The following is a 144,179-nucleotide window of genomic DNA, read 5'->3' as shown; positions in this document are numbered from 1 at the left end:
TTGACGATCTCCAGGATAGCCTGTAGCTCTCGCGGCAGACGTCCTTTCCACAAGGCGCGCACTGTTGATTCTGACATATTTTTGCCCGCTAAATGTTGCAGGCGGCGCAGGAACTGGGACGGCTTTTGGTCACCCATCTCTTCACTTTCCAGGAGCCGGCGCGTTCTTTGGTCCTCGGTGGTCCCAAGTCTTTTCAAAATTTCGGTTTTGAAAGTCGTGTATGGTGCATCTCCTGGTTCGCCTAATATGAGATCGCGAGCTTCCATTGCCACGCTGGTCGGTAGCTTCGGTAAAATCATCGCGTATTTTGTTTTCTCCGAAGTTATTCGCGATGCTGTAAAAACTGCCTCGACGAGTGCGAACCACATTTCCACGTCGTCATTCTTGCACTCGGGTAGCTGCGGCGCGTATGAAGTAGTGGCGTGGACCTCGGGGTTTGTTGCCTGCGGGGTTACTTCTCTTTCTTCGTTAGTCATTTTTATAATTTTCACTCAAACTGCACTAAAAGAACGATTAAAAAAAAAATTTTAGCGATACGCGGGAGAGGAAAAGAAGGAAAAAATTTTATATTTTTTGTAAATAAATAAATTAATTAACTACATTGAATTTAACTAAACAGAATTACCGCACTAGAATCACTGTATTTTTTCACGGGGTCACCACTTTAGGATTTTTAATGGGTACGGTGGTAGGTTCTGTTAATAAGTAAACGTGAGGTTAATTTACTATGTATATTGTAACGATTCACGACAGAAATATATCACCCGGAGCCACGTGCACTCAGGACGGGGAGTTAGGTCGGAATAATGGTGTCCACTACTGCACTTTGGGTATCAGAGTCGAAGTTTAAAGGGTAGTAGTGGGGTAGAAGGCCCCGAAGATTTGCGAAGGGACACGAAGAAAATCTTCGGGAAATAGAAAAGTGTGAGAAAAGTGCAAAGGGGCAATAAGCCTTCGTGACGTCAGCGGGCCCGAGAGTACAGCTGGCCATGCTGACCTCGGGTCCTCTATCGCTTGGGTTTATTGCACATAGAAAAAAGAGTAATAAACAGGAAAGGTTTGAGGAAAGTTGTTGGGAAAAAACTCATGGGAAAAACCCACAAGCCGGAGAGAAAAGGCTCCGGATCTTAAAATGTACAAATATTTACAACTTAATCCTATTACAACTGAAAGTTTACAACTAAATTATTCTATTGAATTTACTACATTTTACAATTTCAAATCTTAACTGTAGCCTAAATGTCTAACAAAATAATTTTAATTTTAACTAAATTTTTACTAATTTTTAAATAATTTTAATGTCAGCGGTCACATGACCGCCACATAATAATTTTGAAGTTAGAAAAATTTATTTATTTATTACGAATTTTATCTCGAAAAATAACTTGTGTGTCACACAAAAATTTTATAGTTCAACAATTTTCCTTTTTTTATTTATTTAGTAATTCTTTAGTGAGAAAAAAAAAATTATTTTATTGAGATAGAAAAAAAAAAAAAATAGTCTTAGTTTTATTATATTTGTTAATGCTATCTTAAATGCACATCTGGATAAGATATTTTCTCGATTTATTCTATTTCTTCGAAGAAATACCCTGTCCCTTTAGTCCGAGACTTTTATTAAGCCCTAAAGTTATATTTGATATTCCACTCTCAGGTCGCGGATTACCTCGAACTCCGGTGACATCGCGATTGCAACCCCCAGTAGAAAAAATAGAGACATTAAATTTTAATTAACCCGGTCAGTCGAACGCGGGCGGTCAAGAACTAGAAAAATCAAAAACCAAATAAAACGAAATTTCAGGAAATTCGGAACGAAAAAAATCGGAATTTAAAAAAACCGATATTAAATATTGGAGATAGCTCCTTAGTGTCTATGGTTTTTATTTTCGAAATTTCATAAGCTACGAATTTGATGTTTTATGATTTTTTTTTTTCAATCAATTTTTAAAAAGTTATAGCCGTTTTTATAAAGATAGATCTTCTGATTCTCAGTGATCACTCGTGATGTCTTGACGAATGACGTCAATAACTATATCTTCTGTAATATATGAGATTACCATAAAGTATGATAGTGCTTTTTATTAAAAATTCCATAAACTTGAGCAGACTTGCTCGGATTGTGCTCTATAAATAATATTTCCAAACTTATGGCTACCCGTACAGATACACCTTTTTTGATAATAAATGATAACTCGTCCAGTTTCGTTTGTTTATTTCAATCACTATATCCACCGAAATATTGGAGATAGCTTCTCTGTATTATGATGCGTCTTCATAAAAATTCCATAAGCTTTTTGATCGCCTAAGATTTTACTCTAAAAACAATATTTCCAACGTTATAGCTACTCGTATAAGATCACTTCTCTTGATACTAAATGATCACTCGTGAAATTTCTTTTAATTATTTGAATTACTACATCTTCTGAAATATTGGACATAGCTTCTTAGTGTCTATGGTTTTTATTATCGAAATTTCGAACAAAAAAACGATGTTTTTGCAAGATCTGTAACAAGTTAGAAAAGTATCAACAATAAATATTATCACGAGCTCTAAACATCTACATGTGAACAATTATTAATCATCGAGAACAAGACGCTTAGTATAATTAAACGATCAAGCGAGCCCCGCCGAAGGCGGGGCGAAGCTCGATCGCAATTATACGTAGCGTCTCGTTCGAAGATCATTACCACACTCCCGTTGAATGTCACCCCAAAATTAATTTTTTTCAACCCGGTATTCATCTTGAGTGATAATATTTCAAAAAAAAAAAAAAAAAAAAAAGAGGGGTAATACTCGAAAGTTATGAGACCGCTAGGGCGCGCGCCAGGTAGTAAAGAATAGGTGCCCGAAAAGGTTTCAAATTTAAAACTCTAAAGGTTGTGTAGTTGACACGTACTTGACAGTACTACATGTGAACAATTATTAATCATCTTCGAACGAGACGCTACGTATAATTGCGATCGAGCTTCGCCCCGCCTTCGGCGGGGCTCGCTTGATCGTTTAATAAAACAGGACCCAGACAGACCCCCACCCCAGCGCACTAGCACGTGTACCCAACCTAGGCGGAACGGGGAAGAGAGGGAATAAGTCTCGCACGCTATACCCCTTACTACTCACCTCTCGGTCCAAAACTGTGATTTTCCTCAAAAATTAAGTTTTAAATTACTACTTTTTTAAATTGACCATATAGTAACTAGTTAATGATTAGTAATTATAGACAAAAATAGTCTCTATTGGAAAGCCTTACGACATTTTGTCGCAGATTTAGCCTGAAAAGAGTTACAAGCTCCTTTCAGTGCAAAACTGCAATTTTCTTTAAAAATGTAGTTTTGAAATACTTCTTTTTTGAATTTCCATATAGTGAATAGTTAATGATTAGTGATTATAGACAATTATAGTCTCTATTGAAAAGCCTCGTGACATTTTGTTCTAAATTCAGCCTATAAAGAGTGTGACATGTGGACTCACGAGCCACTTGTCCAATGGCTAAATTTTGGAGAGCTAATTTCGCTCTCATATTGAGACAAATTTGTTGTGTCGTCATTTTAGTCTTTCAGCGTCGTTGGTGGATTCACCGCGACCGACTCGCCCCTTGGTGGAAATAGCGAAGCTCGATGGCGCGAGATTTAAATTGCATCCCTGCGTCGGGGTTGTCATTATTAATTTATTAATTATGCGTCCTATCGTAGCTATCAGAATAAAGTAATTAAACTTAAGTATTTTTGCGATGTTTAGCCATTTAGGTAGATAATAAGTTAGAGATAAGTAGCGACGATGGAGGTCAGACCGAAGAAAAAGCGCCGGAGAACAACGATGGAACCCTGGAGGATCGTCGGGAACGAGCATCGTCGTAGGACGACAGCTTCGTTGGAGGTGGATTAACCCGAGTTAACTAAAACACGAAATCAAATTAGCTGAGCGAGTCACTGCTCAGTAATGTGAACGGTTCAAATTGAGTGAGCTCACCATTGCTCGATAATTTAGATCGATAATGTGGCGATTATTTGGGACTGAGGACATCGAGGCGCCATCTCTGGGCGAACAGGCGGAGTCCGTAACCAACATGGGAAATGACGGAGGGAGAAGAGCAAAAAGGAGCGACGCTGGAATTTTTGGGACTTATGTCACGGCTGTCGTTCGAGCTACGTCGCGCAAAAAAATTTTTTTTTTTATTGTTTTATATCGTTGCGAGATCATTGTATCATTTATTATTGTAATCATTGTGAAAAAAAAAAAACTGCGTAGGAGAGTCGCACTGCTAGTTGTTGTGTTGCAGTTTTTTTTTATCGAGAGTACATACATCGACGGGAGAAACGCTGATTCTCCGTCGAGTTTGACGTATTGGGTCGGGAAAGTACGCCGACATTTTTTTTGTCACGTCGACGTGAGCGAGCCGCCATTGTCGTCAATTGAGTCCCACGTCACCCTTGGGCATTACTCCACGCGACCGCCGAAGGAGTATCGATGTCGCCAACGGAGCCGCTAACGACGAGGAAAGTCATCTCCAGCGAGTCAGTTCGAGTCATCGCCACCGCTGAGCCGAGCTGTCCAGGGTAATTGACCTCCATCTTCGTAGTCTATTTCGTGGTCACGCGGTCATCATTAGTTTGAATGGAATTCGAAGTTATATGTTAATAAGTTTTTTCTTTTTGTCAAGTTAAAGTTTTTTTGTTTGGAAAAAAAAAAAACAACAACATTGTTGATGTTGGTAGTTAGTTAACAATTGCCCTGAAATTTGTAACAAATAAATTTGATTAATTTTTTGTTGACGTCCGTCGATTCAACGGCGTGTGACGTCAGAACATTTGTGTCGGCTAGTGGCCACGAGGTACGCCGGTACCATCATAGAGTTTAGAGTGGTTATTGTATTGATAAGTCGTCCCTGATAGCCACAGTTTCAGACCAACCAAGTTGGTGTCAGATAGTTGCCACCAACTTAGCGACAACTTGCGGTCAACTTCCGAATTTGTAACTGTTGGCGCCAAGTTGGCTACAAGTTTCTGAGAAAAAGAGACCTATCTACTGCCGCAATATGTCGCCAAATTTCTTGAGAAACTTATCGTCAACTTGGTGTGAAAAAGTTTCAGAGCAACTTTTGCCGACAACTTGGTGACAACTTGGTGAACAAGTTGACACCAACCGAGTTACTTTTCAAGAGTTGCCGCCAAGTTGGTGACAAGTTGCGGCAGTAGATTGACAGAAAGTTGCGGCCAACTTGGCTATCAGGGGTATTGTAGTTTGTTTGGACGGCAATGTTGGCTGGGCCCAAAAGTTACCCGGTGACTCGGTGACCGAGAGAGCACCGGTTATCCGCCGCGCACCGGGGTTATCGAGTTTCGGTTGGGGATAAATTACCGACGTCGGAGTTAAGCCGTACGACAGTCGATACCAGGCACGCAAATTACCCACTATCAGCACTCCTTCGAGGCCCCGAAAGTTGTCATTACGGGAACCTGCCGGAGGGTTTGAGGAATGCTAAAGTGGCGTTGCGAGCGTCGTCAACTTACGACGGTGGCGCCGATTGAGCGTGCGAGTGCGTGTGATCGGGTTGAGTGCCAATAATAGTCTGTTATTAATTTTGGTTTCGCCTAGTTTTTTTTTATTATTTAGTTCCTAAGTTTTTTTTTTTCTGCTCTTTATTCGACGAGCGTTGAGGAGCGACGTCTCATTTTGTTATTTTTTGTATCTATTCCCTCGAACTGTTGGATTTCGAGAATAAATTGTTGTTAATTTTAGTTAATCGGGGTTTATTTCTGATAGCCCGATTTCCAAATCCTAACCTAACTTTTGTCGTTCCCTTCATAATCCGCCACCTTGAGAACGAGTCTACGCAGCTGAGCGGCCGAGTCGACGACCGAGGAGAGTTCTGGCCTCTCCCGGCGCCCAGGTTAATTAAATCGGTGGTCGCCGCAAGGTAGGTGATTAGTATTTATTTCGGACGCTTGGATTGGAAGACGCCCGAACCTAGCTTAGCCGTCATAATAGTTACAAGCTCCTCTCGGTGCAAAACTGTAATTATCGTCAAAAATTTAGTTTTTGAATACTACTTTTTTCAATTGTCCTTAAAGTAACTAGATAATGACTAGTTATTATCGACAAAAATAGTTTCTATTGAAAAGTCGTACGACATTTTGTTCTTAATTTAGACTGAAAAAAGTTACAAGCTCCGCTCAGTAAAAACTGCAATTTTCTTTAAAAATCCAGATTTTAAACATTACTTTGTTTAATTGACCATATAGTAACTAGTTAATGACTAGTAATTATAAACAAAAATATTTTTTTTTTAAAATCCTTAGGACATTTTGTCCTTAATGTAGCCTAAAAAAACTTACAAGCTCCTCTCGGTGCGAAAATACAATTTTCCTCAAAAATTGAGTTTTAAATTACTACTTTTTCTAATTGACCCTAGAGTAACAAGTTAATGACTTGTCATTATAGACATAAATAGTTTCTGTTGAAAAGTCTTATTACATTTTGTCCTAAATTCAGCCAGAACAAAGTTACAATCACTTCCGGTGAAAAAATTGAATTTTCCGCAAAAATTGAGTTTTAAATTACTACTTTTTAGAATTGAACATAAAGCAACTACTTAATGACAAGTAGTTTTAGACAAAAATTGTCTCTGCTAAATATGTTTATGACATTTTGTCGTAAATTTAGCCTAAAAAAATTTACAAGCTCGTCTCGGTGGAAAACTGCAATTATCTACAAAAATTTAGTTTTCAATTACTACTTTTTTCAATTGACCATAAAGTAACTAGTTGATGACTAGTAATTATAGACAAAAAAAGTCTCTATTAGAAAGTCTCACGACATTTGGTCCTAAATTAAGCCTGAAAAAAGTAATAAGCACTTTCAGTGCAAAAATACAATTTCCCTCAAGAATTGAATTTAAAATTACTACTCGTTCAAATTGACCCTGGAGTAACTAGTTTATGACTAGTCATTATAGACAAAAATAGTTTCCGTTGGAAAGTCTTATTACGTTTTGTCCTAAATTTAGCCTGAAAAGAGCCAGAAGTACTTTGGGTGCAAAAATACAATTTTCATCAAAAATTGAGTTTTAAATTAGTACTTTTTAAAATTGACCCTGGCGTAGCTAGTTAATGACGAGTAATGAAAGACAAAAATTGTCTCTGTTGAATATTTTTATGACATTTTGTCATCAATTTAGCCTGAACGAAGTTACAAGCTCTTCTCAGTGGAAAACTGCAATTGTCTTCAAAAATTTAGTTTTCGATTACTACTTTTTTCAATTGACGCAAAAAATTGCGTTGAAAAAAATTGATGCCTGCCCCCGACATTTGCGGCACGAGCGAAGCGAGTGCTGCTGGTCGGGGGCGCAGGCATCAAATACACCTGTCAATAAAGATATTAATTTATAATCTATCATATTACTACTTTCTTTTGAGAAAAGATCTTAATTTAATTGAATAAATTTAAAATTATAAATATATTATAAATTAACTCTAATTTAAAAATAAAAAAAAATAGAAAAATGAAATAATAATCGTAAAATGCATAGAAAAAAAAATTAAGAAAAAAATCTGTGTATTTTTTCAAATAATTATTTGTTCAATAATGAATTTATTTATTTGAAAATATCTATCAGAATAAAAAATATTTCTTGTTTTTTTTTTGTAATTTAAATATTTAATAAGTCTCATTTCATTAAAATAAATATTTATTTTCTTTAATTAACTTAGTTTCAACCTAAAATCATCGACACATAACAAGACAGATACATTCATAACAATCACAAGTAAGGTTAGGCTTATAAACATAAGTAATAGAGTGAGCGCAACTACCGACTTTCGGACTTTCTGCCGCCTCGTGTCTCATTGTCAGTGCATGAATACATTATTTCGGCTCCCCGTCGTAGGGTGCATGCGCGACGATCACGGCGTAAAACTGAGGCTTTCTGCCGTGAAATTGCAGCGGGAACCCCGTACTTTCGACTGGCGTAGTAAGAAAAATTTTTATTTTCATATCAATTATTATTCATTTTTGTAAAAAAGACACGGAAATGTTATAATGATTGCACATTGAAAGTTACAATGAATATTAGCCAGAATAATTACATGGATAAAAGGACATGTCAATTCGATAATAGAATTGAGAATCTGTGCAAGTCAAAACAATACTCTAATTAAATTTCAAGTCTAGATTTAAAAATGCAATTCTATAAATCGCCCATCAGAGCGGGCGAGTAACAGTTAGTATTATCTAAACTAAAATACGAATAGTTTAAAACTATTTTTTTTATTTACTCTGCTCTGCAACTTTCTTAAAATAAAAATTAATATATAATTTTTATTTTTAATTACTATTAAATAACTATTTCGCCATACATTAAATGGTTATTTAATTATTAAATAACTAATAACTACAAAGTAAATCTTTTTGTAATTTATTTGACACTCTGTGAAATTTTTATTTTTGAGATTTCTCAAAACCTACTGGTCGGAATTGGTTCTAATTCACAGAAAATCCAAATTCGGTGAAATTCTTTAAAAACGCCGCTAATTTGGTTCGAATCATTCAAAAATTATGAGATGCTTTTACACACACACACAATTTTCAATTTTCTTAGTGGAAAGTTAAAAATATTAAATGGAGGAATCCCACTTTGAAAAAATTTGGAAGGGATCGGGTTTAAAGGTGATCGATTTGGCGTGGAATGATCACTATACATTATATAAATTTTTTGTCTTTCATGTCTACATATATTTTTATTTATTTGTAAAGTTCAAAACATTGAATTAACGGAATATTAAACATTGAATTAAGGAATCTGGCTTAAAGGTGGTCGATTTGGCATGGAATGATCACTATACATTATATAAATTTTTTGTCTTTCATGTGTCTACATATATTTCTATTTATTTGTAAAGTTCAAAACATTGAATTAACGCTTGTTACGTTGAAAACGTTGGAATCACGTTCGAGACGTTGGTAACGTTGGAATCGCGTTTGAGACGTTGGAAACGTTTGGATGACGTTGGAGATTTCAACTTGGGTACACTTGAAAAAAGATTTATTGAGTAAGATCTTGAGGATTTTGATGGTCCTGAATAATTGGGACAATCAATAAGTCGGAGATTTAAATTATAACATGTTCTAATTTCTGTTAAGTAATAGTTTCCCCGTTCCTGTAACAAAAAGGTTATTCATTATTTATTATTCCTAATTCATGAATTCATCTTAATAATTTACTTACCTTATCAAACGCAGGTATTATTTTAAGTTTTGCTCCTATCGATTGTGTCAACTTGTCATATAAGGTTCCAAGTAGAATACTGCCACCATCTGAGAGACCAGATTCACGTATTTTAGTAGCAAGACTCATGTCGTTCAACATTTTAATAGCAGTTCTGAAATAGCCGACATCATCTTGGATTGATTGAGCGTGTGAAGCACAAGCGCCATGATTATCATACTCTGTCCGCCAGAAATTTTCAATTCCGCTGCTTGGATTCTCCATATCAACGATATTGAACCAATTGTTGGTCAAAACCCCGTAAAGATTGTCTTTTGCTAGTTTAATATGAACAACACTAAATTTGAATTTTTGCGTTAAATCATGGCATTTATCTGGCACTTCTCCATTTATAACGCTTGGCCAAAGACCATGAATTGACCAATGTTTCTGATTTGCCAAATTTAGTCGTATTTTATTCTTATCAGTTAAATATAGATATCCCAAACCGGGAGGCCAATAAACACTCAAGATGAAATAATCAAAAAAACTTTCGGCTGTAGAATCGAAATTTAGACATGTTTCGTCACGATTTTCGACGTCCCCACGTTTGAATCTCCAATTAATTTCACTTGAATTTACTAAATCATAGTCATTCTGGTTCGATGAAAATCTGTTGAAGACAAAAGTTGATTTTTAAAATAATATAAATAAGGATATATATATATATATATATATATATATATATATATATATATATATATATATATATATATATATATATATATATATATATAATTGTACTACGTGTGTAGTATCTATCTATGTCATTGAGGATCTAATATCTTTTTGACTAATCATATAGTCAGCCCTATAGTTATCTCTGTTACAAATAAATTTCTTATATTTTATCCTTGATGATTATTATCTACCTTACGAAAAAATAAATAATATTCCGGTTTTAATTCTTACGCAACAATTGATTTAATATTAATAGTTTTTATTTCTATTTGAAAATAAACGCCTCTAAAATTTGTTAAGTAGCAACAGTTACAATTATAATGTCAATTCATCAGTGGAATTTTCTTTTATATTAATATTCCAATAATTTCACCTCAAATTGTCTTGCAGTGATTGAGCATGCATAAAAGAGGGTAAGTAAATGACAAGTGCATATAGAAGTACGATATAATTTACTTCCATTTTTAGATATAGATGTAAGCTATTACTAACTTTAGAGTCACTTATAAAACTGAATACTCAGGTAAATATCAAGGAGTTTATATAGTCATTTTTTGATGACAATATAGGTGTCGATCGACGATGTACATTTACTATAGTATGACACTGATAGAATATGACTAGTATTAGTGTTAATAACACATTTTACATCAGTTATTGGACAATGAACGATAAAAAATAAAATTCTCTGACATTGAATAGACATTATTATGGAAGCGATTTGGAAATCTATCAAATGATACGATATAACAAACAAACTATAATCACCTTATCTTCATTAAATTGAACAAGATATTTTCCATTAGGTAGAGAGCGAATATAAAAATTTCATTCTATAAAATCACATATAATTGTTTTTAGGACGTTGATAATAATTAACAAAAAATGGAATAAATAGCTGGACTTATTTGCAATTGTAAGAAGAAAAACTATTTCTAGTGACATCTATATTGAAGTTATATTTGTATTTTGTCAGTAAGCTTCTTAATAAGAACTTGATAGAAAAAAATTGCATTTTATTCAATAGAATATAAATTTCTAGACAATCTATATGTCTAAGATTTATATCATAGTATATTTTTATATTTGATAAAAAAAAATTCCCCACTTTGCACTATGAAAAACATTCAATTATCATCCTTACTATTTATATTCTAAATTCATCATAACAATTCATCTACTGCAACAGTTCAGTCATAGGTAATGCGGAAATCCATGCAACGGCAGGGATTAAGAAAAGAAATTTTAACAAACTTAAACTAAATATAGGTGGTGTCTAGCTAAATAATATAAATTGATCAATCCAATTAGATCACATTGAAAAAGGTTTTAAATGCATTTATTAAAAATTTTGAGAATTTTTTCAGCCAAACTGTATTTAAAACAAGTAAAATTCAATGTCGAAAATTCATCATTTCTGTGAAAATCAAATTCTTTAATTTGTAAAAAACTGCATCGATTGAGCTAAAAGTTAAACTTGACCATATAATTGAGTCAAATAATAATTATAAAAAGAATAAAAGTGATCCTTTACAAGTTGTATTGGCGATCGTTTGGACAAACGGTGTTTTATAGTATATATATTATGTAGAATCAGAAACTCGTCATGGATCAGTCTTGAACTCTCCATACTTATGATTCGGTTAAATTAAGAGGTTAAGTTTAAATTTGAGCATAATCGACGGAGTACTGTAAAAATGATAATTGGGATGAAGTAAGAAAGTAAGAAATCTTTTTCCATTTCGGCTGCTGAATGACCTTTATTTACTTGTCAATAGTCTATAAGATTGTCGGACATCGGTATCTCGAAGAATTTTAACTATAGTCTAACTAATCAAATTGATTATACTTTGTCTCTTTATTTTAGCGATATCAGAATCTTGGTCCTGAGTATCAGACATGAAATGTCTACGGATTGATTTTTAATGAAATATTGGGATCCTAAGGATGGGCGTGGCTTAAATATTAGTCATCTCGTGGCTAAAAAGTGAGCTACTCAAAGTAGGCTTCTGTCAATGTTTACAATATAAAATTAGCCGGAATATTTATGTTTCGATAATTATTTTTATTTAATTAATTATTTATATTGAGTATTATCGAATAAAAAAATGCGTATCTCAATTCAAGAAATGTGTAGTTATGTTGGTGCTACACCCCATAGTAAAAATTTTACTGGTGGTGAAAATATCATCAATCAAGGACACCTGTTAAACTGCGGTAAGGTTAGCGAGGAAAAAAATAGTTTAAAAATTATTGCATTTTGTCTCCAATCGTCAAGTATCAGAGATGATCCTCATGAAATTAATGGTGAGATTATGAAAGATGGAAGAATCATGGGTATGAGTTGCTCTTGCAAAGCTGGTTTAGGTGGTGCGTGTAAGCACGTTATTGTAGCAACGCTGTTTTATTTGAACCGGTAAGTATTATATTTTTATATTTATTGTTATTGATTTATATTTTATATCTATTCAATAATTATTATGAATGTAATATTGTTAAAAGTTTATTGATGGGCATTAATTTTTTCAGAAATGAGTTGGAGATTCTAAAAGTTATCTCCTGCACGGACAAAAAGTGTGCGTGGAATGCTCCAAAAAAGTCTGCACTTCAACAACATGACATGAACCCTTTGATGACACATCACTGTCTTGCGAACAAAATAGAATTATCACAGGAAAGAAAATTAAAGCGTAATAAAGTAAAAAGTTGCACCTTAAATAACCTCGACGTAGCATTACAAGTAACAGAAGGTGTACATTTCGTGGACCCTGGTGAAGCTGATAATACAAACGAGTATGATGATTCGGAACCTACTTTAGAAAATACTGCAGATGCTATACAACAAACTGACCATGATAATGAAGAAGAATTCAGACAAATAATGATTAATGATAATCCATCATCAGCTTTAGCTCTGCACATGTAAATGCAACGATTTTTTAATTTTGTTTTAAGTATTGTCATTAATTTTTCAACTATTTTTTTGGCATATATTTATTTACTACGATTTACTAATGAATTTTAAGCATAGCGTTTTTAATTTTTTTACAAGCTTTTTGGCATTTATACATTTTATATCAGAATATCTATTGAAAAAAACAATCATTGTGAGTTGTTAAATTCCATTATTATATTAATTTTAGAAATTTTGCTACTTAAATTTTCGAAAAATCAAAAAACAATTTTTTTTAATATTTATATTATTAAAATTTACTTTTTCGTAACGTAATTTTGATTTTTAAAAATTTTTTTCGATTATTATTTATACATTGAATATCGAAATAATTTATCTATACTAATTGACTTATAGTGAGCAGTTTTTTTGTTTTTATTAAACAATGTCCGTAAACTTAATTGAAGATAGGTTTATATTTGTCCACAACATTTTGTGATTTAAAATATTAATTTTGACATCACAAGTACAGGGTAAAATAAGTTTTTGAATAAAGTTGTTTTTTCTCAAACACAATAATATTTTCTTTTTTTTTTTTTTTTTTTGTTTTTTTTTTCTTATTATATTTAGAATCGGAAGACATGATCCTGTGAAAGCTCTTGATAACAAGATAACAATATCCGCTGAAAAATTAATGGCGATTATAAAAAATCAAGAGACGTCTAAATTACTTTCGAAATTAAGTGAATTGAAAATCAAATTTTCAATTAAAGAATGTTGTCAAAAAGTATTTACTCGTCTGTCATCTGATGTTCGAACAATCTGTGAAGAATCGTATAAATTTCATAGTGTATGGCTAAAAGAAAGACAGTTGAGGATAACGGCGAGTAATTCCTATAAAATTTATACTTATCGCAATAATAAACAGCCAGATTGGAAAAAAAAATCTTTAGATTACTTTTTTGAAGCTTCATTTAGTAATGCTGCTACAAAATACGGTCTTGCACATGACCCTTTAGCTCGTGAAATTTATGAAGAACAGATATCCGATGAAGTAATTCAGTGTGGTTTGATCTAATCGTTTCCAAAAGTAATCCTTGGCTAGGATGCTCTCCAGATGGAGTAGTTTTTAAAAATAACAAACCATATAAAATTTTAGAAATAAAATGCCCCACTGAAGGAAAAAAAAAGTGTTGATGATGTAATTAAACAAATAAAATGGTTGGAAGTAAAAGATAATCAAGTAACTTTAAAAAAAAAGCACTCTTATTATGCTCAAGTTCAAATGAACATGGCACTCGTAAATGTACCATCCACCGATTTCATAATATATTCTTCATTTGTTATAACCATTAACATCATTCCTATTAGCTTCGATTACAAATTTACTCAAGATTTGTTATTTTCATTGAAATTAATATATTTTAAATTTATGTTGCACAATGTTTGTGAAAAAGAACTGGAACAACCAGATGAAGAATAATTGTTTCTTCAATTAATTTTTATTATAACAACTATTTACAATATTAAGTATATAGGATCTTCTGTATAGGAGTATACGCTGTATAGGATCTTCAGGAGAACTGGCTATGCCTATAAGGAGTATACTGATGTGCGGCGTTTGGTGAAGCAGCGAATAAGTGAAGCTAAAAAGCGCTATTTCAATAGTCAATTAAGTTCTGTGAAAAGTGCACAAGCCATGTGGAACGATCTGCGTAGGCTTGGTCTGATAAAGCGTAAGGGTGCTCGGTCTGCTATTGGAGTGGATTTGAATGAGTTAAATGACTATTTTGTACAGTCGTCTGGTTGTTCTGTGCTTAAGGTTGATGAGTCTGATATTACAACTCACTACGGTGGCAATGATAATGTATGTTTTAGTTTCTCGGAGCTTGATGATAATGTTGTTAAGAGGGCAATAATGCGGCTTACTTCCAACTCTGTTGGCCCCGATAATTTTCCAATTAAAGCCTATAAATGTTTGCTTTCATTTGTGTTGCCATTTGTGACACTACTTTTTAATAGTTCGTTAAATTCAGGCGTATTTCCGAAAGAGTGGAAGTTATCGCGTATTGTCCCGATACCAAAGAGGTTGAATGCGGAGGTGCGTGCAGATTTTCGGCCAATATCGCTGACAAGTAACTTGTCAAAGGCACTTGAGCGCTGTGTGCATGATCAAATTGTTAAGTATGTTACTGAGAATAATTATATAGATGAGTATCAGATGGCCTTTAGGAAGGGTTTGAATACGCAGACTGCGGTCATCAAGCTCTGCGATGACATTCGGTCGGCTATAAATGAGTCTAAAGTCACTGTGGCTGTTTTCTTTGATCTGAGTAAGGCTTTTGATTCTGTTAATCATATAAGACTACTACGTAAATTAATATCAATGAACTTTTCTGATGATGCAATTGTGTGGATCAGGTCTTACTTGACTCAGAGAAAGCAGCAGGTGTTCGCAGATGGGTGTGCGTCCTCTTGGAGGAATGTGCTTAATGGTGTGCCGCAAGGGAGTGTGCTAGGCCCTTTATTGTTCTCACTCTATATTTCGGATCTCTCTCAACGACTGCGCTGTCGATACTTGCTTTATGCTGATGATTTAGCGATATACTTGTCTTGTGATTTGGAACATGTTAATGATTGTGTTGCTGCGCTAAATGCAGAGATAGTTGACATTGTTGAGTGGTGCAATATTAATTATCTTAAGTTGAATGCGTCAAAGACCAAAGCTATAATTTTTGGTAGTAATTTTAAAATCAATAGTAATAGCTGTAAGTATGCTGATTGCATTCGAGTAGATAACTGTATTATTCGCTACGACACAGTTGTTAAGTATCTTGGCGTTTTGATTGATTGTACTCTTTCGTGGGATTGTCAGGTTACAGAAGTGTGCAATCGGGCGATGCGGGTGCTAGCGCAGTTGAAGGTAAATAATGAAGTCTTCAATGAGAAATTGCGTATAAAGCTTGTCACCACGCTGATATTTCCGGTGTTTGACTACTGTTGTGTAGGTTACTGTAATATTAGCAATAGTTTGCAGGTGCGGCTGCAGCGTAAAATGAACTCCTGTGTTCGCTATATTTTTAGGGTTTCAAGGGCTGAGCATATTACGCCGTACTTTAAGAGGCTGGGATGGTTGAAGTTGAGTGACAGGAGAAATTATTTCATGGCATGCCTTTTTTATAAAGAAATATGCATGGGCTACCGACAATTGTTCAGATGTAATTTGGAGTTTTTGCCGGTAGCTTTGCGGAGGGGTGATGTAAGGGAGGATTATTTACACCTGCCTAGATCTAATTGTCGGATATTTGAGAACTCTTTTCTTATCCGCGGGATACGCATTTGGAATGCGCTACCCCCAGAAGTAACTAAAGCTGAAAATTATGAACTGTTCCGTAGTGCGTGCTATAATTATTATTTGCAAAAGTATTAATTTATGATATTGAGCTTTGATTGTCATTATTGTATGCTGCTGTGCCTTGAGTGATATTGAATGATATTAGTTTTGCTTAACTGTGCTATTACCAGGTTTTCTGGCAACTTGTCTCATATCTACCACGATTATAATTTATAATTTATAATTCACGTTATTATTTCATTATAATATGTTTATATTTTATTATTTTCAATTTATGTAATTACATGCTCTGTATTTTACACTGATTATAATGTATAATTATGATGGTCCTGAGGGAGCTAAGGCTCTAGGGTCAATAAAGTTTATTATCTATCTATCTATCTATATATTTTAATATCAAGTCATGTATTTTGTGCAATGTAAAAATAGATGAGGTTATAAAAAAAAAAAAAAACATATTTTTATAATTTTTATACACTTATTTTATAAATTAAAATTTGTCATTTTTTAAAATAGGATTACTTAAATTTACAACGGCACAAACAATGGTAAATATTTCTTCAGATTTGAAGACTAGTCCGGTAGGCATTTTGGAAGAAAGTATCTGAAAGTATTTAATTCTTTGATTACTCCTTTCAATATGAACTCGTGCTTTGGCTATTAATCGTCCTGTTATCGCTTCTGCTTGTGAAAACTGTTGTTTTTGTTTCAGAAATGGAGGTATAATTAAATTTACATCATGTTTCTTACACAATTCACCAACAGTAAATCCTCGATCAGCCATCAAGTCGTCATTTTTGTCCATCATTTTTAGAATTCCACTTTGTTCGCAAATAACATTGTCTGAAGATCGACCCCCATATGGTTTGCTAATGAATGGAATTAATCCTGCCGGAGTTACAGCTGTCATAAATTTTAGTGTATAACAACTTTTGTAATAAGAATAAGTGTTAAGTTGACAGCATAAATTTTTGAACTTTTGTATCGGTATTTCAATACAGTCAATAACAGCACGAAAATTTGGAAAATCCTTGAAGCATTGGGGCATATTTCTCGAAATGTTGTCTTTACTTGGCCAATAAATAGCAGGCTTCAAACATGCATGCAAAACATCGATCATATTAAGAATTCTTTCTCGACAAGTTTCAGGGGTAAAAATTTGAAAGAAAACTGCCAATAATGCGTATGACATGTTTTGTTTAAGCTTCATAAATGTCACTACGATTATTTCTAGATTATCAAATTTGGAGTTCGAATGAAATGAAGTTCTTCTATCGACTAACTTTTTTATTGTGTTTAATAATTGGAAGTTGGGTATTCCTGTCATCGTGCTTAATTCATCATTAGTTGTAATAAAACTTGAAAATTTTGGTATGATTGACCCTATTGAAACTTGAACGCTCACATTCTGAAATTGTTTTTCTATTTCTTTAACTTCTGGAAACTGGGTTGCTGCATCTTTAATTTTGAGACAACTGTTTACAGTGTTTGATGGAATTAATAAATCAATATTATCATTTTTTTCAGCTACAGGACATTGCAATCCTCTGCAACAAAATGTAAAGAACATACCCTCATTGTTTTTGAAACAGTTTTACCGATTTTTAAAACTTTGACCCATGCTTTAAAACGATCGAGTTTTTCTTCTTGATTAAATTTATTTTTTAAAATAATCACACATTCATTTTTTTGTGGAAAATTATAAAATGGAACAGTATCATTTTTACATGCACGACTTTTACAACCATACACGCAACAATATACAGGGTGTCTCAGAAGTCGTGAGTCACCGGACAGGGTGTGGTAGAAAATTGGATTCTGAATAGAAAAGTCCTTTACCATTTTTCGATCAGACCCATAGAAAAATTACTATGAATTTATGAAAATAGACCAATGAAGAGCGCGGTATAACGGCAGAACGGTAGGTGCGAGAGCGAGCGAGTGGAAGCACGACGGGCAATGAGTGCGCGCTCGCTTGCACATGTGTGATATCATTGCTCAGTTATAGCGGGATGCCCGCATACAATAATAATGATCAATGATACTTCTGTAAATAAAAAAAAAAATTAATATTAGAAAAACCATCCCATAGACAGCCCCATAAAACAAAAAATGTGCGATTTTTTGATAATTAAAACTCAAATTTTCGGTGTCACCGAAAAATAAAAAAAAAAAAAGCCGATAGTCATATTCAATGATACCCCTGTAATTAAAAAAAAAATAAAAGTTATAAAAGTACCCCATACACTCTAAGATACAGCCCCATAAAGCCAAAAATTTGCGATTATTTAATGATGAAATTCAAATGATCAGTGTGCACTTGAAGTTAAAAAAAAAAAAGCAATAAAAATAATCAGTGACACTACTGTTGACCAAAAAAATTTTTAAAAATAAAAAACTACCCCATAGACAGAGAGATACAGCCCCATAAAGCCAAAAATTGTGCGATATTTCAATAATTAAAATAGAAATTTTCGACGACTACTCAAAATTTCAAATAAAAAACCAGGGCTAATAGTTAACTATACTCATAACAATCGAAAAAAAATTAAAAATTACAAAAACCACCCCATAGACACTAAGATACAGCCTTATGAAGCCGAGTATTTCGGGATTATTTAATATAAAAATTAAAATTTTCTCAGTGGATTCGAAATAGAAAAAAAAATACCAATCAAAATTATCAGTGGTACTTCTGACCATCAGACAAATTTAAAAAATTGTAAAAACACCCCATAGATACCGAAATACGACTTGATAACGCACAAAAATCGGGATTGCTCAGAAATTAAAATTCAAATTATTGGTGCCCATTGAAAATCAACAAAAGAAACCTTTTCTACTTGTCGATTAAACTCCTGTGAATCGAAAAAAATTATTATTTAAAAAACCACCCCGCAAACTCCGAGTTATAATCCCATTAAGCTGAAAATTTCTGATTTTGTAGTAATTAAAATGCTATTTCTCGGTGTCCGTTGAAAGTGAATGAAAAATATGAAAACCCATTTTCAGATATACTCTTGTAAGCAAAAAAAAATAAGATTTAAAAAAACCTCTCCATTAACGGCGAGATAAGACCCCATAAAGCCGCTAATTTGTGATTTGTTAGTAATTGAAATTGAAATTCTTGGTATCCATTTAACAACAACAAGGGAAACCTATTTAACTTTTCAATTACACCCTTAAAAACAGAAAAAAAAACTTAACTCTTGAAAATCCACCGCATAGACACTAACAAACATCTAGTGGACACCGAGATTTGTAATTTAAACAGTCGACTTTCTGACAATTTCATCAAAAAAAGCCTTTTATGGAGCTAGTGGTCGGTGTCCATGGGGTTGATTAATCGATTACGACTCAAAAAGGCTTCTGTAGGGTGTTTCTCGACTAAATTGACACAAATTCGACAGAAAAAAATTCAATTCTCGGTGTCCACTAGAGATCAAGGACGAAAACTCATGGAAGTCGTAGATTACACTCTACAGAAAATTTCCAGACTTTGAATTGATCAATCAACTCCATGGACACCGAGTAACAGCCCCATAAAAGTATTTTTCCGTCTTAATTGACAGTAATTTGATGTTTCAAAAATCATTCCTCGGTGTCTACTAAAGATTGATGAAGAAAACCCATAAAAATCATAGAGTACACCCTACAGAAGATTTTAAGACCGATAATTGATCAATTCACCCCATGGACACCGAGTAACAGCTCCCTAAAAGGCGTTTACCGTCTAAATTGACAGCAATTTAACATTTAAAAATTCAATTCTCAGTGTCCACTGGAGATTAAGGAATAACACTGGGAAAAATTATAGGGTACATCCTACAGAAGATTTTTCGAGTCGTAATCGATTAATCAACCCCATGGTTGCCGAGTAACAGCCCCATAAAAGGCGTTGTTTTACTAAATTGAGTGCAATTTGACTTTTAAAAAATCATTCCTCGGTGTCCACTGGAGATTAAATAAGAAAACTTTCAAAAATCATAGAGTGGACCCTACAGAAAATTTACAGACTCCTAATTAACCCTATAAAACCGCGATTTTTCGATATTTCATTGATTTAAATGTAAATTCTCGGTGTCCACTGAAAATAACTTAAAAAAAATTATCCTACTTTCCAATGTAACCTTTGTAAAGAATTGAAAAATCAAAATTTAAGTATCTACCCCATAGACACTAAGATACACCCCCCATAAAGTCGCGATTTCTCCGTTATTTGTGAAGTTAAGTTGAAATTCTCGGTGTTAACTCGGAATAAGTCAAAGAAAATTATTGTACTTTTTAATGTTATCTCTGTTATAAAATAATAAATCCATTCTAGAATCCACAGACACCGAGATACACCCCCATACAGTCGCGATTTGTCGATTTTTAATTGACTTAAATTGAAATTCTCGGTGTCAACTTAAAATAAAGAGCATAAACTCATTCCACTCTCCAATTTACTCTTTTTAATAAATAAAAATATCAAAATTCAAGAATTAACCCCATAGACCCCAAGATACGCCTCCATAAAGCCGCGATTTCTCGATTTTTTGTGGATTAATATCGAAATTTTCGGTGTCAACTGATAATTTGAATTTTAATTATTGAAAAATCGCGAATTGTTGGCTTTATTTGGATGTTTGTTAGTGTCTATGCGGTGGATTTTCAAGAGTTAAGTTTTTTTTTATGTTTTTAAGGGTGTAATTGAAAAGTTAAATAGGTTTCCCTTGTTGTTGTTAAATGGACACCAAGAATTTCAATTTCAATTACTAACAAATCACAAATTAGCGGCTTTATGGGGTCTTATCTCGCCGTTAATGGGGACGTTTTTTTAAATCTTATTTTTTTTTGCTTACAAGAGTATATCTGAAAATGGGTTTTCATATTTTTCATTTACTTTCAACGGACACCGAGAAATAGCATTTTAATTACTACAAAATCAGAAATTTTCAGCTTAATGGGATTATAACTCGGAGTTTGCGGGGTGGTTTTTTAAATAATAATTTTTTTCGATTCACAGGAGTTTAATCGACAAGTAGAAAAGATTTCTTTTGTTGATTTTCAATGGGCACCAATAATTTGAATTTTAATTTCTGAGCAATCCCGATTTTTGTGCGTTATCAAGTCGTATTTCGGTATCTATGGGGTGTTTTTACAATTTTTTAAATTTGTCTGATGGTCAGAAGTACCACTGATAATTTTGATTGGTATTTTTTTTTCTATTTCGAATCCACTGAGAAAATTTTAATTTTTATATTAAATAATCCCGAAATACTCGGCTTTATAAGGCTGTATCTTAGTGTCTATGGGGTGGTTTTTGTAATTTTTAATTTTTTTTCGATTGTTATGAGTATAGTTAACTATTAGCCCTGGTTTTTTATTTGAAATTTTGAGTAGTCGTCGAAAATTTCTATTTTAATTATTGAAATATCGCACAATTTTTGGCTTTATGGGGCTGTATCTCTCTGTCTATGGGGTAGTTTTTTATTTTTAAAAATTTTTTTGGTCAACAGTAGTGTCACTGATTTTTTTTATTGCTTTTTTTTTTAACTTCAAGTGCACACTGATCATTTGAATTTTATCATTAAATAATCGCAAATTTCTGGCTGTATGGGGCTGTATCTTAGAGTGTACGGGGTACTTTTATAACTTTTATTTTTTTTTTAATTACAGGGGTATCATTGAATATGACTATTGGCTTTATATTTTTCGGTGACACCGAAAATTTGAGTTTTAATTATCAAAAAATCGCACATTTTTTGTTTTATGGGGCTGTCTATGGGATGGTTTTTCTAATATTAATTTTTTTTTTTATTTACAGAAGTATCATTGATCATTATTATTGTATGCGGGCATCCCGCTATAACTGAGCAATGATATCACACATGTGCAAGCGAGTGCGCACTCAATGTCCGTCGCGCTTCCACTCGCTCGCTCTCGCGCCTACCGTTCTGCCGCTATACCGCGCTCCTCATTGGTCTATTTTCATAAATTCATAGTAATTTTTCTATGAATCCAATTTTTTAGCGCACCCTGTCCGGTGGCTCACGACTTCTGAGACACCCTGTATATGGCTTTTACTTGGTTTAGATGGAAATTCCATTTTTAAAAGTAATAAATAATGTCTTGATTATAAGACGAAGATAATTTTGGGACTCGCAACAATATTATCTTATTGAATTTAATCAAGATCGTACTATTTATATTTTTGACAGATGTCAACATTGACACAGTAGCCTACCTTGAGAGGTTACAGTTTTAGCCGCTAGTTGGCGTATCGAAATTCTAAGGATCCCAATAGGATATCAGTTATAAGTCGATGGATGCTACTAAAATACACAATTCCGCATTTTAAAAAAGACATTAGTATAATAGTATGGTTCTTCTTTTTTTATAAAGAACGTAATAATGAGTAATTAAATTGAGAACTAGCTCAAGAATACCATTTCATTTGTCATCTATCACATTTATATTAATTGATTAATTTTTTCGTTAGGTAAGAATTTCTTACAAATTCGTTTCAAAAACGGATAAAAATTACTGCTCGTGTTGACGAAAATAAAATTAGTTTGGAATAGTTTAACAAATGCCAAACAATTTTCTGATCAACCTCGATAGCCATAAATCAATTAGAAATAATACCATAGAATGTGCTAAATGAGGCCAAAAAAAACATCTAGCCTCTTGTAGAGAATATAAATTAATTTCAGGAAACAATGTGGATGAATAATAATATGAGATTATGAGATAATTTAAAAACGAACGGTAGCTATCCTTTTAGATAATACAGCAAAATAATTATAACTATTTAAAGATCTAAAACTATGAAAAGTCTAGCATAATTATTAATAATCGCGTTATCGAATTTGATATAATTATTTTTTTTCTAACGTTAAATTGTGACTATAGAAGTTTTTATCGCACATACGCATTAGACAATGGAAGCAGCTGAAAAAAACAAAATTCCTTGTCATTAAGGACGCATTAATTTTATTGTTAGTTTATCTATCAAACTTATCAAAATAGTGATCCAATTAAAAAGACTGTGCCACCATTCTATAAGATAAAATGATAAGTTAATGAAATATTAAATCAGAATTTATACTGAAAAAAATGTAATTTTTTTTTATTTATCTCATTGATATTTAATCATAAAGATTTTTTATTAATCAGGAATTTTTCGAAGGCGTATTAATAAACCAGAAATAATTCTTTCTATTTCTGTTTTGAATTGCAATAATGCAAGAAAATTGACCTATGTGTTTAGTCCGACATAACATTCGTAATATGATGTGATAACTGGTTAATAATAAATTCTCATTTTCTCTACGATTGTTGTTTATGATTTTCTGAAAAAAATGAAAGAAACAATGTTTGAAAAGTTCAACTTTTATATTTTTTATTAAGTTTTGATTTCTTTACTACTCTGAATCGTCTTAAAGATGAAAGAGTGCGTTTTAGATGAAAAATGCTAGCTATTAGGTTGGTCTTGAATTTCGTACTCTACTACTTTTGTTCTAAACATTTTTTGATATTATTTTGATAATTTCTAAATATAACCCAAAAATCGGATTTCGGGGTAGTTTTTAATTTTTTGTTTGATTGGCTGATAAAGTAGTAACTCACTCTTGATAACTAATCCATAAGTTATATTTATTAATGTTTCAATTGCATTAATAGTTTGATTTTTAATTCTCGTACTCATTTAATATGAAATGACTGCATATTATTGCATAACTGTTAAAGTCAAATATGTCTGATGTGTATTCTAGTGCGTCGTATGGTATATAATGTAAATTTATTATTCTATATAAAAGATTTTCAGCTGAAAATCATCAAATCAGCTATTCAAACGCTTTTATAATTTTTTTTATGCTTGGAAAATGTTGCTTGTGAGTTAGCTCATATGGGTAATTTCGACAGCAATGCATTCCAGTAAAAGCAGTATACGAAATAATTCTTGTTTGTTCTGTTATATTCTCAAAGCATCCTTTGCTATCAATCAATCTTCATTTAAAAATATCAGCGCAATTCATAACAAAATAAATAATATTTTTACTCTTATAAATGTCCAAATTCTGAATTTCGTTAAAAAAAAAATCTTTTAATCTATAAAATGGAGAACAATTAATTTTAATTTCGTCTTTACATCATATAATTCGATATATTCTTGACTTACAATTAAACCAATGATGTTATTATTTTTGAATATTTTTTTTCTATCGCTTCCATTCTCAAATACTAATTAAACTAATGCCTTTTTAATGTTGGGGAATTTTGTTTTTCCGCTGCTGTTATTGTCTGACGACTCATGTGTCATAAAAACTTTATCATAAGAGATACCTATACTTTATTATACCAACGGCATCTATAACGTAATTAAAAATATAATTTGATTAAATTAAAAATAATATTTGACACAGCAATATCATCTTCACCAAATTAAACGAATGAAAATTTATTATTTAGTTAATTAAACAAAAAATACCAGATGCGTCGTTAGCGCAAAAGAATATTTTAAATGCGACTATTATAAGGCCATTCAGCATCCGAAATGAAAGTTAGATTTATTTCTGTTAACAAAGCAGCTGCAAAAGTAAAATTTCTTAAAAATTACTTTGATGTATATTTTTTGATTTGGGAAAACATGTAAACATAAATTAAACCTTAATTTCTAAGATTCTGAATGCATTTCACAGAAATTGAATATCACAACGCGTTCGAAAGTAATTTCAAAAAGATGTAGTAAGACTATGAAATTTCCAAATTTTAAAACGGTGTAATTTCTACATTACAATAATTATATGAAATTAATTTTAATTATAATTTGTTATCAAGCGTTGTTGTTATTCTGAAGCGTCAGCCAGCCTCGATTATTATTGTTTAAGGTATATGTTCTGTCCTCGTCGAGCCGCGTCAAATTTTATTTTGTAAATGATTATTATTGTTATTAATGTTATTCTTTCGGCCGAAGAGTGACTTCATTTGCATTTAACGAGAACAAATTCCGACGAGCGCCTTGTCGTTGTTCGCCGTCGGGATTGAGAAATCATTATTATTTACTTAGATTTAAGGAATTTATTCATTATTTTGTTTATACCCGGGAGAAAGCGACACGTGTTCATCTCTTGGGCTACTGTCAATGAATCATAAGAACGTCATAATTATATTTAAATTTTATATTGCTTATTTGACCTTTATGTAATTTCTTATTTCTTTTCGATGTCCTTTGCGATCACATACTGCTATTCTTTTGCCTTACCCTGTCCTATAACTAAATTTATTACAGCTTGCTATTTTCTTATTTCTTTTCACGTGTCGATTGATTTTCGCGTCTCCGTCAATTACATCGAGGGTTTTCCGACTCGGGAGCGTCGGTCGCGGAAGGAGATCACTGATTGATGATTAACTGATTCGGCTTCTTGGAAATTATAGTTTTTGGATTTTTCGGCAATTTTAAGCAAACAGTGTTAAAATAAAGTTCTTAGTTTATTTTTGCTACAAAATTGCATTTAATTTAAAGTATTATTCCAGCTATACCAAAACCAAACCAGATCCTTGATCTCCCGCTGTATTAGACATTTTTCACTAGCCTATGTGCGTACGCTCCCACACATACGTTCCCATGTACAATGCTATTTTTTTGATTTATTATTTCTATTTTATTTAATAGTTATTAACTTTAATATTAAATAATTTCTTAATATTAAATAATTAAATATTCCAGTTAAATGACTTAGCTCATTGTCAAAATGCAGCGCGTGTATGAAGAAAATAATTATCTATTTCATTTTCGTTATTCTAATCAGTGTATAAAAGTATGATGGCTAACAACTATTGTTTGCAAGATGTATTGGTATATATTTTTCTGTATATACACTAGATAGAAAACGATACTTATCAACCATGTCAAGAAAGTGATGATTGCAAATAATTAAAAAACATCAGACAACATCAATGGCAGATTTTTTTTCATAATTTAATAAAATTTCCATCTGTGATAGTAAATAAGTTGCTTTTATTCAGTTTTAGAGCTTGGTTCCATAAGTTTTTTATTCTACTGGATAAACAAGTCTTTAATGTACATTGAAATGTACTATTTTTTTTCCTATTTGGGGTGGAAAATTTTTAATGAATAAAAGTTTTAAAAATTTTACCGCCGAATACACATTGATATTCAAGTTTTTGATCGAAGGAACTAATTATTAAAACTAAAAAAACAACGTCGATTGCCGCTCAATTCGTCGAAATTGGTCGATTCATTCAAAAGTAATTGCAATTTAAAAATTAAAATAATAGTGTTTTACTTAACTTATCTTACACTTTTGAGCTCGAAGAACTCAAAAGCATAAAACAGCTAACGTCATATGGAATTAGCGGAAAGTTGCAGGGATGGCCTTTAGGGTCTCAACCGTTTTCCTAATTTTTCTTAATTCAAGTCAAGATAGTCTTGTGTTTGAATAAATTATCAAATATCTATATATATATAAGCGAAATACCACTCACTCATCACGAGATCTCCGAAACTATTCGCCCGATTGACTTGAAATTTAGCATAGTTACTCCATTCGTGATGTAGACGCTCACTAAGAACGGATTTTACGCAATTCCTAGCCAAAATGAATTTTTCGTCTACCATCACATATGCCCTCCCCTCCCCTCCCTCTCATTCTTCTCCTCCCCTCCCGTGCCCTATAATCTTTCCCCTTCCCTATATCTCTCTCTTTTTTTGGGAGCGAAATATCATTTTGACCCTCTAATCTAAGAAACCATCAGTGGCACCCGTAAATTATCGAACTCAACCCCCCTACAACCACCCACGCTAATCAACCTTTGCCATGGTTACCATTGTCATGGTTATCGTTGCCATGGTTACCGTTGCTATGGTTACCGTTGCCGTGGTTACCGTTGCCATGGTTACCGTTACCATGGTTGCCGTTACCATGGTTACCGTTATCATGGTTACCGTTGCTATAATAACTGTCAAAATGATTGATTTTAAATTTTATCGATTGACTGTTGGGACAGTAGGAATTCATAATCATACGTTTTTTAAGAAAGAATAGCTAAATCATTAATAACTGAAATAACTTATATGTATTGGAATAATCATGAAGGATGAACTCGATTATATCATAACACAGATAAATTAAACATAAATATTATCAAGTTGATATTGTTAAATGATTATACTGATTTTAATGATTAAAATTAAAATGGTAAATTGTGTCTGATGCGTCTTCTCTAAAATTTTACAACGATATCGTTAAATTATTATAAAAACGGTCGATTTAAGATAATTTCTAATAAAATGAGTAATAATAAATATATTTTTAATACCACTTAATTTGTTATGAATTTATTAATAACTAGCTGATACCCGCCCGCTTCGATAGGAATACAATAAATTTTTATGGTGTAACCTAGATGAAAAATATAAACAAAATGGTTAATTTCAAAAAGATAATGAATATAAATTTTGAATTAGAGAAAAGTGATTGTTTGTGATGACCGGTGTTAGCGAGTATTAAATATATGAGAAAAGTATTTTATTATTAACATTTTTTTAAAATTAAAAAAATTATTGACAGTTTTAAAATTAAATAATACTATGAAGCGGAAAAGAATAGGAGTTACGGATAATTATTACGTGAATCGTTCCAACATTCACGTAACAGAATAATTGAGGAGGAAGAGATTGAGAAAGAAATAGGAAGGACCTTCTTAATAAGAGTTTACAGAATATGCGAGAAAAAATTCAGATAGCTCGGACAGGGATTCGAACCCAGAACCTTCCGGTGACATGTCGGCTACTCTACCATTTGACCTATCCGGTCTAGACTAAATGTTTAGGATAACATTATTATAATGGGAACGCATCTCACTACACAGTACGTCATGGGTGATGCGGAAATCTGTCTAATGACAGATTTACTGACTAACTGACCCATTGATTGATTGATTATTAATAATAAAATACTTTTCTCATATATTTAATACTCGCTAACACCGGTTATCATAAACAATCACTTTTCTCTAATTCAAAATTTATATTAATTATCTTTTTGAAATTAATCATTTTGTTTATATTTTTCATCTAGGTTACAACATAAAATTTTATTGTATGCCCAGCGAAGCGGGTGGGTATCAGCTAGTATATATATATATATATTGATGCTGTTTCTCAGGAAATTAAAAATTTTAAAGAAAAAAAAAAGTAGTTTTAACGAATTTCCTACCTCGAAAAAATTCATTGCTCGAGAATGGAATTTTTTTTTTATCAGTGCACAATAATAATTAAGTTTTTTATAATAATGATAAAAATATAACAAAGAGACTCATTATCGCAATACTTTAATGGTCAGTTTTTGATGGTATAATTGGTTGGGAATTCGGAATGATTCGATTATCAATTTTCCTTTGTTCTATTGTTCCTGATAGATTATTTTTTACCACTACTATTCACCCTATTTATGTAGATTGTTCTTATTGATAAGTTTCAAGGGAGTGGGAGATTGTAAAACAGTGTTAAGCTCAAGTTAACGTTGAAGACAACTGTATATAAACCAAATTTTATTCTCAGTAAAAACAAAAATCTTTTTTGTGTATAAGAATAAGCAACTGCTTTAAAAATTTGATAGAATGTTTGCTCATCACCTTGTAATATTTGTCTGCATTCAACTTCTGTTGTCCAGTGTCAGCGCAGTAAGTCAATAATTCTCAACGTTTCACGATCAGGTGATAATCGATCATGTTTCAAATAGTATTAAAAATTATTTTTTCAGATATCTTTCACAGAGATCGATAACGCTGGAGCCGACTGTGAGGACATTTATATTAAATCATCTGATAAAGAACAAGGCGAGGTCGATTATTTTGTTTGTGTGTTTCGCAAATTGAAAGCGGTAAGGATTGAATTATAATAACTCTCAAAGATGTTCACATTACACGAAATATTTTTTAAGTAAGCTATGATATTGTGTCATGATTTTTCAACAGTTTAACAGCGATAATTCTTTGAACGTGGAAGTAATTAAAAATGTACTGACAATAATTGGGCAATATTCTCCGCCAGGATTCAGCAAAAGTCGTTTTGAAGCGGTATTTAACGCAATAGGAAGTTGTAGTTCGACAGCAAGTAAGTGCAATACTTCCTAAATAACTTGAAACTCTCAATTTTATTGATCCAATTGTCGTTTGAATATTTTCAATAGGTAACACTGTAGAGGAAAGTGTGAAGACATACTTTCAATGTGTAAAAAAGCTTACATGAATATTCAGGTATTAATTACTAATTTAACAATGGTCGATAAAAACATTGCCATTACTCATAAATATAAATTTTTTAGATATATCCTTAAAAACTTGACGATGAAGTTATGTTCTTCAATGTTGAAACATGTCGATGTAAAACTTTAAAGTAATAAAGAGATTTCACTTATAAACAATTTCGACTATTTTAAAAAAAAAATTTTTGGTTGGGGCAACATGAGACACGTTGAGGCAACAAATCGCTATGTTGGCTCTGGGATAACAAATCTTTAGTTATTACAGTAACAAAAAAAATTAGGTTATAATAAGTAATTGATAGATTATACTAACAAATTTGTTTTGTTATTGTACCTTAAATTTTTAGTTAATTCGACTGAACAGTTTTGTTATATAAATATATAGAATTATATATAATCATACATGATTATATATGGAATTGTATATGAGGTTATATATAATCATATATAATTATATATGACTATATATGGAGCAATACACAGCCATGCAAGATTGTATATAGTCCCATATATAATTATATATAAGTATATATAATTATATATAATTAACAGACATAAAAATTTTTTCTTTGAAAAAAAATTTTTTTTTGGTAATCACAAAAAGTGTGAAATGATGCGTTTATACTTACGTTTGAATAATTCTGAAATACAAAATTTGTCACATTTCCTATGAGATGTTTTGGTCTGCTCTGCTACTACCTAATATAGTAAAATCATTATTTATTTTATTATTTGAATAAGTGTTATATTATATTAAAATCAATTTTTATATTCCATTTATGATAAACTCATATGATACATTATGTAGCGATCATAGAATCATTGTCATCTAAGACAGTAGCACAGCGGACAGACACTTCAAGACGCACGGAGATCACCAAAGTTAAGCAGCATTGAGCAGGGTTAATAGTTGGATGGGTGACCGCTGGTGTTATAGCTATAAAATTATATCTAGATATTTTTTTTTGCATTTTAATTGGTTACACAGAATTTCGTAGGACCATATTAAATATTCTATACATAAAATTAACCCAATAATTAATTAGATGTAATAAATATATAATTAAATATTGTTATATATAATTAGATATGATTATATTTGGCCATTTTTCATATATAATCATATATAACCAATTTATATATAAATATATATAAATATTTTTTATCGGGATTTAGATTATTTTAGTTTAATTTAGATTTGCCTTGCACGCAAATCTATTATTTATTATTCAATAAATTACAAAATAAAAAGTACCGACAATAATTTCGAAAAAGGAAAATTTTCGTAGTGTACTACAGTCTTGCTTTTTGATAAATGTCTTCTTGTTCCTTGGTTTTCGACTCCCCTGGTTGGGATGTTCGTACCTTTTGAGTGGGAGAGTCCCAGAGGGTAGTGAGGGTAGTTGCGTGCGCCTCTGCGACTTCTGTCTTCGGCAAGCATCCCTTCTCGAGTTGGCAAAAATGGGACTATGCTGCGATGACGTCACGGCGACTCGACATTCTCAAGGTGTAACCTCATGCTGACGATTGACGCTGGTTATGAGCGTCAAATTGGGTCACGTGGTTAATTTAGGCCGTGCTGTCACCTGGAAAAATTTTAGTAGCGTTAAATCGTAAAAAGCTAAATTCAAATTAGCTTTTTTTATTTGAAGGATTCAGCGGAACTTCGGAAATTTAAAATTTGTATAATCGAACTCGAAGGCAATCGATATTGAAAAAGTTAAGAATCTTGTTATCGTTTATTTTAAAAATAAATTTTCATTCAAACATTAGATTAAAGTTATTTACTTTTTTTTTTATAAAAATAACACTATTTGAAGATTACGAAGATATAGAAGCGTTTTAAGATGTAAGGCTTAAATTATATAAAATCTAAAAGATAATATAGTAGTAGGAAATATTTTTACATTTTTTTTTGCAATAATAAAATAAAAATATGATTTGTTCTTATTTCTAGGAAATAGCACTTGTTTACGTTTGTGGTATATGTGAGGAGATTTGCAACAATTATTTAGATCATTGTTGTTTGAAAAAATATGAAAATCATCATATTGATGAGAATCATTATTGTTATCCTTTACTAGGTTAGTAACTTATCAATTTCTTAGATTATTAAATAAATAAATAGTATTGCAACTAACAAAATTCATCGTTTTGATGTATTTAATCTAAAGAGGATGGTATTACAATAATTCGGCGTGCTTTATTGGAAAATAGACATGAGGGACTAATAAATGAAAAAAATTTATTCAGTAAATAAAGAAAACACTGCTGTCATTCGGATGTAATTTTCAATTTTTTCAGAATACAAAGAAATAGTTGGGAATATGGCCTCAAAAAAGCCATAGTCTCGCCGTAATTTGAATAAAGGATGAATCCAAAATTTTTTTTGTGTATATTTTTTTCTACAATTTTGTACAATTAGTTGATTGCATAATAAAGTACTAATAATCCTTTTGCGCCTGATTGTTTTTCTTATTTCAGCTTCACGAATTATTTTTTGACACTGAAAATCCACAATTGATAATCATATTCACCTGTCATTGAAATTTTGATAAGTCACTAAAATTTGATGTAATTATTTATTTAATGTTTAACATTTATTGTTGTCATAAATTATTTTACTATTACCATGTGTTTTTATAAAAATTTGGTTAAAGATTACATATAGCTTCTAGGTACTGTTGTGAATCCGAAAGGATTGATCACAACGCTCTCTATATATTGAAATGAAATTTTAATGTTACCAACAATCAAAATTTCTTATTAAGCCTTTCAGCCTTGCGGATTCGCTTGAGACCTAATAAGTTTTCTTATAATTAATGAGACAATACCGTGTAGGAAATTCATCCGCTAAATTTCTTATAACACGACCTGCGGTAACGGAGAGTTTTTTGGCGTTGATACTTGTCTTTTGCGTAGAGACCCGCGAAAGAACTCAGACTCGGCCAATATAATCAACTTTATTTACTTACATAAATTCCAGTAATGTATTGGAAACCTTGGGTGGCCTCTTGGTCGCAAGTTCGAGGTGGCGGGTGATTATTATGTAATAATTATATTTATTTACACTGGTATATTCAATTAACAAGTATATTCAGATAAATCAAATAGAAAATATTAACAATAATTACTACACTGATTATAATAAATTTAGTTATGAACCAGTAATGCACTTAAAATAAATGAATCGACAGCTAGTGTCTAGATACAGAGAATCGGTAGTGAATACCTAGATATTACATGTTTTATAATATTGATATAAGGATAATTAGTACGTAAAGGATCGACAGCTAGTGTCTTGTTTGTCGGTAGTAAATACCTAGCAATCAAAAAAACTGTGCTGTATATACTATGACTGACGAGGTCGAAGTGCCGGTCGATGCTCCAGTGCGTCGGGTATTCGGTTTTTCCCCTACTTTCCCCTTACGGCGTCTAAATATCGACCGAGTTCGATTAGGATAGTACGATTTTCAAGAGAATGTCGCGCAGCTAATCAAGTGGACAATTTGCATTGTCTCAATATTAATATAGAATTACATATAAAAAAGATGGCTGCAATAAATGACAGCGGGAAAAACCCAGGAAGATTTAAAATATATATGTATTTTATTTGTAATAGTATCGGTAAGAAAAATAAGAATCTTTAAAAAATTATAAACCTTTCTATTTTAAATTCTATTGTTAAGTATGGGAAATTTTCTATCATAAATTTTAGGGTATAGACGAATTTATAATTACCGGAAATTCTCGAGGAAAAACTTTTATAAAAACTTTTAGTACTTGCCAGTTAGTTTAGACATGCTAAGAAAAAATTTCTTTGTTAAAATAAACCTACGTTAATTGTAATGGTCACTTAGGATAAGATGCCGAACGTTTTGGAAATACTCTTTACAATGCTGGGAAAACCTAGGGATGGTAAAATCGATTCCGATTCTACCCGAGAATCGATTATGTGGTCAAAAAACTCGATTATTTAGACTCGATTTCCCCTGATAGCCACAGTTTCAGACCAACCAAGTTGGTGTCAGATAGTTGCCACCAACTTAGCGACAACTTGCGGTCAACTTCCGAATTTGTAACTGTTGGCGCCAAGTTGGCTACAAGTTTCTGAGAAAAAAGAGACCAATCTACTGCCGCAATATGTCGCCAAATTTCTTGAGAAACTTATCGTCAACTTGGTGTGAAAAAGTTTCAGAGCAACTTTTGCCGACAACTTGGTGAACAAGTTGACACCAACCGAGTTACTTTCCAAGAGTTGCCGCCAAGTTGGTGACAAGTTGCGGCAGTAGATTGACAGAAAGTTGCGGCCAACTTGGCTATCAGGGTCCAGTTATCAGAATCGATCTAGAATCGATTCTTAGTGATCGAGTCTATAATTTATTTTAATGCCGGAGTAATAACACTATAGCATCAATATATTAAATAAAAAATGGCCCATAGTAATTTTATATTTCATTATGAAAATATTTTAAATTTAGCGCTCTCTGTGCGTTCGCATTCAATCGGATTTCGTTCAATTCAAATATTTGAGAAAATTTTTATTTTCATTTGTATATGATTTTAATATGGTATTGAGATCTTGTCTGTATAGGTGAAATTTTGAAAAAAGAAATTAAGTCATCGAAAACTCTTGTGATTACCTGCGAAAATAATCTTACAGATCATCAACCATCTTCAGGTAGTAATGATCTGTGGGATTTTTTAGACGACGCTGTGCAACACAACATTCAAGTCGCTGACAGTGATGAAGCAGGCGGTCTGCCTATCGAACTTATGCAGTTTATTAATCGATCTTTTTTTTTTTTTTGTATACAGAGTATAGTACAGAGCGGACGTTATTTTTTCTATCTGATTGCTGGTGGCTTTTTGTCTACTATTTTGCTTATTGTCTGACTTTGGGTTGTTTATTGTTGAAGTGTGGATTATTGTGAGTATTTTGTGATATTAATCTCTACAGTGGAGAGTGTAGTTCTTTAGTTTTAATTAAAACATTTATTGCGTTTTTGGATTGAGGTTGTGTTTTCGGCGGGGCACGTTTTCTCTTGCTGCTTATTGACTGCATTATGCTGCCATCTAGCGGTGTCTGTTGCAATGACTGCTTATTGTGTGATTCAAACTAAGGCTGAATGTAAGCATTATTATCATGACTCTTGTGTAAAAATTCGTTGTAATTTGCCGAGTAAGTCGCTAGCTGCTGCGAAGATTGTAAACAAGTGTCCGGTCTGTGTTCCGGATGTCTCTGACATCTTGAATAAGATTAATGAGCGACTGAGCAGTGTTGAGAAGATTGACGTGATAAGCAAGAAGCTTGAGGGTATCAATGTTGATGAGATCAATGAGATCAGTGCTAAGCTCGAGCAAATTGGTAAGATTGGCGACATCGGCATGAAAGTGGATGGGATGGTGGCTAAGGTTGATGGTTTCGTGAAGTCCATCGCGTCAGTCGAGGGAAAGATTGATCACTTGAGTCTTGAGTGTAACTCGCTGAAGATTACAGTTAAAGAGCTTCAGGAGCGCTTGATTGAAGTTGAAAAGGGCCAGCCTGGTCTCTCTGCTGACCTTGCTGAAGAGATTAAGGGTGCTGCGCAGAGGGTGTGCGATGGTAGTCTCGAGTTGAGAACGCTGCAGCTTGAATCTCAATTGCTAGCTGATGAGATTACAATTGGTGGGCTTCCAGAGGGGCGCGGTGAAAGACTTATGGACACATTTACGTTATTTACCACTGCTATTGGAGTTCAGGTTGCTAAGAGAGATGTGGTTAAACTGGAGCGGCTTGGAAGGGCTGGTGCTATGAATCGCAATGTACGCGTTAAGTTCGGCAGTCAGAGGTTTGTTGATGAGGTTATGAAGAGTGTAAGGAGTAATCCTGTGAAGCTGGGTGCTGTAATGCCTAAAGCGCAAGTTCCTGATGCTCCTGTGTATGTTCATAGGCGTTATCCCTCTTCTCTTTACAAGCTTCGTGCTGATGTGCGTAAGGCTTATCCTAGGATCCAGGCTAGGAGTGTCTGGATTTCTTTTGCGTGTGTTAACGTCCGGTATGCGGAAGATAAGCCTCCAGTGAAGCTGTTACCTTCAACGGGAGTAGGTCCTTTGCGGGGTCTGCTTGATTAGCAGCGAGTTCCTCCCTCGGTATCATCATCATCATCACCTGGAGGCGTGTCTGACATTGTGGTTGGCACTCTGCGACCTCTGTTCAATAAAAAGTGTTTGAGAGTGTGTCATGTTAACGCTCAATCGTTAAGGAATGAGCGTCATTTAGAGATTTTTAAAGAATATTTTCGTGTGAATAAGTATGATGTCATTGCTGTGTCTGAGACTTGGTTAAATCATCTAATATCTGATGATATGGTGTACCTGCCGTCGTTTGTGCTTCATCGTCATGACCGGTGCCTGCGGAGCGGTGGTGGAGTTGCTCTCTATGTCAGGGATGACCTGATGTCTAAGTGTGTATTGTCCTCTACGAATCTAGTAGATAAGCATCCAGAGTATTTGTTTGTTGAAGTTTCAGGATCATCTAAGGAGCGAATCTTGGTAGGAGTTGTTTACAAGCCCCCTAATACTGGTCATCTTGATGATTTGGAGGATGATCTTGAAGCTGCTGTTGCGACCTACAGAAATATAATTATTATGGGCGACTTCAACTCTGATTTGAGCTCCAGGAACTTCTACGGTGATCAGCTGCGTAGACTATGTGTTAGTTTTAATCTGAATATCGTTCCATATGAGACGACGCATCACCTTCAGAACTCTGATACGTGGCTTGATGTCTGTGTTGTTGATGATGCTGCTAAGATCCTGTCTACTGAGCAGTCTGCCCAGCCGTTTTTGTCTGATCATGATTTAATATCTATTGAGTATAACTATAAGGTAGAGCAGCAGAAATTGAGGAGCTTTACATATCGGAGCTGGCATAGTATTGATGATGAACTACTGGAACGGCTGTTTAATGAGGTTAACATTGAGGATATGGAACTGCAAGCGTCTGTTGAGGATATGAATGTATGGTTTCATCGGCAGCTTCGTGATATTATTGATGCTGTTGCTCCTGAGAGAATGATCAGCCCTCGTCGCCCCCCAGCGCCGTGGTTTACTAGCTACATCAGGGATCTTCAGGCTCGTCGTGACAAGCTGTATAGGATCTTCAGGAGAACTGGCTATCCCTATAAGGAGTATACTGATGTGCGGCGTTTGGTGAAGCAGCGAATAAGTGAAGCTAAAAAGCGCTATTTTGATAGTCAATTAAGTTCTGTGAAAAGTGCACAAGCCATGTGGAACGATCTGCGTAGGCTTGGTCTGATAAAGCGTAAGGGTGCTCGGTCTGCTATTGGAGTGGATTTGAATGAGTTAAATGACTATTTTGTACAGTCGTCTGGTTGTTCTGTGCTTAAGGTTGATGAGTCTGATATTACAACTCACTACGGTGGCAATGATAATGTATGTTTTAGTTTCTCGGAGCTTGATGATAATGTTGTTAAGAGGGCAATAATGCGGCTTACTTCCAACTCTGTTGGCCCCGATAATTTTCCAATTAAAGCCTATAAATGTTTGCTTTCATTTGTGTTGCCATTTGTGACACTACTTTTTAATAGTTCGTTAAATTCAGGCGTATTTCCGAAAGAGTGGAAGTTATCGCGTATTGTCCCGATACCAAAGAGGTTGAATGCGGAGGTGCGTGCAGATTTTCGGCCAATATCGCTGACAAGTAACTTGTCAAAGGCACTTGAGCTCTGTGTGCATGATCAAATTGTTAAGTATGTTACTGAGAATAATTATATAGATGAGTATCAGATGGCCTTTAGGAAGGGTTTGAATACGCAGACTGCGGTCATCAAGCTCTGCGATGACATTTGGTCGGCTATAAATGAGTCTAAAGTCACTGTGGCTGTTTTCTTTGATCTGAGTAAGGCTTTTGATTCTGTTAATCATATAAGACTACTACGTAAATTAATATCAATGAACTTTTCTGATGATGCAATTGTGTGGATCAGGTCTTACTTGACTCAGAGAAAGCAGCAGGTGTTCGCAGATGGGTGTGCGTCCTCTTGGAGGAATGTGCTTAGTGGTGTGCCGCAAGGGAGTGTGCTAGGCCCTTTATTGTTCTCACTCTATATTTCGGATCTCTCTCAACGACTGCGCTGTCGATACTTGCTTTATGCTGATGATTTAGCGATATACTTGTCTTGTGATTTGGAACATGTTAATGATTGTGTTGCTGCGCTAAATGCAGAGATAGTTGACATTGTTGAGTGGTGCAATATTAATTATCTTAAGTTGAATGCGTCAAAGACCAAAGCTATAATTTTTGGTAGTAATTTTAAAGTCAATAGTAATAGCTGTAAGTATGCTGATTGCATTCGAGTAGATAACTGTATTATTCGCTACGACACAGTTGTTAAGTATCTTGGCGTTTTGATTGATTGTACTCTTTCCTGGGATTGTCAGGTTACGGAAGTGTGCAATCGGGCGATGCGGGTGCTAGCGCAGTTGAAGGTAAATAATAAAGTCTTCAATGAGAAATTGCGTATAAAGCTTGTCACCACGCTGATATTTCCGGTGTTTGACTACTGTTGTGTAGGTTACTGTAATATTAGCAATAGTTTGCAGGTGCGGCTGCAGCGTAAAATGAACTCCTGTGTTCGCTATATTTTTAGGGTTTCAAGGGCTGAGCATATTACGCCGTACTTTAAGAGGCTGGGATGGTTGAAGTTGAGTGACAGGAGAAATTATTTCATGGCATGCCTTTTTATAAAGAAATATGTATGGGCTACCGACAATTGTTCAGATGTAATTTGGAGTTTTTGCCGGTAGCTTTGCGGAGGGGTGATGTAAGGGAGGATTATTTACGCCTGCCTAGATCTAATTGTCGGATATTTGAGAACTCTTTTCTTATCCGCGGGATACGCATTTGGAATGCGCTACCCCCAGAAGTAACTAAAGCTGAAAATTATGAACTGTTCCGTAGTGCGTGCTATAATTATTATTTGCAAAAGTATTAATTTATGATATTGAGCTTTGATTGTCATTATTGTATGCTGCTGTGCCTTGAGTGATATTGAATGATATTAGTTTTGCTTAACTGTGCTATTACCAGGTTTTCTGGCAACTTGTCTCATATCTACCACGATTATAATTTATAATTTATAATTCACGTTATTATTTCATTATAATATGTTTATATTTTATTATTTTCAATTTATGTAATTACATGCTCTGTATTTTACACTGATTATAATGTATAATTATGATGGTCCTGAGGGAGCTAAGGCTCTAGGGTCAATAAAGTTTATTATCTATCTATCTATCTAAATCCAAAGTTATCTGTAATTCTTTGAATATAACCATCGGAATTTGTACAAGCCATGTTTATACAGTGATTCCTATTGAAAAATCACTTAAAATAATATTCTTAAGAAAATAATGTCGATTTGAATACTTTAAGGAAGTACCCTCTTTCTGAAAAAAGTCGATTTTCGGTCCAAACGCAATAAATCCAAAGTTATCTGTAATTCTTCGAATATAACCATTAGAATTTGTGCAAGCTATGTTTATATCGTGATTTCTAAGAAGTAATCATGTTAAATAATGTTCTTTAAAAAATAAAGTCGATTTGAATACTTTACGATAGCACCTTCACTCGGAAAATCGTCGATTTTCGGTCCAAACGCAATGAATCCAAAATAATCTGTAATTTCTCGAATATAACCATCAGAATTGGTGCAAGCCATGTTTATACAGTGATTTCTTTAAAAAAATGACTGAAATCATGTGAAATTATGTGAATTTACATGTTTATCTCTTAAACAAATCGATTGAAATTATGTGAAATTATATGAAATTATGTGAAATTATGTGAAGTTTCTGTGAAAAAATTCTTTACAAATTTTTTTCTCACAAAAAGATTTCTGTAAAAAAAATTACTAAAAATAATTTTCTCTGAAAAATAAAGTCGATTTGAATACTTTACGATAGCACCCTCACTCGGAATATCGTCGATTTTCGGTCCAATCGCAATAAATCAAAAATAATCAGTAGTTTCTCGAATATTACCATGAGAATCAGTGCAAGCCATGTTTATACAGTGATTTCTGAGAAAAAATTACTTAGAATAATGTTCTTTAAAAAAAAAAGTCGATTTGAATACTTTACGATAGTACCCTTACCTGGAAAATCGTCGATTTTCGGTCCAAACGCAATGAATCCGAAATAATTAGTAGGTTCACGAATATAATCATAAGAATTCGTGCAAGCCATGTTTATACAGTGATTTCCGTAAAGAAATTACTAAAAATCATGTTCTTTCATAAATAAAGTCGATTGGAATACTTTACGATAGTACCCTCACTCGAAAAATCGTCGATTTTCGGTCCAAGCGCAATGAATCCAAAATAATCGGTAGGTTCTCGAATATAACCATCAGAATTTGTGTGAGCCATGTTTATACAGTGATTTCTGTAAAAAAATTACTTAAAATAAGGTTTATTCAAAAATAAAGTCGATTTGAATACTTTAAGGAAGTACCCTCTTTCGGAAAATCGTCAATTTTCCGTCCAAACGCAATAAATCCAAAATAATCAGTAATTTTTCGAATATAACCATCAGAATTCGTGCAAGTCATGTTTATACAGTGATTTCTGTTAAAAAATTACTTAGAATAATGTTCTTTAAAAAATAAAGTCGATTTGAATCCTTTACGATGGTTCTCTTACCTGGAAAATCGTCAATTTTTGGTCCAAACGCAATGAATCCAAAATATTCAGTAATTTCTCGAATATTACCATTAGAATTCGTGCAAGCCATGTTTATACAGTGATTCCCGTGTAAAAATTACTAAAAATCATGTTCTTGAAAAAATAAAGTCTATTTGAATACTTTAAGGAAGTACCCTCCTTCGGAAAATCGTCGATTTTCCGTCCAAACTTAATAAATCCGAGGTAATCAATAATTTCTTGAATATAACCATCAGAATTGGTGCAAGCCATGTTTATACAGTGATTTCTGTGAAAAACTTACTTAAAATGATGTTCTTTGAAAAATAAAGTCGATCTGAATACTTTACGATAGTACCCTTACCTGGAAAATCGTCTATTTTTGGTCCAAACGCAATGAATCCAAAATAATCAGTAATTTTTCGAATATTACCATGAGAATCAGTGCAAGCCATGTTTATACAGTGATTTCTGAGAAAAAATTACTTAGAATAATGTTCTTTAAAAAAAAAAGTCGATTTGAATACTTTACGATAGTACCCTTACCTGGAAAATCGTCGATTTTCGGTCCAAACGCAATGAATCCAAAATAATCAGTAATGTCTCGAATATAACCATCAGAATTCGTGCAAGCTATCTTCATAGTGTGATTTCTGTGAAAAAATTACTTCAATTAATGTTCTTTAAAAAATAAAGTCGATTTGAATTCTTTAAGGAAGTACCCCCACTTGGAAAATCGTCGATTTTCCGTCTAAACGCAATGAATCCGAAATAATTAGTAGGTTCACGAATATAATCATAAGAATTCGTGCAAGCCATGTTTATACAGTGATTTCCGTAAAGAAATTACTAAAAATCATGTTCTTGAAAAAATAAAGTCGATTTGAATACTTTAAGGAAGTACCCTCTTTCGGAAAATCGTCGATTTTCCGTCTAATCGCAATAAATCCAAAGTTATCTATAATTCTTTGAATATAACAATCAGAATTTTTGCAAGCCATGTTCATACAGTAATTTCTGTGAAAAAATTACTCAAAATAATGTTCTATAAAAAATAAAGTCGATTTGAATACTTTAAGAAAGTACCCCTACCTGGAAAATTGTCGATTTTTGGTCCAAACGCAATGAATTTGAAATAATCAGTAATTTCTTGAATATTACCATCAGAATTCTTGCAAGCCATGTTTATATCGTGATTTCTAAGAAGAAATCATTCAAAATAATGTTCATTAAAAAATAAAGTCGATTTGAATACTTCACGATTGCACCCTCACTCGGAAAATCGTCGATTTTCGGTCCAAACGCAATGAATCCTAAATAATCAGTAATTTCTCAAATATAACCATCAGTATTTGTGCAAACTATGTTTATACAAGAATTTCTGTGAAAAAATTACTTAAAATAATGTTCCTTGAAAAATAAAGTCGATTTGAATACTTTAAGGAAGTACCCTCACTCGGAAAATCGTCGATTTTCGGTCCAAACGCAATGAATCCAAAATAAAGGGTAATTTCTCAAATATAACCATCAGTATTTGTGCAAGCCATGTTTATACAGTGATTTCTGTGAAAAAATTACTTCAAATAATGTTCTTTAAAAAATAAAGTCGATTTGAATACTTTAAGGAAGTACCCTCACTTGGAAAATCGTCGATTTTCGGTTCAAAACCCAATTAATCCAACGTTATCTGTAATCCTTTGAATATAACCATCAGAATTGAGTGTGCAAGGCATGTTTATACAGCGATTTCTGTGAAAAAATTACTTAAAATGATGTTTTTCTATAAATAAAGTCGATTGGAATACTTTACGATAGTACCCTCACTCGAAAAAATCGTCGATTTTCGGTCCAAACGCAATGAATCCAAAATAATCAGTAGGTTCTCGAATATAATAATCAGTATTTGTGCAAGCCATGTTTATACAGTGATTTCTGTGAAAAAATTACTTCAAATAATGTTCTTTAAAAAATAAAGTCGATTTGAATACTTTAAGGAAGTACCCTCACTTGGAAAATCATTGGCATTTTTAATAATAATTTTTTTGACATATTCGTATACGCCGTTCAACAATAATCAAAGAGAGGAATTATTAAAGTAGATACTAGCTTATTAATACGTAAACTTTTACTAAATATTTCATTGTTTATTTTTAGCTGTGCTAGAATACTCATAGCGCGATTGCACAAGTTGCACAAATTTATACTAATTCACCGTAATCCCGACTAGAATTTTAGTAAGGCATGCCGAAAAATCAGTTCGGGGCGAAGTTGGCTTTCCGAACTTAGGCTAGCCCAATTCGGATCTTATTTGTTTTAAATTAGGTAAGTTGAACATTAGTATGCTAAAAGAATTCCACATCCGATGTAATCTCGTAATGGTTTGGCACTGTCTAAGTTCGGCATATCATGGATTGCCTAATTAGTACGAAATAACGGTAACCAAAGGTTTACCGAAGTTTGGTTCACCAAGCTCGTGCTCACTTAGGCAAACCTGTGGCAATACTTAAGTTCGGCATGTCATGGATTGCCTAATTAGTATGAAATAACGGTAACCAAAGGCTTACCGAAGTTTGGTTCACCAAACTCAGGCTTACTTAGGCAAACCTGTGAAAATGCCTAAGTTCGGTATATCATGGGTTGCCAAACTGTTATGAAATAACGGTAACCAAAGGTTTACCGAAACTTGGCATACCACGATCGAGCTTCTTTAGGCAAAACTGTGGAAATGCCTAAGTTCGGTATGTCATGGATTGCCAAACTGTTATGAAATAACGGCAACCAAAGAGGCTTACCAAAGTTCGATTCACCAAGCTCGGGCCCATTTAGGCAAACCTGTGGCAATGCCTAAGCTCGATATGTCATGGATTGCCAAATTGGTATGAAATAACGGTAACCAAAGGATTACCGAAGTTTGATTCTCCGAGCTCGGGCTCATTTAGGCAAAACTGTGGCAATGCCTAAGTTCGGTACGCTATGAATTGCCAAACTGTTACGAGATAACGGTAATCAAAAGCTTACCGAACAGTTACTAAAGGTATTCTGAAGCTTGGTCTATCAAAATGAAACTTGACTAGGTAAGGATGTGGCAAGTTCTCACTTAGGTATAATATCGGAATTCCTAATTCGACCGTTGCAACGGTAACCGAATGTTTGCCGAAGTGTCGGGCTTATAAGTATCTTGAGGCAAGAGGTCACTCATCATCGGCGTAGCGTCGCGGTATGGTATAGGGCTCTCGTGCGTCGGGTACAGTGTTCGAGTCTCGCGTTCGACATGTAAAATTTTTAATAATTAATATTTATTAATTATTATTATTCTTAAGGTGAGTGTGAGGTAATTTTAAGTATTGTGTGTGACTAATGTATCTAACTCCATCATCTCCTTCCCCGTTGACCCATAAAAATGACCAATCAAAAAAAAAGTTCTTCATAGTAAGAAAAACCCTAAAAAGCGAAAAAATGACCGAAAATATAAAAATAATAATACTAAATAGAAAAAAAAAATTTTTTTATTTACTTAATATTTAAAAAATTTTGTCCTAAAGTCGATATCTATATTTAAAATTTAAAAAATAAATTTAAAAAAATAAGCATTCAGTATTATTAATTTTTGCTTTATAATAAAAATAGCTAAAAACAAAGAAAGGATTCAATTTGGATTCTTCCGTGCGAATTTAGTTTCTGAATTGCTACCTAGGTAGGTAGCCAAATTCGGACCGAATGAGGCTTAGATAGTCACCAGCAAGTGTGGTTTCCAAACCACCGCCTAAGTCGGAAGCCAAGTTAAGCCCAAACTCGCGACTGCGTTACTTCCGGGACGTGGGCCAACTTTGGCTTCCTGGTTCGGCGCGAGCTTGGAATTCGGCATACCTAATTTGAAACGAACCACCGCCGAACTTAAATTTCTGGTAGGGTAATTAACGTTAATTCAGGCAAACACGCTCAAGAATCAAATTCATACTAATTCGTCGTAGTTCACGCTAATTCAGGCAAACACGCTCAAGGATCAAATTCATATTAATTCGCCGTATTTCACGCTAATTCAGGCAAACACGCTTAAGGATCAAATTCATACTAATTCGACGTGTGCTAAATTTGCACAGATGATATAAATATGCCTAAGAGATAATTATATTAACTGATGTTAATAATCTGACAATTTTTCATAATTAAATCTGTATTATCAATATAAGTACCCTGATAAAAAAAAAAAAAAAAAAAAAAAAAAAAAAAAAAGTATTGAGACAAAGAAAAAAGTATTGAAATGTATTGGTTTTCTAGTCAATCCAATACTTTTCAATACTTTTTTTTTGTCTCAATACTTTTTTTTATTCAGGGAAAAAAAAAAAAAAAAAAAAAAAGTATTAATTTGTATATGGATTAACTGTGATATTGCTACCAACAAACGTGATATATTTATATTGATATTTTTTTAAGACTTTACTCACGAATATTCTAAATATTGATATTTTTTTTAAAAACTTGTGTTAAGAATATTTGAAAGAATTTAAATTGAGACTTAATAAAAAAATTTAATTCAATTAAGATTAATTTTTTAATTATTTCAACACAAAATTTAATAAGTATATTTTTTCTTAAATTAAATAAATAGATGATGAGGATGTCTGATGAAGATGAGGTTCAATCGATAGATCTTGTAATGTAGACACTGTTTAGGCATTTGAGCTTACTTAAATATAGATATTTAATTATTATGTTTTTATTAAATTAACCGATCTTCAATATTCATTAAAAAGGTAAAACTTTAATCTCATTTAAGCAATTTAGTTTTTAATTTGTACGTCAAATAATATTATTTTTAATTAACATATTACTAAGTGCTTATAGTTAAAAAAAAAAAAACTTTTTCTTATTTTTATTAATTGTTATTAATAGGGCCAGAAAGTTTTTGTTGAAACTAATAATTATTATAGTGAAACCGATAATAATTATAGTGTCATTGGTACGGATTTTGTACCTGATGGTTGATTGGTTATACTATATATATCACGTCCAATAATTTTGATAGTGTTTATCACTAATTTAAATTAAAATTATTTGTATTTTATTAAATCAAATATAAGAAACTTAATGAACAAATTAACTGATAATATGTTGAATAATGTTAAAACTTATTTTCAAGAAAGTTAAAAAGTTGCGTTAATTATAAAAATGAAATAATTAAAAAAAAAAAAAAATTTAGATTCTTAGGAATAATAATGACTGTAAAGAATATAATAAATATAAAATAAAATTTTTTTCTTTTAATTTGATCTTTTATTGTACATTAAAGTTTTTGTTAATAATTATATATTTGACAATTTTTTTACATTTTCAAAGCACTTGCATTAATAATACAATTACGTCTATGATGAGATGCTCAGTTTAGTAAATAAGAGAAATGCCGCAGAATTATTAAAATAATATAATTACGTAAATAATGAATAATAACATTCTAATTTTTTCAAAGTTCCACATTAAATAACGTTTAATTTATTTTTATCATTATTAAATGAGCACCATGCGCCGTGCACTCGTTGGCTTTTTTAATATTTCACAAATTGTATCGTTTTCGTATAGGTTGTTTATGAATCGTTGAATAAATATAATCTTCATCATTGTTATTAATACTATCTCTATAATTTTTGTGTTTAGCAACTTGTTGTATTTTCAAATTTAAATTATTCATTAAAATCTGATACAATTTCAGCGGAATATTTATCGTTGAATCATTGACGTCATTTTTGGCTGATGTTGTATCATAACTACTGTCGATATAATTTCTTTTTTTTCCACATCCTGTAATATTAATATTGAAATAATTAATATCATATTTTTCTCATAACATTATGGTCAATTTAAAAGTAACAATTAAATTAAAAGCTATTACAACATTATGATGCAATCCCTCGCGGTTTTGATAATGCCGTAAAAATACCGTAATTTTTCGGCATTTATGCTCATGCCGTATATTTACCGTTATAATTCGGTAATAATGCGGTTAAACTATAGTTGTTTTGGCCAGTTTTTATACTGTAGTTATACAGTATATATACTGCACTTATGCTGTACAGTTACCAAAAATATACTATACAATTACCGCATTAATGCCCAAATTTTACCCAAAAAATTCCAAATAATTACTGTAATAATACAGTAATTTTGCCGAATATTTTCTGACATAATAGACAATTATCAAAGATTTAGTTTTATTTTTAGTTCACTTCTATGTTAGAAATGAATAAAATGAAAAATTTCAAATTTTGCTTTTTATTCTCCATCGCTCCTTTGCAAAAACAAATACTGTTTTTGAATAAAAAATATGTAGAATATTATTTTTTAATTAGGTATTTAGCGATAATTAATATAAAATAATACATATGTTAAGTAAATATATTCTAATTTTAATTTCAATTTTTAATTTCTCACTTAGAAAGTTGCAAATTTTCTAAAATCGAAAAGTTATATTGTTTCACATATATAATTATATTATTTAATTTTAAATATGCTTATCGTAAGATGGACGGTGTGGCTTAATGTATATAGAATAAGTAAAAAAACAATATGGTACAGACCGGGTAACTCAAATGGTAGAGTAGCCGACATGTCCCCGGGAGGTTCTGGGTTCGAATCCCAGTCCAAGCGTTATTTAATTTGACACCATTTTTTAAATATGGTTTTAATACAGTCATTTTACCGCCTTATTACCGTAAATATGCCGCATTTCCAGCGTAAATGTATCGCATTTTTACGGTAAATGTTCCGTAATTTTTCGATAAAAAAACTGACCAAAACAACCGCAAAAATGCTGAAAAAATACCGCATTAATACTGTATAATTGCGACATTTTTTCGACATTTACAAAACCGCTAGGGATTATACTACACATATAATAGCATTGATTTTATATTTCACTTATTTTCATCAGTTATTGTCATTTTATTGTTATTTCTTTGCTATTTTTTTCAACATAATACTTATTTTTGTTAATTTTATTAAATTAAAAAGAAAAAAAAAAATCTTTCGATTTATATCTTACCGGTAAATGCATTACAAAATGGGCGCTTTAATCCTGGAAGTTTTATTGAATTGCGTTCATTAATAGTCAGAGATTCATATTCCTGAAATATATTATCGATAAACTATAATAAATTTTTATATTCAATACCAAGAAGACGTAACTAATTATTTTAATATTTATTTATTACCTTATTATTCTCATCACTTATCACTGCGTCGACAATATTGATAAAAAATAATCCAACTAATATCCAATTAAAGTATTTTATAATCTAAAAAATGAATGAATTAATTAATTAGTCAATTAGAATCAAAAGTTACTGTTATTTTTATGCATTTATACAATACACATTACGTCAACATATTTTATTATTTGTTAATTAATCATTTTATATTTCATAACGCGGTATTTAAATTTTTGAAAATTCATTATTTTATTTAATGTCATTTAACTTTACAGAAAACAATAATTAAATTTAAACACACCACTTTTAAATATTTTAAATATATTGTTTTGAAAATATTAAAAAAAAAAAAAAAAGTTTAAACTTACCTTCATTTTTACAATACGGGTTTATTTAAATTAAAAATTATTATTGAATTTTATAAAATAATACTATCAATACTTGTGAACAATACAAAAAATTATTTTTTATTATCATCAGTGAAAATATACATAAAAGAATAAAAATAATTCTGTTGCGATTAATAGTACAAGAACGTAAAAGAGTTTCTGTATTAATGTTGAAGTTGAACGAACAGATTTCAAATATATCCCCTAGTTGGAGTGATATTTAAAGACGGAAAGGGGGTTGTTCATGCGCCCGAGCAATGCGTGAATGATTTACTCCATAAAATAATGTATAATAATAATAATAATAATACATTTATACCTTTAAGAAAATTTATACTTAATATATGCACACAGAATACAGAAATATACTAAATGACATTGCTAGATATTCAATTTATATGACAAGTATGAAATTACATACAATATTAGAACATTGATCTTTACTTAACCGAGATTGACGACTTGCATCTTAATCTTAAATTTTACAGTTGCCTTAAGATATATTATTATCTATCTACTTAATATATCCCTATTCATACTAAACTACATTTACTAATATATGCATATTATATTATATATTATGTATGATGATAATTTATATTAATAAATGTTACGAACTAAACGAATAATAATAACAATAAACTAAATTTAATATTTTTTGTACTTTTATTATTATTATTATTATGTTGTGTTAATAGTAGTAGGTAATAAAACAGTAAGAGTCAAGTACAAACAACGTTTCTTAATTTAAGCCTGCTGGGTCGTTAACGTGGTCAGTCACTGTAATTCAATAATTTATTAAAAAAAAAAAAAAAATAAATAAATAAGTAAAAAAAATTTTTTTATATTTTTTCATATAAGTAAATTTTATAAAAATGATACAAATAATAATTTATTTATTTATTTATTTATTTAAATACACGCAACGCCAATCGGCTATTTACATTATTATTATAATATATTTGAAATAATATCGTATAAGGGGATTTGAGCTATAATATAAATAATAATGACAAATTTTAATTTTTTATTGTAATTAGGATTGCACTTCAAGGGCGTTAATGAAAGAAAGCTAGAAATTAAATATAATAAATATTAAGCGATAGATATGATAAATGAAACTTGAGAAACTATATCCGCAATTGAGTGTTTAAATAATTTATGTGCATTTTAGTTCATTATTATTGTATTTTTAAGCTTGGAGTAAAAGGTGCCCATAGAGTCCTCTAAGAAGTTGATACTGGAGCAGTGCTCATTGACTAGATTGGAAATTCTATTTCTCGGCCCGTGGAAGACGTAACTTCTGGAGGTCTTGGTTGTAATCAACAGCCTAGTATTTCTTAACCCTGGTCTAGGTTTGGTGAACTCAAACTGCTCGTGAATTTCTGGTGAGAGTATTAGGCCGTTAATTACCTTGTAAAAAAACGCCATGTCAGCCGCATGCCGCCGACTAAGTAAACTATTAATTTTAAATTCATTGTAAACTTCTTCCGTGGTCATGTAGGAGCCTCTTACGTACAGATAGTACGTTATGAATTTGCAGAATTTCCTTTGGATTTTTTCCACTCTGTTGATTTGTACTTGAGTATGTGGTGACCAAATTATGCTGCAGTATTCTAGGATAGGCCGGACGAGGGTGTTGAAGAGGTGTAAATTTGTGTGTACGTCGTTGAACTCTCGGCCCGTTCTCAATATAAATCCAAGCGTTTTAAACGCTTTTGATGTTATTTTATCAATGTGCTCAGTAAAGTTAAGTTTATTGTCAATTATTATACCAAGATCCTTCACTGAAGAGACATCTTTCAATTGGTGTTGATCAAGATTATATAATGGTGGATATTGATAATGATTGATAATGATTGAATAATGATTAAATATTATAAATAAAAAGTTAATAGGATGATATATGTAAGTAAAACTACAATTCACGTGTTGTAATATACACGTGAATACGTATATATAATATTCATATAATATATAATATATATAAAATGAGTGAGTAGGCACGTGCGTCAAAGGATTTTGTAGATTAATAATCTCTTCTGAATGAAATTGTATTTAAATTTTTAATATATGTCAACTTTGTTATTAATTATATAATATTGATGATTCAATTAACTAAATGAAATAATACATACATTAGATGATTTATCTATATTAATGAAATGTATTTTTATATTTTTTTTCTTTCAATAAATTTAATTAAAGTTTTATAAAATAAATAAATATTCAATTAAATAAATGTGTATTGAATTTATTTCAATGATTTAGTAATTTTTTATTAATTATCTTGACTTGTTTTACTTTAAATATAAAAATATAACTATAATAAAATATTATATACAATTATTGTATTTTAACAGTACCATCCGGCATTCCAAAATATATTTTTTTAGCCATTTTTACAAATAGACCTATTTCAACAACACCAGGAATTAGCTTTATTTCATTATTTATAGTGTTCCATGACTTATTATCATCAAAATTATCAGGAAAAATCCAATCTAATATAAAATTTCCATTGTCTGTAACAACTGGGCCCTAAAATAAATAACAATAATATTATTAATTAAAAAAATTTTTTTTTTAACTTAATCATAATATTGATTAATGAATAAATAATAATAATATTACAGCTTTAGCAATAGCCATACGAATTTTAACAGCACCACCATAAATATCTTGAATTTTATTTTTTATTGGAGCATAACCCATAGGAATAACTTCAATAGGTATTCCTTTTTTATATTGCTGTCCAAGTTTAATTGAATTTTTTGTATAATCGGCAATAATTATTAAATTATCTGTACAGGATGCAACTATTTTCTCTTGTAATAAACAGCCTCCTCCACCTTTGATAAGTGTTTTGTCACCATCAACTTCATCAGCTCCATCAATTACACAGTTCAACTAAATAAAAATTAAAAAATAATGAAATGATTATTTTTTTTTCTGCTCAAGTTTAATACAAAATACATTTAATAAATCAATTATTTGAAAGTAGGTATATAACTTGATAGGATTAGATTACCTTTGGATATTTATCCAGATCACCTAGTGTTAAATTATTGTCAATAATTAATTGACGAGATTGAAAAGAAGTTGGCACACAGACAACATTAATTCCATCTATTTTAACTTTTTCAGCTAATAAATAGAATAATAAAATATAATCATAAAAATAATTTAAATATAATATAATTAATTACCAATTCTATTTACTGCGTAAATAACTGTTGATCCACTACCGATTCCAATCACACAATCTGACTGAAATGATTAAAAATTTATATTAATTATTAATTATTTATCACACAGTTATAAAGATAAACGTATAAATAGATAATATAACCCTCTACATTGCGTAGTAAGTAAAATATTAATATTATAAAAATATATTTGTAAATTTATATAAATTTTAAATGTATTTAAAAAGATTACCTTAACAAATTCGTCGACAGCTTTAAAAGCTGCCTTTTTTTTTGCTAATTCTAAAGAACTCATTTTTTGTTAAATAAATAGATTATATATATATATATAACTTTAACGTGCTCTAAAAAATTCTACAAATTCAAAGTTTAAAGGTTATGATTATAACAACAATCCACTCTTATAATTTAGATGAAAAATATGAAAATATACACAATAAGACAAACTATTCGTAACGTGATTGGTCAAATATATCATAAGCATGAAAATATATGCAAATGCTACAGTCAGGCGCGCGCTTGCGCGCGCAAATTCAAATTCTAGTTTAGTTTAAATGTTGATCATTCAACGCTTTCCGTGAATACCCTCGCGGTTTTGATAATGCCGTAAAAATACCGTAATTTTTCGGCATTTATGCTCATGCCGTATATTTACCGTTATAATTCGGTAATAATGCGGTTAAACTATAGTTGTTTTGGCCAGTTTTTATACTGTAGTTATACAGTATATATACTGCACTTATGCTGTACAGTTACCAAAAATATACTATACAATTACCGCATTAATGCCCAAATTTTACCCAAAAAATTCCAAATAATATTTTCTGACATAATAGACAATTATTAAAGATTTAGTTTTATTTTTAGTTCACTTCTATGTTAGAAATGAATAAAATGAAAAATTTCAAATTTTGCTTTTTATTCTCCATCGCTACTTTGCAAAAACAAATACTGTTTTTGAATAAAAAATATGTGGAATATTATTTTTTAATTAGGTATTTAGCGATAATTAATATAAAATAATACATATGTTAAGTAAATATATTCTAATTTTAATTTCAATTTTTAATTTCTCACTTGGAAAGTTGCAAATTTTCTAAAATCGAAAAGTTATATTGTTTCACATATATAATTATATTATTTAATTTTAAATATGCTTATCGTAAGATGAACGGTGTGGCTTAATGTATATAGAATAAGCAAAAAAATGATATTGTATGGACCGGGTAACTCAAATCCGAACAAAAACAGTTTCACTGTAAAAAAATCGCGCCAAGTCCACGTTCATAAGACTATTAAGAGAAAAAAAAATTTTTTTTTTCTTCACAAAAAGATATAAAATAAAAAAATTGAAAAATCCAAGTAACCGATATGATTGTATACGATTTTCGAAAATTAAAAAAAATTTTGTTGTAAATTTAAAAATTAAAAAAAAAATTTTTGAACGTACTTGGTGTGCGTCATTGTGTATTTCAATTTTTTTGAAAGTCCTAGTAAATAAATTTTACGAATTTCATTAAAAGTAAAATATTTTGCAACCACGCACACCAAGTACGTTCCAAATTTTTTTTTTTAATTTTTAAATTTACAACAAAATTTTTTTTAATTTTCGAAAATCGTATACAATCATATCGGTTACTTGGATTTTTCAATTTTTTTATTTTATATCTTTTTGTGAAGAAAAAAAAAATTTTTTTTTCTCTTAATAGTCTTATGAACGTGGACTTGGCGCGATTTTTTTACAGTGAAACTGTTTTTGTTCGGATTTTAGTATTTTTTGTAATTATAATAAAAATTTACAATTGGTACCAACTTAAGTATCGCGTTGGCTGCATTTTTTATAGCAAACTATCCCTTTGAAGCTACAGTTTATGTAAAAATAATTCAAGCGCACCCTGGCGGATGTAGATGCAAGCCTTGAAATATCTTTTTTCAACTGTAGTTTCCCATCTATTGGAGGATTACCATGTATTCTCGAATTATTTAGTCTGTGGCATGTCACTTTTTACATCGAAAAAAAGTCAGGATCTAAATTTTTGCGTTGCTATAGTTTGTGCTGATTAAATTTAATAATTTCAAGCAGATTAATTGTTATGATCGACTATTATTAATTAATGTCAGTAAAATAAAGTATGAATTACTGTTATAATATACAATTTAGAAAAAAAAAGTACCGTAGAATTAAATAAAATTTGCAACCTCAAAATATCGTCCTGCTTACAGTAAACACAGTCGGTAGTCTGGCGCTCCGTTTACAACGGATTTGAACGGAACTTGGCGCCAGATTCTACCGAATCTGTGGATGGTAGAGTAGCCGACATGTCCCCGGGAGGTTCTGGGTTCGAATCCCAGTCCGAGCGTTATTTAATTTGACACCATTTTTTAAATATGGTTTTAATACAGTCATTTTACCGCCTTATTACCGTAAATATGCCGCATTTTCAGCGTAAATGTATCGCATTTTTACGGTAAATGTTCCGTAATTTTTCGATAAAAAAACTGACCAAAACAACCGAAAAAATGCTGAAAAAATACCGCATTAATACTGTATAATTGCGACATTTTTTCGGCATTTACAAAACCGCTAGGGTAGTATTATCTCTATATAGATATTTAGGTACTAAATACACGATTGTAAAATAAATTATCGGTTATATGTAATAATAGTATAATAAATCAAATAATTAAAATTATGTACCAAAGATGTTTTTAGTCTACAAAAATTTTTTATATTGACAGACGTATTAATATATATTGAATTTAAATAAATTTATACGTACGCGTGTGTCAAATTTTAGTCGTAAAAATTACTTAAACTTTTTTAATACCATGGCAAATAATTCATTTTTGAAATTTAAAGGTAAAAAAACTTGGTTATTATTATTAAAATTAATAAATGTTTATTTTTTTATTTACTAGAATCTTGTAATGAAATGGAATGTAGTAATTATTCATGCAATTGTAAGTATAAAAAATATAAAATTATGTAAAATGTTATATTATAAAAATATTATATAGAAAATGTATCTAGGTTGTAAAAAAAATAAAGACAATAAATCATCATCTGTAGCAACAGCAACAGCACCAGCAATAACAACTATTAATTTTTATAATTTAAATGATAAAATGAAAAATGGATTGAATATGATAGAAAAACGTTATAGTCATTTAAATAAACGCCGGCAATATTTAATTGAAAAAATATACAATATTGAAAAAACAATCCCATTATTAATGATTTACAATACTTCATCATCAAATGATTTTTCAAGTTTTATTGATGCTATATCTCCTGTTGCTCACCATGATAATCAAATAAAAAATGGTTCTAATTATTTAAATAATGATGATATTAAAAATTCAATAAAAAATTTAAATGACCAAGTTACTCAATTATACGTGAGTTAATGGGTTTTTTTTTTTTTCTTCCAATACATAAAAAAATATACGTAGGTAAATATTTTATTAATTTTTTTTAAATGTTTAGGATGAAATTATAAAAATAGATATAGAGTATGAAGAATCAATTACGAGTCTTGAATCTCTTCAAGCTATAAATCTTGAGTTGGAAAATAAATTGTCCAATATAGGCCAGAAAAATAAAACTCCTGAAATAGAAACTTTAGATAATTTGTATTATATTATAAGCCAAAATAATACTGATAATGACGATGATAATAATATTTTAAATTGTTTGCAAAAATTAAAGCTATTAGTTAAGGAAGAAATTCGACTTAAAAATTGCATAAATCTTTTAGAAAAACGAGAAAAATGTTTCAATCAACAAATAGATAAACTATTGTTTATCCCTAAAAATATCGCACCTTGCAATAAAACTTCGCAAGTCAATATTTATTTTTAATCATAATTATGTTAAATATTATTATTATTTATTTATATAAATTTATTTAATTATTTGTTTCAGCATTGTATTGGTAAAAATTGTCATAAACGTAAAGACAAAAAATACATGGACATTATTGAATCTCAATCTGATGATATTAATAATAATAAACAAGATTATAATGATGATGATGATGATGATATAGACATAGATAAATATTGTGATTGTTGTCCGTTGAGTAAAAAGTAATAATTGTTTTCACGAAGAAATGGTGAATAAATAAACAATAAATTTAATTTAATAATTATATAATCATTTTATTCTTTTACAAAATTCTATATAATGAGTTAAATGTTAAATGACATGTATATATATAAATATTATATATTAAGCGTACAAAAAAAGGTTAATTCCTTAAAAAAAAAAAATCAATAAGTAATCATATTAAAGGCATTTCAATTATATATTTATAAAATATTATATTATTTTTTTATCTATGTAATCAAATATAGATTATTTATTTTAAAAAACAACACGCGAGGCACTTTATGGCATCTAAAAGGCTATTAAAAATGTTATTATTTTTACTACAATAAAAATTTATAAATATATTAATACTATAAAATATATATATATTGAGTATATTTTTTCAATTTCATAAATATATAAATATTTAAAAATACTATCTTTTTTTGTTTTTTTTATACTACTACTTAAGATTTGACTGGTATACATACGAATTGTATACAACATATAAATTATTTAAATAAACTTTTAGTTTAATTAAAATTTCTTTTGTTATTTTGTTAATTAGCTTGACTAATTAGCTGCTTCAGCATTGGCTTAATTAAATTTATTTTTAAAATAAATAGTAAATTTTTTTTTTAATACTAGTCAATAATTAATGATTTTGTAAATGTATTGATTTAAAGTATTTCTGACCAAGTAAAAGGTATTGAAACTAAGGAAAGTAAGAAATCTTAAAACTAATAAATTTGGGATTAACCCGCGACACCCTGGTACTTACTTGAAAAAATTAATTTGTTCTAATTATTCTTATTATTTGGAATCTAAATAATATAAAAAATTAAATAAAATTGTTTTTTTTTTTTTGAGACAATAAATTTTAATAAATTAGTAGTTGGGTTTTTTTTTCGAAAAAATTAATAATTAAATGAAAAGAAAAGAAAAACCAATTATTTGTTGTTTATCCAATAATTAAAATTTATAATGCTGTTTCAAGTGCCGATGTAGTGGTATTTCTCGACACTGTAGAATTATTAGTAATATTATCAAGAATTACGGATGGTGGTGTTATTATTATTACATCAGCAGTATCTTTCGTTGGTCCTGATTTTATTTGATTTTTTTCATCAAATATAATAATATTATTGTCAAGTTTATTATTTGATAAAAATTGAGCTTTCAATTCATTATTACGCTTTTTCAATGATTCAGCTTCAAAGTGGGCTGATACAAGTTTCGAATTATTGCTATCATCATTATTACTTGAATTGTTAAATTCAAAAAGTTTATTAGAAAAAATATTATCTATATCATTATTTTCAGATGATTTAAAATTATTTTTATATATTTGTTTGTTTTTATTAACGTTATTATCACTATCATTTATTAATATTGCTGATGGTGTGAATGATGATGAGGAAGAGCTAGTAGCGGAAGGTAAAGTTAAAGGTGATGGGGGAGATTCTAAAAATTGTTTGACAGCAGTTTCTTCAGCAGCAACATCTTCAATAATTGTACAAGATAAAATATTGCTACGCGGTATTTGATACTTCCAAATAGATTTTTGATAATTAAATGAATTAATAGAATCATATTTATTGATTTGGTATGGATTTGGATAAATTGTTTTTTGTTGACCGCGTGACAAATACGATCCAGTTGAAGAATTATATCGTTGATCAAGTGTTGATAAAGTATTTAAACTTTTAATTGTTATTGTACTATTAGCAGTTGTTTGTTTATTATTATTATCATTAATACCGTAATTTACTTGCCTTCCAGTTCCTTTTAATGAATTTGATGAATTTGATGAATTTGATGGATTTGATAATTTTAATTGTTCAGCAGCTGACAAACTGCTTGATCTATTTTTTGTACTCTGTTGTAATAGCAGTCTTTTAAAATCAAGCCGTGTCATGGCTGCAGCAGCTGTTTTGGTATTTTTTGGTGACATCTAACAATAAAAAAATAACAATTAAATTATTAGATAACAAAATTTATTAATAATAAATAAATTTACCTCTTGATTAATGCAACTTGGTGATACGAGTTTTTTTATACTATTAGTTTGTGATTCTGGACTCCAACTGTGTCGTGTACCTATTTTATTATTATCATCAGGTACATAATTACTTATATCAATTAATGAATCATCAATTGTTTTTGCTGATGTTGATCCAGTAGATATTTCACTGTCATTTTTAATATTTAATTTTCGTTTAGATTTATATATAGCTGTGAATAATTCATCATTTGACATTGTTTTATTATTTTTAACTAAACTGTTAATCGATGATGATGAAGAATAAAAACTATTAGAAGACGGTATTGGTGATAATGTTGAATTATTTAAAAAATCTTTACGTTCTAAACGTTCTAAACGTTCCAAACGTTCCAAACGATCAATATTCATTTTTTCAGACGGTTGATTTTCTTTAAACTTTTGAGAGACCGGAGAAGATGTTGCAATTTGACCATTACCATCATAGGTATTCAAATTTAACGGCATTAAATACCTAAATATATTTAAAAATTATTATTAGATAATAATTTTATTATTTTATATTTAAATAATAAAAATTATTTTCTTACCGTTGACTTTGATTATTTTCATATTTTTTGTTATTATAAATTTTATTTTTATTATCTTGTAATTCGATTTGAGAATTATTTATCAAATTATTACCAAGATTTCGTGTTATATCTGGTGTAGCAAGCTCTACTACAGATTTATGATACATTTCTCCTGATGATAATCCATCACTGTATTGTCTTTTTTTATTCGCTAATGATAAATTTTTTTTATAATTAATAGTGCTAATATTATTCTTTTCATCTTGTAATTTTTTTTCTCTATGGCTATCAACTTTATCTTGACTGTGTATCCAATTAGTATCTATAACAAATAATTTTAATAATAATATATCATTTTTTATAATTGTATGTAAAAGAATAATAATATATTAAATAATGATTAGAATAATTATTTACACCAATTAAAAATAATTCAAGCATTTATTCATTATTACTGAAAAATTTATAAAATTTTATTTGTTAATAAATACTTTTTCTATGAAATTTATAATCAATAATCCTATTTTCACGAGTTTATAGCCGTAAATTACTTAATATAATAATTTTTTTATTATGGCTAGACGCACCTTTTAATTAACACTTGATTACATGTAGAAAAATAAATACAAACTTACATGCTTAATACTCAAAATAATAACAACAATAATAATGTATAATCATTAACATCCAAATAACTGATAATGCACAGAAAAAAAAAACCAGAGCAAGCAATAATAATTAAAATGGCAAGCGTCACTATAATTAATATAATTACTATAATTAATAATATATAAACAAACACAAAATATTAAAATTGAGATATATTTTTTTTCTATATATGGGATTATTTTTGTTGATCAGATAATAACATGAAAAATAATATTGATATCAATAACCAATATCATTATTCTTATTTATATTATTATTGTTGTTAATAACAAAATTTACAAACGAATATTATATGAATTGTATTTTCTTATTGGGTGAATTGAAATTCTACAATAAAACAAAAATATTACATTTTACATACTTTAGAAGCACAATAATTTACAGATTATATACAAAAGAAAAAAAAATCAACACTCATTCACATATCTATTAATTTTTTTTTTTTTTTTTTTTTTTTTTTTTTTTTTTAAATAAGCTATTTATTAGTTGCAAGCAATAATATTTATTATATTTAAATTAAATATCAAGGCAAAAAAATAGTTGCAAAAAGTATAGTGCATTATATTCAATTGATGATTCATGCATAACTTATAAATTATAATAACAAATTTTTTTTCAAATTGAGTAAAAATATTAATAACTGTATTTTTATTTATAAATAATTAATTGTGGTGTTTTTTTCACTGAATATTTTGATGATAAAATTTAATTATTAAGAAAAAAAAACCACGACTTACGACAAGTTCTATTGGTAGCTACAAAGAGAAAATGTTTAGCCAACATTATTAAGTGTTATATTATAACGTTAAGTAGTCAATGACAATGATAAATAAATCGCGCATATTTAATTACTTTATTGTTGATACTATTTATTTATTTTTATTTTCAACTTATTGTATACTAATAAATGATGATTGACTGATGCAATTTAAACATTTATTGCATTTATTAATAATTAATAATAAAAATATTTTTATTGATATAAAATATTAAAATTTACCATATTTCTGTATCATTACTCGAATATTTAAGAACTCGAGCTATTTCTTGATTTTTGAATTTATTAATACCGAAAATTGTTTTAGGTTTAGATATTACTGTATCAGGATAATTAATTCGTTCTTTTAATAAATCTTGTCGTAATTCTTCAGAAGCCGTACGTGGTATATTAGTTTTTTCAGATGAATTTGTTTGATTTTTTTTAATAAATGTAAATGCATTGGCAATACGATAACTATCACTACGTTTTATTTTACGTTCATTATCTAATTCTAAATTATTTTGACGATTATGATTATTATTTTCTTTTAAATTGTTTATTAAAGAATTATTATTGCTGTTATTATGGTTATTGGTAATATTAATGTTGTTATTATTATTAATAATATTATTAATAATATTATTATTATCAGATAATGATGAAAAAGAAAAATGATTGTTATTATCATGAGAATAATTAATATTAACGGAAGATGATACTAATAAATTTTTATCGGTAATATTGGTGGAATATGAATTTTTATCATGGCCTAATAATAATAATGAAGATGACGATGATTGATTAAAATCGATGGAAGATGTCACTAAATTTTTTTTGTGTTGTTGGTGATGTCTATTAATGGTGGAATCGATGCTAGTGGTGCCATCGTGCTGAGTGCAAACAGTGCGATATACTAGTTCCATGTTCTTCTGTCTCTTACCTTCCTCCTTAATTTTCTCCTCAATTTTAACTTCCTCAAGCTCTGCTAGTGTTGCTGTTGATGCTGTTGATGCTAATGATGTTGCCGTCCTTTTTGTTTTTTCATTAATAATTGATGACTCTGATTGTTGTTGTTGTTGTTGTTGTTTTTGTTGATGCTGATGAGCCAAATTTACAAAAGCTCGAGGTTTAATTATACCTCTTGGTGATACAGTATGGGATTTGTCATTTCGATTAGTAGCGGCAACTATTGGCGATGATTCTTTAATGAATGGACCTAAAAATATAATAAATATTAAATAATTTAAATAAAACAATTAAATTTATTAATATTTACCTGGATTAAATGTAGTATGTGATTCCTTTCGTCTTTTAAGACTATCTGATGAATAAATAACTTTTCCTTGATAATCTAAAACAACTCTAGCGCCTTGGCGTCTTTTTCTTTCTAACGAGCAGTCTGATTTTTTTGGTAAATCGCTAAGACTAACATACTCGGCAGATTCAAATTCATCTTGTAATAATTTTGATTTTTTTGGTGATTGTTGTTGTTGTTTTAATGAATATTTTTTACTCTCAATATTAGCATAAACTTGAGTAATATTTTTTTGACGATACCTGTCTTTATTATTTCTAAAATCGGCTATGGTAACATAGTCGCCAGAATCTTGACAAGTTTTTATTTTATTTCCAACACCAACTACACTTGTATTTACTAATTCATCATATGATATTGAATTAGTATTATGTAATTGTAATATTTTATTTAAATCCGGATGTTGTTGTTGCTGCTGCTGTTGTTGTGATTGAGCTTGTTCGTCATCTGAACCAGATGGAGTTATTACACACATGGACGGAATACGGTTTGTGCTTATTGCTGTTTTATTACGTAGACGTTCTATTCTATCATAACCTTCAAGATCACTTGATTCAGAGTATTCTAATTCAGAGCAGGAGCGCGCTGTATAACAAGCTGGACTTGAAGCAGAAGCAGATTCTACTGGAGATGAGCATGTATTATGTCCGCTGTCTGGTGAATTACCTCCACCATTTTGTCCGTGAACCTGTTAAATGATAAATTAATAATTAAACAAGTCAAAATTAAATATATATATATATATATTTATTTATTATTACCATAGCAACAACAGTCAAGCTGGATTTTCTTTCAGGTGGAACAGGAGGAGCACCAGCCATTAAAGTTGTACAAACAGTACCAGCAGAGCTGGTAGTTGTAGACGTTGAACCACGTCCAAATAATTCATACTCATTTTCAACAAATCCATTTTGATTATTGCATGACAATTGATTATAATTTTGATTACTAAAAGTGACAATATCTGCTGTTGTTGTTGTTGTTTTTATAGCATTAGTATCAGTAGTGGTAGTAGTAGTAGTATTATAATTGTGGGTAGCGTTGTTAAAGCTATTATTAATATTAGCATTAGCTGCTGCAAGTTCTTCTTCACGTAATGTTTTTAGTCCAGAATCCATGTGAAATGACGTATAATATCCTTCAGTATCACAAGAATAAATAGAACAAGTTTCACCTTCTGTTTCAAAATCATCACCGGGATAGGTGGTAATTATATCTTGAATAATATCTGGTGTCAATGTACTGGCTTCTGATGTTACTGATGATGATGTTGGAGTATCACGACCTTTTAATCTACGTCCATGATTGTGTGACAATAATTTTGATGATGATGATGAGGATGATGATCTTCCAGGTAAATTAGATGAAATTATTTCACTTCCAATACTGCTAGTTCGTCCACTTTCAGAAGATGCACTCCAATTACCAGAACTTGAATGTATAGGATCCTCACGAGTATTATTAGCATTATTATTACCTTTTCTTCTTTCTCTTCTTAATACAGCACTTTCTCGCAATCTTACGTCATATAACATATTATTACTACTATTACCATGTTTTTGTTGTTGTTTTTGTTGTTGTTGTTGTTGTTGTTGTTGTCGTTTTTGATGATGTGATTGATGAGAAAAGTTTCTGTCAAATGTATGCATTGTCGTCGCTGATAATAATAATGATGATGATGATGATGATGATAATAATAATGGAATACTAGAAGTAGCAACACTATTATCATTTACGTTAATAGATGAAAAGTTTTGTTTTATTTCTTCTTCTTCTTCAGTGAGTTTCAATTCATCATTACCATTTACTTTATTAACTACCATTAAATCTTTAGCATCATTATTATCATCATTATCTATTTCATCATTATTATTATTATTGTTATTATTATTACTATTATCAGCAGCACTACCAAAATTACCGGTAGATTTTATATTTTTATCAATATCTGAGGATTGCCGACGCATAGATCGTAATCTTGATCTACCCCAAGCTTTAAATGCATCAAAATTCCATTTTGTTAATTCTGTATCACGTTCTTGTAATATATCTGTACTTATTGATCTAACACAACGATTTTTAGTTGATTTAGATTTATAAATTGTTTCTTTAATATTATCATCCTCATCATTATCTGTTTTTGTTGTAGATGGTTCTTGAATAATATTTTGTTTTATTTCTTTACCATCTGTTCCAGCAATTGTATTTCTACGTTTATTCTTTGATCTACTAGTGTTGTGTCGAACTTTTGATCGTCGTTTTACGGTTGTATCATTATCAAAATTTAATTCAGATGTTATTTGAGCCATTGTTAATTTTTTTCGCATTGACATCCGAGCAAATCCTTTTCCACTAATATCAACAGCAACTATTTCCGCTGGGAATCTAATAATGATAATAATATAATTTATTAATGGAAATAAAAATTTTAAGATACGATAAAAATACGTACTTTAATGCAATCACTTGAACTTGTTCTTCAGGACTTGGTAATTTATGATCAACGGCATCATCACCAGTAAAATCACTATCATTGGATTGAATAATTCTAGACATACAATCTGGTGGAACTGTTATATCTCCCAAAGCTTCACTGGAAGTCCATCTTCTCAAGTCGTCAAATATCGCTGGCTAAATATTCAAATATTATTATTATTTCAATAAAATAATGATGATAATGATTTAAAAAAAAAAAAACTTACAACTCGAGATTCAATATCTAAACTTTGATCTCTTCTTCTTTTACCGAGAATTGGAGTACACAAAAACATCTCAACAGCAGTAGTATCATTCCCATTGTGATTTATTTTTAAATAATCCAAATTACGTACGGCAATAACACTAGCCTGTTGATATAATTTTTTCAATGCTGCTGGTCTGGTTGTTTCAGAAAACAGTCCAGTAGATGGTTTTTGTAATGATTTAAAGTGTTTTTTTCTTGACGCAAAGCTGCTGATATCCGATTCCGCTGTAAATTAAACATTGTTAAATTTTTATATAATTTTGAAAAATTAAAAATAATAATACCAAGTTAAAAGTTAATCTAGTTAAGACATTGAAGCCGGTTTAAGCTTTCTCTCCCCATGAAACTAGATACAACGTTTCGTCATAAGTCTTCTTATATTTTTTGCATGTATACTTGTATTTATTAACATTTGTTTGAATTTTTGTTAAGTGTATAATTAAATAAAATGGATTGAAAATTTTTCATCTTTATACATCAAATGTAAGTATAGAAAAAAGAAAAAAAAAAAAAAAGATAATGGAATGTAATTTAAAATAATAAATAATAAATTTTTGTTATCTGTGCGGCTATAATAGTTATGCTATGTTTTTTTTTTAAGTTGTTACAAGTATGTGAAACGCACATGTGTAGCACTACTCACTTGGTCAGTTTTTCTTCACCACCATATGAGTAGTTTTTCGCGTGAGAAAACGATCAATGATCATCTACAGATATACACTGGCTATAAGGTCATCCGCATTGCAGCGGACAATCAACTTTTAAAACTTACTAATAATGTTAGTTAATAAAGCGACCAAAAAGATTTATAATAATAATAATAATTAGATATCATTATAATAGCAAGAGAAATTAAATAATAATTTAAATGATTATAGGTATAAAGGTATAAAAAAATAATTTTTTCATTACCTTATTTGGAAAATTAAAAACATAAAATAATTTTTTTTTTTTTTTTGTTGTTATTAATTAATTAAAATACTTACGGACAGGTATTTTTTTCGGATCAATAGTTGATAATTGATTATCAAGTTGATGAATTCTTTGGCGTAAAATTCCACTTCTATTGGCAACATCACCCAATTCATCATTGAGCCCTTGAAAAATATCTTGAGCATTTGTTAACAACGAAGCTAGTTGTTTTAGAGTACATGCAAGGGCACCATTTATAATTGCCTCAAGCTCCGCACCAACAGGCCATATTTCTACGCAAGAATTGTCTTGCGGTACGTGCCCACGTCCAATGTACCGTGGCTCTATTTTACGTACAACAAACGGCATCTTTTTCTTTTTTTATTATATTTATATTTTTATTTTGTTTTTTAAACAGTAACAATTATTAAACTTTTAATTGTTATTAATTCAAGCTATTGAGGCGACAATTATGTCTAATTAGCCGACAATTAGACATACAATTAAAATAATTATTATAACCACACTAATAATTAATGAATAAATATATCATGATTAATAATAATATAATAAATCTCATATTATTTCAGGCAATACTTTTAAGTAAATATACTGGATAAAAGTTTGAATATATCAATTTAATACTATCCTCCACATTCTATCTAATTATTTTATATTGTAATTATAAAATTTAATAAAATAATCAATATTTTTTATATCAAAAATATAAAAAAAAATTATCTATGTACATTATTTTTAAAAATTTATTTCTAAATGTTCAAGTATATTCCATTGAATCTTTATCAAAGATAAAATAAGTGAAAAATAAATAAAGAAAAAAAATATATTTATAATTTTGACTTTTACCAAACATTTTTTAAAGCTCACTCATAATTTGAAAAAAATATATAATAATAAATTGTATAAATATCAATTACACTCGCGTATTGATTTATATTTAATTTAAAATTTGACATCGCGTCACATCAAATCGGATACTAAAATAAAATTTTTTTTTTTTTTTCCTCTACAAACAACAACAATTATTTATATTTATATATACACTTGAGTATTGTGAAATTTAAAATTTTGTTAAACTACACTTTTTTACAATATTTAAAATATTTTAGATAATTTAATATTTAGTATATGTAATTATGTGTGTATAGTAATATATTATATAAAAATAGAACCGACTGGACGACCACCACCGTTGACAACAACTCTGAGGTTTGAGTTTTATTTCGGCTGTCTGCAGCTTCAACTTAAACTCTGCTCTATAAAATTTAAATCTCAACTATATGTATATATATATATATTTTTCACTTATATTCACAATTAAACTCTCCATTTAATTATTAAAATAATCAACAACTAACTGGGATTATCCATTATCCAACACCTAACATCCAACAATGTCTATCTTAGTCTGTCTTGTTCAGTTTTTTTATTTTATTTTTACTCAACTATACCTATCCTTTTTCATTCGTCCGTCTTTATACACTATATAATAATGATAATAATAACAGTATATATATATATATATATATTTTTCAATGGTCGCGTTATAGACAACTCACTCTCGGTTACTTGGTTTTCAATTGTTCGAGCTCTCTTTAATCTACTACCACACATTCAATCTATCACCTTTTTACCTTTTCATCATGTATAGGTAGATTATAATATACATCTATACTTATTATTAACTTATCCTGGTGTGTATGTAATAATGTAATACTTGTACTACTTGTACTACTTGTAGAGAGAGTAAGTAATATAAAAAAAAATGCACACTGTCACACTGGTGTTGTCATGTATATATATATACACAGTTATATAGACAGTAATCTGGAGCTGGCTCTCTTAAGTTGGCGGGGGGAAATTAATTTTTTGCACTTTTTTTTGGCTCTATCAACTGTTCGTTAATTGTTCTTCATTGTTCTATCAAAAATTTTTTTTGTTCGTTTTTTTTTTTTTTTTTTTTAATTATAAAAAAATTGACCCTCAAGTTAGCACAAACTATAGATATTTTGATGTTTTTTTTTTTTTTTCTAATAGTTTAGAACTATTCAATAACTGTTCGTTCAAAATAAACAACTGTTCGGCTTTCATTATCCTGTAATTTAATAATTAACTTTTTTTTATAAATCTTAATTAAATGTTATTGCGCATGCGCAGTATCAATGCGCATAGTTCTCATAAATTATGCGCGGCCTATTTGAATTCGATTCAAAGAGACAACACAACAATAACAGCAACAACAACAAAATCATCATCATCATCATTAATAATAATAATAATAATAATAAATATCTGAAATGTATGTGGCATCAAACTATTCGTAACGTGATTGGTCGAATGTATCATAAGCATGAAAATATATGCAAACTCTATAGTCAGGCGCGCGCTTGCGCGCGCAAATTCAAATTCTAGTAATTCTTAATCTACTAACTGTAGTATGTAAGGGGCTCCAGAATTCATGAGAACCAATGAAAATTAGTGTAAGTGGTCCATATGCAATACCCAAATACTTTTAAGTATAACTTTTATCCATCTAAATCTATATACATATATATACTGCTGAAAAATTTACTATAGTTAAATATCTACAGCGCACGTATGTATGTGTGTGAGTGTGTTATTTCGATGATTTTTATTTCAGGTGTCGCTGGTGACGCCTTAAGCGGTATATTTTTATAAAAAATTTAAAATTTATTGATTAAAATATTAATAAAATATAATAAAGCCTATAGAGCCATTGGGAATAGATCGTTTTCATTATAAAAAAAATTAACGTAAGCTTGATTATCAACATCCATTAAAGTAGCGATTGGATGATAATATATATATGTATATATAAGTCGATAAGAATGATAATATGTTATTACTCAGCCAATGGTAAATAAAAATTTTTTTACTATAATTAAATTAATAAATTGAAATAATTTAAGATTTCTAATTAATTTAATATATTAACTATACAAAGAGTATTATACTACTATATAATAAGTATTATATTTAATTTTAATTAATCATTATTGTCATTATCGCCGGAATTATTGTCATCTAGAGGAGTAGGATGAGGCATATAGTTTTTTAGAAGCTCAACGCTTTCACCATTAGCAACTCTGTATCCCGGAGCACAAGTTTTCACCCGGTCCACCCACTCGGTAACGTTCTTATAGTTATGGAGGTTGAAGCCAACTGTCTGCAATTAAATTTTATATGAGACTTGATAGTTGCTTACTTGCTGTACTGTCTAGGTACACACTATACTGTTACTGTACTGTGTTTCAAACTCAAGAAAAAGTTTTATAAAATAAAAATCCAAATAGTGAGTAATTTTTTACAAAGATTAAGTCTTTTTTAATTTTATATAAATAGTAATTATTATTATTATTACTTCGGCTGTTGTAACAGTTGCAATAATCGCTAAATCGGCGATGGTTAAGCTTCGTCCAGCGAGATAATCATGGCCCTCCAGAAAATTATCAACAACTTGGAATGCTTCCTTTAGTTTATTTTCTTTATCTTCTTCAATATCGTCTTGTCCTCTAAACAGCATCCCGTACTGAAATAAAAATTTTACATTATTAACTATTATTATCATTATTAATATATCATATTATACATACATAGCAATTTTTAACAGATGGATATAAAACTCCTCCATCAAATTGCAGCCTTGCATTAATCAATGCACGAGTTTTTGAGTTTGTTGGATATAACCGTTGATTTTCTTCACCCCCGTACTGATCAACCAGATAAGCCATAATGGCACGACTAAAATCCAGTATTATCAATAAATTAATAAAAAAATAAAAGCAACGTTATTTTTTTACCTTTCACTTAATTTATAATTATCATCAATCAATAGCGGAATAGTTTGTTGAGGGTTAAGCTATGTAAATGGAAAAAAAAAAAAAAAAATCATATAATTTACTGTGTAAACAATTAACAAGTTATAAAAATTTAAATATACTTGACGATATTCATCTGTAAGATGATCACCGTTGATTAAATTAACCAATTTATAATTAATTTCAAGACCCAGAGCTTCAATTACAAGTCGTACAGCGCGACATGGGGAGCTTATTTCTATATGATATAACTCTAGTGACATTATTATATACAGTATTTAGTATATAAATAATAATAATTGTTGTTTGTTTTTTATCACTTAATAAAATCACCAGCACTTATACTCGTCGGTATTTATTAACATACTGCTGTTTTACGAGTTACAGTTTTACTAATATACATAATACTAGAATTTAAATTTGCGCGCGCAAGCGCGCGCCTGACTATAGAGTTTGCATATATTTTCATGCTTATGATATATTCGACCAATCACGTTACAAATAGTTTGCTTACATGATATATTTTCATATTTTTCATCTAAATTATAAAAGTGGATTAGTAAGCTTTATACCTTCTCAAGGCTACTTTAATTCTCTAAATTATTTATTTAATAAACTAGTAAAGCTGTTAATCTAAATAAAAAAAAAAATCTTTAATCTGTCAGAGTTAATGTTTATTTAAATTTTTATATATAGATTAACGTTATAAATATTATATGAGGATAATTATAATGATAGATAAAAATGTTAATATTTATTTAAATTATCTACCCCGAATAATAAATTTTTACAATAGTATTGTTACGCGAGTCATTATCGGAACAATTTTAACGTAATTTGTTAACGTATAAATGCATTAGCGCTTTATGGTTTACATTGTGCTATTGTGGCGAGTAAATTCATTGACGCATAAGGAGGGATATGCTCTATTGAAATGTGAATATACATATATATATGCACAGTGTATGTATTGTATGACGTTGGGATATATATATATATATGACTATAGACAGCATGTGAGCTATCTGAGAGAATCGTCGCTGGTCGCTGGTTGCTAGTCGACTGTGGAGCTTGATATACGGGCATTAATGTTATAGATGCTTTGACTTGGTAAATATAGATATATAGAGTAAAGTTTCATATGTTCATGGTCATTTTTCGTATAATGCTCCATCAAATAGAGAGCGTAATGGCTTACCAGACTCCAGGGCATTTGGGCATTTATTTTTCTTTTACTCAAGACTCTTGAGATATTTTTGATCCTATCCGTTAAGGCTTTATCTTATGAATTTATCAGAAAAATGTATCTACTACCAGTTTTTTTTATCGGAATAAACTATTTTTTAAAAAAAATATCAAACTTTTTTCCTTCTTTTGCTCTTACTCATTTTTATTCTTATTCTTATTCTCATTATTATATGTGATGAAATTTAATCGAGTGGAAAATTGAGAACATTGTTGTTTGAATTTCAGACTCGTTTATAGTGATAAGAAGACTAGATTCGACTCTTACTTTATAAAATTTTCAAGTTTTCATCGATTTTGTACTTACAGTCAAGAGTCAAGAGGTAAAGAAAAGAAAATACACTTTTTTTTTTTTTTCTTTTCTTTTTCTTTTACAATAATCATAAATATAAATTTTTATGACATACTTTTTAACTTAAATTCTCACTAAGCCAGTCAATTTATTTAAATTTTTATTCAAAGATTTTTTTTTTCTCCTGTAAAACTTAATTTTTTTTATTTATATTCGAATTTTAGTTAAATATTACCTATAGATAAATAAAATTTTTAAAAAATTTTATTATTGACTCTCATTTGGTTTTTCATCGAGATTTTTAGATAAAGAAAAAAACAAATAAATTAGTAATTAATTTGTATTTCAGCAACTGACATGTCGTGTACAACAAAAGCATTGTTCATATCTTTAAAAAATAAAAAATTGAAATAAAATTAATTAAAAATTTTTATTGAAACAGTATATGTATTAGATAAAATGAATTAATTATATAAATGCATCAATGTTTACATGTTTAGAAAAAACAAAAAAAGAAAGAATTTAGTTCTTCAAAAGTTTATCGATCAAAGACTGGAAAGCTTTGAGACCTTCGCCATTCACTTCTTCATACTTGACTGCTTCTGATTTAATCTTTTCAACCCATCTTGTGACATTCTTAAATTTACTTATGTCGTATTTAATCAACTGTAAAATAAATAAATAAATTAATTAATTAAATTAATAGTAAATATATAAATAATATTTATAAAATACCTCAAAGTTTGATACTGTGCAGATTAAAGCGAGGTCAGCGATAGTCAAACGGTCTCCTGCAACATAGCTCTGGCCTTCTAAGAATTTATCCAGAAAATCAAAGGCTGGTGCTATCTTTTCATACTTTGATTTATCTTCCGGTGCACCGGAAAATAAGATTGGATACTAATAAAAAAAAAATTTCATTTATTATTTCGTACTGTACTTTTTCTAATAATTAAATTAAATAACTCACATAATAATCGGAAAATGCTGGATACATTGTTCCCATATCATAGTAGAGTCTTTGATCAACAATAGCTCGTGTCTTGGGGTCTTTTGGATACAAATAATCATTTTTTCCGTATTGGTTAACCAGATAGCCCATTATCGCACGGCTATTAATTATATAATTCCCATTTTTATTATTATTATTATTAGTTATTATTCGGAGCGATAATAAATTTAAAAAAAAGTGTTACCTTTCCCAGAGACTGAAGCCATTGTCAACTAAAGTTGGAACACTGTGCTGAGGATTTAGCTGTCAAGATAATAAATCATATATATATATTAAACAGTAGTTTATGTATTTATAATACCATTTACAGCGTTGTCTTATCTATTAAGTTGTTATCATACATATATTATCATCTAATATGACAGTTTAATGAAAAAATAAACAAATTATATAATTAATCTTTGATTGGTAAATATATTTTTTAATTTAACGCTGAAATAATTGTAATAAATTAACTTGCCTTGATGAATTCTGGTTTGAGGTGTTCACCGGCCATCAGATTCATGAGTTTAAGATTAAGATCAACTCCTAAAGCCGCAGCTACCAAACGTACTGCTCGACACGGTGAACTTCCCGGTGTGTAGTAAAGGTCAATACCCATTTTTACCTATTTAATAAAACAAATTAAACTAGAGTTTAATATTAAACTTTCACCGTATAATATTGTCGTTAAGATTGGCTTAATTCCAAGATTTCGCGACAACTTTTCACCAACAATTTTTTTTTTTTTTTCATTATTATTATTATTCTTCTTCTTTTCTCAGACCAATTCTATTAATGATACTGAAAATTTAACCTTTAAATACTCGATTAATTTATTTTTTATTTTATTTCTTATCTATTTAAATCATATACGTATATAAATATCAACGGAAATGTCAATGACCGCAAACTTGTGTGGCGAAATCGTTCTCGGCTATGTATAAATCACCGATCCTTTCAAATCAAACTATTTATACACAGAAAGAAAAATAGTCTTTAGTCAAGTGTAAATTTTCTTAAATCAAGAAAATCTTATAAGGAAGACTGAAAATTTCTTGAACCAAGTTAAATTTTTTTAAGCCAAGAAAATTTCTTCTTGCTCCAAAATAACTTCGGTCTTCCTTATAATTTTCTTGGTCCAGGAAATTTTTTTTTTCTGTGTAGTTTTTTATCATATTTCTACACGGATAAAGTGCTTGTTTTTTTTTTTAAGTTTACCATTGATCATAATTATTAACACAGTTATTTAACAATTAAATCTGAGTAAGAGGATTAAGTTTGTAAAAAAAAAAAAAAATAAATAGTCAAGTAAAATTGTTTATTGTCGATAAAATAAAAAAAAATATATAAATAAATAATAAATTTGTTATATTGACCTACCTTGTGTATAGTTTATAAAAATTATAAAACAAAGTGAGCACTCTGATTAGTAACTATTAAACGGTGGTGGCTGACTGGCACTTGGAGTACTTGGACGACTAACTGGGATTATAGTTAGTCACGAGTTTATAATAAGGTGAATGAATGTATGGTGGGACTATTACTATACTACTTACCATACCAGTGTTGGTTGTATTGTAGGTTTTACTCAAATAATACAAGTAAAAGTAATCCTAACAAAAACAGTTTCACTGTAAAAAAATCACGCCAAGTCCACGTTCATAAGACTATTAAGAAAAAAAAATTTTATTTCTTTACAAAAAGATATAAAATAAAAAATTAAAAAATCCAAGTAACTGTTACGTCCCCACCTGCATTCGCAGATGTCTCTGATAGCGAATTCGCGCGCTAATTTAAAACTCTAATAATTATACAATAATTCCGTGAATATTGAATTTTCATAAATAATAATGTAAAATGATAAGTAAAGAATTCCAAATGTTAAATATTAAACATAAAATATTAGAAATAGAAAATGATAAGAAAAAGTGAAACTCAGCCAACACCTGAGTAAACAGAATATTTTTAAGTTTACATTAACATTTTCTCTCGAAGAATGTTAATGGAAAATCTAGATAGACAAATATGACTCATTGTAAGACAACTAGCGTTGAGTACAAAGGTATATTCGAGAACATTCGAGGAATGTTCTAAATAAACAAACGATAACGAACGCTTGCGTGTCCTGGACTTTGGAGTTGAGTCAGCGCGGGTCACCCGAGTGGACCTCGGAAATGCCACGCGCATCAACTCAGGACAACAGGACATTCGGGGCCCGATACGCAACCCTACTCCTCCTAGGGCGCGGCCCTTGGACGAAGAGATATAAGCAGGGTGCACGGGTAGTTCGAGGCTCTCTTCTTCTAAGGCTCTTCTTGATCTTAAAGTTACGAACTTAAGACTCCTCATAGTTAACACTCGTCGTGAGACTATTAATTCCAATTACGAAATACCATTACGTACTTTACGGCAGTTGTCAAATCATATAAATTCAAAGTGTATTTTAAATCCGAACAAAAACAGTTTCACTGTAAAAAAATCGCGCCAAGTCCACGTTCATAAGACTATTAAGAGAAAAAAAAATTTTTTTTTTCTTCACAAAAAGATATAAAATAAAAAAATTGAAAAATCCAAGTAACCGATATGATTGTATACGATTTTCGAAAATTAAAAAAAATTTTGTTGTAAATTTAAAAATTAAAAAAAAAATTTTTGAACGTACTTGGTGTGCGTCATTGTGTATTTCAATTTTTTTGAAAGTCCTAATAAATAAATTTTACGAATTTCATTAAAAGTAAAATATTTTGCAACCACGCACACCAAGTACGTTCCAAATTTTTTTTTTTTTTAATTTTTAAATTTACAACAAAATTTTTTTTAATTTTCGAAAATCGTATACAATCATATCGGTTACTTGGATTTTTCAATTTTTTTATTTTATATCTTTTTGTGAAGAAAAAAAAAATTTTTTTTTCTCTTAATAGTCTTATGAACGTGGACTTGGCGCGATTTTTTTACAGTGAAACTGTTTTTGTTCGGATTTTAGTATTTTTTGTAATTATAATAAAAATTTACAATTGGTACCAACTTAAGTATCGCGTTGGCTGCATTTTTTATAGCAAACTATCCCTTTGAAGCTACAGTTTATGTAAAAATAATTCAAGCGCACCCTGGCGGATGTAGATGCAAGCCTTGAAATATCTTTTTTCAACTGTAGTTTCCCATCTATTGGAGGATTACCATGTATTCTCGAATTATTTAGTCTGTGGCATGTCACTTTTTACATCGAAAAAAAGTCAGGATCTAAATTTTTGCGTTGCTATAGTTTGTGCTGATTAAATTTAATAATTTCAAGCAGATTAATTGTTATGATCGACTATTATTAATTAATGTCAGTAAAATAAAGTATGAATTACTGTTATAATATACAATTTAGAAAAAAAAAGTACCGTAGAATTAAATAAAATTTGCAACCTCAAAATATCGTCCTGCTTACAGTAAACACAGTCGGTAGTCTGGCGCTCCGTTTACAACGGATTTGAACGGAACTTGGCGCCAGATTCTACCGAATCTGTGGATAGTTAAATAAATTCATTTGTTAACCCTTCGTTGGTCGCGCTATAAGCGAATCGCCGCCTAACAACTACTCAACCTATAGAGACTCGCTATAGTGCGAGCGAGAAACTAAAAAAAACGCGATCAACGAAGGGTTAATTAAATTCACCGAAGTTAGTTATTTCGGAGTTAATTCGAGAACCTCTACTTACGACTCTGGAGGTCGTAACATCTTTATCTCCAGCTCTAGTTGTTCTACTGGTTACTTACAAACCCGTGAGGTAACCGGGACGTAACATAACCGATATGGTTGTATATGATTTTCGGAAATTAAAAAAAATTTTGTTGTAAATTTAAAAATTAAAAGAAACAATTTTAAAACGTATATGGTGTGCGTCATTGTGTACTTCAATTTTTTTTAAAAGTCCTAGTAGATAGATTTTAGGAATTTCATAAAGAGTGAAATTTTTCGTAACCACGCACACTAAATACGTTCCAAAATTGTTTCTTTTAATTTTTAAATTTACAAAAAAATTTTTTTTAATTTCCGAAAATCATAAACAATCATATCGGTTACTCGGATTTTTTAATTTTTTTATTTTGTATCTTTTTGTAAAGAAAAAAAAAATTTTTTTCCTAATAGTCTTATGAACGTGGACTTGGTGCGACTTTTTTACAGTGAAACTGTTTTTGTTCGGATTTTAGTATTTTTTGTAATTATAATGAAAATTTACAATTGATAACAACTTAAATCTCGTGTTGACTGCATTTTTTACTGCAAACTATCCCCTTAAAGCTACAGTTTATGTAGATGTAATTCCAGTGCACCCTGGCGGCCATAGATGCAAGCTATGAATCACTTTTTACTGTAGTTGCGTGTCTATAGGAAGGATTACTACACATTTTTATTTTATCTAGTCTGTGGCGCTGATATTCCCCATCGAAAAAAAGTCAGGATCGAAATTTCTGGGCTTACTATAGTTTGTGCTGATAAAATTTAATAATTTTAAGTGAATTAAGTGTTATAATTGATTATAATTAATTAATATCAGTAAAATAAAGTATAAATTACTTTTATAATATATTATTTTGGAAAAAGGAGAACCATATAATTAAATAAAATTTTGCAACCTCGAAATACCGTTCTGCTTACAGTAAACACAGTCGGTAGTCTGGCGCTCCGTTTACAACGGATTTGAACGGAACTTGGCGCCAGATTCTACCGAATCTGTGGATGTAGTATAGAATTATATATATAAATACATCATACATATTCCCCTTTCCTTTCACCAGACGTAAATGTGGATATGTAAAATACTATACTACTACCACCAACTAAGTAATGTAAGGAGAATATTATTATTATTATTATTATAGGGAAAAAAAAATTATGTTATTATTGTACCAATAGTAAATCGATAAATTTATATTAACAATTAAAATTTCCGTAGAATTTTAAGTTAAAAATCTATTGATTGACAAACACCAATTTAAATGATTAGTAACTAGTTTTATGTGATCGTTGGAATGCTTGACACGAATTTCCATATTTTGTCCCGTACATATACGATTTAACTATAAAAAATTGTGATTCACGTGTTAGTGCTACTATGATACACTTTTTTTAATAAATAATTATTCAAAAAATAAGAATAATTAAAAAAAAAATAATAATAATATATGTATTAAGGTATATTTACGTTTAATCGTAATTATTTTATGATTTAAAAATTTAATTATTTATATAGATATATATGTTAACATCCCAGTAAACACGTTTACGTCAATGTGACGTCAAAATGACATTGGGCTATGTCAGGATTTACGTAAGATACAAGTCACGAATGAGTCATATATGACTCATTATTTCACACTTCTTGACGTAAGATTCTGACGTAAAAATATGACGTAGTCATGACGTCAGTATTATGTCTCAATGACATTTATGACGTCAATATGACATACCTGTGATGTCTATATCATGATAATGATGTCATTATGACGTAAAAGTGATGTAAGTGATGTAAGAATTGTACCTCAGAAAAAATATTAAAAAAAAAAATTTCTCAAAAATAAAAAGATGGCAATTTTGAAATTAATTATAGTGTTGTGGACTTATTACAAAGTTTGAAACACTAGTTATATGTTGATACTTGATGAAAAAATCCTGAAATATGCTGGGCTCGAACTTGGGTCCTCACGTATTGAAGTCTGGAACGCTGCTCACTTGTCCAAGTAACGGTTCATGTTACGAAGCAAATAACTTATGTGATAAGCCTAACATGACGAAAAATGCTTATTTCATCATTTTTTCTGAGATTAAATGTATTTTAAGAGCTGGAATTGTATAAAATTCAAGTCTAATAATTTATACAATTTTATAAAATTTCATTAAACTCATGAAATTTTATAAAGTTCTATAAAACTTTGTAAAAACTCTTATAAAAGGCTCTTTAGTGAAACTTATGGTAATGAATAGGCAATTTATAAATTTTCATAAGAATTGATTGAATCTTACACTTTCAAAAATTTTCGTCTAAAAGCGGACGCAGAGAACTTTAGACTCTCTGCGGACACAGAGAACTTTCACAGAGTGAAATTTTTTCAGAGTAAACGATGTATCCGTGTCATTTGAATATTTTTTAATACTTATTGATTTCTCAAGACTCGAATTTTTTTTTTATTTAATTTTTTCCGAAAATTTAGTATTTTTCATTTGGATTTTTCTTCTTCAAAATTTCAATTTACAAAATTTAGATTTTTTTAATTTCAACTCTTTTAAGTATACCATTTTTTTAATCTATATTTCTTTTTAATTTCAATTTTTTTCGAAATTTGAATTTTTTTAATTTAACATACTAACAACATTATGAAACTTGATGTACACAGTAAAAAAATTTTGCGTCATTGTGTCAAAAATTTTTGTGTTAAAAATTTTTATGTTAAATATTTAACATTTTATTATGTTGATTTAACACAATAAATATTAAATTTACACTTAAAAAAGTTAAATATTTAACACAAAAATTTTTAACACTAAAGTTTTTGACGCAATGACGCAAAATTTTTTACTGTGTAAAATACTATTAGTCTCGTCAATAACAATCATGGAACTGTTTGAATTATTTCAAATACAATGTTTCATAAGTAGCAGCACTAATGTCAGAAAATTATTTTTCAAGTAATAGTGCAATATTTAAATGACTGACATTTAATTTCTTGACGCGAAATCATAAGAAATTATATGTTTACTCGCTTGACGGTTTAAAAATTTAGAGTTCATGCCACATTAATTGAACTCGGTATTTTGTTATCAGTTTCACACCAAATCATTTATACTGAATGAAGTCGAAAATATTTTTACAATGGATAAAAGTACCTAAATTCATGGAAAAAATATAAGTGAGAAACATATGCAACGAAAAAAAAGTATTTCTTGCACTAAGAAAATTTTGACGGAGGCTGAAGTTATATTGGAGCAAGAAGTGTTTTAGTGTCAAGATATTTTGACTTCATTCACGAAATTTTCAGTCATCTCTAATATATTCTTAGTCCAAAAAAATATACCTTTGAGTCAAGATTTTTTTCTGCAGTGTATGAAAACATACAATCAAAGATATAAAAGTTTATATCCCACATGTATTTAATTTGTATGTTTTTCTTAAAAACGTAAATGAAAAATATTTTGTATGTTATTTGCTAATATGTTAGATATATTCATTAATATTATAAATTATAAATTTTTGTTATTAAGAGCGGACTTAAATTTGCAAGGTACCAGCTTAAATCAGCTGTTTACCTCTTTCTGATTCTTACTAAATTTTAAACCAATTTTCACTAATATTTAGCGATTAATTGTAAATTAGACATCTTATTGAAGAAGTTTTATATTTGATAAATTTTGATCAATCGATAATATTAAAAAAATACATCCCCCAAATTTTATCAATATTATGGAAAATAATCGTTTGTCACTGATTTAGAAAATGACTTTCAAATTACGTCAGTATTATGTACAATTGTGACAAATTATTGATGTTAAATAATGACTCACAGATGGTATCGGTATTACGTAAGACCGTGACTTGTCACTGATGTAAACACATGATATTAATCTTACGTCAAGATTACGTACAACCGTGACTTGTCACTGATGTAAACGCATGATGTTAAACTTACGTCAAGATTACGTACAGCCGTGACTTGTCACTGATGTAAACGCATGATGTTAAACTTACGTCGTTATGACATACAATGATGGCATTAATGTTACGTAATATTGTAGTTTATATATTATGTCAGTTGTACGTAATATCTAAGTCATTTCCGTTACATCATAGAGAAGTAATAAACTTACATCAGTATGATGTCAAAAATATATCATATATTTTTACATCATAATTGGATTACAAGACAGGTCAATTTTACGTCATATTTACGTAAAATATTGTGACATTCCTATGACTTATAAATGACGTCATATTGAAGTCATGTGTTCACTGGGATGTCTGAAAAATAAAACAATAGAGGAATAAAAGAAGAAAAATGTCTTTCTTCCTTGATTCCATTTGATATATATAATTTAAGTTGTATTATTTTCATTTTTCATCCTCTTATTATTATTATGTTTTTTATTATTTTATTTTTACAGTATACTCTGTGTGTAGTTTTTATGCGATGTCATTGTTGAGCAATCTTCGGAATGGCTTGGGATTGTGAAACCGCTTAGTATTATACCATGATGGCAAGTAAACCAAGTAAAACGTTATACTACCACTTCTACTACTATGTTACGTCGTAACGTAATGGGAGTGATAGAGCGAGATAAAGCAGATAGACAACAAGTCAAAAAAGGAAAGGAATATTATTGTTTGCGTCCTTGGAAGCAACTATAGGCTATCTAATGGATTCCCATTTGCAAAAAAATAAAAAATAAAAAATAAAAAATAGTCTGTTGCAAATGCACTAAAAACATAATAATTTTAAAAACGTTTCTACCTCTTTATGATAATTAAAAAATAATTTCTTAAATAATTGTCCAATTCAGTGTTATTATATATATGATCATCCATGACAAACGCATCAAGATAAATCCCCAAGCATCTAATATTGTAATCAACGGCGTGAATTTGGAATATGTTAGTAAAACAAAATATTTAGGAGTCATTATTGATCATAACTTGAATTTTAAAGACAATGCAACGTATGTTGCGAATAAAATAGCAAAAAAAGTGTATTTGCTCTGTAGACTGCGGGATACAGTTAGTAATTTTGCGAAAACTATTATTTATAAATCGATAATACTTCCGCATTACGAATACTGTAGCACTGTGATGCTTAATTATGATCAATCTAATATTAATACATTACAAAAACTCCAAAATCGTGCAATGAGAGCAATTTTAGGAGTTAACAGGTATACTAACATCAATCTGATGCTTGATGCGCTTGGTTGGATGTCAGTTAAACAAAAGATACATTATAATTGTTGTTTGTTCGTATTCAAGATGGTCAATAATTTATTACCGAATTATTTATCGGACCAAATTGAATTCATTAACCATAAGCATAATTACTATACACGAAACAACAGTTTACTTGTAATTAGGCATACACGAACAGCGACTGCGGAAAAATCAATCACATACCGTGGATTCGCATGGTTTAATGAATTGCCAAAATTATTGAAAGGGCAAACTTCAATTATAACGTTTAAAAGACTATTAAAAAATCATATCAGGAGTAATATAAGCACAAAATGATATATGTCTGTGAAAATTGTACCAAAGAAATTTATTTATGTATATTTTATTTCTATTTTTTAAAAAATGTTTAAATTGAAAAACGATGTAGCAAACTGCTAAATAAACAACTCATTATTATAATTAAATATATATATATATATATATATTTTTTTTTATTATTTACAATTAAACAAATAAATGATGAGAATAAATTTATAACAGTTGCTGGGGATTATTTCTGCTTCTGACAGTCCATGGGTAAACTTGATACAATAAATACAATTGTACAAAATGCTCAACTGGAGAGTGAAATTTCGTTCTGTCCAGTGCAATGCCTTTAAATTATTTTTTTACTTTTATTTTCATTACAATCTAAATCTATCTAAAAAAAAGATCAAATATATATATATATTTATTTGTCATTAAAAATTAAAAATAATCGTTTGACTATATTTAAATTAAAAATGCTTTGACGGTACATTGGTCCCGTAAATTTGTTAATCCAACTTTAATGATCTCGTTAACGGTAGAATACAACAAAGTATAAAGAAATATTTGAATTAAAAATTCTTTTATCCGGATAAGAATCCTCAATCTACAATTAATAGTAAAGTTTAATAAAATTAAAAAAAATTTTATTAATAAAGTAGAACCTAAAAATTGGCTATTGACTATTGGCTATTGGCTCGAAACCATTCGCCCAATAATTCAGCTGGGGCATTAACTTTTTCGTATCCATATTTTTCTAGGGCTTCTTTGCAGCGATTGTACCAATCAACAACATTATCATAAGCTGTTATGTCAAACCCAAAAATCTGAAATTTAATTTTTTTTTTTTCATTATATCTATAATAATAATAATAATAATAATAATAATAATAATAATAACTATTAATATTTAAATTGTTAAAATCAAAATCTATAGACTGATGATTGTGATTATTAAGAATAAATGATTATATAAAAATTACCAGGATTTACTACAGTGTTTATTATTATATATAAATATGTATTTATGATTATACCTCAGCAAGTCCAACGCTTATCACTATTGAAAAGTCAGCAATTGTTAAATTTTCTCCAGCGACAAACTCACTATTTTCTAAATATGTATTCAAAATTTCAAAACCACGAGCTATTTGTTTAACTTTATCATCATCAACGGAGTTTGACATCCCAAAGGCAACAAAGATCTTTAAAAATATTTTCAATTTATAATATTTATCGGAAAGTATCAAAATTAAATAATACTAAGATTATAATTAATAATTACGTAAGCGTTGAATATGTTGTAATAGAGACGCGTTAAATCAAAGTACAATCTCTCGTCGACTATGCCTCTCTGTTTAGGATCTTTTGGATAGAGAGAATCATTTTTAGCGTATTTATCCACAAGATACCCCATTATTGCTCGACTAAATTATATTTATATTAAAGTATAACACATATGAAAACAAGTATTATGTTTTTTTTTTTTTTTTTTTATTGCCAGCAAATTAAAAATACCTTTCGGTTAAAATAAATCCATTGTCATCGATGGTCGGAACTGTGTGTTGTGGATTCACCTAGAATAATAAGTTATGTAACATTTTTTTTTTGAATAAATTTGATTTGTAATAAATAAAGATAAGGTAAAAGCCCCAATTATTAACGCTATAAGAGACAAAGTTATGATTTGATTTTTTTTAAGCAATCAAAATATAAATATCGTTGAATTTTGTTTGTGGTAATGTCTTAAGTAATGTTTTAACTAATCAATTTCTTTTTTTAAAATGATAATCAGTGATATTTACTAATTAATTTGAAATAATTAAATAGATAATCTGGATAGACCAATTATTGTGATGACGGGTTAAAAAACTGATTGATCTAAATATTGACGTACCGTAACCCCAATTATTGACGCCCCTACTGCGCATGCGTCGAATCATTTGGGGTTATATTTTTATTTATCAAAACTTGATATAAAGTAATCAATATTATTAAAGTTAATTAATAATAATTTTTATGAATTATTAATTATTATTAAAAATATAACAATTTATTCAAAAACTTATTTAACACCAAAACACGCCGAGTTATTTGACAGTTAAAAGCGCTGTTGACTGGCTGTCAATATGGGATTCACCATAAAAATTATCAACTAGTTATTGACTCCCATTATTTAAATATTATAAAGCATACAATTAATTTCGATTATTCAATTTTATAAATATTTCATGTACTGTTAATTAAAAAAATAATAGGTCATATAATTACATGAAAAAATTAATTAAAACTCGGCAGTTAAAAAATAGTATATTGTGCCACAAGGGACGAAAGTACTACATTCTGTCCCGCGTGTGTGATTGCCACCCGAGCCGAAGGCGAGGGTGGCAAACACGCGGGTGAGGATGTAGTACTTTCGTCCCGTGTCACACATACTATTTTTTCTCCTGCCAAGCCGAAAGTTCGCGAATCTTTTAATGCAATAGCATCGTAGGTAATCATGGAAGGGGTCCAGGGGCGAAGCCCCGGCGGGGGGTTGGGGGGCGGAGCCCCCCCAGTCAAGAAAAAATACAATTTAAAATTATTATTTAAGTAAAGATATTATAAAAAATAATTAGTGTTATGAAAATAACAAAATAATTTTTATTATAACTTTAAATAATCATTTTGATAAATATTAATAGTAATTATAAGCATTCATTTAATAATAATTATGGATAATCTTAATGATAATATTAGATGATAATTTTAATATAAGAATAATTTTAGTGACTTAATTTAGAATTATCATAACTAATAATTTAAAATTATTATTTAAGTAAAGATATTAAAAAAATTAATTTTGTGTTATAACTTCAAATATTCATATTGATAAATATTAATAGTAATTATAAGTATTCATTTCATAATAATTATGGATAATCTTAATAATAATATTAGATGATAATTTTAATATAAGAATAATTCTAGTGACTTGGTGATTTAACATATTTTATGTAAATCAACCTTTTTTTGGTACAATATGATAATTTTTGAAATTTTCAAACTATAACATTATCACTAAACATTATCATAAATCACATTATCACTAAATTACATTATTTTTATTATAATTATAGTATATTGCACTAATGACGCAACATGAAGTGCTGACGGAAAAAGTATGTGTTAAAGAGAAGAACGTACAATGCGTGAGAGCCGATGTAGGCACTATTGCGCGTGCGCGTTCATTTATTCCGAGGATAGAAACTGCTGTTTTATTCCGGCTGCAAGCGGAAGGTATTTGAACTTTCGGCTTAGGCAGGAGAAAAAATGCTTTTCTAACCAAAGTTGTTATGAAGAAAATAGACGCTCGTAAGCTGATTTGATGAACTGGTGGTAACTTTATTTTTTTTTAATAATTAATATTTAATATTTTGAACTGAAAGTGATTTTTTTTCAATTTTTTAATTAATTAGAATTTAATAAAAATTTATTTGATCGTTATTCTTATTACAGATAATTTAATATATTTAAAGATAATTTAGGGTGTCAATATTTAGACCCCCGTCAATAATTGGGGCTTTTACCTTAATATATATCAGAGTGAGAAACTTATTTGAAAAACGGTGAGCTTATTGGATTCATATTCTCAAAACTGTGAAAAATTAATTAGTCCAGTGCACTTGCATGCAAGCATTTTTGGTGACAACCAGAATTTAAAATTAATTTATAACAACAGATAATTACAGTCAACGCTCTCTGTATTTTACCACATTCTTCCTCTGTATTTGACGATTTTACACAGCTCTTTGGATCTTATGGACAAGGACGAGTCAAATACAGAGAATGGTCCTGTACGGGCGAGTCAAATACAGAGAGCGTTGACTGTACAACAAAATAAGTAATAAGAATAGAGCTACCTTAATAAATTTCGATTTATATTGTTCACCTTTGGAAACGTCAATAACTTTTAAATTTAAATGAATGCCAAGCGCTTTAGTAAGTAATATAACAGCACGTGAGGGTGGACTCAAAGAAAGATAATATAAATCGATTGTCATTATTCTTGGTTTATTATTTTCTTCAACGTCAAGAGTTTTTAAATTCTCAAGTTCAAGGTCACAAAAATAACTATTAAATTAATATTCTTTTTTAATTAATATTGTTATTAAAACAAAAAACAAAATTAATAGTAATAATAATAGTATACAATAACGGATAAATTGAAATTACTTAGCTTGAGCAGACAAGTTGAGAAAATTGAAAATGTGTTTCTCTTGAATATTTAACTTTAGAGTTATTTTACTATTTTTATTTTTAATATAAGCAAAAGATTAAAAATGAAAAAAAAAAAAAAAAAAAAAATCTGTTGGCGTATTACGATGGAAATATTGGTTCTCGTACACGTCGCGAGTTGGAGTAATACATTGGCATACGACGTGAAATGAATTCGTATTGTTGAAATTGTATATATGTATATATTGTATACAAGGAAAAAAATACGGATGTACTGAGTTACTACGCAAGCGCGAAAAAGTTGCCATGACGATTCTGCCAAACAATAAACCGAAAAAAAATATCACAACTTTTATTACTTGTAGTATATGTCACTATTCAAATAATACGTATATGTATATATCTGGTTGTTATAAACATTTTGTAATTTAATATTATTATGACAAGGTTATTCGAGTTAAATTAAAAAAAGGAGTAATTAATTCTTTAAAATTAAAAAAATATAAAAAAAAACACATGGATATAAAAGATTAATTTATCAGTAGGAGAGCTTGATATTGTCGGTTGTCGGAATATTTAAATTTAATGCAAGTGTTGATTTTAGCTGGGGAAATTGGAAAAGTTTTATGAAAAAATGAAAACAAAAGACACAGAGAGGGGTGAGAATTGATATATGTATGAGTAGGGTATATTTAAAATTAACATTTATAAATAAAATTTAAAAATTCAAAAATAATACATCGAATGGTTTATTAAATCAATATAAATTGATGATGTGTATATATAAAGTGGTGAAAAACCATACAATAACCAAACATAACAGTACAGAAGGATATAATTTAACCAAAAATAACTGAAAAGCAACAAAGCTACAAAGCGGCAATGCGGCGGCAGTAGCCTTTATAAATGGTGTAGAAATGCTATTTTGGAGAGTTAATAGAGGATAACTTTTTGTCTGATTGTATTCACGATTCCGTTATTTTATGGATATAAATAAAGTCAACGTTAATGGGCGGCAGTATGTGGACATTTTGTAATTGAATGCGGATACGTACCACACCGGGAAAAACACCCCCAACCATCTATCTATATATATAAATTTACGCTTACCACTCTGTATATTCATATATATATCCATATACAAGGGAATTGTTTAAATGTTTAAATCATTAAAGGTGATTAAAACGATTGTACAGTCGTACATCACGCACGTATTTCACCAACTAGTTTAAACGCCTAAAATTAACGTTACTCCATATCCACCCCTCTATATATATACATCATTATTTGTGTTGATAAGACCTACTGCTATTATTTTCATATAATTTAGTCATTTAATTTTTTTAATCGTAAAATATTATCAACCGATTTGGTAATTAAAAAATATGTAACAAGTTCAAAGAACAACGCAACTATAACAATAATAATAATAATAACAATAAGAATTATTATTATTATTAATATTTAGTTTATGTAAGTTGTTATATAGTAATGAGTTTTTGATATATTTATATGATAAGCATATTTGATGATTGTTGGACTGAATGAGTATTTTCAGGCTTATGACAATCGATTAGATTCAACGGTAACAGGTGCACGCAAACAGGTGGCACTATCGTTTCAATTGCCTCAAAGACTAATTTAAATAACGTTTTATTCAACATTCGACAATACTCATAACAATAAATATATCTTTTTGTTTCCGTTATTTTAATAAAAATTTTCATAAGATTTTTTAATTAAATTTCAAATATTTTTCTTTTAATGACTTGCTGAGTACTATAAAAAAAAAAAAAAAAAAAAACTATATTTTTATTGTAATAAATTAATAGTATATTATACACATACAAGAAAAATATATTATATTATGTAAAAATAAGCAGAGTAAATATGATTTTAAGGTTTTAATATTTTTGTTTTAACTGATAGATGGATGAAATACATGATGAAAATAAAAATACCTTAAAGGATAAATATGATGGAAAAAAAAAAGTTTATGAAAGTTTATTGAGGGCAAAGTGATGCACAATTTCGTTTGTTTGCTGTACATAATGCGCTTCTTGCACGAAAATTGAGTGTAAACACCCGTTTACCAGAAGAAATTATGGATAAGAAAATAAATTCAACTACACTCCATATAAAATAAATAAATAATAAAAACAACTCACTGAATTTCTGAATTTGTATATAGATAGATAAATTATTAGACAAAGTATCTTTTTTAGATTATTTACACATTAACATAAAAATTTTATTGTTATTATTATCATAATAATAATAATAAGTAATAACAATAACCATTAATTATTTAAATAAATATTAGATTTTTGATGAAAAAAAAAAAAAAAAAAAAAATTAAATAAAGTGAAAAAATATTATCAACATCAATATCACCGAGACTGGGATAGTATCGGCATAGCTGAGAGTTTACTTAGATGTTTATTTTAGCGGTAAAAAATATAAAGAATAAATAAATAAATAGTTGCTGTCATTTTGGTAGAATGCATTTCCTTCTCTATTTACTTATTTTTTCTCAATTCTGTGTAACTCTATACACTTTTATTCTTTCAGTTGTATATATAATGTATTTATATGGTTGTTTAGTTGTATGTCTGTATGTCTCTATGGCGCTATGGCTCTATGGCTCTATGACTCGGTGGGTATAGAATTTCTCGAACGTTTACCACGTAACGCGTATCCAGTAGTGTAGCCGCACTGTTGGCGCAACAGTAACAGTTTCAGTTTCAGTTTCAAGTTTGGTTTGAGTTTTAGTTTGAGTTCCAGTATCAGACCAGTGAAATGGAATTGTTCCACAGATTCACGGTACCGTATGAGTAAATATATTTATTTTTATCGTGAAAACATTCAGGTTGACTATCATGTACATACTGTGTATTGTACAGATGAGAGTGAATAACAACAGATGGAGAAATTGAGAAAAGAAATATTTAACATTGAATTCAACACCGGTAGAAAAATAACAACAAAAAATAGGTGTAAGAGTCAATGCACATGTATATATATACTCAGTACATACGTAACATATCCTTGCTCTAACTGCTCTATAACTGTAGACAGTTGGTTCCCTCGCGGTTTTGATAATGCCGTAAAAATACCGTAATTTTTCGGCATTTATGCTCATGCCGTATATTTACCGTTATAATTCGGTAATAATGCGGTTAAACTATAGTTGTTTTGGCCAGTTTTTATACTGTAGTTATCCAGTATATATACTGCACTTATGCTGTACAGTTACCAAAAATATACTATACAATTACCGCATTAATGCCCAAATTTTACCCAAAAAATTCCCAATAATTACCGTAATAATACAGTAATTTTGCCGAATATTTTCTGACATAATGGACAATTATTAAAGATTTAGTTTTATTTTTAGTTCACTTCTATGTTAGAAATGCATAAAATGAAAAATTTCAAATTTTGCTTTTTATTCTCCATCGCTACTTTGCAAAAACAAATACTGTTTTTGAATAAAAAATATGTACTTAGAATATTATTTTTTAATTAGGTATTTAGCGATAATTAATATAAAATAATACATATGTTAAGTAAATATATTCTAATTTTAATTTCAATTTTTAATTTCTCACTTAGAAAATTGCAAATTTTCTAAAATCGAAAAGTTATATTGTTTCACATATATAACTATATTATTTAATTTTAAATATGCTTATCGTAAGATGGACGGTGTGGCTTAATGTATATTGAATAAGCAAAAAAACACTATGGTATAGACCGGGTAGCTCAAATGGTAGAGTAGCCGACATGTCCTCAGGAGGTTCTGGGTTCGAATCCTAGTCCGAGCGTTATTTAATTTGACACCATTTTTTAAATATGGTTTTAATACAGTCATTTTACCGCCTTATTACCGTAAAAATGCCGCATTTTCAGCGTAAATGTATCGCATTTTTACGGTAAATGTTCCGTAATTTTTCGATAAAAAAACTGACCAAAACAACCGAAAAAATGCTGAAAAAATACCGCATTAATACTGTATAATTGCGACATTTTTTTGGCATTTACAAAACCGCTAGGGTTTGGTTTAGTTGGTTAAATTCATTGAGTTTGGGTTTTATTAAATCTAGCCGTCGTTTTTCTTTCTTAAATTTTCAAACGTTCATTTTATATCTATTTTATACTAAATACTATCTAAAAATCAAGAAAATACTTTTTTTTATTTACTTGTTTTATTTTTATTTTTTTTTTTTTTTTTTTTCCGCCATTTCATTTATTATATCTTGTCTTCAATCTTTATTATTATATTGTCTTCAACTCTGATCGTTCTGTTTTATATCTTTTACTTTTATATAAAAACAAAATAATAACTTTTGAGACTTGTGAGCCAACACTGAAAATCTGAGAGTTTTTTTCGTTATTGTCTGGGCACTGAAAATTTTTCCTACCTTTGCCTTTTAAGTAAAAATAAAGAGAATAAAATGCAACGAATCGAAAAAATGGACCCTGATTCCTTATTTGTTTCGGACTGGAGCGCGTAACTTAAATTTCTAGTATATACATGTATTTTTAAGAGTAACGGAATAGTGATAGAAAATAGAAAAGAGAGTATTAACAACAACAAGAATAAGAAGAATGAACTAAAGGGGTTGTGACGACGGGTAATAGCGCAGTCGCACGGTGAGAAGTGGGAACCACCCTCAGGGTAGTCGGGATACTCGTCTGAGTAAACCGAGAGATCCAGTAGTCGAATCGTGTAGACCGTAACATCAACACTCAATACCCAACACCCTAACACACGTGTTGACAGTGATCAAACTACATAGTGATATTTCTATACTTTCATAATTTATAACATTATTAACTATATATTTTTAAGAATAATTATTAAAATACCAGTAGTTATATAATGACTGTTATTTTTTTTTTTTTTTTTCATAATACTGTGATTAAAATTAACATTAATAATAATTATAATAATAGTAACAAATGAAAAAAAGTCCTTTTTTTATGAAGCTTTTTTTAATAAACCGTGGGGTGAACAAGACTGGCTGCAGAGAGTTTAAAGAGGATTATTTAGATAGAAAAAATATAAACAGAGGAGAGAATAATTTATAATAATAAAGATAGTAATAATTATTAAAAAAAAAAACAAGTTGGAGACGGAAGAAATGCATAATAGGGTGTTAAAAAAGGTGCAGCTATAATCTTTCATCTCGGGGAGTCCAAGGAAGGATAAAGTGGTACGAAAAAAGTAAAAAACCAAAGTGATTATTTATGTGATAATATATTTGTTTTATACTTTTTAAATGTGATAATAATTTTTTTCTGGTGGTTCCCTTTGTATTTATATTTTTATATCCAACTAGCCCATTCTTCTACTAGGCTAACGGAATTTTTACGAATTTTTTAATTAACTACACGGTAAATTGTTTTTTTTTTTTTCAACTTTTCAACTTTTTTATTAAATTTTACTTTACTTGTTGCATCATGATTTAATGAACCACCATTTTTCACGGTATCATCGTAATTTTTGTTAAAACTTAAATATTTTTTTAATACAGATTCGAAAAAAAATTTACGAGATACTAGAGAGAGAGAGAGAGAAAACAAAAAAAAGAGGATGCTTTAATTAGCGTGAGTATTTGATAGAATCATTTGGTGTATTTTACTCAAAGGACCGAAACAATTAATAAAATTTTAATTAAAATTATTATTATTATTATTATTATTACAATTTTATTAGCATAGTTTTATTCATTTTTTTTTTTATTTTCTCATAAATTGGTATCGACTTTATCGATTGCGTAATTAACACACATTTCAGAGGCTATAAAAAAATAATAGGGACGTGCATTGAAATGCAAATATAAAATATAACTTTTCTTTTTCCTTTTTACCGATCGATATTGAGAAAAATTAAAATTTATTTGTATTAGATAATCCCAACTTGTATAATTAGCAAAAGCATCTATATTAAAATATAAGATAAAATAATTAATACCTGTTAAATTAAAAATAATATTAATGATTATTGATATTTTAGTATAGATAGTAAAAAAGAAATCAATATCGAATAGGAAACTTAAAGCATTAGATTATTAGGTGAAAATTAATAGAAGGTGAAGAAGTTATATCTAATATCTATATATAGATAGTAGGAGAGATAAAGTTATATAGCCTGAACTAATGGATCCGTCCTGTTGTTAGTTGATTGTGGTCAAAACTAGCTAAATCACTTAATTGTTGTTGTTGTTGTTGTTGTTGTTGGTTTAGTCGAGTTGCTTGTTTGTTGTGTTAGTTATTGTTTGTCTATACTTTTAAAATAAAATTAATTGAAACAGTCATTGGTAATCTCCTTAGGGTCTCAACAAACTTTTAAAGTCCTGTACATGATATACTTGTGATAATCATTAAACCTTATAAATCATTTTTTTTTAATGTTCGATTTCTATTTATATATAAAAATAGGGTGACGAAAAATTCGCTGACAATGATAAATTTAAGTCACGAAAGTTATGTTAGCTCACGAGTTACGTTTCGTAATTTTTTATTGATTTTTCGTATATACCCGACACTTTTAAATTGTTATTCGGACCATACACGAACCATAGTAACCAGTAACCGAGTGTAAACTACTCGAACTCTTGAGTCAAACTCTAAAGTTTTTGATGACTTCCGGTACCGACCTATTATATACCGACATACCGAGAGATGCATTTCACAATCATATATATATATATATATTTATAGTTGATACTTGAGCTAACTTTGATTGCTCTTGTTTCGTATATAGTATTATAGAGCTCCTGAAAATATTCACTAGAGTTATGAATATACTTGTACCTCTAACTTTTGATATAATTTCATATATTCTTATCCATCTCAAATACTGTCCAGATATTATTAAGTTTATATACAACTTTACTGTCATTTTTATTTGAGAATCATAGATTTACCTGCCAGTTATAAACTCATAATTTGTTTGTAATATTTGACAGCATACTACGGATATGTACTTTGTATCTGTATATAGATAAAAATTTTTTTTTTTGTTTATTAAATATTATGTTTTATTTCTGATTGCTCATTCACGTTATATTTTAAAACAATAAAAGACAAAGGTTATTGAACGCAATAGAATTTCTAATTTATCGCCATATTATCATGATTATGAGCAATCAAAGCTTAACCTACCGCACTTAAAAAATCGATCTCATGATCTAATTATTCTAATACTAAGAATTTAAATACTCTCATATCCAGGTGTAGGTAGCTTATGTAACTTTTTTTTCTTTTTCAATAAAAATTATATCACGTATATTTATAAAATATAATAATGATATCATTTTGCATGTTTTTACGTTTAACGATATCTGATGTTAGTTATATTAAACATTGAATTTAATAAATGTTTAAAATGATTAACGATAACATTTATTTGATATAATAGTGATCCGATTATTTTTCTTGACTGAAAAATAATAACAAAAAATAGTTGAATTTATTTTATCGGATATTTATGGCGTTGGTGGTTGGTACATTGGAGAGAGAAAAAAAAGAAGGATAAATGATATAGAATTTGATATCGAATCGAATTTTAGCTTTTCAGCTTTCTTAATAAATATACATATATATCTTGGCAACTCGTAATTTCATTTTTCTTTTTAGTCCATACGTTTTTCTACAGTCGTTTTACGTTTACGATCGTTGCCCAACATCATCTCAGGAAAAGTACCAACAGCACCGTGCCCCCTGAACATTGACCCCGACACGAATGTACCCATCAAACCCAAAATAACATTTTAAAGACATAACAAAAAAATTGATAGACCACAAATAGTATATTACACACCTAGGGAAGTAAAGTAAGAAATGTCTCAGATCACATGTAATTGTTGGCCGAGGCGAAGCCGAGGTCAACAAACATGTGATCTGAGGCTTTCTTATTTACTTCCCGAGGAGTGTATACTATTTTTTTGTCCGACGAAGGCGGAAAGCGGCAACTTAGTTTAGCGCAGCGGGACGAAAGTTGCCACTTTCCGCCCGGAGGGCAAAATAGTATATTACACACCTAGGGAAGTAAAGTAAGAAATGTCTCAGATCACATGTAATTGTTGGCCGAGGCGAAGCTGAGGTCAACAAACATGTGATCTGAGGCTTTCTTATTTACTTCCCGTGGAGTGTATACTATTTTTTTGTCCGACGAAGGCGGAAAGCGGCAACTTAGTTTAGCGCAGCGGGACGAAAGTTGCCACTTTCCGCCCGGAGGGCAAAAAAAAAATTTATTGCATTGAACAACAACCTTTAGAGTAACCCGTTCCCGACAGTATACACACCAAAAATACTATTATTATATATTTATGAATATTTAAATAAGTATACTTTAAAACTTTATATATGTATTAAATAAGTCTACAACTTATTCGAATGGATAATACGCAACGAGTGTTGGGTTAAATTTTACGCAAACTCAATGAATCCAGGTGGAATTAATGTTAATCCAAGTTCGAGTGTTAGAAACTCGATTAAACAAATTTCACACAGTACTGTTACTTGAAACTACTGGAATAGGAACCAGAGGATCGGCACCCTATTTCGGCTTAAAACTTTACACTATATCTAACCAAAAAAGAGGAAAGAGGGAATAAGTAGGGATGATGATAATAATAAAATCATCATTAAACAAACTTGTTGTTGTTTTTTTTTTTTTTATTTATTATATTCTCTTTTGTTATTCCATGACACCCTGGTACACCAGTATGCATACTATATATATATCCATATCCATTTCACTTGCCCGTTAGAAGCAAAAGTGTATGTATAAGCCAATATCGTTAGTGGTCCTTGATAATAGTATAACGGATAGTTTCCAACAACAACAACAACAACAAAAACAAAAACTTGGTAGTATATATAATATACACACCTGTATTCTCTACGGAAATAGCAGGTGCGTGGTGCGTCGGAATTAATGTATAAATACACAAGGGTTTTAGGAAATACAAACTCAATAGTTAAATGCTTATATAATTATAATATACAATAAATTATGTATGAATCAGTTGAATAGTCTGAGCCTATCTCTTGCTATTATTTTAAACTTAAACTATCGCAATAATATTTAATTTTAGAATATTAAGAAAAAAAAAAAATATATATCGTTATTAATTCGCTAAAAAAACTATTCTATGAAATTCCTCATATTTCAGGACCAACTCGAGATGATGATACAGATTTATTTGATGCTCTTGTGTTCAATTATGGTTCAGGGTAAAATAGGTATGTACAAATAATTTGTTAATAAAATTTTTTGATAAACCTACACTGTTGGTTGGTTTACCGTAATTTGTTTTTTTTTTTTTTAAAACAAAATACAATAATAATTATAAGAAAAAAATATTATTATTGACAGGATACTTTTGGCATATAACGGACATCCATTACGACCCAAAGTATTCATCTGGATCTGGAGGTGGAGGGGGAAATAGTAAGCTTTGAAAAAATTTTTACGCTATTAATTGAAAATAATGATTATTAGTAAGTCTTAATTAAAGATAAATTTTGAGTAATATGTATATAGTTGGTTCGGCTCATCAAAGGTTTAAGGAGTTACTTATCGAAACTACCTAACTAACTAAACTCAACTTGATACTCGGGGTACTCAGTACTCAGTACTCGGTGTGGTTTGTTCATTGAGTAGGTGATGACGCTAGTTTTACTTTCATTTTATTTCTCTTGACGAAAGTATCCACGATGCTGTTGCTCCCCCTTCCCCCTTATCCACTTGACTGTCGATTTAATTTTCTTCTTTTTTACTTGACTTGATGGAGCTAGCTAACTCTATAATTTTTTTTTTTTTTTTTAATGAGAGTACACATTGAAAGAGCTGAGAAAGTAGTGAAGAAAAAAAAAATAAAATTAAAAAGATTAAAATAGTAGTATAACGAAAGTAACTAAATTTGAAACCTATTAAGGTCAAAATGCACTTGTATTTCTTCTCTTATTCTCAATTTCATCCTAAATTTAGTTTCTTAAGCTTGATCTCGTACATGGTTGTATCTAGCTCATCACTGATGGTTTTAATTAATTAATTGAAGAAATTGAAAAGTTTTAGATGGATTCTGTGTAAAATAAACTTGAACTTTTTATTTTTATACTTATTTATTATTTCAGCGTGTTGGAATACACGAAGTAGCAATATAGATACTGGACACATAAGACCTGATAGAAAAGTCGCTGGAGTGTTTGGAAACTACAGCTGCGATTCACCATGGGGGCTGATCGAGTCTGCGGTACAAGCTATGAAATCAAAGCAGGACGAAGGAATCGAGTTTGTTTTGTGGACAGGGTATGCTTTTACAATACTTTTATATGTGTCATATGTCCACGACCACTATACACTACTTTATATTTATTTTTTTGTTATTATATAAACTTTATTTTTTAAGACATTCATTTATATGTATTTAAAATTTAATATTAATGTATGTACATAAAATGTTAAGTTATTTATAATATGTAAAACAAGAGTTTTCATATATTTCAAAGTTTGTTGAGTACAATTTATGTTCTGACATGGAAATTTAAAAATTTCAATTGTTTTTAATTATCTACTTTGTTGAAAATAAGGTACTAAAAGAGTAGATATATTGTTGGTAATAATAGTAATAATAGTAATGATAAATATTGTTTTCAGTGATGCATTAACTCACGCCGCAGAAATGAGTGAGGAATTACGACTGCAATCTTTAAAGAATCTCACGGATTTATTATCTCACACATTCACCAGCCAATTTGTATTCCCAGCGCTGGGACACGAGGATGTTGGGTTGAATTTTAGCCAAACCGCTATTTTGTGGAAGCATTGGCTACCGAGTGAGGCACTTCAAACATTTGAAAAATGTTAGTTACTCTTAAAAACTCTTTACTCAGCACTGTCACTCTGACGTTTAACCTTTAATGTTAAACGTCGAATGTCAGACGTGACGCGGACCTTTATCACAAACTTTAACTTTATTTTCTGATAATAAACTTTTAACTTGTTAAATCATTTTTTATTTTTATATTGAAACCGAGTAGTCTCAAAATTTCCAGACTTTTACAGACTTTTCGACTTTTCAACACTTTAGATCTACGTGACAAATGAAATTACACCCGTTGGACACTAACAGATATCACTAAATTTATTTATTATCTTCGGAGTTTTTTTTTATTTTACAGAAAATCGATAAATAAATGTAGTATCTGGTTTTATAGGATAGGATACTAAATGTTTATTAAGTTGTTATTTTTAAGGTATCACGGGGCGGTTAATTTAAAGTGAGTATTTATTAGAAAACATTGACAGAGTTAAAGGACAGAGGTCTGTCGTACATCGAAGTTAAGTAGGAACTCTCTCTTCGAGTCCCATACAATTACTACCTGGGTTTCTCACCCCCGCATCAGTCATACTTCGTTCTTACACTCTCTGTACTTATAATGTACATTTTTGCCACGAGACAAATCTATACTTCCGTTCCTACGCATACAAAAATTTTCTAAACTATCTTAACCAAACATCTGTTATTTGTGAATTTTTCTTCATCCCTTTATTTACAACCTTTTGAAAAAAATACTTACTGCTAAGTACAAAGGTGCAATAAAACAATAAAATAGAAAAACTTAAATCTAAAAATGACCATTCCACATAAATAAATAAATTTTTTTTTTTCAAGTATTATTAATCTATATAAACTTTTCAAAATGATACAATAAAGAGTAATATGATTTTTTATTCATAAAATAATTTTTTTTTTTTCATTTTCGAGTTGATTACCGTCAACTAATTTAGCTAGTCGAGAAAAAAGGGTGGAGCAAAAAAAAAAAAAGGTTATATTAAGAAGTCAATTTGTGATGCATAAATTTACAAGTTTTAACGTTAGGTTGGGCTGCTGGGTGCCGGGTTGCCAGTTGCCGGATAGCAGAAGAGAAACTGAGAAGGAAACTTTACTTTTTCAGGAAATACGATCATAGTAGGATATATTTAAGTAACTAAAAATGAGGACTAACGGCACATACTTTAGAATTTCTTTCACAAAATTTCATTCTACTTTGTTAACTTTTCTCTTAAAATAAAAATACAAAGACTCTAAATAAAATTATACGCATTATAATAAAAGTTTACCAATGATAACAATTAAAATAAAAAATAATATTTTAATATCTATTTATAAATTATTGCAGCTGGATATTATATGGTTGAACAAAAGTCCAAAAAGTACCGGATCATTCTTTTAAATACTAATTTTTGGTTGGACGTCGACAATATTGACAGTAGATTTCACTCACATCAATATCATCAACATGAACATCATCATCATCACCATCATCAACAACAACAACAGCAACAGCAACAGCAACAACAACAACAACAACAACAGCCACAGCAGCAACAACAACAACAACAAAGAATCGCCGGGAGTTTATTAAAAAACTCTACTGATCCACACAATCAATGGCGATGGTTTGAATCTGTTTTACGAACTGCAAGAGAAAAAAAGGACACTGTAAGTTGTTTTTTTATTTCTTTATTCTTAAATAATATATAATTAATGGATCATAATCGATAATAACTCGATAAAAAATACGGACCATTAATATTATTATTATTATTTATTTAATGACATCAGGACGGGAAGAATAAAAATAATTTCATTTAAAAATAAATAATATATAACAATTATTTAATCAAGAAAAGAGTAAAGGAAAAATTTCATTAAAGGAATGAAAAATAGATAGAAAAAAAAAGAAAAAGAAAAACAAGGAAACTCCTGAGGAAGTGGAACAGTTGGGAATAATTTTGGCGCATTGACAAAATGAATATAAAGGGGTAGCTCGTGGTGGATATTTGGGGTTACGTATAAAGGTATGAAGAATATTCTGCGGAGCGCGCGTGACAATTGAACATAGGCGCCACAGTAATCCGGTTTAATTCGGGACACGAGTATAGGGGCGAGGTTCTTATTCAAACTTCCCAGTGGCGAAGTGCCCATTCGTCTTGTTCGGAATAGAAAAACCATCTCTCACCGTTATACTATACTAAAATGACCCATACCCCAGAATTTTTTCTATACATATATAAGATAAGTATGGGTTGTTATCAACTTGAAATATATCTTTAACTACTCTCATTAATCATCATCCTTTTTCATTACACCCTCTTTTTTTTTGTTCTTTTAGTTGTCTAATTTTAATTTAATTTCTTTTGCACGCCTCATAGCGCGAAGCGCGTGAGGTTGTGCTTTATACTCGACTCGTCAAGGTCAAGCAATTTTGTGATCTTTAAATGTCTCTATCACAACGATATTACACTTATACAATAATATAAGTAGATGTACACGGAGAAAACACTTAAATTAAACCATCTTTTATTTTCTAAAATCATTTCATATAGCTATTTTGAAAAAAAAAACGTTTTGAAAAAAATTTTACGTGGACGTCCGGATGTCACCCCATTTTGGATGTACCAACGATTACTCCTGAACAAATTGATATTTCAAAACCGGACTTTTTTTATTAGTTTTAGAATGCGATGAACTGGGTCCGTATTGCATATCAGTAGCCTAGTTTACTTATTTTTTTTTTAAATTGAATTTTTATTAAAATTCATTACGATACAATCGTACAAAGACAAACAAATTTTTCTTATTTGTCACGTGAAAACTATGGCGCCACTTGAGCAAGCTAGATTTTTTTAGATTGCGTGCGCATTTGACAAAAAAAAGGGCGCTGATATTTAAAAAAAAAAAAAAATACTCTGTAAGAAATGACTTAATTATAATTTTTTTTTTTTTTTTAATCAAATACACAATTTTTTTTTTTTAAAAAATGGATGAGCGTTATGAGGCGTGCACTTTTGGATTTTCCTAACTTTTTTGTATTTATTTCAGCACGCGTTATTCGATTGTTCGTTTAAATTTTGTCAGCAAATGCAATTATCATGGGTTTGTTGAGTCAAATACGACGATAAATTACACATATCCTCGGGATCGGAAAAAAGATAGGTATAGATAGTGAGTTACGCGTTGATGTGAAGTGAAAAGTGATCAATCAGCGTTTCTATTGTTAATTCGTTCGAAATTGTCTGTCTCTTTGTATCGTTCAATCAAACAGTATTCTTTTTATTTTCTATGATTATTATTATTATTATTGTTTTTGTGGTTTTTTTTTTATTTTTTATCTTTCTTTTAGTTGCGAGTGAATTTATTTTATTGCTGTTCAATACAATTGCAGAATGTGACACTGAATTTTTAAATTGATAACTAAAAATTATTTTTTTATATATTGATTAAAAATGATAAACCTCTAGACTTTATTTTATCGATATTCATAGTTAATAATTTATCATTTAAAAATTTATTGATAAAATTATACGTTTATAAATAACGGGGATTAATTTATAATAGAAGCCGTTGGGTGGTAATTTAATTAAAATATCAAATATCATAAATTAACTGTAATATATACAAAAGGACAAGCTTTAGTTATAATTAAGTATCGATATTTCCTGGGAAGGAAGGAAGTTCCTATAAACGTAAAACAAAGTTACAGTAAGATATAGTTATAATGATAACAATAACTGAATGAAAGGATTAAAATCTAAATGAAGAATGTTATCAGAATTACATAAATTTGAGTTAGTTAAAATATTTCTAGAGGCTATAAATCCGTAGATATATATATATATAGATCCTAATATAAAATTGAGATGAAATGTATGTGGCATCAAACTATTCGTAACGTGATTGGTCGAATATATCATAAGCATGAAAATATATGCAAATGCTATAGTCAGGCGCGCGCTTGCGCGCGCAAATTCAAATCTAGTCCTAATATAAAATCCTAATATAAAATTGAGATGAAATGTATGTGGCATCAAACTATTCGTAACGTGATTGGTCGAATATATCATAAGCATGAAAATATATGCAAATGCTATAGTCAGGCGCGCGCTTGCGCGCGCAAATTCAAATTCTAGTATTAATATAATAGCAAACGAAAAACAGGAAATTAAGTATAATCATATTATAATATCTATCTATATGTTAAAGTGATTTTTATTGGTCCCATTATGTCTCAGCGTGTTTGTTTTTTCGTGTTTATTGATGTCATGTTAAAAGTAAATTATAAGGTTGTAATGAAAATTGATCATAAAAATATAGGTATAATAAACACGAAAAATGGATGGAATGAGTAAAAGTATGAGAATCAAGTGCAAACTCTAGTTAGGTAGCGCAACGTAAATAATCGTGAATTTCTGTAACCATTCTTCATGCCGTTTCTCTCGTTTCTCCCCCCTTCACTCTCAGACATCCACCCTCGTCTTACTCGACTTACTACTACACAGCGTATCATATATATATAATATACAATATATGTGGTGTTACTTTTAATGCTATTGTTGTTGTTGTTGTTGCTGCTGCTGCTGCAGTTATAATGAATTACTTTGATGTGTCAGTTTTATTCATTTTGTTATTTATTCTGTGTGGATATAATAGGTTTATGTAGTTGGTCACACACCACCGGGGGTCGATGAAAGAGACAGTGGTGCTAGGCCTCTAAAAGCAATTCACAATAGAAGATATTTGCAAATGGTCAGACAATTTTCAGATGTTATTGCCGGACAATTTTTTGGACATTGGCATTCTGATACTTTTAGGACTATTTACAATGATTTGGGTATTATTAATTAATTTGTTTTATATTAATAAATAAATTCACATTACACTATAAATTTCAATTTCAATTAGTAATTCAAATGTATTTTAATATTTAAAAATAAAAAAATTTAATTATATGATTTATCGAGGAAACAAAAACAGTGAATGAATTAAAAAATATAAAATTTATAATATTTAATATGAAATGTAAAATGTGAAATGTGAATTGCCAAATGAATTATTGAAATGACAGTTAGTTAATAAAAGTAATTTATATAATTATAATAAATACTAACAGGAGTACCAATTTCGTGGATTATGATGGCACCGAGTATTACTCCGGGTCGACCAAATGGACCAAATAATCCCGGTCTGAGGTTATACAAGTTTGAAACAAGCACCGGACAGGTGAGTTATTAAAAAAGAATTACCTTAATTAATAATGTTAAAATTATATAAAAGTTAACATGTCAATCACTGGTAATGAAAATAACAATAATAATCATCACTTGTATTGGCTCAAAATTATATCTATATTTTTTTAATAAATAGATTAAAAAGATTTAATATTTACCGAGGGATATTTAATTAAAAGATAAAAAATTTATTTAATAGAATGAAATGAAATCTTATATAAAAATTTTGTTTTCGAAATTTTGAAATTAAAATTAAAAGTTATTGATTTGTCAGATTTTAGATTACACTCAGTACTACCTTGATTTACCAAAAGCTAATTCAATCGGTCGTGCCAACTGGGTCATTGAATATTCTTTTTTGGATTATTACGAATTAAAAGAGATAAACGCAAAGAGTCTCCATGACCTCGCTGATCGATTTACAAAGCAAAACGACAATGCTTTCGTTAGGTAAAGTATAATTGTTATAAATTAATTTTTCTTTTATTACCTATATAATTAATTAATAATGATTATATAATTTTGTTTGTTTGTTTGTTTATTTGTTTTAAGGTATTATAAAGCCAATACAGTGTCACTACCTCAAGAAGTTGAGGAAATTTGGGGATGTGGGGGAGCATTCAGCGGTGCGTGTATGCTGCAACACTACTGTGCAGTAACAAGAGTAAATCCAGAGTCTTACAGCAACTGTTTATCTTCTCTGGCGTATCCGCTGTCTACAGATTCTTCCTCTCAGAATAATCTATACTTTATTCTCTATATTTTCGGATCAATGGTTTGTCTACTAACCAGTCGATAAACCAATCAACTTTAAATATTATTTATAAATTTTTATTATTTTTATTGAATCTGTGATGTCAGCTGTACTTGTAATTTTTTTATCCCCGCTATATAAATATATACCTCATTTAAGCGACATTTTTAATAACGTGTATACGTGTGCATACAGTTTGGTGACTAAAGTGTCAAGAGTTATTATTAACTTATAAATATTAATAGTTATCACAAAACTAAACTAATGTAAACAACAACAACAACAACAACAAAAACATATACAATTATTAATAAATAAACAAAGATAAAGCTTGCGACGAAAATTTATCAGCGTCAATGTATAACAACATCTATTATTGTAATTCATGTTATTTCTTAATAAAATAAATAAACAATTTGTTATAAAATATAATATAATACTTTTTATTTTTTTTTTTGACATATACAATATAATATAATGATATGGTCATCAAAAAGAGATTTAATTAATAATATATACCGTTTAAAAGGGTATAAATTAAATGAATGGTGTACTTATTTATAATAATGTATATTGTAGATTGTGCTGTCTCTTTACCGTTTAGCAATAGCTTTTCTAAACCATTAATAGCAGCAGCCGGCGGGGATAGTGGAGAATTGTTGAATATTTCATGTAATATTCCACTCACCTAAATCGGTGAGGGCAAATGTCAGACAAAGCAATGCTACTACTACTTGATAGCTGGTGGCTGGTGGCTGGTGGCTGGTAACTGGTAGCTGCTAACTGTTAACTGCCAACACCCTACATACTAGCTTTACTAGTAGAAATGTAGCGTGTTGAGAATCCATTTGAATGGTGACTGCCGACTGCCGACTGGCAACTGGTGTGTGTTATGTGCAACGCTCCACATTTATCGATACACCGAGTAACGCCGAGCAACACCGAGCAATATTCAAGTTATTTGTATATAGATGACTGCCGACGTAATCGAAAGTTTAACGTTTGCTGGTATATGAGAAGCAAATCAGCTCCTAGGTATAGGCCTATATAGGGTAAGTCGAGGTAGAAATACAAGTAGAGGTGACATCAATTTAAACAACGCGATGACTAACAATTTTGGGTTGTTTCTAATTTAGTAGACTATTAGTATTATTAGTATATTAGTATATTACTGGTCCAGGTTATAACTTTTACATCATAAATGTTATTAAAAATATCCTACGATCTATTCAACCTTTTTCTTTATATACATACATAATCACCCCTATATAAAAAAAGATAGTAATATTAGTGTAGTAGTGTCAGCAGTGATAGTGCTAGTGGTATAGAGGCTGTTGATGTTCACCCTCTCCGCTTACCTATCCGTTCTCCTGATGCTCGTCTATTAAAATGTGAATGGGTGAAAAGCCACAGGGCTCACTATCTAAAAGATACCACTGGGTAAGGTACTTTAGCTTTACGAGTAAACATTTATTTCCTTTCAAATATCCTCATTTTATATTTTATTTTTATTTAAATTATACCATCATAATACCAACAAATACTTTATTTTTTTTTTTATATATATCTATAAAAATAATTAAAAACAAAGTTTTATGATTATCAATCAATCAATCAATCAATTAATAACATTTTTCATTATTTCAACACATTAATAAAATAAAATTAAATGAATGACAAAATTAGTATAAAATTTACAGCATTTAACTCTTTTTAATGAAAAATAAAGATAAATTTTCGCAACAGTTTACGGTTGATATTTCGAAAGCTTATTGTTCGAGCGTAAATAAAAAGTTTAAAAAGCTTTAATTCCTCCCCCTCCCTCCCTTGCTCCCTACAACACCCGGGTTGGTTTCTTACATACTAATCGCTTAAGTGCTCTCGAGCTTCTTTCCCTTTAAGCGCAACCCCGGGTGGAAAATGAAAAAAAAATGAAAAAAAAGTGCTTGAGTTAGACAAAGAGCAAAAAAAAAAGAATCTCAAATGGAAATGCAGGAGAAAGTATTGTGAGTAACACAAAAAAATGTTTAGTTAAACCCAACAAAAGCAGTACACTCGTCATTCGTTTGACCCCAGTGCCAGCAGTCCATTCAAGTGGCTTTTGTTAAAGACGCTCACAGAAGATGGCGCTCGAGGAATTTGTCACATCAGCCCCCCAAGTCGAAAGTGGAAAGTAGAAAGTGGAAATGTAGAGTATAGAGTATGGAGAGAACAACCAAGTGAGACATGACCAAGTGAATGTGAATAAGTACACTCACTTTAAAAGGGCAAAAAATAAAAATTGTTCCGTCGTACGATTAGTTTTATTAGAAAATTTTAAATTAATTAAATAATTTCATATTTTTTATGTGTATATTCGAAAATGATTATTTAAATCGGTAAATAATATAAATACTATATTTTATTTTAAATTCAAACCCGTATTTTTAAGTATTTCATGTTATCTAAAAAAAAAGATTTATTCATTTGTTTAATTTTATTTATGGCTGTAAATTTCCCAGCCTAGGTATTGCAATAGCAGTCTAAACAATTTTTTTTGCTCCTTTATATTTTAGTTATTTTCTAGATTTAGAATAGAAAATGAATTTTTAATGGTAATTTTTTGAATATTTTCTTAAATAGTTTTTAATCTGCTTATGGTCATAAATTTGATACCTGGGTTATATTACTTTGGGTTTTTACTTTTGGTAAATTTTGTATTTTTAATCTTTTTATTGCTAACTAAGTTTAGACATATTTTTGTAAACGTATCGCCCATCCAGGTAAAAATCTTAGCATCCGTATTCCCTTTCCTGCTTATTTTTCCAAACTGCATAGCTGGCAATTATCCCGCCTCCAAATTATTTCCTGGTCAACTATTCGTTGCCAAATATTCCTACCCCTAATTTATTCTACTTGTAATTGTAACGCCTAGTTTTTACTCTCCTTGTAATAATTTTTGTATTTTCTCTAAGTTAGTTATTCTTACATACTTTGTAGCGCACAGTCGCATTTCTTTACTTTAAATAAATTAAAGTTAAACTCAACCTCATGGTTTTTACTTAGTGCAACATCTATTATTAGTCTTGCATTTATTAATTGTGAACTAAACGTTTTATTCACAATTTATTTGAGTAACTCATTTACTTGGTATAAAATATAAGCTTTAATTTTATACGTAAAATTTTATATACTTGCGGTAAACCAATCGCGAGTCAAAACAAAAATAACAAAAACTTTTTTTCTATATTTTTTCATCAATTTCAAATCTTTGTAGGAAAATGAAAATATATATTTTATAATAAATAATAATTATTAGTTTAAGGTAACAAAGATCAAGACAATGGAGGTTATAAATTAAAGGTGACAAATGTCGTATCGGTAGACACATGCGACTAATATTGGAGTGGGTGAGATGTAAGAAAGAGAGAGATAGATTAAGTAACACAAAGCATCCTTTGGTGTGGCTATTTATGAATGCCCCGCGATCCGCGATAACTCAAGGGTTTTTTGGTTTTTTTTTTTTATTTTAGCACAATAGTGTAATAGTATATGTTTTAGTTACACTATAGGTATATCATACCCAAGTGTACTAGCTCACAGGTCATACATTTTATTTTCTGTTAGGTTGATGCTCTCTTTTGGCTTTGGAATTCTTTAGACACTGCCACTGCCGCCTGCTGCTGCTACTGCTATTATAACCTATTCATTTCTTGTCTGTGTAAAACGTTTTTCAGTTTATCTTTTTCTCTTTCACTCTTCCACCACGTACATATATTCTCTAACCACCAAGTTGCATTTCTTCTGTCAAAGACAGATGAATGTAAAACGCGGAATATAATTTTGTTTTACATAACGATGTATATAATCTTTAACAAGCAGAATAGAAATGAAAAATGAAAAAAGTTTTAAAGATTTTTTAGCATAACTTTAAACGTTTAATTCAATATACTTAAATATTTATAGAGTTAAAAATAAAAAATAAAAAATAATTAAGAAAAAAAAAGATATATTTTCTGACAGGGATGTAGTATATTTAGTATATTTGTATATTATAGAATCCTAGCCCCTTCCCTATAAGTATTTCCGATGCCAGAAGTTTAACTCACTGCTCTGACTTACCACCGATTTATGTTTAAATTGTTAAAATAGTTTCTCAACCCTTGCTACCGCAAAATATTTGGTTCGCTCGACCACTGTTTATTGCATACCAATAAGCCAGACCAATTCCACACTAATTCCACTTACAAACTATATTTGATCCTTATTATATATTATCCGCATCTAATGTATACATCTCGACACATTTAACTATTTAAAAATAATAATAATAATCTAAATAAAAAAATTCATTTAATAATTAAATAGATATCGAGTATATAAGAGAGATAATAAATTGATAATGTTGGTAACAATTTGTGATGTTGCCTATAAAAGCATAAAAGCGATACTACTCATCAACATCAGCACCAGCAGCACCAACAGCACCAGCAAAAATTAAATAAAAATAAAATATACCGGGCTGACAATGTTCCCGTTAATTATTTACGACATTAAATACTTGTATAGATATATTTAATACATTAGATCATTTATCATAGCTTCACTGTCCAATTTATTGTGTAATTAATTTGCTTTTTATGTGTTTTTTTATGCTTTTCTCTACTCAACAACGAGTCAATAAATAAATAAATTAATTAAATCGAAATAATGTATAAAACATTGAATTGAAAAAATTGAAAAATTGAAAAAAAAAAAACAAATATCACTATATTACAATATTGTTATTATTTATAACAAAAAATGATAAAATAAATTCGGGCGTGGTAGTCTGTTGGTATTATGAATAAAAAATAGATATGCTTTTTCGTTAATTAATACAATTTTAATTTCTAAATATTAATTAAAAAAATTTTTTTAATAAACATCAAAGAAAGTTGCTTTGGTATATATGACGGATTATCTTCAGACAATGTGGAACTTAATAAAGCCCTGAGTTTAATTAAATAAATGGATAAAATGAAATGTCATATTCTATATATGATATTTGTTATATTTTTTTAAACTATATATACTCTTATTGTATTTAAATAAATTTTCTAAATTCAAATTTTATATACTTACTATCTGTACCTATAATTAATAGTAAACAAAATTTATTATATTATTGTTATTATTATTATTATTATTATTATTTTATTTCGATTTTCACTTGTATACCGTTCTTGGTTTTTACAAGGCTGGGTAGATGGTACCCTCGCGGTTTTGATAATGCCGTAAAAATACCGTAATTTTTCGGCATTTATGCTCATGCCGTATATTTACCGTTATAATTCGGTAATAATGCGGTTAAACTATAGTTGTTTTGGCCAGTTTTTATACTGTAGTTATCCAGTATATATACTGCACTTATGCTGTACAGTTACCAAAAATATACTATACAATTACCGCATTAATGCCCAAATTTTACCCAAAAAATTCCAAATAATTACCGTAATAATACAGTAATTTTGCCGAATATTTTCTGACATAATGGACAATTATTAAAGATTTAGTTTTATTTTTAGTTCACTTCTATGTTAGAAATGAATAAAATGAAAAATTTCAAATTTTGCTTTTTATTCTCCATCGCTACTTTGCAAAAACAAATACTGTTTTTGAATAAAAAATATGTAGAATATTATTTTTTAATTAGGTATTTAGCGGTAATTAATATAAAATAATACATATGTTAAGTAAATATATTCTAATTTTAATTTAAATTTTTAATTTCTCACTTAGAAAATTGCAAATTTTCTAAAATCGAAAAGTTATATTGTTTCACATATATAATTATATTATTTAATTTTAAATATGCTTATCGTAAGATGGACGGTGTGGCTTAATGTATATAGAATAAGCAAAAAAACAATATGATATAGACCGGGTAGCTCAAATGGTAGAGTAGCCGACATGTCCCGAGGAGGTTCTGGGTTCGAATCCCAGTCCGAGCGTTATTTAATTTGACACCATTTTTTAAATATGGTTTTAATACAGTCATTTTACCGCCTTATTACCGTAAATATGCCTCATTTTCAGCGTAAATGTATCGCATTTTTACGGTAAATGTTCCGTAATTTTTCGATCAAAAAACTGACCAAAACAACCGAAAAAATGCTGAAAAAATACCGCATTAATACTGTATAATTGCGACATTTTTTCGGCATTTACAAAACCGCTAGGGTACACGCATAAAAATGATTTTGTTGAAATAACAAAAGACGGGATAACTGAAAAATATGTTCTGGTAACAAATGAGTTTAGTTATAGTAACAAATCCATTAATCGCATTAACAAAATGTTTCAAGTTGTACTGACAAACCAGTCTGTTAAATGACCAAATCAATTTGTTAACAATATTGTCCTAACGAAATCATTTTATTGCAATAACAAAACTAATTTGTTGCTAAAATATTTTCCAAATCAGATATCACTGATTATAGCATATTTTTAAATTATGGATTATTATAAAATTTAATGTAAATTTATTTGTTATTTTAATAGAATAATTTTACTGTTTCAACAAAAAAATTTGTTATACTAACTAAATTATTTTGGCGAATCTACTTAAAGATTTTGCTATAGTAACCAAATTGTTTTGTTGTTATAACAAATCAATAACTTTTAACATATAATTTGTTATCCCTATGCTAACAAATGCATTTTTTACTAGAACATATCTTAGGTTATTTTAACAAAATTTTTTTCTGCGTGTAGCTGTCGCATTCCGCGAGTGCGCCACCGTCCTGTGTTTTTATACTGTCCTTGTTTATTCAACGCTTTTTTGGACCCCAGCACATCCTCTTTTCACTCCTGTATTTTCACTACATAATCAACCTTATTTTTCGCACATTTGTATACTCAACTCTTTATTATTATCACGCGGCTGTGGACCGACTTGTGCTTTCTGTACTGTATTTACCCTAATCCTCACCCCTTTCTATCGGTTGTTGGAATAGTGGCGATGGGGAAACCACAGAGAAAACCCATGCCAGTACAGCTCGGCTACCGGAGCGACCCCCGACGGTTGGTGTTGGAACTATTCGAACAACCGTCGGGGCTCGAACCCTCGCTTCACGGCATGATGTGCGAGCGAACTAACGGGATAATGACTTAACCCGCACGGCCATCATGCCGCTCTTATTATTATTATTATTATTATTATTATTATTATTATTATTATTATTATTATTATTATCGATAAACAACAAATACAAGATATAATAATAATATGTTGAATATAAATGATATAAAGACAATCGTAGGTATTTTGATTAAAATTTTCATGGAGGTTGTCTGTGTATTACGTTAAATTAATTTAATGTAATGTAAATACTTGACAACTTTAAATGACATTCCGAAGAGGGTTTCAAGAAGCAGTACCAGTACCAGTACCATCATCGGAACATCGGAAGCTCAAGCTGAATAGACGACGCAATAGTAAGTACGCAGATGAATAACGACAAAGTTTCAAAACTTTATACACGTCAAGAAATAATTAAATATCGAATTAGCATTCTTACTTTATTACTTAATCTATATTGTATATTGTTTTTTCAATTTCTTTAATTTTTTTATCATCTAATTATTGTTGATCTCACAAAACCGCGACCCAGTGTTTACTATTTCCATTTGTTTCATATATAAAAAGTTATAGTATTAGGAATTAGAAAGATAAAAGATAAAAGATAAAAGATAAAAGCTCGGATCTATACATCAGTTTAGTATAGTAGATTTAAACTGACAAATAGTCCTCTTTCTCTTGAAATTCCGATTCCCATTTCCCTTCCCCTTCCCATTTCCTTTTCAAATACACTGATAAAATTGAATGGATAAGATCAATACTCTGCAATAAGATCAATAAAAACAAAAGAGATCTCTTCTTGACAGTTAATGTAATTAAATTCTATTTTTTATTCAGTTTCAATCTTTTTCCTCTAATTATATATTATGAAAAAATACTAATTTCATTTAAATCAAATTAATTGTAATTATCATTCAACTAATTAAATTCGCGAGGTTATTTTTATATTTTAATTAAATTATAATTGATTTTTATTGGCAAACACAAGTGATTTAATTTTTTTTTTTTTAAACATTATTTATAAATATTTTTTTAGATCCATTTTGATAATTTGGAAATTTTAAAATTTTTACATATAATAAGAAAAAAATATATATATAATATAAAAGTACATATCATCAATTAAAATATTGAATGATTCAAGGTAAAAAAAAAGTGCTGGTTGTTTATCTGTTTAAAGAATAGCCAGAGTAATCAATAAAGTTTTAGGAGTATTAATGTCCAGTTAATATATTAAACGGGTAAGAACGTAAAAAAGTATCCCTATGTATATACGAATAAAAAACCAGACTAGGTAGTAAACTATCTTCGATATACAGTATACAGTTTATAGTTTATAGGATACCTAACTAGGATGTAGCTCAGTGACATAATAAAGTTAGGGATCTATTTGATGGTAAAGTTACCAATAAATTACAACACTAACACTGAGACTAAAAAGAAAAAGAAAAAGATTTATAAAATCATTCTCATTTTATTTTCTCGAGATTTTTTAATTTTTGTATGTGTGTCGAGGGAAAAAAAAAAGGGATCGATAGAGAAAGGGATTATTCTACAAGAGTATATATATATAATATAATAGATAATAGAAAGTTGTTCTGAGATATAGAATAGAATAAAGAAAATTCGATGTAAACGTTACTTTTTTCAAGAGATTAAAGAGCAAAGGATTTAAAATTGAAAGAGGGTGAGCTTTGTAAGGGCAAAGCCAAAAGCTTTATTTTATTTTTCTATTATATTCTCAAACGGACAGCAAAGTATTAAGTATAGCCAATGGTAACGAGAGTAACGAGTGACATTGCTCTTCACAGTTTAATTTTAGTTTTTTGTTCGTTCACTTTAACCCTCGTTGGATGGCTAATAGCCAACCAGTGTATCTTGCCAATCGTCGATCTTCAGAGAATATATATATATATATATATATATATAATACAGCCCTCGGCTGTAAATTTCCGTTTTCCATGATCCGTCTAGTTCAACAGTTATGTTGGCTGGGTGACTGGCTGACTGGCTGACTGGTTGGCATTGTCGTCTTGTCGTCATCTTAGTTCAAAATTCATGTTAGATTGTTAGATTGTTAGACTGTTAGACTGTTAGACTGTTAGACGAGCCCTTAGACTTTGATACAGTCACTGCAATTCAGAGTAACCCTTAGGCATTCAAACTTGTCTTATAGTCTTACAGTCCTTTTAGCTTTCAGTCGTTATATATATATATATATTTGTCAAAGGATTATTCAATGTCAACCCTCTCCATTTCTCTCTTCTTTTATTATTTTTTTTTTCTTGAATACTTTCAGAGATAAATAACTAATATTTTTAGTAAAATAAAAATTAACGAGAAAACAGCTCTAAAGAAGTGACTTTAGTCTAAGGGCAAGTGACTTACTATCACTCTATCTATGTCTTTTTTTTTAATATGCAGCATACATATTTATTATTATTTGTTTTATTCCAAGAGTGAGGGAAGAAGAAAAATATCCATAATGGTTATTCTTAAAGAAACGAGTACTTGAAGAGAAAAAGATAAAAATAGGAAAAAGCATCTACGAGGATGATCCTCTGAGAGATTTCGATATCTTTATGTCTTGAGACACATATAATATCTAATCTCTATTCTCTATTCTCTATCTTGTTACAGTAACATTTTACCGATGGCTTTTTCTTATAACTTATATAACTATCTTTTTCTTTTTCCTTTTTTCCCCGGCTCTTTTTTCTACTCGGTATTTTAAATTTTAAATAATTTTAATAGATATATATTTTAGATAAAGCTTTCAGTACTTGGAGATATGATTTTAATAATATTCGTTTTGTTTAAAATTGTATCAAAGATGAATAGTTGTTATTCATCCGATTTTTCTTGATTTTCTTGATTTTCTTGACTCTCTTAATTCTCTTGCAATTCACGACTATGAAAACTAAATTACAGGCGTGCTATTTTCTCAGCTGCCTCGAGTTGTCGTGACTGCTCGCTTAAGGATTGACGGTTTGCGTGATACCAATTTTATTGAGTGTGTATACTGTATACACATACACACACAACTAAATTAATTCTATATATTTATAAGAGTTATATGTAATAATTAAAAATAATGTTAGAGTGTGTTAAATCTTTTATAAAGTAACTTTAGACATGCTATTACTTTATATATCAACTCGATGAGTTTATTATTTATTTTTTTATTTTTCAAGTGCTCTTTTGACAGTTATTATTTAATTTAATAAATTACAAAACAAATTTTAAATAATTTTAGAGTATTGACATAAATTAAAAAAAAAAAAAAAAAAAAAAAAAAAAATCAAAAGATAAAAGAGTGAATAAAGAGAAAAAATAGCTTTTAGCTCGCGTTTCAGCGTTTCAGCATTTCAGCGTTTCAGCGTTTCAGGGCTTCAGCCATTCAACAAATATTTTATTTCAGATAAACCATTTAATATTTATTCCAACGAATTCGAATTCAAATTCAATCATTTTGAGCAGTCTCTTGTTTTATTGATAACCCATATGGTCAATTTTATTTTTTTTTAAAAACCAATGAATTACTTTTTATATTTTTTTTTATCCCTCTACAATATCAATACCGGTTACCTGACTGAAAATAATCCCTCTGATATATGTCAGAGCCGAGTAATTATAGAAGGATGGAGAATAGAAGCCTATATAGTACTTTATTCTCTCTACACATTAAATGCCACGACCTATATATATATATATACACTATTATATGTATTAACTCTCCTAGACCCAAATAAATATAACAAAAATAAAATCAAAAAAATTTACTTTTTATTCTCGATTAAAACAAAACAAAAACTAAAACTAAAAAGCGCTCTTTCACTATTGAAATGATTTTTCAAAAACAACTTTCCTCTAAAATTTCCATTTTATCATATTATTATTATTTTTAGATTTTATATAGATTTTCATTGGTTGTTTTATTTTATTTGCCCAGCGAGGTTGAACACACGGCGAATAGGCTAGAGACAAACGCCTAGCCTGACAGGGGATTCAAGTGATTAGTCGTCGAGTGTTTTCTCACTCGATTCAATCCTATCTCATTTTTTTTCCCTTTTTTTTTTTCAACTCTTTTTGTCTTTTTTCTTTTACCTCTTTCACAAGTTGTGGCACCGTCGCGCGACATCCATTGTCCAGGAGTCCGCTTATCATCGATTAAAAGCTCGCGACTTCAAAATAAAATTCTAACAAAATCTGTTGCTGAAACTAATGAAATTTTTTTAGTCATCTTTCTTTTTTCTCTTTTATTTTTATTTATTTATCTATTTTTTTTTTTAATAAAACAAAATAATTATTGAGGTATTCAGAGGAAAAACAGCCACAGGAAATTCTCGATAATCGATTCGTCAATTTTCCCGTCATTTTTATCGAGTATTAAATTTATAACATATGTCCTACTTTTTTTTTTATTAAAAAAAATTTTAATAAGAAACTATATTAATTTTTTTTTCATTTATTCGGTTGAAATTATTATGGAGTTACAAGAAAAAAAAAATATCTACCGCAAACTTATATTGCCTAGCATTAAGTACTTTCGATTAAATTTCTTTAAATATATAGTTTTTTTTTTTTTATTTTTCGAAGAATCTAGGTTGTGCAAAAAAAAAAAAAACAAATAATCAAATTCTTGTGATGAATAAGACATTAAAAAAAGGATGGTTTTAGTAAATTTTTAAATATGTTATATAAAGAAGCTTTCAGAGAAAACGAACCTGTGTGAAAGGTTTTTATCCAGATTTAATTGGAGTAATTTTTAAAACAGTTATATATAAGATTACATAAGTACAGATTGTATATAATCATAAATATTTATAAAGAGTAAGAAAGGAAATTCAAACAGCAAACAAGCTTATAGATCCGCGAGTGAGCCCGCGCTGGGCTCTAAAATCCACTCAAAAGATAATAACGATAATGATTATATGGATTCGGGAGTAAAGCGAGTAGAGAGAGTATTTTAATCTTTGGGTTTTTGGATCTTGTTGTCTCGCTGTACCGCCTTTACTCTAGCTGAAGAAGATCAAGAAGAAGAAGAAGAAGAAGAAGAAGAAGAAGAGGTATAGAGGCAAAGTGGATATGAATACTGGGGGTAGGTATTTTTAAAGCATATCCACCGTGGTTCGTTTAAACCCAAAACAACATTGTACATGGTATATGCGGTTTGTAATTCTGTTATCTTTACATGAGCACGTACACTCTCACGTATCACGTGCGACAGTGTTGTTGCGGGCTTGTCTAAATCCTCTACTCCTCTACTCCACTATTCTACTACTTCACTCGAGCTATACTTGCACCTACAACCTACAACCTACAACCTACCACCTACAACCTACAACCTACAACCTATAACCTACTGGTTTTCTTATTTTATATATCCCTGTACTGTATAAGCTATTCCTTGGGCTGTTTTAGTTGCTGCTGCCGTTGTTGTTGTTGTTGTTGTTGTTGTTGTTATTGCCGTCGTCGTCATCGTCTCTATACCTCTACCTACGATGGCTCCACCTTTTACTACAGCATATGTCTGCCTGATCCGACGCTATACTACTCGTACACACCGATGTTACAAACAGTTGTTCCTATTTATGCGAATACCATCCAAACTGAAATTTGTTTCTGCATTTATTACCATTTACTGAATATATATATATATTTTATCACATGATATATACAGATTCTAGAAAACAATTAAAACTTGAGTAGTATAAAATATAAATATAATGAATTAAAATTTTTTACTCAGTTATATTAGATGTATATATATACTACTTAAATTTATTTTTATCACACATAAATGATAATAATAATAATAAAAGTTAAAAATTCAATTTAACAAAATTGGTATCAGACACGTAACGCTAGAGGCTGTTTTTATGGCACACGATGTGCATTCCTTACTTGCGGTATTTCAATTTTGACGACTCGTCGAGTGTAGAGTCAAATCGATTGAACCAAACTCAACCGGTTTTATATACATATATATACATACGTTTTATTTTTATTCTTAACTTTTAGCTTATTTTTATTTTCGCAGTTTATGCTCAATTTTATTTCATTTGTTTGTAAACAAGTTCAAACAACACTGATGATAGCAATTGATTTAATGGATTTAGTGATGATTATCGATATCCACAGAGGAAAAAGCATTACTGTAAAACACTGCCTGAAATAATGATAATAATAATAATAATAATATGAATTTTATAGGTAGGTCGATGGTAGAAAAGTGGGAATGCGGGTGACAACCGATTGGCATATGTATTTTAAAATTCGATTAGTTATACTTGACTGATTCCACAATGTTTCAAAAGAAAATTCCATTGGCATTGCGACTACTACTGTATTACAACAACTATCTATGTGTCGGAGGAGATATTTCTGGTTTTATGGATTACATGTGGGTACAAATATCTGTACAGAGAATATGTATATAAATTGTATTCTTTTCTCCAGGGAGAGATATAACGCCGGGTGGTAAAAAAAAAAAAAAATAAACATATATAAATGACAATGCTCCATTTCTCTCACGCTTGGCGCTGCCAAGTGCCAAACGTGTTGTGGTTACAAATATAATCATTTTTATTTATATTTTAATTATTATCATTATCGAATTTATAATTTTAACCGATAATATTACTGAAATTTTACCTAAAATCTGATATCTAAAAATATTACTCCATTAATTATATTAATTATTGAATGCTTTAAAATAAAAATTTTATGAAAATAGTAAGAATGACATGATAATGACGGCGAAAAAGTTAAAAAAAGTTCAAAAAAAAAAAACGAATACTCTGATCGATGAATTTTTTTATCTCAAATATTTGTTAAGCCGCAAAATTCAATTACAGTAACATTTTTTTTTTTTTTTTTTTTTTTTTTTTTATGATGAATAAAAATAAAGAATAACCACAGGTACGTTATCCTAACGATTGAATGGTATTGAGTGATCCGTAGCCATTTATGAGAGACTAAAATACTTTTATTTTTTATTTTTTATTTTTAACTGTAGTCAGCATTTTTTCTCTATCTAGCTTTGTACCTCGTTCGATTGCACGCCCATGGAAATGTCACGTAGGTCTGAATTGAATTGCATTCGATCGTTCAAGTACACGAATGCCCAAAATAATATAAAAAGTAAAACCAAGTGAAAAGGAAAATACAATAAAAAAATAACCAAACGTGTCTGACACTTTGTATCTATACTGTCATGATCCAACTTACATAAATATATATATATATACTGATATTTTGTTCAATTCAGAGTAGAACAAATCAAAGCTATATCAGCCATCAATCATTTATTTTTAATTACGCCTTGTTATTATTGTTGGTGGTTTATATAATTATCCCTAAACGATAATTGACTTTATCAGTAAACAATAAAAGTGCCGCGTAAAAAGCAAAATGTATATATTGATTTTATCTCAACATTGGTAATAATATTTTTTTATTATTGTTTTTTCTTTCATTTTAATTTCCATTATTAAAATACTTTCTTTTTTTTTTGTTTGGTTAAATTTTGAATGCATGTATAACTATTGAGTAATAAAACAAAACGAATAATAAAAATAAAGTAGAGTAGATCTGCAGAGCCCGCTGAAAAATAAAGAACGAGGTAAGTGGATGGATGGATGGATAGATGGATGAAATAATAAGAATAAAATGCCGTTGAGGATACATTCCCGGTCTGTGAATTGAGAACGCTCTTGGTTATTGGTAATTCTTTGGTAATAATATATAATAGTACAGATGATTCTCTTGGTTGGTATACTCGTCAAATCATCTCGCCTAGTTATATTTTTTACAATAATAATAATACCTCTCGCAAGAAATTGAAACGCGTGGGTCTATTAAACGGACGAAACGGAAAGGAAAAGGAAAAAGGAAAAAGGAAGGAAAGAAAAGGAAAAGTACCCATCAGTTGCTTCAGGAAAGTCATTTCCTTTATTACATATACATTTACATTTTTATGTATATATATATATATCGATATTATTTATCTGAATATCGATTTTTTTCACTATAAAAAAACATTATATATTGAAAATTTTTTCATTGTCAATAATATAACTTTTACAATAATAGAAAAAAAAAAAAAAAAAAAAAAAAAAACTAATAATACTCAGTTTAAACTAAACAGTAGAATGTTGGAAAGCTTTTTTTTTAAAACAAATATCATATACTTTTAGATAAAAAATATAAAATTTTCATAATACGGCTTCAAAACTTTAAGTAATAAATTTTTAAATCCGTAGAAATACTCTTATATAAATACTTGTTGACATTGCGTGGGGGAAAAGTAGCTTAAAAAAAATATATGTATATAAATTTATAAAAGTATATGCTTTTTTTTTAACGATATCAATGGATTTAAAATAAAATTTAACAACTCGCGGGTTTTTTTTTTTTACTTAAAAACAAAAATTATATTGAGTTTTATTTTTTGAATATACATATGTTAATAGGGTGTGTATATATTTGATGTTATTTTTTTTATTATGTAGATATAAAGAGATAGTGAAAAAAAAATAAAATTATAAAAAACAGCAGATTCATCGCGAGGTATAGATCGAGTTCACATTGAAATTTCCGTTAGAAGAGTCGAGTATTTTTATTTGTCTATTTATGTCTCCCAGCGGATGACACCTAGATGGCTGTTCTATGCTCTTATTCTATTTTTCTATTTTTTTTATTTTTTTTTTTTTTCAGTGGATATCTGTAGATATCTGTAGATATGTAGAAGCATGTGAATTCCATATTGCCAAGTTGCCACGTCCCATAAATGGCACCATGTTGATAGATTGTAAATGTCAGATCCAGAGTTATACTGAATATTGAAGCAAATATCCCTGTCCAATCGTCAAAGTTGATTTTGTTTTATTTGTATTTTTTCCTATCTTTGATAAAATTTATCATCATATCTTTCTGTTTTGGTATAGACGAAAAAAAAAAAAAAAAAAAAAAACATACGATATCACATATGAATAGTAAACATCTTTTCATCGTGTATATGATAATAAATACAATTTACGATTGTTGGGACTCATAAATCATAAACGAAATACGTTGTATTAATCCAACTGGGACTAATGTCCCTCCTGGCTCTAGTTTTGGCTTCTCCAGCTCTTCTAGCTCCTCTTGAACGAGCTCGAGAGCTTTCGGATATATTCACCAACTGGCAATCTGGAACCTGCAACCTGCAATTCTTGTTTTCACTCTACATATACATACATCCATACTCGATGAGATAGGATTACTATTTTGCCATTCTAGCCACACATTAAGGCATCAGTTTCTCGCTCGAATAAACTCATTGATTTTCTCTCAACTCTCTCTCTCTCTCTCTATATATATACATATATACAAACATACTGAATCATTTTTGCCACCATCAGATTATTATTATTATTATTATTATTATTATTATTATTATTATTATAAACGTTTGTCATCGTCGATGCTCATTCACTCTGGTGATGCTCTAAACACTTTGATAGACGCATATAAACCCCTAATACCGATAATAAACTTGGATCATTTTAGAAGCTTATATTAATTCATGGAACTATCAAAATGATATAATTTAAATATTTATTCTTCAAGATTAAAGTTGTCACTGTACGATGATAAAATAAAATAAAAAAAAAATTTTTTTTTAATGAAATACAAATATATATAGGAGAAAAAATGAAAGTAATAAAATATAAAAATTAGCATATACAGACGGTAAATCAGAATAGTCAACAAAGTCGATTATTATATTACTGAGACAACAAACTCTAATAAGATAATTTTATTTGTCATATTTTTCGAATTAAAATTAACAAAAAAAACAAAAAAAAACAAAAAAAATAAAAAATAAAAGTAATGTAATATAGAAAACCGGGTATCGACATTCGGCGTACAGTAAATCGTATGATTAACGGTCGAGTGCTTTTACTGGCTACTGGCTACTGCTGGATGAAAAATCTATAAATTAATAGCCTCCATATTTCTGTATCTGGAATACACTCGTTATTCTTCGCACTCTCAGTGCTACTGAATCTTTTTTTAACATTACTTTTTTTTTGTTTTTTGTTTTTTAATTATTTTTGTGGATAGTGCAAACTGGAAATTGTTAAGCTAAAGCTTTTAGCCGATACGTAATTTTTTGATGATGACTTAATGACCATCTGTATCAGATGTAAATTATTGTTAAATATTATTATACCGTTAGTCATGATTTATTGAATCCAACTTTAAATAATAAATAATAAATAAGAGTTTGGGGACCGGTATACATTAGATTAGGGCAACACGTGTCTGCTAAAAGTAAAAACAGTAACAAAAAAATTTTAAGGAAGGACCGACTACTGGAGTTTTCAGTTAAAGTAATAATTTAATGGAAATTTAGAGTCCACTGGGATTTAAGACAGTATTAAAAAGTTTTATTTTCATTTTATTTCTTTATTAGTGTTATTTTTTATTATTCAGGTCCATTTGTGCTTAATGTATGGACTAAGTAATTTAGCGATACTCGGTTTTTAAATTCGCTTGGTAATAAAATTTTATTTTTTTTTTATTAACATTATTTTTTAATTTTCTGTTTCTTTTTCGTTAAATATAAATCAACTTTCTTTAGTGATTTATTAAACCAATCCAGCTTAATATTTTATAATATCAGTGGCAGAGATCAAATAAAAATTTGATTAAAACTTTCGATGAAATGAAATTAATTAACCACCGGAAATATTAATTAATTTATTCATATTAAGTAAGATTAAAAAAGAAAAACTGTTAATGAAACGTGATCGGGTGTAGCAGCTAGCAGGGGAGCGTTAAAATCATTGGCATTGATGCACGTAGCCATTTATATACATACCCAACACGTGAGTAATGCGACACGTTAAATTAAACAGGTACGTAACGTTATGCAATAATTCTGGGGGCTGAATGATAAGACGGATGTGGTGGAAATTAATCCGGCAAACGATACTAATTTTCCTTCAGGCTTCAAGCTCCAACTACTCCTTTCCCCTTTCCTCTTTCTCCATCCAAATCTTTCTAATAAGAACAAGAATATTACTCTATAATATACTCTATAACTTTTAGAGCATCTGTATCATTATCCCAACGTTAATTATTATATATCTGTATAACACTTTTTAAACTTTTTAAACTTTATAAACTTTTTTGTTAGTTAAAACTTTCAAAACCAATTAAAAAACTCTTTCATACTTGCGTATAAAATACTTTAATTGATAGATCTGATGCTACACAAAATTATATTATATATTATATTGAAAAAAAAAAAAAATGTGTTGATTATTTTCTAAAATTATAAGGATTGTTTATACTAATAGTAATATAACGAGTAATTAATTTAAATCTTTGAAACTATTTAATAACATTTTTAGTTGTATATTTCGTTGACCAGAGATTAATAAATATAATATAAATCCATGTTTAAACTGATAACATTATATATTTTAATAATAACCGGTTATTGACAAATTACATAAAATATTGACAATCTCATGTTTAATAATATCTACTATCGGTAGTTAATTAAAAACCATTATATTATGTTATAATAATAATAATAACAAGTGTGTGTATCAATTTAATAATTCATGTATCGTGCCAGCCTCGGTAGAATACCAAATTCTAAAATCACCAGATTTTGTTTGCATGCAAGTAATTGCATTTACAATATTGCACGCAACCAGGATAGGAACCCCGGCGTCCTCCTTGCTGGTTGCGATGATCTATATAACGTGCTTTTTCCGCCGTATAAATATATATATATATATTTCTCTTTCCATCTCATCGTTTAACGATACATTTGTCTTTTATTATCCAAAGTATAACAAACTGTTGGTATGCTATATTAATATATATATATATATACATAAGGTAAGTTTGATCCTCTGGTGTGTATTTTGAGAGGTATATAACAAGAACAACCAGTGGGTGGTTTGTAAGGAAGTCGCGTTATGAAACACTGCGGACGTTATCCGGCCGGGTATTATATATATTATCGAACGTCCAAACGGCATGGGGCTGTTTATCGGTTATATTATATACCTTTTATAATACCAATTCTCTAATCCTTTCCTATTACCTATTACCTATTACCTATACTATCTATCTTTCTATTTCAGTTTATTATTGATGAGAGATTAATTCTTATGTACTTTGTCTATCCCCATCTTATTATTGCTGTTGCTATTAATTTAACTTTAAATGTCGCTCTTTCTCTCGATCTATCCTTTTTATTTATTTATAATATAATAATTATTTTATTATCAAGATATGGATCACTTATTACAATCTAGATTTCACAAAACTATATATAAAAAGTTAATACATGACTGTCTAAGTGTTGAGAATATAGTAATCTCTATGAATTTTTCGGATGATATGGTCAATTTTCAATTTTCAATTCTGATTTGATAATTTAATTAAAATTGTTTCTATAAAAAATATTTATGTAACGGTAAATGGTGATCAGCAATGCGAAATGGGAAGTGAATCATATTAGACGGTTAATTTACCCTTACAATAATGCCCCTATGGAATAGAGAGAGAGCCCCGAGCTGGTCCAACCAGCCAGCCAGCCAGCCAGCCAGCCTCAGGTGTTGGAACGTTGAATCTTTGAGCCTGTAAACAGACCGTATAGTAGATCTACCTATTACCTCACTATATGTATAGGTATGTATAATATAGGCCGTGCCGGTAGGTTGATAGTCCTTTCAGTCCAGTCGTAGTCCGTTTACTTATGCAGCAAGAGGAAAGAGAGGATAATTTTCCGTTCCTCATACCACTGTACCAGCAGCTGGGTCAGTTTCCCAAGTTTCGCAGTTTAAATAAGGGCTATACTATACTATACTGAATAGCTTTGCTTGAGGGTTGTTGTGTTACAATATCAACCCTTACCAATCTTCACCATTGATAATGTAGCTCATATAATAGTTTTTTTTTTTTTTTTTTTCTCAGTATAAACTAAAGCCAGTTTATATATACATATATATATATTATGGATATAAAAACATCAACAATCACGGTCCTTAACTTATTTTTCATTTGGCATTTTATCTTATGTTTTTATATATAACAATTCAAGTTACCGAGTATTGGATTTCCGGAATGAATAAAAATAAATGTTAAAAATAAAATGAATAAAAAAAAAAAAGGATAAAGGTTTGGAAAACGAGCCTCGAGCAATTTCCACTTCGTTAAAAGTATAACGATTCAAGAGAGAGAAAGAGAGAAAATTGTTCGGATAGGAATAACGTTCAGAGTAATGCATTGGAATTATTCTTTGAGATATTTTTAACGGTCCCTGTTGATTCATCTATGCAGTGGCTTCAGTTTCAGCTATAACTCTGGTTCCGGTCTCAACTCCAACTCTAGCTCCGGCTCCGGCTCCGGCTCCGGCTCCGGCTCTGGATGATAAAAAGTTGTTAAATAAAAATAGTTTCCAATAAAGCAAATTTAGATTTGGATTGTTTGATTGTTCAGCTGTTTGGCTATTCGGTTCAGATTTTTAAAACATATAACACCCTGATAAAAATTCATCACCGGATTAATAACGACGATACTGTTACTATTCTCACCAAGTTAATCAGACTTGTAATTGTGTTTTCATTATTATTATTATTATTATTATTATTAATACCGGTATTATACTATACAGTAAAAAGTTTGAGAGTTGAAAATAATAGAATTTCTCCATTATCTAAAAGACAATAACGAAAAAACTCTATCAAGTCGTTGGGGGTATTATTGCTTTGTTAGCGGGTTTACTTTTCTTGCTCGTTAAATTATCAATCTGATTCCTTTCTTTTTTAGTTTTTGTTTTTTTTTTTTTTTTTTTTCTACAAGAAAAACTAATTTAAATTTTAATTCACGTGAAATAAACTAAAAGATAATAATTAAAAACTCTGATTATTGACAAAAGATATCAAATTGAATTATTGGATTATTATTATTTTTAAAAAAATTTGACAATAATAACAAAAAGTTTTACCGTATTTGATTAGCATAATAAAAAAAATATATATATATGTGTGTGCACGGAGAGAAAAATATAGGAATTTTTCCAAATCATTATGGGAATGGTTCCTATGATAAAATTATCATTATAGGAATCAATCCTATATTGATTATAGGAACTATACCCATAATATATTGGAATGGTTCCTATACAATAATGGAATAGCTCCAATATATTATGGGAAATATTCCTATAATTATGGTAATCATTCCTATAGTATTATAGGAATAATTCCCATAATTATGGGAATGGTTCCCATAATTATAGGAATGGTCCCTATACTATTGTAGGAGTGATTACCATAATTATAGGAATAATTCCTATAATTATAGGAATAATTCCCATAATATTATGGCAATGACGCAGATGATAGGAAAATGGTTGTTTTCATGAAAATAAATAAATAATAACTTCAAATATATAAAGTAATTAATATATATTTTTTTGTTGAAAATTAATATTTTACGAGAGTAGAAAAATTTTTTTTTTACGATGTTACTTCACGTATGTTTTTAATCTTAAATTGCTTATTTTAACTCAGTTAAAATAGTGTTTATTAATCTAGAAAAATAATGTAACAAGTCTAAAATTTTTCTAGGAAAAGGAGGATTTTCTTACTATACAATTACAGGAAAAAAATAGATGTGAAAGGTCATTGTTTTTTTTACAATTCCATTTTATTTTCGAAACAAAATATTTATTTACAGTATTTAAAACTAATTAAATCCATCGTTTAGGTACATAACTTTTATTATTTATATAAACAATGTTACTTATTTTACATATTTCAAACGTTGTTATTGGAAGACAAGTAAAATTGTTTGAATTAGTAAGTATTTCAAATGCTTCAAAGTGGTTATCAAATTCACAAATAACTTGAGTTGTAATGATAAATAGTTGATTGATATTATCTTTAATTATTAACTCAACAATGTAAAATTTAGGACCATTTTCTGAAGGCATCACCAATACAGATGTTTCACTAATCTTATGATTGCCTATCCAATCTACATAGTTGACAACAGTAAAGTTACTTGGACATGTTGGAAGGCTCAAACGGAACGCATGAATTCTATCATGGTTTTTCATCAAACTATTATTAAAAGACGAAACTGTATAAGATGAATTCTTGTCATTTTCATACGATAAATATTAATTCCGTTTGAGTTGACTTTTACGGCAATACTATGATTAATATTAATTCTACTTAAACAAACGCGAGCATATTTTCTAGCAGATTGATGTTTATTTTCGAAGTTCATAGAACATAAATTCCACGGTGGACCCATAGAACCATACATTCTCCGATAGTGCAAAAGGATATGGAATTTGAAGCTTAGTGGATGATTTGGAAATAATTCACAAAATAATATTAAAAATTCTGATATTATACTTTCTAAGAAAAATTCTGTACCACGGGCACAACTTTTAGACGTTGTGATATTGTTATTGTTATAGGTCCCTGTTATAGGGATATAGATATTGTTATACTTTAGGTTATTGTTATGGTATAGATTGTGGATCAAAACAAAACATTGACATATAAATCGAGTAGTCTGCCATCTATTGATAAGTACGAGTATGACGAAATCAAATTGTTGTGATGAGCTGCCTACGAGCATGCGCATTAAACCGCGGAAACATTTGAATATTTGAAATTCCAAAACCATTGAAATATGAAAAAAAATTAACTACTACCACTGATTAATTATTATTATTATTATTATTATTGTAATTATTATACTTAAAATAACGATCGACATTACTACTGATGAATTTTTGGTCGTATTTGAATTATTAGAGAATCAATAAATTGAAAAGAATATTTTTTATTAAATATAATTAATTACTTACCTTAGTATTCAATATGGAAATAAGTCAAATAATTAATAAAACATGTTATTGCGAGTGAAATAACATTGAATTTGGACATCACAAGAACTCAATTATGTTGTTGTAGGTTAGGAAAATAATTTTCGTACTATTGGATTAAAAAAATTTACTTAAATATTATAGGAACCGTTACTATAATATTATGGGAATAGTTCCCATAATTATAGGAACAGTTCCTATATATTATAGGAATAGTTCCCATAATTATAGGAATAGTTCCTATAATTATAGGAACAGTTCCAATATCATTATGAGAACTATTCCCATAATTATGGGAACCATTCCTATAATTATAGGAATTATTCCCATACTGAAGTGCCCATAAATGTGGGTATCGTTCCCATAATTATTGGAACCATTCCTATAATCATAGTAACAGTTCCCAAAAATTATGGGTATCATTCCCATAATCCAAGTAATAGTTCCTAGAATCCTATAGGAAAACATTTCATTAAAATTATAGGAAAAATTCCCATATTTTTCTCTCCGTGTGTAATTAAAGAAGAAAATATTTATACTAGTTATAAGGTATCATATCCAGGAGATATTTTATCTGGTAAATTTTATAGAGGTATACTATTAGTAGTAGATATATATATTTGGAACAATAGTTCCATATATATATATATATATATATATTTTTTTTTTTTTTTTTTTAAGGGCATCTAGGTTCTATTTTCTACATTAAAATTCTTTAGACTAGGCTCTGGGGTTGGATCGGTGAACAACTACAACAACCAGTAAAGTGAATTCTCTAAAATACGATCGCGTCTTTGGATTTGCGGTTGGTGTCGTCGTATTCTTGTCGTTCTTCTCATCCTCCAGCTCGTTGTCGACCTAGTATGCCACCACCAGGGCTCTCACCACCAGTACCACTATAGCAATGCCAGTATACCTTTAAAAGAATCTAGTATAGTAGGTATATAAGGTATAGGTATTAGTGCTCTATCTCTATACCAGTAGTATAAGAAGAACAAGAAGAGTATAAAGGGTAGAAAGAGTTGGAATATAGGTAGTGGTAGGTTAGTTCACTTGTCCAAATTAGATTCACGGGTATTCCACAAAAGGAATTCTATTTCCACGTAGTAGACGACGACGACGACGAATAAGTGAGTACTGATCCATTTCATGAGAGACTACAAAATGAAGAATATACGATATGTGTAGATGTGTAGATATATAAAATATATATATATATATATATCTTACTACTATTATGTGTAAACTGCATTACTGAACATATAAGAATAAGAATAGAATAAGTTTTGGAGGTTTGTCTGGTGATATCGTGAGGATACTTAAAATTCATTTACTTGTGACAGTGACCTCACCTTCAGACCTCTATAAGAATAAGAATAAGAATAAGAATAATAATAATAGTGATAAAGAACCGAGCAAGAGATAGAATAAAAATTCAAAAGAACAAGTATTAAAAAATCTAATGGTGAAAAAGTTGATGATTATAAAACTTTATTGAGACTATGATAAATTTGATTAAAAAGTAGTTGAGATGACAGAGATTTCTCTGGCCATTAGTTAACCAAGAATAAAGATTCTTATTCGTGCTTAACGTATAAAGATTTCAAAAGTTTCTTTATCGTTAAAGATGATGGAATATTATTAAATATTAGTCTATATATACCTCTTATTAATATTAACGTGATAATCTGTTGACTCTAAAGTATACTTAATATCCGGAATTATTTAATTGTATTTAATTGTTGATTTTTTGTGATGATTATCCAAACTATCATCATTTTCAAAAGTTTAATAAAAAGTTACCGCCCATGTACTCTAAAAAGTACATATATATATATGTATAATAAAGATAAGAAAATAAAAGAAAATACGTATATAGTGGGTTTTGATATCAAGTTTAATATAACTGTATATCTTCGGAGATATTAAAATCCCTTGTGACCAGCATCCCGTACCGGTTGGAAAAAAATAGTTGAAAGACTCGTGAGTGCCTGCACGTTGTTTCAAATGAAATAAAACAAATAATAAAAAAATAAATAAATAAATAAAGGTGTATATATATACAAGACATTGAGCTTTAAGGTGTATGGAAAGAAAAAGAGAGAGAAAGAGAAAAAAGTATAGAAGCGAGAATAGAGAATATAGAATATATATGTAGAAATCCAGAAAGTGTATTCCCAATGGAAGAGGAGAAATGGCGACATATTCGTTGGCTTTTGCCCGGCAATTATTCTCCGGAACGTCGGATCCTCTGTCAGCACGACGAGTAGATGTCTTTCTGTCTTTCTGTCTTTCTGTCTTTCTGTCTTTTTGTCAAGTTCACCCAGTATACCACTATAACGGTATAACAGTGTCTGCTTTTCTTGTATATATATATATATATATATACATACGTTCTTCCTCTGTTGTTGTTTTTGTTCTTTTGTATTACTTTATTTTTGTTCCTTAATCTTTTTTTTTATGTCCTTTTACCACTTGCCTCGCCCTATAAGTTGTCTTGTAATCACCACCACCACCTGTGTCTTTAGTCTTTGGTTCCATTTCTTTACACTCTTTAAACTTAACATTTTACCGGTATAGTAGTATCATAGTATCGTATATTTTTCAGTTTCTCTCGTTTCTTTAGTTTTTTTTTTTTTTTTTTCTCTTCTTACGAGTATCTATGTATATATTAAATTGAACCAACCACCGATTCGCGCACACTCGTTGTATTGCTGAAATAGCCCGACGTGCTGAGACTCACGAGAACGTACGACTGTTACTGTTAAATAAATTTTCTGGACATGATCTTTTTTACAAATCTTCTTACATTTACATAATTGATATAATAATTCCGTTCATATAAAAATCTGTCACGACACTTGAATATTATTGTACCACGTGAATACCTTAAATTTTAAATAATAGATTAAATAAATATAAAAAATTGTATTTTACATATATATATTTTTAACTTCCCGCTAAAAATCTCAGATTTTCAAAAATCGGGAAGTTATTGTTTTCACCCCGTTTTGCAAAAATCGAGTTTTTATCAGATCTCGACGTTTGAAGGTCACAGGAAGCTTCCCTGACTATCCCCGCGAGGTTGTCACTATGTCTGTATGTATGTGTGTGTATGTGTGTGTGTAAGTATGTGAATCACTTATAACTTTTGAACGGTTGAACCGATTTCATCGCGGTTGGTGCCATTCGAAAGGGCTTCGCCAAACTTAGATTTCCTGAGAATTTGAACCGATTCGGACCGATAGATTTTGAGAAATTTTGAAAAATCTCAAAAAAAATTAGAAAAAAATCATTTTTGAAAGTGGTTTTTTTGGAATATCTTTTAAACGGCTCGATCGATCAATTTCAAAAACTAATCAGCTCTTAACATCATAAAACCACGTCGATTGCCACCAAGCTGGTCAAAATCGGTTGATTCGTTCGAGAGATATCGTGAACGAAAGAAAACCGAAAAAAGTGTTTTTTCAGAGTTACTCCGAAATTTCTAGTTTGACCAATTGAAACTTATAAATTATTTATAAGGCTTAAAAAACTACGTAGAATGCCGCCAACCGCGTAAAAATCGGTTCATTCATTCAAAAGTTATTGCGATATGAACATTCAAAAAATAGTGTTCCATGAAACTTCTATCAGACTTTTGAGCTCAAAGAGCTCAAAAGCATAGAAAAGGTATCTTTTTGAGCTCGGAGAGCTTAAAACAACACACAGATTGTACTTTTGAGCTCGAAGAGCTCAAAAAAGCGGCCAGGTATTAACGGAATTAGCGGGAAGTTGCAGGGATGGCCTTTAGGGTCAACCGTTTTCCTAATTTTTTTTAGTGATAATGATAATAATTGTGTGAAATAGAGTGTAAATATAGATTTTATTAAAAATAACCCATTGTTTAATGTATAAACAAAATATAGATAGAATGATATTTTATCGCTGGGCTTGGCTAACACGTTAAATAAATACTCTTGGGTTTAATATTATTTTATTTAACTGTTAAAATGTATTTTTCGTTCACTGTTGACTGTTTCAATGTTTTAAAATGTTTAAATGTTTTAACTTGAATAAAAGTATAAAAATATAAAAGGTACATATAGTGGCGGTGATAACAGGTAAAATTTAATAGAGGAAAAGGAGGAATTGGTTGATGGGTGGAGATGGAGACAAAAGTCCACTGAGAAGGAACAAATACTTTTGGTTTCTCGAGCCAATAGAAACGTGCTGGGAAAATGTCGGAAAACGTCAACGTCATGAAGGCATGAAGGGATTGTGGCTGTTACCCATCGTACCATAGTTTAAGGGGTGAGTTTAGTGGTGAGATAGGTGAGGTCTCTCACCAACTAACCATCCATGCAAGAAAAAGGATCGAGAAGATCGAGAAGATCGAGAGGATCGAGAGGATCGAGAGGATCACTCTGACTAGACGTGCGGATATGTACGACAGAGCAAAAGAGGAAAAGAGGAAAAGGACCTGCGATGTCCTGGTCGATTTCCTCAACCAGTCGATCCTCTTATAACCATCCTTGCTCGGATAAATCCTTTTTACTTTCAGATAAAACAAAAAAATTATCTGATAAACAGTTGACCTTACGCTACAGTACAGCCCCAAACTTATCACTGTTTGCAAGCTTAGAGAGCTTTCAACCTCTATTGTATATACGTATATATATATATATGACATATATGTACGGTTTTCGATTTATTGCCATTGCTAAAAAAATTTCTTTTTTTTTTTTTATTCTTTATCGTTCTATAAATGTCAATAAAGCCTTATTATTTTTCGACAAATAATAAATCAATTAAAACGATGTTATTATAAATAGACATAAATATCATTGTTTGTTAATTTGAAATAATATTATCGATGTATAATAGCAATATAAATAGATCAAAGGCACCCCCTCTGGGACGTTTGAATATCATGAATGATGCGAATAAAACCGGAAATTCGTTCCAGTATGTGAAAATTTATTCATTCACTGATATACCATTCTCCTGTCAAATATTCTATTCCTTCTTTTCATTCAAATTTACAGTCTGCAGAGACTTGTAACAACAATAATCATAATAATAATAATAATAATAATTAAAAATTGTTGAAAGATTCTACACCTTTGAGAAATTATTTTACGATATTTTTATCAGACCAAGTCTCCGATGAATAAAAAAAGAATAGGGGGAAAATAGATAAAAAAACAAAAAAAAAAAGTATAAAGAGTTTGCCTTTGACGGAAACAAGCAATTTCCTCCGTCAATTTTTCAACTGGTCTCATAATATTTCCCTTTATGGTAGACCTCGATTTTATCATGATTACCTGAAGAACTTAAACTTTGTTTTATATATTATTAATATTAGTTTTTGATTATTATTAGTCCTTTCATCAAGTTGAGTAATCTCCAATGAAGCTATTAAATATTAGATAAATAAACGAGAAAACTCATTAGTGGAATAAATGTTTGATCAAGTAACTGTTTACTCATGTCCATACATCTTCAATATCGCAAGTTATCATTTTTTTAACATCATCAATCATTATAATTTAAAACTATGTGTGCCTTGAGTAATTATTTGTATTCCTCATACACGGAAAAAAAATTAACTGTTGCAGCAACAGGATTTTCCTGTAGCTGCAACAGGAAGCAGCCATGTTGCAGCAACAGGATTACTATTGTTATTGCGACTTAATAGTAAAATATAGTTGGGTCATTGCATGTCAAATTGACCTATAGTTGGAATTGACCCCTTTTGATTTGGATAAATTTTCATCAGAAATTTCCTTTTATCATATAACCAACTTCTGCCAGAGGAAAAAAAATTAAAAAATTTTTTCAGTTTTTTAATTTTGTTTTTGGAATATCTCGAACTTTATTATAGATACGGGAATGGCCTTTCGTTTGTTTGAAAGGGGACACTTGGGGCTATTGAAAAAAAAAAAAAAAATATTTTGGAAAAAAATTTTGAAAAATGCCAAATTTGTCAAACTTTAAATTTTTGAAAATCATCAAAAATCTCGATTGACATTAAAATTTTGGCTCAATTTTTTTTGTATAGTACCTTGTACTTATCTTAAAAGACCCTGAAATTTTTAGAACTGTGTGTTTTTTTATAAATATGAATTTTTGAATTTCAAAAAAAAATTTTTTCTTGTTTTTTGCAACTTTTAAATAAGGTAAAGTTATGCAGATACATAGTATTGTAATTTTGAGCATTAAAAAATTGAATGCACGACGTGGAAATATTAAATAATAAATTAATTAAAATTTTTTCTTTTATTTTTTTTGGAGTAATCTTTAAGTCAGGCTTAATATATAATGTAGTTTCTTATTTTTTTTAACGGATAATATATTTTGTCCGTTTCTTCACTTCAATAACAGTTTTTAACGTCAAATAACTCAAACAGATATAAATTTGCAATAAAAATCAGAAATAATGTGATGAGAATATCAATTTTGTTTTGTTTTTTCGAATACTTGTTTACTTACAAATTTCTGCACATTAATGTTGCTCAATCTCAAATTTCAAATCATTTCCATCTTAAAAAGACGATAAATAGCGTCGAAAAATTTAAATCAAGTAAAAAAACGACGAATAACAATTATATTATGCGTTAAGCCTGACTTTAAGATTACTTGAAAAAAATAAAAAAAAGTAAAAATTATTTTATTATTTAATATTTCCACGTAGTGCATTTAATTTTTTAATGCTCAAAATTACAATACTATGTATCTTCATAACTTTACCTTATTTAAAAGTTGCAAAAAACAAGAAAAAATTTTTTTTTGAAATTCAAAAATTCATATTTAAAAAAAACACACACACAGTTCTAAAAATTTCAGCGTATTTTAAGATCAGTACAAGGTACTATACAAAAAAAAATTGAGCCAAAATTTTAATGTCAATCGAAATTTTTCAAGATTTTCAAAAATTTTAAATTTGACAAGTTTGGCATTTTTCAAAATTTTTTTCCAATATATTTTTCTTTTTCAATAGCCTTAAGCGTCTCCTTATCAAACAAACGAAAGGCTATTCCCGTATCTATAATAACGTTCAAGATATTATAAAAACAAAATTTAAAAAACTGAAAAAATAGCGAAATTTTGAATTTGCAAATCTTTTGAATAAAATTTTTTAATTTTTTTTCGTCTGGCAGAAGTTGGTTATATGATAAAAGGAAATTTCTGATGAAAATTTATCCAAATCAAAAGGGGTCAATTCCAATTGTAGGTCAATTTGACATGCAATGACCCAACTATATTTTACTATTAAGTCGCAATAACAGTAGTAATCCTGTTGCTGCAACAGTTAATTTTTTTCCGTGTAATTGATAAAAAATTAATGTATACATAATTATGCTGCAACAGCATTGATTTAAATAAAGTTTTGTACACGTTTATCGAATTATTGATTGAGCGATTGTTTGAAAGTTGATAAAAAAATTTTTTTTTAATTTTTCAATTAAGATAAACTTAATTTAATTATAAAACAGTCGAGTAAATTTTATCCAAAAATTAAGTTTAACAAAATTAAAAGTTTATGACTGGGATTCGAAATAAAAATAAAAGATAAAAGATAAAAGATAAAAAACAAGGTTAATAAAAAAATAAATGAGTGTTTTTGTTTTCGACACAATAAACTGTTTGAGAAAAGCCTGCAGAATGTTGTAGTCATGGTTTTACTTGTGATGTAGGGGTGCAAGCAGGCATCAGGCTGGCTTTCCGGTTTCTACATGTACCCAAGGAATAGTATAGTTTTAAGTTTCGCTGCATTGTTAAAACAGGCGTGCTCGTGGTCTACGATAAGTAAGACGCCGCGCGGAAAATGTGGTTAACTGAAACGTACTTAACCGGAATACGGATTACATTCTCGACTGATTCTCTTACTGTTACTGTTACTGTTACTGTTACTGTTACTGTTACTATACTGTTACTACTGTTAGTTGTCGTATAGATGTTGTATTAGTGTTGTAGTGTGTAAACCTTATATACACACACACACACACACATATTTTATACATTTAAGCTCAAATATCTCCTACTTAAGTTTTATTTTTTATTACATTATAATTATTAAAAATATTTATATTAAAAGTATATGAATAGTATTTTATAGTATGCGTATTAAAATAAAATTTAAAAAATGAGAGGTGTAAAAGAAAAGTGTAGAAAAAAAAAGAATTAAACTCGATGGCTTTACGATAGAGAGAATAAGTACTACACTTTATATATAAATATATAATTATATAGGTATATACTGTAGATGCAAAGTTGGATACATGGGTCACAGCATCATTAATTAAAATATGAAGTAGTGTTAAGAGTAACAGAAACTGTTTTTATATATACTACACAGAATATATAAAAGAGTTTCATTTCAGAGGCGCAAAACCAGCATAAGAACATAAAAACTAGCATTTTTCATCACACTCTATATAAAATATATATATATATTTATTTTTTTTATCTTTTTTTCCGTGTTACTGACTGTGTATAGGCCATAGATAGATTTTTTTAAACAATAAACTACCGTCTGAACTAAATTGACGTATACTACTGAATTGCATAGTTTTTTTTTTTTTCACAATTTTAACTTTCTCATTAATAATTAAAATATTTTCAATTTAATGGAAAAATTTTAAAATAACCATTGTCAAAAAATAAAATAACAGATGTAAAAGAAAAGAGAATAAATGATGGGGTGAATTATAATAATTACAAAAAATGAAAAGTTTTAAGTATAAAGGATAATTTATGAATATATATATATAGATAGGGTATGATAGTCACAAAGGAACGATAAAATAAAATTAGCCTTGGAGGTTGTCTTTAGTCGGTAGAGTTGCTCGGTCCGTGTGCCTACTACCCGGTCAGTGGTGCATAATATTCTCTCTCACGGTTTCACCATCTCACCATCATCACGTTAATTATGCAAATGTATTTAGATTCGACGATGTTGTTAACGTGTTACGCGTGTGTGTATGCCATTTATATATACAATCTAATACCAGCATAGTATTATATACATATTGTATATAGATAGATGTACGAATTATTACATATTAGATTGTGCAAGGGTAACAGTTGTTGTGACTGAGTGGTAAAAGCTAGGTTTTGGTCTGTTATATATATATAAGACATTGGATTGGATGATAGTGAACGAAGCATTGTATATGAATTTTGTCTATATATAAAGATATATGAACGTGATGGCGTTTAGTATTTCGATCAATAACCACTCAAGAGGATGTGTCGGTACGGCGTTAGAATTATAATGTCGGTATGTAGTTCTATATAGAGTTTAGTTGCAGTATATATACTACACTATCATATATATATATATGGTAGAGACTGAGTGAGCCAACTCAAAATAGTATTAGTATAGTTGTAGTTGTAGATTCAGAACAAGCATGAGAAGACATCAGAAGGATATGCTGTTGGCTGCTAGCTACTGGTTGCTCGAGTAAGGGTGATAATATGTGGAAGCAAGCCTACTCATACCCATACCTATACTCTGATATGTGCTCACTACCAACGAGATTGCTTCACTTGACGGATACGCCCACCTTTATCCATACATATATACATATATATATGTATATCTATTTAGATCGAGACAGACCAAGACCAAGGTGCTGATGATGATAATGATGATGATGATGATGATGATGATGATGATATTAGTACCTACGTACGTATGTCCAACCCGTCTATTAAATCTACTCCGTTGAGTTAACGGGTATTGAAATTACACAGAAGCTCATTCGTCTATAAGCTTCATCCGATCACTGTTATGTCCTGACACATATTATAATTATTATCACCCGATAATCTTATTATATTTTTAAATTTATAATTAAACAAGATCTGTCTTTTAACTGTCAATTTTCATTACTTCGATAAAAATTATATTTAACTTATCAAAAAGTTTAATTATCTAAAAGTATTTTAAATTGGCTGTAAGTCAAACTGACAATATAATTAAAAAAAATTTCATCACCATGATATATGGCAATAAACTATTAATTTAATAAAATATAATTTTAAACATAATCAATAAATGACAATTACATGTAAATTTATAACTACAACTGATTCGTATAAATCAATTAAGTATTTCAAGTCACTGTCGACAACCAATTTGATACTTGAATAAATTTATCAATGTTATCCTTTCTAAATAAATTGATAGTTTTATATTTTGAAATAACTTATTTTATATCATAGCAGTATTTATATATATATATATATATATATATATATATATATATATATATATATATATATATATTAAGTAACAAATTTTTGCAATCGCGCTATGATTATTCTAGCACAACTAAAAATAAACAATGAAATATTTAGTGAAAGTTTACGTATTAAGCTAGTATCTACTTTAATAATTCCTTTCTTTGATTATTGTTGTGCGGCGTATACGAATATGTCAAACAAATTATTATTAAAGATGCAGCGTAAATTGAATTCATGTGTTAGATTTATCTATTAAGTACCAAAATATGAACATGTTACTCGATATTTCAAAAAGTTAGGTTGGCTAAAGCTTGCAGCGAGAAGAGACTATTTGATTGGTTGTCTGTTTTATAAGGAAATTCGACTAAATTATCGGCAGCTATTTGGCTCAAAACTAGACTTTTTGCCTGTAGCACTGCGTAGAGGTGATGTCCGACAAGACTATCTTCGTATACCGCAGGCTAATTGTGTCATGTATGATAATTCATTCTTAATTCATGGCATACGTATCTGGAATGCACTGCCAGCTGAGACTGTGGCTGTAGATAATTTGGTTGAATTTAAAAATGTTTGCTTCAATCACTTTTTTGAACATGACAATTAACAATTGCAATCTTTATTTTGGATCGTATTTAAATATTTTTTCTTGTAAAATTATTATGACTTTAAATTAAGTTATTTGTTTGTATTAAATAATCTATTTGGATTTTATAACATTTGAAATTAAATCTAATTGTAAACCTTTAATTAGTTAAGTAATCTTGTAACCTATGTAAACCGATGTAATTTAAATATTGTTGGCTTTGAGAGAGCTTAGGTTCCAGAGCCAAATAAATTTTTTATCTATCTATATATATATACATTTCGGTAGAATGAAATAACTCTAATAGTCTCAAAGCACTAAATAAGGTCTCTTTAAACTTTTTAATAATAAAAATTCTTTTTATCCATATTTTATTCACTCAAAGTGACGTTTTTTTTCTTCTTCCTGTCATCAGTGACAGAATTTCTTTCTCTCTATTTTATTTTATACATATATATATATATATATATATATATATATATATATATATATAGAATTTTCAAAGATAGATGCAATACTCCTTGAATCTCTAATGATTGCAATAGTATAGTGAAAAATTTAACGATCACAAAATAATATATGATTCAAAAATATACTTTTAACTATCTCCGATACTCGTTTGAAATTTATTTTCAGTTTTTATTTTTTTATATTTTCTTTTCAAACATCAACCAATTTAATATTTTTGTTTTATTAACAAAATTAAAGCAAATAATACATAGATATTTTGTATATAGTTATGAAAATAATGATTGAATTTGATGATAAATTTATTTTTGTGTGGAAAATAACAGGATACCATTTTAAATAATTATGTTAATATAAGACGTTTGTACGTTGTTTATAATATTACGCAAACAAATATTACTACATTTGTTTTTTCACAAACAATATCGAGGTTGGAAATTAGTGTAAGACAATAATAATAATAATAATAATAATAATATATAAGTAAGCAGCTTATGCAATAAATTATAATTACAATAATGGGTGGATTAAATCTTTAAATAATATTTATCTTTATTTTAAGTAGAATTAAACTTTGAAATAAATAAATAAATAAATATAAGAAAAAGAAAAATAAAAAGTGATGTAATTATTGAGTGACATCTTGACAATTGTTATTAAAATAGTTGTTGACTACTTAATAGTACAATAACAATAGATTTCATTGAATTTACAATAAGAATAGAGTAAATTCCATGAGTTCTCCTTTAGTTTGCTCAAAGCTAGAAGTATGAGTGTAAGTACAAGTAAAAGTAGAGGTAAAGGTAGAGGTAGAGGTTGTTGTATTCCTCGTTTCCTCGTTTCATTCATAACCAAACCATGAAAGTTCTCTACTCAATTTCTCTTTTCAACAAGTCTATGCACAGATTCTTTACATGGAAAAAAATTAACTGTTGCTGCAACAGGAGGAAGTCATGTTGCAGCAACAGAATAAAGTCCTGTTGCAGCAACAGGATTACTCTACTGTTATTGCGACTTAATAGTAAAATATAGTTAGGTCATTGCATGTCAAATTGACCTACAGTTTGAATTGACCCCTTTTGATTTGAATAAATTTTAGTCAGAAATTTTCTTTTATCATATAACGAACTTCTACCAGAGAAAAAAGAATTAAAAGATTTTATTCAAAAGATTTGCAAATTCAAAATTTCGCTATTGTTTCAGTTTTTCAATTTTGTTTTTGGAATATCTCGAACGCTATTATAGATACGGGAATGGCCTTTCGTTTGTTTGAAAGGGGACACTTGGGGCTATTGAAAAAAAAAAAAAAAAAATATTTTGGAAAAAAATTTTGAAAAATGCCAAATTTGTCAAATTTTAAATTTTTGAAAATCGTCAAAAATGTCAATTGACATTAAAATTTTGGCTCAATTTTTTTTTGTATAGTACCTTGTAATGATCTTAAAAGACCCTGAAATTTTTAGAACTGTGTGTGTGTTTTTTTTAAATATGAATTTTTGAATTTCAAAAAAAAATTTTTTCTTGTTTTTTGCAACTTTTAAATAAGGTAAAGTTATGCAGATACATAATATTGTAATTTTTAGCATTAAAAATTAAATGCACGACGTGGAAATATTAAATCATAAAATAATTTTAACTTTTTTTTATTTTTTTTTTTTTTTGAAGTAATCTTAAAGTCAGGCTCAACGCATGATATAATTGTTATTCATCGTTTTTTTACTTGATTTAAATTTTTCGACGCCATTTATCGTCTTTTTAAGATGGAAATGATTTGAAATTTGAGATTGAGCAACATTAATGTGCAGAAATTAGTAAGTAAACAAGTATTCGAAAAAACAAAACAAAATTGATATTCTCATCACATTATTTCTGATTTTTATTGCAAATTTATATCTGTTTGAGTTATTTGACGTTAAAAACTGTCATAGAAGTGAAGAAACGGACAAAATTTATCATGCGTTAAAAAAAATAAGAAACTATATCATGTGTTAAGCCTGACTTTAAACTTACTCCAAAAAAAATAAAAAAAAAAATTTTAATTAATTTATTATTTAATATTTCCACGTCGTGCATTTAATTTTTAATGCTCAAAATTACAATGCTATGTACCTGCATAACTTTACCTTATTTAAAAGTTGCAAAAAACAAGAAAAAAAATTTTTTTTGAAATTCAAAAATTCATGTTTAAAAAAAAACACACATAGTTATAAAAAAAAAAATTGAGCCAAAATTTTAATGTCAATCGAGATTTTTGATGATTTTCAAAAATTTAAAGTTTGACAAATTTGGCATTTTTCAAAATTTTTTTCCAAAATATTTTTTTTTTTTTTTTTTCAATAGCCCCAAGTGTCCCCTTTCAAACAAACGAAAGGCCATTCCCGTATCTATAATAAAGTTCGAGATATTCCAAAAACAAAATTAAAAAACTGAAAAAATTTTTTAATTTTTTTTCCTCTGGCAAAAGTTCGTCATATGATAAAAGAAAATTTCTGACCAAAATTTATCCAAATCAAAACGAGTCAATTCCAACTGTAGGTTAATTTGACATGGAATTACCCAACTATATTTTACTATTAAGTTGCAATAACAGTAGTAATCCTGTTGCAGCTACAGGAAAATCCTGTTGCTGTAACAGGATTTTTTCCTGTTGCAGCAACAGTTAATTTTTTTCCGTGTACAATATTTTTATTTTGATTTTTTAAACTTTATTAATGATTAAAATAATAATTATAAAAAGAAAATTTTAAACGGTTCAAGGATTGTTTTACTGTGTGAGAAGGTATAGTAATAGGTTGGATGGTATAGACGTTAATTTTTTTGCAGTTAAAAATTTTTTTACCGTCTCTTGATCCATTCGTTGAATCTTAAACTAACCCGTGACTAACGAGGATCCTGGACGGTGACAGCTCTTAATTCTAGCTCGAGTCTGCTAAAGAAAATACCAACTTACCAGTACTCTCTACTACTTAACTCTCCAGTAGCAGTAACATCAGGACCAGTAGTTAAGCTTCCGCTTCCAGACAGACTGTTGAGACAGTATTAGTAGTAGTAGTAATAGTCTAATAGTAGTGGTACTACAAGTATACCAGTTACTGTTTTTCATCCAAACTCAGCTCTCAATCCAAACTCTCTTCCATTTCGCTAAATAAATATCGTGAATTTTTTATGTTTCAACATTGTTATATACATTTTATTTTCAGTAAATCAATAACAAACCGTTGTCGTCGTCGTCGTCGTCGTCGTCTACATTATATTTTTGCTTTTGTGTTTGTTATTCTTTTTTCACCATTAAAATATTATTTACCCACAAAACAGTATCATTTTATTTATTTAGTTAGTTTTTTTTTTTTTTTTCATATTATTAAAGCTCCAACAATCTAAAATAAACCATTAAATAATAATTTTTATTTTTAAAAATAAATGTTAATTAATTTTTTTGTTTTTTTTAAGTAAAAGTATCTGGGTCAGTGAATAGTAGTTTTAATTCTGTTGATCCAACAGCTCCATCTCTTTTAGTAACGTCTGGGATAGAAATAATCCTTCTCCTTTTTTTTTTTTTCCTTTATTTTCTCTTCTCAGTAGTAGTCCTTAGTAGTATAGTTTTGAGTTTTTCTACTATCAAGCCCAGCTGTACAGCTGTACAGAGGTTGCTTCTATCTATCTATTATCTATTGCCTTTCGTATATACATACATATATACTACTATCCTGTAATCTTCTGATTCTCTGATTATCTATGTCTATATACATGCTTTTATCTATCTATCTATCTCTAGTTGGTATTGAAGGAACCATCGTCTTCAGGTATGCCTGGAAGGTAATGCTCAAAGGCGTCATGCAGCTCATCCTACTACGTGAGTTACTCGAGATTCTATAAATTGATCATTTCTGGTTGAATCGCACAACAAGAATTGTTATGATATATCCCAGATCCCTTTCATCTTATGTATCTTATATACTATACATACCATTTTTTAAATTCATTAATTTAAAAAAATATTATTATTTTATTTAATCTATTTGCTCAACCGTATCTCATGTTTACTCACAACTCAAATAAATTCACTGTTTATTGATTTATTTACTGGTATGAGAGTATATATATATAGAACTACTGAAAGTAAACATTTTATTTATCTATTTATTATCTATTGGTCGATTAAACAAATTATCATTTTTTATTTATATTATTATAGATATATATTTTTTGTTTTAGTACCGTAATTTTTGTTAATTAAAAATAGGGTAAAAAAATTTATCGTGTGCATTAAGTGTGTGAGTAGTAGTATTGCAATGCGTAGAGTAGTAATTTAATTCAATATAATATATATGTATGGGTGTTGTTGAGTTGTAGTTAGCTATTCACATAAACCATTTGATTCTCTGGTCTGTATATATACTGTATATACTGTATACAGTATTCTAAAATTAAACTAAAGTCCGCAACTATGCCCAGTTTATATATACCTCTATATGTCTATATGTTTTGGCGTGGTTGTTTAATTAGTCTTGTTACGGAAGCCACTGCGAGACATCCCCCAACATAACAGTAGTCAGTGCTACTCCCAGTTTCACCAGCTTCATAAATTCTTAAATTCTCTAAGTCTACAATAATATAATTATAAATTTAGTCAAAACATTCTTCTATACTTTCCAAAATAAATATACTATTTACTAACAAAATTAAAATAATAAACAAATTTTTATTGGTAAAATCAATTATGGTTGTTAGATTTATGTATTTAATTTGGATTACCTAAAAGAATTTCAATTAAACAACTTAAATATACTTTTATCGATGGGAAAACAATTACCAATGTCTTTCTGAAATATTTTTCCCCTTTTATTTACTTTTTCAACAGAATTAATTAAACTCCTTGTTTATAATTAAACTTTTTTTTTTTTTTTAATTTTATTTATCTAGAATTAAGAAGAATAATTTATTGAATCCAAACGACAAGAATAATAATAATAATTATTATTATTTTTACAAATAAACCCGCATTATTGCAAAGAGATGATGAAAAAGAAAGTTAAAAGAAAAATAAAATTCGTTATACGGTAAAAGAGGGAGAAACTAATTGAACCAGCGTGACTGTAATAAAAGGTATAAAATTAATTTTATACCTTTGAGGAGTAAAAGAAGAAGAACAAGAGAAGCAAAACTTGTAAGACACCTAATTATTAATTAAATTATTTATTACTCTGATTAATTTATTGTCTTTATTAGTATTTTTAAGTTTTAAGGAGTAAAGGATTGGTATATGAAACCACTCGTTTGGGATAATAGAGTAGATATGAATTTTGTATGAATGATTTAGATCCAAGAGGATTATTCGAGGTACATTCGTCTCTCATTTCATAAAAAAATAATTAAATTTTTTTAAATTAACATTACTCTCTGGTAATTGATAATAAAAGTAATAAAGTTTTTTACGAGGGCTTTAAACTAAAATCACTTAAATACTTTAAAGAGAGTTATTAATTTTAGTTAACTGAAATAATATATAGTATGATGGTTGGTAACTAAAAGTAGTCGAATCTATTTTCTGTCAGACGTCGACATTCACGTCGAGAAACTTTTTACTTTATTTTTACGTAATACTAATAATAATAATAATAATTAAATTCCGATTATTCCATATCTATGTATTTTCAATTAACTCTAATAATAATAATAATAATTATTATTATTAAACTATTATATTTATATCCTGAAGTTTATAATAAATGTATATTATTGAGTTTTTTAACTAATATAAATACACATGTGTAGATTGTTATAATTAATAATCTCAATTTATATTAATATATTAAATAAATGATTGATAAAATTTATTCATCTGCACAAATACTTTATTCATTTAAACAGTGTAATAATCTTTACGATAATACATCATGGATTATCGTCATAATAATCTACCAGTATCACAATTTATATAATTATATTCCCAGTATTTATACGTTTATTTATTATTGTTATTATTATTATTTACTTAATTAACATTATTTGTATTTAATTAATTATTTCTAGAAAGTTTTGTAGAAGAAAATATATATATATATAAACTTATTTTATAGACAGAAGTTTATAAAAAATACTTGAAGTATTTTAAAGTGTAAATTTATAAATAGTGTAAAGAAAATAACTAGTTAACATAAATTAGAGATCGTTATATTATCGTTGTACGAAAAAATAATAAAAATAATCAACAAGGTCTGTGAGATAAGGAATCTTAACCAGCACACTCATGCAATTTATTACCCTTGAACTCTAAATAAATGCCAGCAATTTAGGGGTTAGAATGTAACCGAGGGTTTTTTTAGTATTGTTGAGGATAGGAGGACTAAGAGCTGAGAAAAACTGAGAAAAAAAAAGTCTCTACAAGAAATACAAGTTCAAAGGGGAATGCCATCGTCGTACATACCGTATAACGAAACACAAGATCTATTGCTTTTTCCGAGTCTCACGTTTTAAGTATATTGGCAAAAAAAAATTATTAGCTTTTTAGCTTCGTCAATTTTTTTTTTTTTTTTTTTTTGATTGATTATTATTTTTCTTAATTTTGACTGCTGTATATTTTACAACTACCATGATGTTTTTTTTGATGGTCCCCACCTCTCTGTTAATCTGAATAAATTGCAATTTCGCTGGGAGAAAAAAAAAAAACTATTATTAAATTAACTGCAACAATAACTATTATAAATAAAAATAATGAAATTGCTTACGGGTCCTTTGTAAAGACAATAAATGAAATAAAGAGGAAGTGGCACCAGTGTTGACAAACCAATAAAAATCCCTATCAGATTTGCCCAATCCGGAAAAACATATTTACCATAGTAGACTGGTGTAAATATGTACATTTGATAACCAAATACACCCTGATAAATAATTTTATTATATTTAAAAATAAAGGTTTAAAATTTAAAATTTTATAAAAAATATGTATGATGGTTCATTAATTAATATTTAATAGAATATTTGTGATAGTGATTATAGTTGAATAGATTACTATTATTATATAGTGTATAGTAGATATTTTAGGATATAGGATAACGGATGTAGTAGCTAATGAATTGATTGACGGATAATATTATGTTAAACATATGTATATTAGAGTTGATTGAAAATTTTGGGTAACAGTATATGTAATAGAGTATGTAGTATATATATATATATATATTAAGTACTTACAAGGCAGGTAATAGGAGCGAGGAAAGTCCAGCTGAGCCACCAGTATCCTCGTATAAACCTCCCAAATGGCATGTCCATTTCGGCAATATTGTCCAAGAATTTGTTACACCCGTAACACCAAGCTGGTACAGCGACCTCCAGTAATCCAATTAACAGTATTGCCCAGGACGCTGTATTCCAATCCATCAGCGTATTAAGATATACTCCACCGTCGAATATCATTGGTAATGCCAAAATCCATCCACATACGCATATTACAAGTATCACCAAGCTCTCGTGTTTTCGTAAACTTGGTCGTATATCGAGAATAGCGGTGTTTATCGCTTGAACCCCTGCAAACTGTGATTGATGTTTGTAAACAGCCATTACACGTTAAACGTCTATACCAAGTGATTGGTATTGGTATTGCATTGACGGCAATACCAAAATACAACTTCTATCAATTCTCCCTTCTATTCTCTTTGATCATATACTTTAATTGTTCCGTCGTACGATTAGTTTTATTAGAAAATTTTAAATTAATTAAATAATTTCATATTTTTTTTATTTGTATATTCGAAAATGATTATTTAAATCGGTAAATAATATAAATACTATATTTTATTTTAAATTCAAACCCGTATTTTTAAGTATTTCATGTTATCTAAAAAAAAAAAAAAGATTTATTCATTTGTTTAATTTTATTTATGGCTGTAAATTTCCCAGCCTAGGTATTGCAATAGCAGTCTAAACAATTTTTTTTGCTCCTTTATATTTTAGTTATTTTCTAGATTTAGAATAGAAAATGAATTTTTAATGGTAATTTTTGGGATATTTTCTTAAATAGTTTTTAATCTGCTTATGGTCATAAATTTGATACCTGGGTTATATTACTTTGGGTTTTTACTTTTGGTAAATTTCGTATTTTTAATCTTTTTATTGCTAACTAAGTTTAGAAATATTTTTGTAAACGTATCGCCCATCCAGGTAAAAATCTTAGCATCCGTATTCCCTTTCCTGCTTATTTTTCCAAACTGCATAGCTGGCAATTATCCCGCCTCCAAATTATTTCCTGGTCAACTATTCGTTGCCAAATATTCCTACCCCTAATTTATTCTACTTGTAATTGTAACGCCTAGTTTTTACTCTCCTTGTAATAATTTTTGTATTTTCTCTAAGTTAGTTATTCTTACATACTTTGTAGCGCACAGTCGCATTTCTTTACTTTAAATAAATTAAAGTTAAACTCAACCTCATGGTTTTTACTTGGTGCAACATCTATTATTAGTCTTGCATTTATTAATTGTGAACTAAACGTTTTATTCACAATTTATTTGAGTAACTCATTTACTTGGTATAAAATATAAGCTTTAATTTTATACGTAAAATTTTATATACTTGCGGTAAACCAATCGCGAGTCAAAACATTAATTAAACTCAACGCGCGCGCGGTCAATAATTATTCTACTCAGATTGATACATTTGTTTTTTTTCTTCTTCTTTTTGTTATTTATAATGATAATAAATTGTGATGACAATCCCTTAAATTTAAACACACGTATCGGTGTATTTATCGCCATCTGAATAACTGGGACGAGTAAACAATCAGGAAAAAAAAAAAAGAGAGAATAGTAGGTATAAGCCGAGAGTGTGCATTTATATATATATGTATAAAAGAGAGTTACGAGGATATTAGTGGTGGTTCGTGACCCGTGTTGATGTTAGTGGAGATCTGTTGTAGGTAGGGTGTTATGCTGAATCTAGCTGTGTACCAGCTGTTAGTTATACATATATTAGATAGCAGTATGTTGGTAGTAGTGGACTCTCCAGCAAGCTTAATGCATGCACGCGCGTTGTTTCAATATAACCAGAGCATGCACACCCGCGGCAGTATAGAAGTATAGCAATACACACCCCCTAAGCTCCTTTTTTCTTTTGACTACACCACGACCAACACCACCACCACCACCACCACCA

At 29.3% G+C, this 144,179-nt stretch overlaps 13 protein-coding genes and 1 long non-coding RNA gene across 22 annotated transcripts in view; 4 read left to right on the top strand and 10 right to left on the bottom strand.

The window, feature by feature from the left end:
- Nucleotides 1–476, bottom strand: part of LOC123272885 — an 867-nt gene extending 391 nt beyond the window's left edge. The window contains exon 1 of the mRNA XM_044739900.1: nt 1–476. This exon is cut by the window's left edge and continues 391 nt beyond it. Coding sequence (XP_044595835.1) covers nt 1–476 — 476 coding nt within the window.
- Nucleotides 477–8,919: 8,443 nt separating this feature from the next.
- LOC123272884 (ribonuclease T2 protein rnst-2-like) lies at nt 8,920–10,403 on the bottom strand. Its single transcript, XM_044739899.1, has 3 exons — nt 10,398–10,403; nt 9,222–9,650; nt 8,920–9,153 (listed from the first exon to the last, which is right to left on the bottom strand). The coding sequence occupies exons 1-3, from the start codon at nt 10,401–10,403 to the stop codon at nt 8,920–8,922; spliced, it is 669 nt and encodes a 222-aa protein (XP_044595834.1).
- Nucleotides 10,404–16,679: 6,276 nt separating this feature from the next.
- Nucleotides 16,680–17,759, bottom strand: LOC123272883. Its single transcript, XM_044739897.1, has one exon. The coding sequence runs from the start codon at nt 17,757–17,759 to the stop codon at nt 16,680–16,682; it is 1,080 nt and encodes a 359-aa protein (XP_044595832.1).
- Nucleotides 17,760–28,701: 10,942 nt separating this feature from the next.
- LOC123272845 lies at nt 28,702–29,634 on the top strand. Its single transcript, XM_044739855.1, has 5 exons — nt 28,702–28,882; nt 28,963–29,082; nt 29,177–29,315; nt 29,392–29,458; nt 29,527–29,634. The coding sequence occupies exons 1-4, from the start codon at nt 28,820–28,822 to the stop codon at nt 29,448–29,450; spliced, it is 381 nt and encodes a 126-aa protein (XP_044595790.1). The 5' UTR covers nt 28,702–28,819; the 3' UTR covers nt 29,451–29,458; nt 29,527–29,634.
- Nucleotides 29,635–31,311: 1,677 nt separating this feature from the next.
- On the top strand, nt 31,312–31,694 carry LOC123272846. Its single transcript, XR_006511178.1, has 3 exons — nt 31,312–31,356; nt 31,424–31,550; nt 31,641–31,694. It is a non-coding gene; the product is annotated as an uncharacterized LOC123272846 (long non-coding RNA).
- Nucleotides 31,695–45,493: 13,799 nt separating this feature from the next.
- LOC123272635 lies at nt 45,494–48,317 on the bottom strand. The gene is made up of 4 exons (XM_044739556.1): nt 47,746–48,317; nt 47,381–47,464; nt 47,212–47,293; nt 45,494–45,971 (listed from the first exon to the last, which is right to left on the bottom strand). Exons 1-4 carry the CDS (start codon nt 47,749–47,751, stop codon nt 45,727–45,729), a joined length of 417 nt encoding a protein of 138 aa, XP_044595491.1. The 5' UTR covers nt 47,752–48,317; the 3' UTR covers nt 45,494–45,726.
- Nucleotides 48,318–50,111: 1,794 nt separating this feature from the next.
- On the bottom strand, nt 50,112–51,356 carry LOC123273101 (ribose-5-phosphate isomerase). The gene is made up of 5 exons (XM_044740303.1): nt 51,208–51,356; nt 50,976–51,036; nt 50,798–50,913; nt 50,401–50,676; nt 50,112–50,307 (listed from the first exon to the last, which is right to left on the bottom strand). The coding sequence occupies exons 1-5, from the start codon at nt 51,268–51,270 to the stop codon at nt 50,113–50,115; spliced, it is 711 nt and encodes a 236-aa protein (XP_044596238.1). The 5' UTR covers nt 51,271–51,356; the 3' UTR covers nt 50,112.
- A 2,656-nt stretch (nt 51,357–54,012) lies between these two features.
- LOC123273100 lies at nt 54,013–55,126 on the top strand. The gene is made up of 3 exons (XM_044740302.1): nt 54,013–54,374; nt 54,463–54,819; nt 54,901–55,126. The coding sequence occupies exons 1-3, from the start codon at nt 54,102–54,104 to the stop codon at nt 55,066–55,068; spliced, it is 798 nt and encodes a 265-aa protein (XP_044596237.1). The 5' UTR covers nt 54,013–54,101; the 3' UTR covers nt 55,069–55,126.
- An 807-nt stretch (nt 55,127–55,933) lies between these two features.
- On the bottom strand, nt 55,934–64,514 carry LOC123273097 (probable WRKY transcription factor protein 1). Its single transcript, XM_044740297.1, has 10 exons — nt 64,113–64,514; nt 63,086–63,351; nt 62,836–63,014; nt 62,262–62,768; nt 61,145–61,859; nt 60,345–61,071; nt 60,009–60,284; nt 57,658–57,961; nt 57,086–57,581; nt 55,934–57,019 (listed from the first exon to the last, which is right to left on the bottom strand). The coding sequence occupies exons 1-10, from the start codon at nt 64,405–64,407 to the stop codon at nt 56,045–56,047; spliced, it is 4,740 nt and encodes a 1,579-aa protein (XP_044596232.1). The 5' UTR covers nt 64,408–64,514; the 3' UTR covers nt 55,934–56,044.
- A 2,469-nt stretch (nt 64,515–66,983) lies between these two features.
- Nucleotides 66,984–68,276, bottom strand: LOC123273102 (glutathione S-transferase 1-1-like). The gene is made up of 5 exons (XM_044740305.1): nt 68,021–68,276; nt 67,881–67,939; nt 67,674–67,821; nt 67,442–67,609; nt 66,984–67,246 (listed from the first exon to the last, which is right to left on the bottom strand). Exons 1-5 carry the CDS (start codon nt 68,159–68,161, stop codon nt 67,067–67,069), a joined length of 696 nt encoding a protein of 231 aa, XP_044596240.1. The 5' UTR covers nt 68,162–68,276; the 3' UTR covers nt 66,984–67,066.
- A 1,481-nt stretch (nt 68,277–69,757) lies between these two features.
- On the bottom strand, nt 69,758–72,115 carry LOC123273103 (glutathione S-transferase D1-like). 3 transcript variants are annotated; one of them, XM_044740308.1, is made up of 7 exons: nt 71,986–72,115; nt 71,822–71,911; nt 70,908–71,060; nt 70,632–70,690; nt 70,406–70,547; nt 70,171–70,335; nt 69,758–70,101 (listed from the first exon to the last, which is right to left on the bottom strand). In XM_044740308.1, exons 3-7 carry the CDS (start codon nt 71,046–71,048, stop codon nt 69,958–69,960), a joined length of 651 nt encoding a protein of 216 aa, XP_044596243.1. In that variant the 5' UTR covers nt 71,049–71,060; nt 71,822–71,911; nt 71,986–72,115; the 3' UTR covers nt 69,758–69,957. The 3 variants fall into 3 exon arrangements, with proteins under 3 accessions (XP_044596243.1, XP_044596242.1, XP_044596241.1); XM_044740307.1 differs by having other exon boundaries at nt 70,908–71,054; nt 71,810–71,911; nt 71,986–72,106; XM_044740306.1 differs by lacking the exon at nt 71,822–71,911 and having other exon boundaries at nt 70,908–71,054; nt 71,986–72,114.
- Nucleotides 72,116–79,834: 7,719 nt separating this feature from the next.
- LOC123273104 (glutathione S-transferase 1-1-like) lies at nt 79,835–84,070 on the bottom strand. 4 transcript variants are annotated; one of them, XM_044740312.1, is made up of 6 exons: nt 83,559–83,809; nt 81,175–81,233; nt 80,942–81,083; nt 80,694–80,861; nt 80,322–80,483; nt 79,835–80,040 (listed from the first exon to the last, which is right to left on the bottom strand). In XM_044740312.1, the coding sequence occupies exons 1-5, from the start codon at nt 83,697–83,699 to the stop codon at nt 80,340–80,342; spliced, it is 654 nt and encodes a 217-aa protein (XP_044596247.1). In that variant the 5' UTR covers nt 83,700–83,809; the 3' UTR covers nt 79,835–80,040; nt 80,322–80,339. The 4 variants fall into 4 exon arrangements, with proteins under 4 accessions (XP_044596247.1, XP_044596245.1, XP_044596246.1 ...); XM_044740310.1 differs by lacking the exon at nt 79,835–80,040 and adding an exon at nt 83,872–84,070 and having other exon boundaries at nt 80,141–80,483; nt 83,559–83,769; XM_044740311.1 differs by lacking the exon at nt 79,835–80,040 and adding an exon at nt 80,141–80,263.
- Nucleotides 82,812–101,153, top strand: LOC123273098 (acid sphingomyelinase-like phosphodiesterase 3b). 4 transcript variants are annotated; one of them, XM_044740298.1, is made up of 11 exons: nt 88,791–89,093; nt 89,415–89,487; nt 93,063–93,132; nt 93,266–93,340; nt 94,027–94,201; nt 94,550–94,755; nt 96,076–96,398; nt 99,390–99,570; nt 99,850–99,959; nt 100,242–100,417; nt 100,520–101,153. In XM_044740298.1, exons 3-11 carry the CDS (start codon nt 93,075–93,077, stop codon nt 100,764–100,766), a joined length of 1,551 nt encoding a protein of 516 aa, XP_044596233.1. In that variant the 5' UTR covers nt 88,791–89,093; nt 89,415–89,487; nt 93,063–93,074; the 3' UTR covers nt 100,767–101,153. The 4 variants fall into 4 exon arrangements, with proteins under 4 accessions (XP_044596236.1, XP_044596233.1, XP_044596234.1 ...); XM_044740301.1 differs by lacking the exons at nt 88,791–89,093; nt 89,415–89,487 and adding an exon at nt 82,812–83,034; XM_044740299.1 differs by lacking the exon at nt 89,415–89,487.
- Nucleotides 101,154–141,588: 40,435 nt separating this feature from the next.
- Nucleotides 141,589–144,179, bottom strand: part of LOC123272569 (sodium- and chloride-dependent glycine transporter 2-like) — a 10,119-nt gene continuing 7,528 nt past the window's right edge. Inside the window, exons 8-10 of the mRNA XM_044739444.1 lie at nt 142,224–142,562; nt 141,758–141,910; nt 141,589–141,679 (exon numbers count right to left, since the gene is read on the bottom strand). Coding sequence (XP_044595379.1) covers nt 141,617–141,679; nt 141,758–141,910; nt 142,224–142,562 — 555 coding nt within the window. The 3' untranslated portion in view covers nt 141,589–141,616. The remainder of the gene's footprint in view (nt 141,680–141,757; nt 141,911–142,223; nt 142,563–144,179) is intronic.

This window comes from Cotesia glomerata, linkage group LG10 (assembly GCF_020080835.1).
Source record: "Cotesia glomerata isolate CgM1 linkage group LG10, MPM_Cglom_v2.3, whole genome shotgun sequence".
NCBI lineage: Eukaryota > Metazoa > Arthropoda > Insecta > Hymenoptera > Braconidae > Cotesia > Cotesia glomerata.
This window is presented reverse-complemented; position numbering and strand designations above follow the sequence as displayed.

Bases quoted from the DNA above. Each gene is read 5' to 3' on its own strand.
- LOC123273097 (XM_044740297.1), bottom strand. From the start codon at position 64,407: ATGCCGTTTGTTGTACGTAAAATAGAGCCACGGTACATTGGACGTGGG. The intron at 62,769-62,835 runs GTACGTATTTTT...TATCATTATTAG, and splicing joins GTTCAAGTGATTGCATTAAA to ATTCCCAGCGGAAATAGTTG. The intron at 57,020-57,085 runs GTAAATTTATTT...TTTTATTGTTAG, and splicing joins CAAGTTGCATTAATCAAGAG to ATGTCACCAAAAAATACCAA.
- LOC123273101 (XM_044740303.1), bottom strand. From the start codon at position 51,270: ATGAGTTCTTTAGAATTAGCAAAAAAAAAGGCAGCTTTTAAAGCTGTC. The intron at 51,037-51,207 runs GTAATCTTTTTA...TAATCATTTCAG, and splicing joins CTGTCGACGAATTTGTTAAG to TCAGATTGTGTGATTGGAAT. The intron at 50,914-50,975 runs GTAATTAATTAT...TCTATTTATTAG, and splicing joins TTACGCAGTAAATAGAATTG to CTGAAAAAGTTAAAATAGAT.
- LOC123273098 (XM_044740301.1), top strand. From the start codon at position 93,075: ATGATGATACAGATTTATTTGATGCTCTTGTGTTCAATTATGGTTCAG. The intron at 94,756-96,075 runs GTTAGTTACTCT...AAATTATTGCAG, and splicing joins ACTTCAAACATTTGAAAAAT to CTGGATATTATATGGTTGAA. The intron at 99,571-99,849 runs GTATTATTAATT...AAATACTAACAG, and splicing joins GACTATTTACAATGATTTGG to GAGTACCAATTTCGTGGATT.
- LOC123273102 (XM_044740305.1), bottom strand. From the start codon at position 68,161: ATGTCACTAGAGTTATATCATATAGAAATAAGCTCCCCATGTCGCGCT. The intron at 67,822-67,880 runs GTAAAAAAATAA...ACTGGATTTTAG, and splicing joins AATTATAAATTAAGTGAAAG to TCGTGCCATTATGGCTTATC. The intron at 67,247-67,441 runs GTAATAATAATA...ATTTAATTGCAG, and splicing joins CAACTGTTACAACAGCCGAA to ACAGTTGGCTTCAACCTCCA.
- LOC123272635 (XM_044739556.1), bottom strand. The intron at 47,294-47,380 runs GTAATAAATAAA...AATATATTTCAG, and splicing joins TAAGTGATGAGAATAATAAG to GAATATGAATCTCTGACTAT. The intron at 45,972-47,211 runs GTAAGATATAAA...TTAATATTACAG, and splicing joins ATTTTGTAATGCATTTACCG to GATGTGGAAAAAAAAGAAAT.
- LOC123272883 (XM_044739897.1), bottom strand. From the start codon at position 17,759: ATGTTCTTTACATTTTGTTGCAGAGGATTGCAATGTCCTGTAGCTGAA.
- LOC123273104 (XM_044740310.1), bottom strand. From the start codon at position 83,699: ATGACAATCGATTTATATTATCTTTCTTTGAGTCCACCCTCACGTGCT. The intron at 81,084-81,174 runs GTATTTTTAATT...AATATAATTTAG, and splicing joins GGATTTATTTTAACCGAAAG to TCGAGCAATAATGGGGTATC. The intron at 80,862-80,941 runs GTAATTATTAAT...ATATTTTTAAAG, and splicing joins ACAACATATTCAACGCTTAC to ATCTTTGTTGCCTTTGGGAT.
- LOC123272845 (XM_044739855.1), top strand. From the start codon at position 28,820: ATGTTTGCTCATCACCTTGTAATATTTGTCTGCATTCAACTTCTGTTG. The intron at 28,883-28,962 runs GTAAGTCAATAA...TTATTTTTTCAG, and splicing joins TGTTGTCCAGTGTCAGCGCA to ATATCTTTCACAGAGATCGA. The intron at 29,316-29,391 runs GTAAGTGCAATA...TATTTTCAATAG, and splicing joins AAGTTGTAGTTCGACAGCAA to GTAACACTGTAGAGGAAAGT.
- LOC123273103 (XM_044740306.1), bottom strand. The intron at 70,691-70,907 runs GCAAGTTAATTT...TTATCTTGACAG, and splicing joins TCAAACCAGAATTCATCAAG to CTAAATCCTCAGCACAGTGT. The intron at 70,336-70,405 runs GTGAGTTATTTA...TTTTTTTATTAG, and splicing joins CAGCATTTTCCGATTATTAT to TATCCAATCTTATTTTCCGG.
- LOC123273100 (XM_044740302.1), top strand. From the start codon at position 54,102: ATGAAAAATGGATTGAATATGATAGAAAAACGTTATAGTCATTTAAAT. The intron at 54,375-54,462 runs GTGAGTTAATGG...TTAAATGTTTAG, and splicing joins ACCAAGTTACTCAATTATAC to GATGAAATTATAAAAATAGA. The intron at 54,820-54,900 runs GTCAATATTTAT...TATTTGTTTCAG, and splicing joins CTTGCAATAAAACTTCGCAA to CATTGTATTGGTAAAAATTG.
- LOC123272884 (XM_044739899.1), bottom strand. The intron at 9,154-9,221 runs GTAAGTAAATTA...TTTTTGTTACAG, and splicing joins TAATACCTGCGTTTGATAAG to GAACGGGGAAACTATTACTT.